Here is a 144,179-nt window from a genome sequence, read left to right as displayed (position 1 = left end):
GGAATAAACTGTATTGGTAAAGAAACACATTGCGGCGCCTGTGGCAAAGGAGCAAGAGGTGTACGTAAAGGATAATAGCGAGAAAGGTATCTATTACGAGCAGACCAAAATGGAGGGCAAGGTGGTAGACTAAGAGACAAAGAATGAGCCAAGGTCTCCACCCAAAAACAGACCCTGCGCCACTCCTTACAAAATCGACGAATCATTTTCTGCAAACGAGATACATGAGCCTAGGCTTCAGCACAATCCTCTGTAGCTTGCGCCCAATCAGCAACATCAAAACCCTCAGGAACAACACTCTTACCTCTGTCAGTGTTGGATGACTCAGGTTGCTGCACCACAACCTGCTGAGTGGGTGGCTATGCTCTCACCTCAGCAGATAAGCGTGTGCTCTAGCTTTGTAGTTGATTGTCCAAAAAAACATGGAGATCCTCTTGCATCTCCACTGCCAACGCATCCAAGTCATTCATATTGATCATTACATCACCAGGGTGCGAGGCTAATTATAGGCTCTGTTGTGTTCTCAACTGAAGTAGTTCCTATTGAATAGAAGCCACAAACGCGGCATTAGCCCCTCGTAGCATTTGAATTTCAACATCCTGCTGGCGGGTTGTTGCAGTCATCTCTTCATTCTGATTGGACAACTCGGCAATGCGAGTCTGCGAGGCTGCTACCTGCGCTTCCAGCTCCTTTACTCTTCCCTCTGTGGCGGGGGCTAGCCAGGCCGCACGAATAGACTCTGCAAGTTTGCTCAAAAAAGTGCCGCACGCCTATATTTGGCCAGCCGGGGTTGCTGCAGTAGCCTCCCAGGGTAGCGTTGCAGGAAGAGTACCTCCCGTCGAGGCAGCCGCATTGGTAGTTCCAGAAGTTTCCAGTTGCGAAGGAACATCCGCAGCCGGAGAGCCCGTCCTCAGCGGAGTAGCACTTGCCACTCTCTCCTGCATTCGGCGGCGCCAGCGTGCCACCACAGAATCCTCCGATAGAAGAGATGCATTCGTTGGAGGTTGTGTAGAAAATTATTGTTCCTCCCTGCCGCGCTTGCGGTTTGCTGATCCTACATCTGCATGGCCATCTCTGGGACTCCAGAGGATACCACTGTCGTCGAAGGACCCGGCAAATCCCCAGTGCCAACATTCTGCTGCTGTGTTTCCCCCCCAGCAGGAACTGCCAAAATTTTTGTTTGTGACAGAGGAGCAATGGTCCCTTGGACCACCAATCTATCATCTTCAAAGTGGCATAGAGGACACAGGGCGAGAGGAAAAACTTCCCTTAAGGGAAAAATCAGTGTGAGCAGTTGGCCAACTTTTGTATTGGTTGGGGTATTTCACCCCAACTGTGCCATCACTCTTTGGCATTCTGCCAGAAGTCTTTCTCTGGCAGCCATAGCCAAAAGTTTTCCACCACTCTCTTCCTCTCTCTCCATAGCTCCCCCTTCTCTCACACCTCCATCAACCCTCTACAGTCCCACACTCCATAGCCCACAGCTCCACTATCCTCTCTACCTCTCACTCCTCTCTTTCTCTATCTCCACTGTCAAAGCCACCATAGCCACCATAGGCAGCTCACCTCACCCTCCCCTCAGCTCCTCATTCTCTCTCCACAGTACTCAACTCTTTCAAATCCCTTCCTAAGCCCAACTTCCCAAGCATGTCCACGCATAAACGGCCCAAACCAGAGATAGAGGAGATTGTGTTGCACAACACAAAAGACTCAGAGGGGGTATGGATCCCACAAGTGTTCAAGAAGGGTGCATGGATCTACATGCAACCGTCACGTGCTGGACCTCATCGCGTACGGTGTCGAGGCGTATTGGAACGTCATTGGAAGGGCCGACTATTGACATTCAAAGAAACAAAGTCCGGAATGGTGGCCATCGTGCAGCACGTCTACAGTGCAGCTGAGCTCCACCTCAATAGAGCTTCTACTCAATTTGCACCTCATTGTAAGTTTTCATGGTTTAGCTATCCCATGCATATGTCATGTTTACGTTTATGTGATCATTATGTTTAACTAAGGACATTTGTAAAGATGTTTTTCCATCCAGCTTAGTTGAGGAGCAGCCGCTTGAGTGCCTCTCAGGCACGTTAATGGTTGTGCATGCTCACATTGGGGAGCTTATGTTTCCTAATGTTTCATCGAAAAAACTTACCGAGCAGCAAATATTCATGTACTCCCACAAGTACGTGGTGCCGAAGTCAAGCCAAAGCTATGGTAGGTTAGAAGCCGTGGAGACACCCTCATTGCAGAGTGCAGAATGGCCAACTCCAGACCATTGGGCTTTGCTTTCTTTCAAGCGCAAGGTGCTGCAAGATTTCCAAGGGTCCCTAAAGTTTGGTAAGGCAACCAGATCGGTGGGTCTCAATTGGCATTGTCCCATTCATTTGTTTGTGCATGCATTCCGCTCTCTACCGATTGTAGAAACACCAACAATGTTTGTTTGCAAAGAAGTTGACATAGATGCAATGGACACCATTCTAGGTGTCAATTGGGGCTATGTTGACGGTTTGCATGATGGTGACCGTTATCAGTGCAATGTGTCCCCCACACAGCTTTGCCTTCGGTATTTGAAAGCAAGGTGCACCTTGTATGCACGGTTTAGCTATGAGAGGTGGATGCACAAACGTGGCAAATGGATACCCTTGCAGCTGACAGCCGAAGAGATTCAATCCTTTGAAATTCGTGTCCGCATGTCCAATAACGAGGTGGAGGTGGTTGCAGTGAATCCACATTGGACTCTTGCCAATCTTCGGGAACACTTTGTCATAATGGGATTCGAGGATGTCAGTAATGCAAGTTTCAAACTAGAACAACGCAAGGTCTGCTTTGTGCTTCCTTAGCTACCTTTTCTTATTTTCTGTGGGTTTTTGTATTTTGATTGCCCATTTTTGGTTGTATAGATTGGAAGGTGGATGGAGGCCACTATGCTTGTTTACAAAGATTGGGCTACAGACGAAATCATCTTGTCTAAGTGAATTGGCTTGTAACTTTAATCGTTTATATATTGGATATTTTATTAAAGATTTTGAAAAGTTTTAAGGTGTTGTACTTGATTTTGTACTTGAGTTTTAAGGTGGTGTAAATTTATTTTTTAAATCCATATTTTTTATTTTTTTCGAGATAGAATATGTCTATATAAGGAGGACCACCTCCTCATTTCACCATTTTCATCCCAACATTGCAGAGAGACCTAGCATACCCAATCACGCAAAGAGAAGACATGGCTGCTACTAGTGCTTTAGATGCATTCCTTACTGAGGTTGGGCATGCAAATCGCCCTAAGCTTCAAGCATTTTTCACAACCCAACCCGGTTTGGAAACCACCTTGACCCTCCACTCTCAATCTCTTGAGCACATTACTTCATACATTTCCACGTGCATGGGGATATTCATTGTTGAGTTACCAAACCGACCAGGGCAATGGGTCCCTGAAAGCCTTCTCCACCACATCTACCAAGGGGACAGGCCATTTCATCAGCGGCTTGCACGCTTTGCCACCATAGCACAACCCACCGGACAATATGTGCGGCTTGAAGCTGATGATGTGCGAGCAATGCGTAAGGGAAGGATCGGAAACACTTTTTTCTCTGTTCAGGCCATAATGATCTTCCTCCTTCACGAGTGCCCATCAGGCCCTGACCTAGTGCTACCTCACTTGCAGATCGGCGGGGTATTGGCTGATGTGAAGGACCCCAAGCCCGCGGCCATTGACTCATCCGCAGAGGAGAGGACGCTTGCCTTGACCTACCCTGTAGGGATTCAAGGCCTCTTGGAGGCCTCTCCATCAGTCGGTTCATCCTCGGGACAGCCAAAAGGAACCACCACTCGGGATGCAATCCCTGAGGTAGAGATTACCCGCTTCTCCTCCATTGTGGTGGGTGGGGAGGAGTTTGTGTTTATGCACGATCTGGAGAAATCCTTTGAGCTTCGCATGGATGAGTGTTTCGCCATCCTCGATGCCCATGCAAAGTTTGAGCTTGATACCACCACCTCCCATGACGATGATCTCCTACTGCCCATGGGGAATACTTTGGCGGACATAGTGGCGATCGCACAAGCTGAGCTGGCAGTGGCCGAGCAGGCCAAGGTCTCTGAGGAGGAGTTTGTGGCCGTGCAAGCCATGTGTTTGGCTAAACGTGCAAGAGTGGATTCACCACCACCTGCTGCAACACCTGTTTCTCTTTATCCAAAGGGGAAGTGAAGCGTGGATCTTTAATTGCACCCGGATGCCGATGAGGAGGATCGTAGACAAGAGGTATAGATGCTCACTTACATTTGATTGTTACAAATGATTTTGTTAATGTTATATCATAATTATGTGCCATATCTCAGAAAACCTATGTTCTGCAGGATGTTCTGGAGGTTGATGCCTGGGCGCAACGGTCAGGGGGGAGGAGGACGCCGTTCGGACCTCAAGCAGCACTTGCTCACTACCTCGGCACACTTCCCACTGGTGTCGTGGTGTTTGTCCATGCCGACTACTCTCCCAATGGTCGCTACAACATTTTTTCTCTCCGTTCACTCTCCAAGGCGTTGTGTTTAACAACACTTGCCCAAACGGCCAACCTTGTAGTGCTTGTAAAGAAAGATTTTGCAATATCCACTTTCGGTGTAAACTTTCGCGGGCGCCTTATTGCCCATGTCGGCATGAACCAAGCTGTAGGGGTTAATGACACCCAAGAAATCACAACCACTTTACTTAACAGGGAGCCACCCCAAAAGGCCAAGCGCCAGAAAATTGTAATTAGAAAGATCCTAAAGCAAAAGCCGGATATCATGTAAAGCATTGATTTCTTTAATGAAACTACTTTTTGCTGTCTATGACTCTCTTTCTTGCAAGGTTTTGAATTTCTTATATGTTGGGCTTCCATTGTGTATGAGAAGCACCATAATTTTTGCTATGACTACTAAAGGGTTTGGCAGGCATTAAAATTTTTAAAATGTATACTTTGTTATATCTAGGCTTCCAAAGTTATGTATGTACCTAGTAAAGGGCTTGGAAGTCCCTAAACAATGCTGCCACAAGGGCTCGCATTAGGGCTTTCCATCAGCAGATGAAGTGTGCAAATGCGTGCCCTTGTGGCAGATGTAATTGGACACATCTAAGAGCATACCCAAGTACAAAACAGAGTGACAAGGCATTAATACCCAGTTGCAAAAGAGAAACACATGGATACCCAGGTAACCTTAAGCCTATCTTGCCCCAGATACCTAAGGATGTATTAACAAACCACAAAACTGTGGCAATATCTAAACCCTTCTTGGAGAATAGGAGCATATCCAGTTACAAAACAGAGTGACAAGACAATAATACCCAGCTGCAAAACATGAAGACATGGATACCCAGGTAACCTTAAGCCCATCTTGCCCCAGATACCTAAAGTTGTATTAATAAACCACAAGAGTAAACTTTGTGGCAATATCTAAGCCCTTTCTGGAGTTTAGGACTGACATGGACTAAGGGGGGATGAATTCCAGCAGCATCTATGCTAATTGAAGCATTGAAGCAAACAAAACATACTTATTGCTTGTCAAAATTGTCTGGAAACCACTGGAGAGTGTCAGCAAAGCACTAGGAGAGGCTTCCACAAGGGCTCGCATTATGTCCATCCATAGGCCTCTGGAAGCCCCAAATGCGCGCCCTTGTGGCAACCAACTTGGGGGCATTCCAAGCCATTTTGAACACTTTGTAGATGTTTTTGCCATGCAATAGTGAGTCACATAGCATGGATACATCAGGAAGTGCATGCCCCACTTAGCCAAGGTGCTAAACGTAGGCAATTTTTCACAATAACAAGCTAATGGCTACATACATACAGTAGAAGGTAGACAAAACTTGAACCAGTGCTACATTGCATGGTACAGAATTAAAACAATACAATGCGCAGTGGGGTATACAATAAAAGACGCTTATATTCAAATTCTTCCCAATACAATGCACAGAGTGGGATATAGAATCAAAAGATGCTTGTATTCAAATTCTTCCCAATCTTGGAGTTCCGTAAATACAAAACGGTTGATGCCTAATTACAAGCTACTCCTCATGGCGCAAACGGCGAGCAAGCTGCATATCCTTGGGCATAATGGTTACACACTTTGCATGGATGGCACAGAGGTTAGAATCCTCGAATATGCCAGTTAAATATTGCTCTGTTGCCTCTTGGACTGCCTCTATGGCCACGACGCCCATCCGAAACTGAGTGTTGTACAATTGCAAAACCTCCCTGCATAGCCTTGCAAAAGAGGCCCTCCGAATCAAGAGCTCGGTGCTCTTTTGATAGTGTCGAATCTCCGCAAAAGCACGGCTGCACTTTCGTACCTTCTGAGGTCGACGTGGAGGTGCATTTTTGGCACGAGTCGGGGCAAATTGCTTCCTCTTCTTGTAGACAATGCTCTTTCTCTTTTTTTTCTGCACAGGCACTTCCAACACCTCATAATCGGATTCCACCCACTCTCCATCTGATTCGTGCTCTTCACTATCGACCGGATGTGATGGTGTAGGTCCACTCCCTTTAGGAAGTGTCTTACCCCCAATAGACATGTGAGCCTGATAAGTTTGTATTTGGACGCCAACCCATGGGGCATCTTCATCCGTTTGTGTCTCTTCGGAGCCTTCTGACGGCTGCTTTTGGCTGTTTGTTTCTTTGCCCTGGTCGCTCTCATCCTCCCTGTTGCCATCAGAATCGTTGGAGTCCGATGAATAGACAACAAGACGATGCTTCCGTCTCTCTTTTGCTACTGTAGAGGACTGGCCATGCTGACTTGAAGCTCCAGCTTCTTCTGTGTGGACTTCACCTTGAGCTTGTGAAGTTCCAGCTTTTGTTGTTGTACCTTTGAGTCGTTGGCCATCCGGCCCCTCTGGATATGCAATCCTAGCCGTTTGTTTTGTTCTCGCCATGGTTGCACCTAGTCGGGAAAATGACAAAATGAGCCCCTTCAACCTTTAAATAGGTTTTTTTGAGATTTGGGCCATTTCACACTATGCGGCCAATTGAGTGAAACTCAAATAAAGCAATTGAATTGAACAACTAAACCTAGATCATGCGGACGGCTGACGCGACGCCCAAACGCTGCCTTTTCGATATTTAGTTGCACGCCAAGCTTCGTGGCCGAGGGACGCTCACGAGCGTTTCCACTTCTCGGATGCTGCAGTACGGGAAGCGTTGCGCAACTGCTTTGCTAACATCGATTCTCTTGCTTTCTCAATAGTACAAGTTCTCCCAAAGGTGTGCCTAAAAAACCAATTAAACATCTCTTGGAGGTAGTTGGAGTGTGAACTACCACCACCATGCCGAGTATTCTTGAAGTAGACTCCTTTTGCTCGATAGTGGGACTTCTCCATGCCTTGTGTACTCCATATATCAAGCGAACCATAGCGGTCCATGAAGTATGCACCATGTGCATAGAGAATGTGCTAAAACAACCAAAAAGGAGATAAGCGAATAGAAAAGTTACATTTTCAAACATTGCATATGTATTAAGTCCGTTAAAACAAACCATGTAGTGTGTAATCTTGCTTTCAGACCATCCGTCCTTAGCGGCCTTTGTGAATTCATAAAGCACCTTCTTGAACTCCTCTCACTGCTCAACGGTGGTGCTTGAAAGATTCATCAATTGCACAACCTTTTGAAAGGATGACCATACTAGCTTGCGCTGGTTAGCAACCTCCACATTGGGATCTTTGTCCGTCGTGCCTAAACACAAATCTTTCCACAACTCCCACCGCTTCTCACTTGCTAGATCGACACTTGCCTTGGATACCTGCATTGGAGACTTTGACATCTTCTTGAAAAATCGACATGCTTTGGCTCCATTCATGGAAACCTTCTGTGCCACCTCATATGTCTTCTCCCTACAAGTCTCTGCTACAATGTTTACCCTTGATCAGCGACATCCAATCTCATTAAGGAGCGTCTCCACCCCCTACAAGGAGTCTTTTTACCGTTGAAGGGGCTTCATTGTGAAAGCATAATCAATGTGATGCTTTAAGATCCTATCAAATATTCGCATAAACGCATGCAATGTGCAAAAGTGAACATTGTTGAGGGAGAAGGGAATTATGGGGTTCCACCCAGGATCTTTGCTATCCCTATTGGGCACCTGCAGCATATCACATGAAAGAACCGAACTTTGCCACTCCCTATTTATATGGTCATCATTATCATCGTCCTGACCTTCCACTTGAGTTGCTCGACTTGTCTTGTGCCCTTTCGTACAGAATGGACAGGGAAGTAAAGAATTTGCACCTTGTTTGCATCCAAGCATGCACTTTATGGTCTTTAGATCACCACCTAAATGCCATTCAACATCAAACTCCCCACGTCCTAGAACCATGAGCTTCTCACCATTTATTTGAGCTTTAATGACCTCTGTGACCCATGGGATTCTACTGAAAATCCATGCAAGGACTTCATGTGTCTCTTTCGGAACTTCAATTGCACCAAGCCACCATATATCCTTCTCTGATTGCACACTAAAAGAGGGCTTTGTCGCTTCACTCGAACTGCAAGATTGCTTGGCATAAGCTAGGGCTTCATTCATAAGCGTGATGCTCATTCTCTCCAACTTTCTCCCTTTAACAATTACACACTCATCCAACTTCAGCACGAACACAAGCTTGCCTTCAAGAACTGCCAACAACATAAAGCCTCAGAATGCATGTTATGACACATCATAGAGCATGTAGGCAACTCTAAACTAACCTGCATCACTCAAATTGTAGAAAACAGCCATGGACTGCTGCAATCGTATCAAGTCCACAAAGATATTGTTGAATTTGGTGTAAACAAACCCTTCAGTCCGCAACAAACTGTTAGAAACAGCACCGCTTCCCTTCCCGCGGCCCTTCCTTCCTTGTGATTTGCTACGGAGCGGCTGAAGAGGCATCGTGTCTTCAATATACAAGTAGTCCCCTAATCGGTGAACAACATCTTCATTTGACACCTTCTTGGCAATCTGCACTCTGTGAGGAAGCGGGAATAGGTTTTTCGTGACTCCTCGACTTCTTAATGCATCTTTTAACACTTGATGTATTGCTTGATAGCCCTTGGTACTAATCCCAACAACATCACAAATATCTTGAACATCTAGATCAGTGACAATATTAGAAAAATTTCTAAGAACTCTCTTAGTGATTGCGTCTTTCAAGTGTTTTGCCTCTGGAGCATCAAGCATCCCAATAAAATCCTCTTTGTTGAAACAAGAACGAAGTAAAGTAGCCCTAGCTGACGCATTCTCGCCGTCGCACGTTTCTTGGACGAAGTTCCTATTGCCCAAAACAACAATGATGAGCCGTATTAAACTTAAACAACATGAGGGATAGAACATGTTACCTCATAGCTATCACCCTTCGTTTTCTTGCACCTCCACGTGGTGCAAGATTCTGAATTTCGGACAACTCTCGTTTCCTCACCCTACCTCCCATGGTAGTACTCTTCATGTGTGAAAGAGTATCCTCAAGCTTTTTAATTACATTTTCCTTGGTTGTGATGGTGCTCTTTGCCTCCTCAAGCGCACTAGTAGCTGTTTACATCTGAGCTTGAAGATTGTGGAAACTCCCATTGAGCAACTGCCAATGACGCAAGTAGATCTCGGACCGCGCAATCTCGTGTTTGTTGAGTCTCTTGCAGTAGCCCAACAAACCTTGCTCTCCATTTCCAACGTATTGCAACAGTGATGGAATGTTTGTAAAAGACGGATGAACATTGAGAGAAGGATCCTTTGGATACAAGCATCCGTCTGTCCAAAGATCCACATTCTTCTCCCCTTGAGCGCGGCGTTCGTTGGCTGAAGGTAATGTACCCAAGCATGTTTTCTTTGTCGGAACATACTCTTGAGGTAGGCGTAGGAAAAGCCCTGGAGACCTACCGCGTGAAGAGCTTGCTAAGACATTGGTCACGTCGTCAAGAGGCATTGTAGGATGGAGAGATGGAGCTTGAAGGATGGAGAGATGGGTGCGTAGGTGCAGCAGTAGGTGCAGGTGCAAGGGGGATGGGTGTAGGAGAGAAGCTTAGATTAGGAGAGAGAGTTTTCAATTTTGGGGGGAATTTTCTAAAAGTTTGGAGGGAGTCAAAAAATGTTGAATTTTGAGTAATTTAACTTAAAAATCGTTTTTTTATTATGTGTATATGTTGGGGGTACTTTTTAGGGGGGAATAGAGTTTTTTTGAAAGTTTTTGAAAAAAGTCATTTTTTTTACCTCTTTGACCCACGGATTTTCTTAGGTGGCATGGGAGAGTTAAGAGGCCACTTACAAGTTGGCCAAAAAGGTAGAGAGAGAAGACCCCCTACCCCCCTACTTTTCAAATGGTTTACCCCCCCTTCCCTACTTTTTAAATGGTTACCCCCCCCCCCCCCCCCCCCCCCCCCCCCCCTTCCCCCTACCTTTTTAGGGGTCAAAGGTGGAGGAGACCCTACCAAAATAGCCCCATTCAAAACCTTTGTCCCCCTTAATCTTGGCAAGCTTCCTTTAAATTAGGGATTCTTACAAGGCCCATGGAGAGTCCATTTTTTTCCTAATGGCTGAATCATCCTCCTCGCTTTCAACTTTCCCGATGGCGACTTCCCTCAGCTCTGTGGACGCTTATCGCAGCAATGCATTATGAAAATTCGGGACCAATTTCAGCAATGAGCACAGAGGTACTTGTATTGGTGACGTGAGGACCTCTTTCCAAATTGAATTCCAATCCTCGTCTTCTTTAATATCATCCTTATCCTTATTTCCAGCTTTTCCTTCCTTTATTTCCAGGCCCACAGTCGATGGTCCTGATAACTTCACTGGTGGTGCAGATTGTGGCAACTAGGACACAGTCTTTTTCCGCACTTCTTTCTGAGCCGTCCACTCCGAAATCTTTACATCGGACATTGGAACCACATTTTTACCCGATCCCGTGATTAATGAAACCACTGGATCAGACGCCTCCAATCCTTCAATTTGAACCATAGCCACACTAGGCTGTTTCCCTGCAGCGTGCTCCTGCTTCTTCCGATCATATTCCATAGCTTCAGTACACTCGGATCGCCAGTGTCCATCCCCCAAACAGAAAAGGCATGTCTTGGGGCGATTAGGATCTCGGCCACCTCTTCCGCGACCTCGTCCTCCCCCTTGACCCCGTCCTCCTGCTTGACCTTGCAAAGGCGTCTCTGATGTATGAGCATGAGCCATCGCCACAGTAGGCTCTTGTCCCTGTCCTATCTATGGTTGTTGCCAGGTAGAAGAGTCTCCTCGACTCCGACGACCCCGGCCATTGAAATAACATTCCACTGTGTTATGGGTATTGGTCGTGCAAATCGCACACCACTTCTGATTCATTGTGCACTCCTAAGAAGCATGGCCCGGATTCTGACACTGGGTACACCATAGCTCCTTCAGACTCTTAGCCAGCACAGCCGATTCCGACGACCCGGATGAAACACTTTTCCCGTGACGGTGGGATTTTTTCCGAGGTGTCTCTTCCAATTCTTTCCCCGAATCGCTGTTGTCTGAGTCTAAGGAATCTGATACTGCGGATTCCGACTCCGAACTATCACTGCCACTGTCTTGCAACTTCCGATGAGATTTCTTTCTGTCTTTTTTCTTTGATTTCTTTGGAGATTCCGTATCCTCTAAAGCTTCTCCTACTACTATAGGCCTAGCAATTACATTATCCAATGGAGTAGTTACCTTATCCACTATTGCCAGAGCCGTTTTGAGATCCTTGTTGAGCCCCCGCAAAGAATAATCATTCAGTACTTCGGCTGCCGGCCTTTGTGCCTGAGGTACCCTCTGCAAAAGCATCCGAAATTTTGCAGCGTAATCCTCCACTAGCAATGACTTCTGCCGCAGTGTTCGAAGCTTTTTCAAATATTGAGGGACTGTTTTTTTCGTTCGAAACCTTCGTAGAAACGCTGTGGATCCATCAACAGTCTGAAAATGATCATCAGGGTATTCGGACAACCATTTCGTAGCTTTCCCCGAAAGTGTAGATTCAAATACTGACTGTTGATGGAGAGGAATCACCACCCCAGGATGATTCAATCCATAAGCTTTATTGAATTGGCACAAATGTGCATCAGGATCTTCGCTTGAAAGACCTTGAAATCGACTATACTTAATGTGAGGATGAGCCATCACCCCTTGCCCAACTGTACCTCCTCCCGAAAAAAGCTGACGAGCACTAGGAGGTGGAGACAGTGGCGGAGCAACCTGTGTGGGTGAGGGTGAACGTACGACAGGAGGACATGACTGACTGTGTGGAGTACGCCTCGCTCGCCACAACCGCCTACCATGCACCGGGCTTGGTGATGGAGATACAGATTCCTCAATCGGCGGTGAAGAAAAAACAAATTCATCCGAACCTCCCCTCCTCCGACGTCTTTCTACAATTGGAACCACAGGGTCAGGTGGACCCTGCGACCTAGTGCGCATGCATATTCATCGCAGGTTTTCCATTACGCATCGTGGTCGCCCGATGTAATGGCTATTGCTTGCACATGAGCAATAGGCATTACGGGAATGATTACCCGCAACTACATTATATGAACATCAACACATAGAATGACAATAGAAGACAGTACACAGTACACAAGCATAGAACACCGCTTGCTTCATTCATGTGTGATCCAAACACAAAGTTACAACAGTAGATGCCATGAATATCATAGAGATTGGTTGAGTTTCATCAAAAGATAGGTATGCCCCTCCATATACAATCGTTGCTCCAGTGCAGATCGGGAACGGTGCACACACTCCTGTCCCATGATATCCTGTGAAGAACTGTTGCCACGGCCACCGCATGACTCCTGATTCGTAGTGTCCAGACCTCCGCAGGACCGCAGGACCGCAGGACCGCAGGACCGCATGTGCGGCTAATGCCGTAACACCTACATAGCAATGTCTCTATGTAACTTTTCTGACACAAGGCAATACCACCATCACACTGCTTAAACTGTATACCCAAGTAATGATGCAATAGCCCCAAATCTTTCATCTTGAAAGTAGCATTCAAATCAACCTTAAATTCAGCAATATGTCTCTCATTTGGTCCAGTGATCAACAAATCATCAACATAAAGAACCACAATGAGAAGTACATCACCCTCACGCTTTACATACAATGTGTTTTCTATTGGACTGTTACGAAAGCCTTGTTTGACCAAATGAGTGTCAGCTTTCTCATACCAAGCACGAGGAGATTGCTTCAACCCATACAAAGCCTTGTTACATTTGCACACTTTGTCCTCTTGTCCTTTTATGACAAAACCGCGAGGCTGCGTTACATAAACTTCCTCAAATATGTCACCATTCAAGAAAGCAGTAACAATGTTTGATTGATGTACATCCCAACCAAAATGAGCTGCCAATGCACATAGAAAACGCACAGTAGTCATACGACAAGTGGGAGCAAAAGTCTCTTCATAATCTATGCCTTTTTGCTGTGCATAACCCTGCAACAAGTCGAGCCTTATGGCGATCAATCTCACCATCCGGCTCGCGTTTCAACTTGTAAACCCACTTCATACCAATGGCCTTTTTGCCAGGAGGCAAATCACATAAAGTCCATGTGTCATTTTCTATAAGTGCATCATATTCTGATTGCATGGCAGCCATCCAATTTTCTGAATTTTTGTGCTTCATCAAAAGACAGAGGCTCCTCAACATCATGTAAACTAGACCCAGCCAAAGCATAACAATCTGATGCATAAGATGCATGGCGAGAGCCTGAACGAGTACGACTAGATAAAGGTGCATCCAATTTACTATCACGCAAAGTGTGCACCAGCCATTTTGGCATACCTCTAGCCTACTCATTTTCAGTCCTTTCCTCATCAAGTACATCATGTACATTTGCATCAGTAATATGCTGATCTAAAACATTTTCAGAAACCCCCATAGGCTGTACATTTGCCTCATTGGAACTTACATTCGTATTTCCACCACTGAAAAGAGGCAACAAAGTGTCATAAATGTCCTGTGAGCTTACATTACTGTCTCTAGTACATGACAGCAAGGGCTCAACAAAATCTTCCACAAACACTACATCCTGTGCAACCAGAATACGTTTTGTTTGCAAATGTTACAACCTGTAACCTTTGCTTTCAGCACTATAACCAACAAAAATACATTTGACAGCCTTATCATCCAATTTTCTGCGCTGCACTTGTGGCACCAAAGCATATGCCAAACATCCAAAAACACGCATGTGCTCAATAGAAGGCTTTCTATCATGCCATGCTTCATATGGAGTAATAGACTCCAAAGCTTTTGTAGGACACCTGTTAAGTACGTAAGTGGCACACATGATGGCCTCAAGCCAAAAAGAATGCGGCAAAGCTTGACTTTTGACCATACATCGTGCCATTTCCGTAAGTGACCTGTTTTTCCTCTCAGCAACACCATTTTGCAGAGGTGTATAAGGCACTATACATTGGTTTTTTATCCCACGACTAGCCAGAAATGCATTAAATTCATGAGACATATACTCCCCCCCTCGATCGGAACGGAGGGTGCCCATAGTACATTTCGAGACATTTTCAGCCATAGCCAGAAATTGTTTGAAGCACATAAAAACTTCGGACTTCGCTTTAAGCGGAAATACCCATGCATGCCTGGAGTAATCATCAATGAAAGTCAGGAAGTACAGGTAATTGCCCAAGGACGGAGTTTGCATGGGCCCACAAACATCACTATGCACAAGCTGCAACCTGCATGTGGCCCCGAACTGAATCATCCTTTGGAAATTTAGAACGCTGCATCTTACCCAAAATACAGCCTTCACAAACATGTTTGACAGGTGCTTCAAGAGGCGGCAAAGAAGAAACCATATCAGATTTCTGCAAACGCAGCCAACTGGCAAAATTCAGATGACCAAAACGTGCATGCCAAAGTTTTGCATCTGAAATAGCCGTTGAATCTGCAACAGCATTTGCAAAATTTTTTCCACACTTGTCATACAAAGTGAGCTTATACAACCCACGGCACAAAAGGCCAGATGCAACAATTTCATCACCAAAACTAAGATCATGAACTATACATCTGTCATCCACAAATTTGACTACAAGTCCAAGTCTAGCAAGTGCGGATACAGATAAGAGATTCTTCTTGATCCCAGGTACATAAAGTGCATCAACAAGTGTGAAGGAACTGCTATTAGCAGCACTGAGCACAATCTTTCCAACTCCCTAAACCGGATAAGAAGTGTTGTTGGCACAAGTGACTGAATTCCCATGAGGGACAGACTTGAGAGAGGTAAACAATTCATGATGTGAGGTAATGTGCTTTGTATCACCACTATCGAAATACCACACATGTGAATCTGCAGCCACTGCCAAGCATGCATCATGGACAGCAGGATTGTAAGTGCACTCTGTGCTAAAAGCCCATTGTGCATCAACATCAGCAACACAGTCTCCTTTCACAGAAGACTCAACAATGGCTGCATTTGTAGTGGAACCAGCATTTGCAGTGGAACCACCCTCTTTCTTCTTAGCCTCTTCGGCCTTCAACTTAGGACACGACTTTGATCAAGTAATCATTGGCTTTATAATAATGGCAACGCATCTTCTTTTTGCCCTTATCACCAGAATTTGCAGACGAATTGTTGTTAGCAGAAGCATTAGGAACATAATTTTTGCCACTCGCAGCAGAACCATAAGAAGTGGCTGCATTGTTGTTACCACCCTTTCTTTGAGAAGCAATAAAAGACTGTTCAATTGCACGCTGTCTAGTCCTTTTTTTTTTGAAAAGTGACTCTTGCAACAGCAATGTGCATAATTCATCAAACTTAACAACTTATGGATTTCCTTGGGTCATAAGTCTCCGAGTACTAGCAAAAGTCTGGTAAGAATCTGGTAAGGCATCAGGAATAGTCTGCACAAGGGAACTGTCTGAAATAACTTCGCCTGCAGAAATAAGTTGCTCATTGATATCCTTGACACTAGCAAGGAAAGTGTCCATATCATCTTCCTCATGCATAATCTTCGACTCTAGCTCTTTACGCAGCAAAGCAATTTTAGCCTCATTGCGGCTTGCATAAAGGCCTGCTAGAATATCCCAAGCCTGTTTTGCAGATTTTGCTGAACTGATGTGAGGAACAATGGTGCGCTTCACAGACAACACAATCAATGCATGAGCCTGCGCATCCTTAGCATCCCAACGAGCTTGTTCTGCCGTATGCAAAACAACTCTAACAGCTACAATCCTTGCAGCAAGACCTGCAACATCCTCAACATCGCCTACATCCTCAGAACCAGGACGTACACCAATGCCCTGCACAATGTTCTAGACACCCTTTGACACAAGCACATGTTGCATCATATAAGCCCACATAGGGTAGTTGTCCCCATCCAACCTGTCCTCAGCAGCAAACATCTTGAACACATCTGTGTTGTTGTTGTCAGCCATGGTAAATGTTGCACCTGGTGTGAAAACTGCCCGAAAATAGGAGAAACGAAGCGGGAACAACCTGTGCTATATAGCACAAACCGTAGAAGACTATAAGGCACCTGTTATGCAGAAAACAGCACTAACAAAAATTCTGCACAAAATGACAAAATAGCTTGTGCAGTACTGCCTATAGTGGAAACGGAGGCCGAAATGAGCCCAAATCAAAAATCTGAGCAGACCAAGCTCTTCAAACTTACCCCAAGTATTTGTCGACCTGCGAACGCTCACCAAACCTCACTGAAATAGGAGAAAGTGAGCAAGCGTGTGCTGGAGCAGCTAGCGACTAAGCTCGGGAGGACGTGACCTGCTCTGATACCAATTGTTGGAATTAGGGTTGCAGAGAAACACACACAGCTTGGAGAAGATGAAGGAAGCTCAAGGCAGACAATAGAGAGTGTGTTACTTAGTGTGCAATGGAAAGATCGATAGCCCTAGAGTGATGGGCGTATATACAATGCACGGGGGAAAAAACCTCCTAAAGAGGGAAAAAATGCCCCGGCGGTCCTAGTGTGTTCACACACATCACTACCACATGCATATGGTAACATGTGAAATCTATCTCTCTCCATTAAGTAATCTACTCAAATATCTATTTAGCTACGTCATATTTCCTAACATAATGTCCATTCTTGTGACCTTGAGAATAAGGTAGTTGTGCAACAAGGGAGATGCTTGAGAAAATTCATGGGGGGGAATCCAAGGTGAGGAAATACATAAGGAGAGGATCAAAAGCCACAAAAGGATTATTATGACAAGAAAAGGAGACCACTCCAGAAAAAATTGGAGAGATGCTTGAAGCTTGGAGGCTGTAGAGGGGAGCTTGCATGAAAGTGCAACAAAGTGGCTTCTACCATGGAGTGGGGGGAGAACTTTAGATACTTCAAGGATTCCTCTCTCAATTGGTCCCCCTTGCTCCCTAAACTTGGAAAGGGTTCCTCATACCCCTTTTGGAGGGAAGTTGTACACATGGTGAACAACAAAGATATCTCTAAACTATCTCATCTTTGGGATGACAAAAGCTTGGGCTGGAAGGATGTGGAGCTCATAGCAATGCAGAATAACTTGGGTATGTATGAAAGGCTTCTGATCGGTAGACTCTTGGAAGTGCTTACAGCCTCACCTCCACCTGTCAGTGGATCAAAAATCGATGGGAGAGCCTGGAATTGTCCAAAAGACAGAGCGTTCTCACAGCCCAAGACCCAGAGTATCTAAAACATGCAGATTGGTTCAACCCACTCACCAGAATTTGGAACAAAAACTGGTCAAAAGAGCACTAGAAACAGAGTATTAATGCCATTTGAGAGACTAAATGTCCGCCATACATGAAGGTATTCATGTGGAAGGTGCTCTAGGGAGCCTTACCTACTGGGATCAAGGTGCATGTTAGAGGGCTCAATTCTGACACCTGCTCTGGTTGTAGGTCAGCCTCTTAATACCCCCTTCATCTATTCTTCCAGTGTCCTATTTCACGAGGGCTGGCCACCAAGGTTTGCAAATGGGTACGAAGGACTTAGAAGATCATCTTTTTTAGTGCACCCAAATTGCTAGGTTTTGCTACCTGAACTAGGTGTGGAAGTCTAGAAATCTTTGAGTTTTTGAGGCAAAATTGGTTGTGGCCCGTTTTGATGATATCGTGCGCATGAGCACTGAGCTCATCCAGGGTGTTGGAGCACAAAGAGGGTCAGTGGACAAGGATGAACAATGGACTCATGCATTGAGTTGCATAAAACACTTGAGAAGGTAGGTTCTTCATCGTTGATTTTGTTTCCTCTGTGTTTGTGTACAAGCCTCTATTGAAACCCTAGCCCGCCCCCCCCCCCCCCAAGGCACATGTAGTGCTTGAGAGCAACTGTATTTTTTTGAGTTAATATAATATCTCTCAACCTAAATTGTGAGTATGGCATTAAAAAATTTTGAAGTCATGCTTTTCTTGAAATATTTCCAAAACAATCATAATTAATCCTTGGGAAGCAGATTTTGTTTTTGCAAGGTGGCTCTCTACTTTCTATGGATGGTCTAGCCTTGAACCTGCCTTCTTCACAAAGGGCAATTTCAAAAAAATTCCCTTCAAATGATATATACATTTTTTCGTGCCCTTCAAAATACAAAATCACCAAATCAACACTTAATTTTTAAAGCCAAGTTCAACACAAAAATGTATCGTCACATAGATAGACATGCAACCTTGGGAATTTGGTCTCCAACCTGCAACTATGAGAAGAAAATCAGCATATTATACTTAACATGTATATCTAGAGATACTTCTTCTTTTCAAAGTACCCTTCAAAGGCAGCATTGTCTTTGGTTCACCCTTCCACAAGAAGTGCAAATTTTGCAAATAGCCTTTCATAGGTAAATCTCGGAACTCTTTCCACTTCTCTTGAAGGTCAATAGTGGCCTTGAAGGGCTTTGTAACCTTCAAAAATGAACCCGGTTGGGAAGCATAAGGTAGAACCGTTTAAAATTTTGAAACAGATTAGATGATTTTGCATATTGACTTGAATTGCCTTCAGGTGTTAAAGATCAACATTTTTTCCATGTTTCTAATGTTGATCATGGTACAACTCTAAACTTAAGATGATGTATCATCAAACGTGGAACTTGATGTCATGGGGTGGATAAGAAAGCTAAAAATCTTTAGGGCTAGAGAAATTACAAGTGTTGGTTAAATCGAACTATTGCCATGTAGAGAATTATTCCATTGGGTGGGATTTAAATGTTTATTAGTCCAATCCCATTTTCCAACTTTGAGAGAAAAGTTATTAAAACTTGGCAAGAATGTAATAAGAAGGTCTCATAATAAAAAAATTGAATCATGTATGTCTTGGTGCAATCATCTTCTGGATGCTGTCTATACACTAGGGTGATCCTCCCACACGAGAATAAGTTTTGTCTTATGCATTTGTTTACCTTCTTGCAATTGCTTCTAGCTAGTCCATATATATTGAAGGCAATTCTCTCTTGTTTAACCTTAAGCAAAGTCAGCCATTTTGCATTGTTTGGTATCTAGATCATTGATATAGTTGATGCAAAAGCATCATGAACCACTAGATGTGTACACATTGGGTGACTTTATGAAGTGATATAATCGTCTATGGTTGGAGATTGAGAAGAGGAAGTGGGGAAGTGCCAGGGGAGAAAAAGCTAGAATATTGGTTAAGCTAGCAGACCGGCCACATTAGGGATCCAAAGGAGGGAAAATAGGGATCCAAAGGGGGGGCCATCTGCAAAAGAGCAATGTGCAACAATGGGCTTAAAAGACCCTAAGGTTCAGCCCATTAAGACTTCCAAAATGCTACGGTTCGAAAATTAAAAGGTTGTGTCCAAAGGTCAAACTTTAGGGAAATTGGATGCTTTGTGTGTGTCCCAAAAGTCTTCATGCATCCCTACATAGGAGGGGGCGAGCCCTAGCTGTAGGAGATGAGAGAGAAACTCACACACACAAGCTCCCTTTACACAAAGGGAATGAGGGACACATGTCAGCTCCCTAGCCCAGATGCCCACAAGGTGTACTCAAATCCTATTGGATGGCCTTGGAGGTGGAACAATGAGAATTAGGCTAGAGTAAATCTAGTTAAATTAATATAAAAACACTTAATAAAAGAACCAATAAGACATAAGCTCTCTAGAAGACTATTGGACAGTCTCCCAAGGGGTGCAATGAGCATTCAACAGCCCAATGGCTTGCCTGATTCCTATTGCCCAGGAGACAAAGGGATCCATTGAGAGTTTAGTTGCATTAACTAATTAGCAAAAGCTCTCACAAAATGGGAAAGGGGGACACATGTCAGAAGGCTATCACTTATGCTCCTGAAATCCTATTGGCTAAGCCTGGGGAGGTCCAATGGGGTGACTGCATGAGCAAATAGCAAGAGGGGTCGACCAAGAGAGAGAGGGGGCTGATTTTTCAAAGGAATTATTCACTTACACACTCACACAATCTATGTGTGAAGCAAGAAGACTCTCTCTCTCTCTCTCTCTCTCTCTCTCTCTCTCTCTCTCTCTCTCTCTCTCTCTCTCTCTCTCTCTCTCTCTCTCTCTCCTTCTCAAGCTTTAATGACAAACTTACCACCTACTCCAAGCTTGTGAGAAGGGAGGCCTACACCAACAACTTTTGGCTTTGTGATGCAAATCCAACCAAGAGACAAGCTTCAATGCATGCTTATCTCCTCTACCATGCTACTTACTAAGCTAAGCTATGCTAATATGAGTGATTATGTGAGGAGATGTACATCTTTCTCGTAAGAATACTCCTTCTTCCTCTCAATCTACTCTCATACCCCGCTAGCTCTCACCATCTTCGAAGGTGTGTGAGGTCTTGGGTCTGAGACCGTGAGGGAATTGATGTTGTGCTTGATAAGTGTTTTGCTTAGTGCATGAAGTCTCCATCTTCATTGCACTAGCTAGTATTGAAGGAACACAAAGAATTGTATTGTAAAAATGCTTCTCTTGATGGGAGAAATCATAATACAAATCCTTTTGCAGGGGGACCGGCTCCATGCAAATTCGGCCCTCAACTGTTTTCAATTGCTTAATTTCTCTCTCTTTTGAATTATTGTTCATGCTATCTAGCTAGGTGTTATAATTCTTGTTGCTCTCTCCACCCAAGCACTCTTGCTATTCTCATTAGAAATCTATTTGAATGAAATGCTCACTATGTTCATTCTACTTTCCGCTACACACAAGTTACTAGAGCATTAAATGTATCAGAGCACAAGGTTTCTCTTTTCTTGCTCAAGAAGGGAGGTCCTCAAGCTAGCTATAAATGGTTGGTATTATTAAGTGCATGTGAGTAAGTAGAATAGGGATTTTTCAGCCTTGCAGTGTGCCTGCCTTCGTGCAAATAACGGGGCATCACCGTTGAGAGCTATGGTCTTAATAGTGGAGTCCTACGGGACTTGTCTACATCTTAACCACTATTGAGCTATTGGAAGCTGATAGGAGCCGGTATTGTTTTGGTGTTGAACGACCCTCTCTTCTATTTCTTGCAATTAATGGTATTCGAGCCACGGGTACAATAGCTTGAGTGCTTTTTCTAAAGGGGTAAAGAGGAGTAGCAACTAGGGCTTGAAGTGCCAAAGTACACCTAAAAAGTTTACACCCAAAAGTTGTTAGAATGGTTGACAATAGTAAAGAGAGTGAAATTAATGTTGATAACTTTGATTTTGCTAATGAGCAGGCTACTAATGATGCCCCTATGCTTGTTAACTACCTTGTTTCTAGGCTTCAACAAGCTATGGGTAATCCATCCCTCCAAAGTGAAGTGCAATGGCAGTTTCGTGCTCATAGGATTCTGCAAGATCCCCACCATGACAAGAGAGCACCTAGGAAGCCTCTTCCAAAAGAGGACTCTCTCCGATTCGGGAAGAAGAAGAGGATCCATACTAGGGGCTCAAAGATTTGCTCCTTGATGACGCATCTCCTTCTCAAAGAAGAAATCAAGAGCCTCCATCGAAGGAACGAGAAAGAAGTGAGTCTCCCATCACCTCGGTGGAGATGGCTCCTCGAAGACGCCGGGCTAAACACTCTCCATCACCTCCAAAGCGGAGAAGACCATCACACACTTATCCACACCATAATTCAAAGAGGGATGATAAAAAGCAGGAGAAGAAAAGGGCGAGAAAGAGGACACCCTCTTCTCCATCTTCTTCACCCTCTTCCTCTTATGAAAGTGATGTTGAAGATAAAGAAGATCAAGGCAAGAAAAAGGTGAGAAAGAGGTCACCCTCTTCTCCATCTTCCTCAAATTCTTCATCTTCTAAAGAAAGTGATGGTGCAACCTTTGAACCATCAAAAAGAAGAGACCATAGGAAATCCTACGCCGCGTGGAAGAGGTCGTCCAAGCTCAAGAAATTCAAAGAGGGAGGGAAGAGCATCTCTTTACTTATCTATGATGGCACCTTTGGTGCTACAGACAAAGTCTTGGCCTTTATCCAACAATTCAATGCGGCATTTAGAGATGAGTGCTTCATGGAGTCCTCTAAGCTACGCCATGTAGCTATGCACTTTCAAAAGTCCACCAGGTAATGGTGGTCTAGCCTACAGGCCAACGGTGAAGCTCCACAAACATGGAAAGCTTTAAGAGCTTCCATTATGAAGTAGTTTTTGGCCACCGATGCCAAAGACAAAGTACTCACCGACTGGCGAAGCTTGAAGCTCTCTCCCTACGAATCCATTCACAAATATGTAGACAAGTTTTGGGACTTACAACTCAAAGCCACTGTCTTCAACAAGTTGGATTTTGGAGAGCAAAAGCAACAATTTTGTGCGGGCTTAACTGAAGAAATGGCGGAGTATGTCAACTCCCAAAGGCCACACACCATATCGACGGTTATACACCATACTATGGTGGCTTCTCGAATCAATTTTCAAACAGGGGCTAAGCCCACGGAAAACAAGGGTTCAAATGAGCCTAAGGGGAAGGACAATGTCCAAAAGTCTCCTAAGGGCAATTACAACAAAGCTAAAGAGAAGGGAGTTTACAAAGGCAAAAATAAACTCTCTCCTGGAGAGCTTAAGCGTTATCGCAAGGATAACCGTTGTTTCAAGTGCGGCGAGCAAGGGCAAGCGTACCGCGCTTGTCCCCAAATGAACACCTGCCATGAACCTCCTAGAGCTACCTTGCTCGAAATCCAAGAGGAGGAAATTCACCACAAAGGATCTTCTCTATACCATGCTTGGGGAAAGGTAAGAGAACATGATGCTTTTATTCTCTTTGACCTTGGTTCTACTCACAATTTCATATCCACAGAGTTGGCCACCAAGCTAGGCATACAAACCTACGAGATGGGAGATGTCCTACCTGCAGATGGTGCTTTCAAGGACCAAGAAGCTTCTATCACTCCCTTAATTGGAAAATTGAGGCTCCATGTCCAAAGCTATGTGGACAAAGAGGACTTGTTTATCTCTCCTCTCAAGCATGAGGATGTAATCCTAGGGGCACCATGGTTTGATCGCATGGCTGCTAATGTTAAATTCCCTAAAAGGAGAATCTCCTTTAAGTTCAGGGAAAAAGATCTGTACACAGATGCTACTGGAATGGGTAACACCATACCCATTGTACATACGCAAGATTTCAACAAGTCAATAAAGAGCTCTATTTCCGTGTACATGATTTTTGTTAAAGATTCTCAAAATGAACTTAATGTTTAGCAAAAGAAAATATACACAATAAAAAGGAATTAGAGTTATCCAATTTTCTCAAGGGGTTTCAAGATGTCTTTATTGACGACATCCCTTGTGAGCTACCTCCTAAACAAGGTAATGATGACCATGCAGTTGAACTTCTTCCAGGAAGTTCACCGCCTAACAAACCTCCTTATAGAGTTTCTCAAGCTCAACAAGAGGAAATTATGCGGCAAGTGCATGAGTTAGTTTAGAAGGGCATGGTTAGGCCTAGCTCATCTCCATTTTGCTCACCTGTGCTATTAGTGCAAAAGAAAAACAGCACATATCGTATGTGTGTCGACTATAGAGCACTTATCAAGAACACGTTTCCCATTCCACGGGTAGAAGACCTATTCGATAAGCTACAAGGGTACACCTACTTTAGTAGGATTGACCTAAAAAGTGGCTATCATCAAATAAGGATAGTTGATCAAGACATTGTACAGACCGCATTTCGCACTACATTTGGTCTTTACTAATATATTGTCATGCCTTTTGGCTTGACCAATGCACCAGCCACATTCAACCGCTTGATGGAGAAGCTATTCAATCCTCACCAAACCTTTACTGGAGTGTTCTCTGATGATATCATCATCTACTCTAATTCATTAGACGAACACAAGCAACACCTCCAGGTAATATTTCAAGTTTTAAGAGAGAATAAACTTTATATTAATCGAAAGAGAAGTGAATTTTTCTTGCAAGAGATTCATTATTTAGGTCACATTATCTTTCAAGATGGCATCCAAATGGATCCATCAAAGTTAGAGGTAATAAAAGGATGGCCTAAACCAAGGAATCTTCATGAACTAAGAAGCTTTATAGGTATGTGTGCATAGTATAGACGCGTCATAGAAAAGTTCTCACTAATAGCAGGACCATTACATGACCTAACAAAGAAAAACGTTAGGTATACATGGTCTGACAAGGAGAACAATTCTTTCGAAAAGCTTAAAGAAAAGCTTATCTCTCAACCTGTGCTTACACTACCGGATCTCTCAAAGCCATTTGAGGGCCAATGTGACGCTTGTGGTGATTGCCTTGGAGCTGTTTTTGCTTCAAGAAGGGCACGCCATAGGCTATGAAAGTCGAAGGCTCGACCTTGTTGAGCAAGCTCTAGGCATATATGAAAAGGAACGCCTCGTAGTTCTACATGCCTTATACTCATGGAAGCATTATTTATTGGGGACTCCTTTCATTCTGCGAATGGATCACCAAAGTCTTAAGTACTTCATGACGCAGACCAAGCTCTCCGACAAACAAATGAGGTGGGCAAATTTTCTTTCGCAATTTCATTTTCATATTGGTCACATTGCTGGCAAGCATAATCAAGTAGCCGATGCATTCTCAAGACGGCCGAGAGTGAATGCGGTTTCCATAGCAACTCACAATATTGATCTATCTTCTATGATAGATGAGTATGCTATTGATCCCAATTTTAGAGATGTGATTTCAGCCATTGCATTAGGGAAGAAAGAGGAACCATTTACTCTACAAGATGGTTATCTTCTCTATGGCAATAGACTATGCATTACTAACTCACTAAGTGAGAAAGTAATGTATGAATCTCATGCTCCTCCTTATGCGGGGCATAGAGGGATTCAATCTACCCTAAAAGGGATTGAAACATATTTCTATTGGCCTACCATGAAAGCAAACATACAAGAGTATGTTTCTAAATGTGTGATATGCCAAAAGACAAAGTTTCATAGAGGGAAGCAACCTGGATTGCTTCAACCTTTGCCAATCCCTGATTCACAATGGGAGAGCATATCCATGGATTTTATGTTTGGATTGCCTAAGTCTATCTATGGGAATACAGGAATATGGACGATAGTAGACAGGTTCAGTAAACAAGCTCATTTTATACCTGTCAAAAAGACTATCAAAGCCCATCAAATGGCAACCCTCTTCATTTCACAAATCTTCAAGTACCATGGCTTGCCAATGTCCATAGTGTCAGATAGAGATCCTAGAATGACTAGTAACTTCTGGAAGGGTCTCTTTGAGAATTTAGGGACAAGGCTAAATTTCTCTTCAACCTATCACCCGCAAATGGATGGCCAAAGTGAAATAGCTAACCTAACAATTCTTGATCTACTAAAAGCCTATGTAACGGAAGTAGATCAAAGGTCCCAATGGGAGAAGTACTTACCCTTAGTGGAGTATGCTTACAATAACACTGTACATACTTCCACGGAAAAAGCACCTTTTGAGGTAATTGAGGGAAGATCAAAAAGTCCCCTGCTACTTAAGGTACATGGGAAGATCTTCATTGCAGATGACTATAGCCGAGACCTACAAGAATCTTTCCAAAAGATTAAGGATGCTATCTCTATCTCACAACGAAGGCAAAAGGCTGTTGTTGACAAGCACAGAAGAGCCCAAGCCTTTAAAGAAAATGATTGGGTCTTATTAAAATTTCCCAAGGATCGATTAAGGCACACGACGGGCAAGAATCCTACGGGACACCAAAAGTACTATGCTAAGTTAGCAAAAAGGTACTATGGTCCCTTCCGGATTCTTAGGCCAATCAATGAGATGGCCTATCAACTCAAGTTGCCCAACCATTGGCTCATACACAATGCTTTCCATGTGAGCCTATTAAAGCCTTACAAAGGAGAGCCACCTCAAGAAACAACTATTGAAGACCCACAGGAGATCGAGGACCAAGAAGAGGTGCGGCAACCCAAGTCCATTCTCCGACATGAAGACAAGGTACTAAGAGGTGGTAAGACTATCCGACGATATTTTATTAAGTTTAAGAATTATCCTTTTGAAGATGCTAGATGGATGCAAGGCATACAATTAAAGGATAACCTAAACCTTGTCAATGCTTACAATGCTTCCCTAGAGTAACCAAATGTAAAAATGTTAAAAATGAACAAAGTTTTTGTCTTATAAGACTCTCTTTTTCTTTATTGTGCACAAAAATGAAGTAATATGCATGATTAGATCAAGTTTGCGGAGACGACGTTTCCCAAACATCAAGTAGAGCTTGTCACTCTACTATGGAAGATTGACAGGACTAATGTGCAGACATGCTTGCGGCAGCTTAGGCTCTCAAGCGCCAAATGGATTAGTCATCCATTTTGGAACGATGTCATAGGGTAACATTAGGGATCCTCTACCCGCTAGGAAAAGGACTAATGAATATGCTTTATCTTCTCTACCCCATAGTCGAGGACAACTATGATTTCAAGAGAGAGGTAATGTCATAATAATCAATATCTAATTCTCCTAAACGATTTTCTCATGTTAAACTGATCATTTAATATGGGGAAGTGCCAGGGGAGAAAAAGCTAGAATATTGGTTAAGCTAGCAGACCGGCCATAGTAGGGATCCAAAGGAGGGAAAATAGGGATCCAAAGGGGGGGCCATCTGCAAAAGAGCAATGTGCAACAATGGGCTTAAAAGACCCTAAGGTTCAGCCCATTAAGACTTCCAAAATGCTACAGTTCCAAAATTCAAAGGTTGTGTCCAAAGGTCAAACTTTAGGGAAATTGGATGCTTTGTGTGTGTCCCAAAAGTCTTCATGCATCCTTACATAGGAGGGGGCAAGCCCTAGTTGTAGGAGATGAGAGAGAAACTCTCTCTCTCTCTCTCTCTCACACACACACATACACACACACACACACACACACACAAGCTCCCTTTACACAAAGGGAATGAGGGACACATGTCAGCTGCCTAGCCCAGATGCCCACAAGGTTTACTCAAATCCTATTGGATGGCCTTGGAGGTGGACCAATGGGAATTAGGCTAGAGTAAATCTAGTTTAATTAATTTGAAAACACTTAATAAAAGAACCAATAAGACATAAGCTCTCTAGAAGACTATTGGACAGTCTCCCAAGGTGTCCAATTAGCATTCAACAGCCCAATGGCTTGCCTGATTCCTATTGGCCAGGAGACAAAGGGGTCCAATGAGAGTTTAGTTTCATTAATTAATTAGAAAAATCTCTCACAAAAGGGGAAAGGGGGACACATGTCAGAAGGCTATCACTTACGCTCCTGAAATCCTATTGGCTAAGCCTGGGGAGGTCCAATGGGGTGTCTGCATGAGCAAATAGCAAGAGGGGTCGACCAAGAGAGAGAGGGGGCTGATTTTTCAAAGGCATTATTCACTTACACACTCACACAATCTATGTGTGAAGCAAGAAGACTCTCTCTCTCTCTCCTTCTCAAGCTTTAATTAAAAGCTTACCACCTACTCTAAGCTTGTGAGAAGGAAGGCCTACACCAATAACTCTTGGCTTTGTGATGCAAATCCAACCAAGAGCTAAGCTTCAATGCATGCTCATCTCCTCTACCATGCTAATTACTAAGCTAAGCTATGCTAATATGAGTGATTATGTGAGGAGATGTACATCTTTCTCGTAAGAATACTCCTTCTTCCTCTCAATCTACTCTCATACCCCGCTAGCTCTCACCATCTTCGAAGGTGTGTGAGGTCTTGGGTCTAAGACCATGAGGGAATTGATGTTGTGCTTGATAAGTGTTTTGCTTAGTGCATGAAGTCTCCATCTTCATTGCACTAGCTAGTATTGAAGGAACACAAAGAATTGTATTGTAAAAATGTCTCTCTTGATGGGAGAAACCATAATACAAAGCGTTTTGGAGGGGGGACCGGCTCCATGCAAATCTGGTCCTTGACTGTTGTCAATTGCTTAATTTCTCTCTCTTTTGAAGTATTGTTCATGCTATCTAACTAGGTGTTATACTTTTTGTTGCTCTCTCGACCCAAGCACTCTTGTTATCTCATTAGGAATCTATCCTAATGAAATGCTCACTATGTTCATGCTATTTTCCGCTACACACAAGTTACTAGACCATTAAATGTTACAACAACAATCAAAATAAAGAATATAGAAACAATGAAGTCAAGTTGGCAACATGTACTTCAACTTGTATGCTTTCTTGCAACAATTATCTACATCATTCTCGACCAATATTCAATCTGATAACTCTTTCTTGTTTTGCATGATTGCAAAAAAAAAAAACTATTGCATTTGGGCATTGACTTTAACGAGTCAACTAACATACTACTGGACACAGAAGCCACAAACTATTGAAACCATACTACTGGACACAAAAGCCCATACTACTGGACACAGAAGCCCACAAACTGTTGAACACTAAGAATGCTGGAATCTCCATGTACACAATCGAGATGCTTCACTATGGTTAGAAGATTATGCTTGATAAGTTGGCCCTCCTCGACAAGAATATTGCAAGTTAGGTGCTATCAAACATGGTAAAAGAGTGTGGCAATGAATTTCGAGGGAACAACCGAGCCATCTCGAATAATGAGAAGTTTGCATGGCATTTCAATAGAGAATTTTCAATACTCGATTCAGAAAATCCACTGACCCTTTTAGAAAACTTGAACTACCAAGTGGTGAGCATTTAATTGACTTTACGAGAATAACAAAAAATACTAAAAATTAACCAAGCACACTCCACTACAGTGCAAGACAATGAATTAGATGCCAATAAGGAGTAAATCAATCAAACAAGAAGTTTGCAAGACGAAATCACCCGTTTCGACATTGTTCTTCCTCCCAAGCAACAAAGACAGACAAAGAGAGCCACATAGTCAACTCCATCACATGCAAAATCAGCACCCATATTTACATGGGCATGACAACGGATTTTGAAGCCAGGAAAAGAGCACACATCACCGATCCTCCAAAATGGATGAGAGATGATGTGCCATTCTTTCTTCTGTTCTCAGAAAACTTTGAGTTCAAGATTTTGCACAAAACTAATAATAGGACTAACATGTGAAATTCTTTCTCATGATGCAACCCCTAGTAATTTCTCCCACTTCTGATTCTACTCTTTTTCAAATTGTTCTCCAGCTATCGTGTATTTAATTTTTGAGAGAGTCCTTTTATTTTGTTACGTAGTTGGCATTAACAACATCATCGTACATTTACACTTAATGATTGAAGAATTGCATTCACTGTCACACAAAGAATATTGATTGTGCATGTGCTTCTACAACATTTGGGAGATTAACATCAACACCCATGGAACTGGATGATCCATTCCACCAAGCAATTCACGTGTTGCAGTACCATTTGCCAACACAACTCCAAATTCTCATACTCAAGAAATACATGTACTTATGGGTGGAAGTACAAGCCTCACGACTTGACGATAGCGATTGGCTCACAAGATACTAGCATTACAATTTTTGGATCCCTTACTATGCTACATGGAATGAAGCTAGTGCAAAGATATTTATAAAGGTCAATTGTTTGCGCCAATGCCCCTCTAAAGAACACCTTTTATTATTCATATACATATATGGCAACGGTGCATATCCTTAGGCAGATTGACTTCCACTTCCACAAACTAGCTCCGCAAGAAATCATCGATTTAACGACATTTATAAAAAGGCTTTGTTAAGATGAAGAGCTCAAATTAGCAACAACCGTGAACTTCGTTGACGAGTGACATAAACTTTCATTCTTTACACTACTCTTCTGCTCTAGTCAGTTACATATTGCAGGCATTTACTCCATCACAATTACTCGTTCCTTGCTGTTACATGTCCATAAGGCTCTTTCCTTGCCTTTCGTTACCTTGATTGTCAAATATTGATTTTGACAATGAGCAAAGGAGATATATACCATGTAGCAACAAATGATTGGTTTTTAACAAAAGGCTTGAAATAACGCAGCTCGCCTTCGATAAACGTTGCTTGTCTTCCTTACTATTGCATTTCACTTCCTTCTCTACCATACACATCCCCGTTCATTTATGTACTGCATCAATAATTTTTTTGACTTCCTTCCACCTTCTCCTTCATTCTGCCATTCATTACCTTCGCTAAAATCCATTACCCTCCTTCAATCCTAACCAATCAAGGCATACTAGTTTGCTAGACAACTCTAAGCTTAAGATGATGGATCAAAGAAAGTGCAACTTGTTGTTGTGGTGGATAAAAAAGCTAAAACTCTTTAGGACTAGTGACATTAGAAGTGTTGGTTAAAATGGCAAGTTACTGCAATATTATGTTTGTGATGAAGGCTACTCGCCCAATTTTAATAAAAATTCAATACATAGGAATATACCCTTCCCTCAAAACCTTGCACGAGCATGGTCACCTCCCCCTTCGTTGGGCAAGTTGGCTCACCTCTTCGACTTTCCCTCTCCTCAGCCTACCTACCTCTCCCTCCTCTAACTCTCCCCCTCCCCCCTTCTCTTACTGCTGCCACTTTCGAGCTTCTGCAACTCTTTGCCAGACAAGCTTACCATTCCTATGAGGAGAGAATGCCCGCTTTAGGTGCTTGGTCTGACACACGTGCGTGCGCGTGCGCACACGCACACACACAGATAGATAGATAGATAGAGAGAGAGAGAGAGAGAGAGAGAGAGAGAGAGAGAGAGAGAGAGAGAGAGAGAGAGAGAGAGAGAGAGAGAGCCTCCATTCTTGCCTCATGCAAACTGTAGTTCAGCAAACCTTACTTCTTACAATGAATTTCCCTTTTGCATCTTCTGAAGATTCTTCTTATATGGAATTTACAAAATGGGTCACCCCTACTTACCACCTCAATTTTCTTTTCTATAGATAATAAAATCCATCACATAAGTAAATCCCAAAAAAGAACCCATTTTGCCCGCGCGTTTTCTTGTGGCTTGTGATAACAACGCCGATAGTCTGTCCGCTTTTGAGAAATATGGCATTTGATTGATAGTTTTCAATGAAATTGATACGAAAAGATAGATCATATCAAGCTCTTGCCATTCCCAATGCCATCCCAATCATCATTCCCATACATTTTTAATAATTTCACTTTTAAGGTGGCCTTGTTTTGGTCCGTCGGTGCTCCTGTCGGTATGAACACGTGCGTACAAAGAGAGAGAGAGAGAGAGAGAGAGAGAGAGAGAATCTGCATGCATATTCATACTGCACAACACGCAAGTCGGAAAAACATTTGCTTACACACTTAATTGACAGGAAGCTTTTGGTGATGAGTTTGAATTGGTATCGATTGCTGTAGACCAAGAGTGTCGCTGCGGGTTTGCGAAAGGTTAGTCCTTTTTGGGACATTTACCTTCCGCACCCGCGAACGTTTGGCTGATTGGATACAGCTCTCACCCGTTCGATCGAACCCTCACTTAATTGACAGGAAGCTTTTGTTAAGCAGCCAACAGGCAAGAAAGGAGAGACCTGTGTTGGAGAGGCAGCACCCACAAGGTGTGTACAATCCTCTATGGCGAAGCTGAATGCAGGATACGTTATACTTTTGGGTCCTAGCCAGTATACTGGGTCTCATTTTGGGTGTAGCTTCTTGTACTGATTGCTGTTGATTGTTGAATTTCCAGGCCTTAATCTCTACATCTTGCAGAGAAAATTGCACAAGTGCCATGGTAATGTCACAGATTATTTTTCTCTGTTTTCTCAAAAAAAATATTGCTGCAAATGAAAATGGAAATACAGAGTTGGGATTCGCTTACCATTCCTTGGTTTTTGCGATCTCATGGGGTTTGGCTCAATGACGAGCTAGTAGTCTCCATAGCTTTTCATTGTTTGTTTTGGGTCTAAGCTGGTAAATATGTACACATTGAACATTTTAACTGATTGCATGCTATTGTCATTTCTCTCTGTGATGTTGGGCTTTCATCTCTGTCATCTCTCCAGTCCGTTCCATTTTGTGTTTTATCGGACCTTTGGTGGTCCCAAAGCTGATGTAGGTATGGCTTAGGGCTGGTGGAACCCAGTGGAGAGGCTGATTTGGAACTGCCTAGGCGAAGGGAGGATAGCCACCAAGGGTGGAAAGCCTCTCATGTGTGTTGTAGGGTCTCCAAGGTGTCCATTGCCTTGTTGCTTGATACCATGGAGAGATGAGAGGAGTATAAGAATACAAAAGGTGGAATGCTTGCACAACGAGGCTATGGGATCACATATGTATGGTCCTAGGCATGAATATCAATGCCAGACTTAAAAGAGGACACAAGTGGAAAGATTAAGCAATATGTCCTAATAACAGGGCATCCAACTAGTAAATGTGCTAAATTGGCTAAATGACCTCATAAAGGGGAAAGTGCATATGTAAAGCTTAAATGGCTGAAACAAGTATGCAATGCAATTACCATATATTGATTATGACACAATCTCCAACATGATGTCTTCCCGTACTTTTGGCTAGACAAAGCATTTTGCAAGCTTTGCGCTTACACCCATTCCAAAAAGAGATCATAGTGCCAAGGCTGCTCCTTACAACATTGGAAAAAGGACTTTTTGTCACAAATTGAATGACGCGGCATGACCTTATGGATCGGAGGAGGAAGAACATGAGCCAAGTCTGATCCTTGACCAAAGGAACATACCAAAATTTGACGAGGCAAGCCCGGAATTCGCAATGAATTTCACACTGGTTTAGGGTTGCAAAAATTATGGAGCGCTGTACGGCTTGTTGACATGCCACTTTTACGTGTGGAGCTTTGGACGACTGTTTTCAGGAATGTTGACTTCATAGAGCTTTTTGGAGTGTAACAAACTTGGGCACCTGGCACCCCAAGTCTAAATTCTGTCACGACACGAGAGAGATTCATTGAAAATACTTCACAACTTAAATCACAGTTCAATTCGAGACGACATGGGCCGGCGTAGTTCCGTGCCTAGAGGTATTGGCCCCAAAACCTGGCGCCCCTTTCGGTATTTTTTTATTATATTAGATCTTGAGCAAAGTACAATTCTGCTAGGGGACCTCCACTCTCAGACTACTCTGCGTCTAGATGCTCTGAGAATTGAGGCCCCTAAGGGTCCTTTTATTCTTACAAGGGATGCCAAAAGCGGAGCCCCAAAAGCAGTAAACTCAAAAGCAATAAACTCAAAAGCAATGAGTCCCAAAAGCAACTGGTCCTCAAAATCTGCCAAAAAGCATTAGCGTAAATTGCAAAAATCGTATAGGTTGCCACGTCATCAGCAAACGCAAAAAGCGGAATTCCGTACAGTTGCCAACGCAATTTTTGGGACTGTACGTATAGCATGCCAACGCAAAATCCGGGGTTTTCGTACTACTGCCATGTCAGCATCCGTACTGTCCGCCATGTCAGCATTTTTACCCGAGTGGTCATGCCACGTCATCACTTTGTGACATACCCCCCTCTTGAAAGAAATGTAATCGAGGAAATTGTAATCGTCCTCGATTACGCGTGTAAAACGGATGGAGGCCATAAACTAGTTTAATAGACACTGACTCTAAGTACCGACGCACTAGACAACACCAATCCAACACTTGTACAAAGATGACAATCACATCACATTCAGATCACATTCTCATCACATAGAATCTAGGATCGTGATTTCTGGCGACGTATTTAGCAATCGCATCTAGATCCGCACCGGACCTCACGGATGTTGATTTGACTAATCCCATTACGCGGTCATCCATAGATTTTGAGACCGAAATGCTGCAATCATTTGGTCAATTCCACTCAAGCACTGTCATGTGTGAGTAATCATTTTAGGGGATCCCAAGTCGAAGTACTTCTCTCATAAAGTCATTCAATAGAATACTGACTGTCACAAGGCGGGCACCACGTGCCAATAGAAAAGAACAGACTGAACAAACTTTTAGCACTTCAATAACAACTGAACTGAGAGAGAGAGACGCGACACGGAGTGGCGGAATTCCACCCCAGAGAGTATTGGCCCCAAACCTTGGCGCCCCTTTCGGTATTTTTTTATATTGCATCATCAAAGTACAAGCCGGTACTCCAGACTGTGCACCTTCTCCAGGAAGCATGCCAGAGAATGAGCCCTAGCCTCATATTTAAAGGCCCTTGGCCTAAAAAGCAGTTTACATGAAAAGCTTTCAAACTCAAAAGCTTCTGGTCCAAAAAGCAGTTTACATGAAAAACTTTCAAACTCAAAAGCTTTTGGTGCAAAAAGCAGTTTACATGAAAAGCTTTCAAACTCAAAAGCTTCTGGTCCAAAAAGCAATGCCAAAAGCTGCCAGCGTAAATCACGGAAATCCGTATAGCGTGCCACGTCATCATGCCAACGCAATTTTCAGAAATCAGCCACGTTGTTGCAGTTTTAGGGTTAGGGTTTCTAGAATTAGGGTTTGCAGGTTTTAGGGTTAGGGTTTTTAGAATTAGGGTCTGCAGGTTTTAGGGTTAGGGTTTTCAGAATTAGGGTTTCAGCAGTTAGGGTTTCTGGCAGAAATTAGGGTTAGGGTTTTCTGCTCTCAGACAACGACGTCATCACTTCGTGACACTTCTTCTGTTACTTGTTCTTCTTAGGGTTTAGGCTCCTCGGCCACATCTGAAGTTGGCTCCATTCTTTAGGCTTTGACACGTCGGCAGTTTGTTACATCTCCCCTTCTTGAAAGAGAGTAATCGTCCTCGATTACAGCACATCTGCAAAACAACTCAAGTTAGCTCAAAAATTTCCGAGGGTCATTCCGAGGGACAATCAATTTGCTTTTCTTATTAAGGAGTTAGCTTCTCCTTTATGCTGTTTTGATCAAGGAGTTAGCTTCTCCTTTCGGCTGTTTTGATCAAGGAGTTAGCTTCTCCTTTCTGCTCTTTTGATCAAGAGGAGTTAGATTCTCCTTTCGGTTGTTTTGATCAAGGAGTTAGCTTCTCCTTTCGTCCAGAACTCAAACTTAAAAAGCAATCTCGACATCAACCGAGCTCGAAAAGTCGACCGACTTTTTATCTTGAAACGTGCACAAAAAATTAGGGTTAGGTTCCTTCCATGAGGTCGTAGCCGAGCACAGCATGGTCCATCAGCTCTTGGACAAACAGTGTTTCTTTAGCGGCGATGGTAGTCCCAAGAGATAGCAATCACACCGAACCTCCAAGGTCATCTGATCGTGAAGAGACATCTACTGGGAGATGTCTAGAAACTTCAAGTTATAGTCTGCTAGGATTTCCATGGCAAGCATTTCAGGATACCCCACTCGGCCAAAAGTTGCACTCCGAAGGAAGATGTCAGAAACCATATAACTTCGAGCAAAAATTTTCTTGAAAGCTTGCCAAGTACTTGGAGTATGCTGCTTGTTAGCTGCAGACATCAACATCTGCATGGCACTGCTTCTGAAAAAAAAACAGTTTCTTGAAACAAATTTGGATCCTTCCCTTGCAAGTGATCTTAATTGGCTTATGCCCTGTAAGACATGAGCGGTGAAGACGGGAGCGCGCCCGATGCGCGATGAAGTAAAAGGGTGGGAGTGGCTTATAAGCCTCAAATAAAATTCCAAACGCTCTGTCTGCTCTTTTGTAGGACCGGTATGCTTTCAAAAAAGCACACGCCTGATGCTCTGATACCACTGTCACAAGGCGGGCATCACGTGCCAATAGAAAAGAACAGACTGAACAAACTTTTAGCACTTCAATAACAACTGAACTGAGAGAGAGAGACGACACGCGACACAGAGTGGCGGAATTCCACCCCAGAGAGTATTGGCCCCAAATCTTGGCGCCCCTTTCGGTGTTTTTTTATATTGCATCATTAAAGTACAAGCCGGTACTCCAGACTCTGCACCTTCTCCAGGAAGCATGCCAGAGAATGAGCCCTAGCCTCATATTTAAAGGCCCTTGGCCTAAAAAAGCAGTTTACATGAAAAGCTTTCAAACTCAAAAGCTTCTGGTCCAAAAAGCAGTTTACATGAAAAACTTTCAAACTCAAAAGCTTTTGGTGCAAAAAGCAGTGTACATGAAAAGCTTTCAAACTCAAAAGCTTTTGGTCCAAAAAGCAATGCCAAAAGCTGCCAGCGTAAATCACGGAAATCCGTACAACCAGCCACGCCATCATGCCAACGCAATTTTCAGAAACCAGCCACGTTGTTGCAGTTTTAGGGTTAGGGTTTCCAGAATTAGGGTTTGCAGGTTTTAGGGTTAGGGTTTTCAGAATTAGGGTTTGCAGGTTTTAGGGTTAGGGTTTTTAGAATTAGGGTTTGCAGGTTTTAGGGTTAGGGTTTTCAAAATTAGGGTTTCAGCAATTAGGGTTTTTGGAATTTAGGGTTTCAGTAGTTAGGGTTTTTGGCAGAAATTAGGGTTAGGGTTTTTTGCTCTCGGGCAACCACGTCATCACTTCGTGACACTTCTTCTGTTACTTGTTCTTCTTAGGGTTTAGGCTCCTCGGCCACATCTGTAAGTTGGCTCCATTCTTTAGGCTTTGACACGTCAGCAGTTTGTTACACTGTCAGCCCATCAGTATCCCTGAAACCCAAAGGAAAATCAGTGACTTTTATTCCATTGAGGTAATTTGTGACAAAGGAGTGGAGTAACTCCCCTCTTGTGCAGTCCCACGTGCACTAGATTCAACCTGTTGATTTGTGGGGACTCTTGGAATAGCCACAACTAGACCAAAAGCATCGAGGTAAAGTTCCAAATTTGAGGAGTATGTCACAAACTTGGTCACTCCAAGTCAAGATTCTACCGCGACACAGCAGAGATTCACTTCAAAACAATTCATAGTTCACAATTGATTCAACACGGCCCGGCGGAGTTCCGTGCCTAAAGATATTGGCCCCAAAGACTGGCGCCCTTTCGGTATTTCTTTTTGTATTAATTTGTGCTCAAAATACAAGGGAGTGGGAGGGGTCTCACTCTCAGACTCTGCGTCCAGATGCTCTGTAGAGTGTGCGTCCAGATGCTCTGTAGAGTGGGAGTCCAACCATCTATTTATTGGTTTACAGGGGATGCCAAAAGCAGAGCCCGAGAAGGTGCCATATTTCAAAAGCATAAAAAATAAAGCAATTTGACTCAAAAGCTGCTGAAAATCAGCTACGCAATTTCAGCCTGTTTTTTTCTGTAAATCTGCCGTACAGTCCAACGCAAAAAGCGTCGTAAATCACGGAAGTCCATATAGTGTGCCACGTCAGTAGCTCAGCGTGAAATCTGGAAATCTGCCGTATTGCCACGTCAGCATTATTGTCGTACTGCCACGTGTCACTGTTTGCTTGTTTTTTCGGGACTGTCTGGTGCATTTGGACATGCCACGTCACTGATTCGTGACATACCCCCCTCTTGAAAGCACTGTAATCGCCCTTGATTATGCCTGCAAAACAGAGGCCATAAACTGTCTTAGTAGACATTGACTGTTCAGTGTTAGTACCGACGCACTAGGAAAACACATATAGCACATGTACCAGTCGACAGTCACATCACAGGACATCACTTGACATCATAGGACATCACATGACAAATCACATTCAAAATTCATTCAGATCCCTGACCATGATTAATCGGCAAGGTATTTAGCAATCGCATCTAGATCCACTCGGAACCTCATAGATGCCCGATTAACTAATCCTTATTGCAACCATGTCTATCGAGACCTTTTAGACTGAAATGCTGCAGTCATTTTGTCTATCAGTTCCTGCACTTAGACAAGTCAAGAACAAATCAGTATCATATTATTGGGAATTCCAGTTCATAATGTCATATAGTAGAATACTGTCAGCCCACAATATCCCTGAAACTCAATAGAGACATCAATGAGTGGAGTGACTCCCCTCTTGTGCATACTTGCTGTACCAAATTTCGCCCAAGCTGAGATCGGGGTTCTATCGGAATAGACTAATTCAAACCGAATGCTTCAAGGTAAAGATTCATAATCTGAGGAGTATCTTCCAGGTCCTCCATCCACTTCGCATCCAATGCGGGATAGTTCTTGAATTTAACCAAGAACCGTCTTATCTCTTTACGTTTTATCTTTCTATCTTTGTGTGCCAGTAGCAGTTCCGGAATGATTATCTCCTCGTTTTCCTCCACTTCGGATTGCTTATCAGGCTCCCCATCATCGGGCACATTACCTTCAAAAGATTTCAAGAGACTCACATGAAAAACATTGTGAATTCTCCAAGTATCGGGGAGCTTCAGTCTATAGGAGACATCATTTATCTTTTCAAAAATCTGGAAAGGTCCATAGTATCTCATGCTAAACTTTGGAAAAAGCCGCTCCTTTCCTTTTTTCTTTATTAGGCGTGCCTTCTCAAAACGTAAGAGCACCCAATGGTTCTTCTTTAATTTCAAATCGCGACGATGTCGATCTGCTGCCTTCTTATGTCTTTCTTGAGATTTGTCTAAAGCCTCCTGGACCAAGTCCAAGTCCCTCATGAAGTGTCACGTGACACATCCCAACCCTATGTGTCCGTGGACAAGCTACACCATAGCAGGGTTTCCCATCAGTCAAGTCAAGTTAGATTAGCAGTGATCTGGCACTTTTGTGAGTCTATTCGTAGACCGTGCATGCTCAGTCACTTAGCATAGATCCATATCCTCCGGTTCACATAGCATGATCATCGGAATTCCCATCAGAATCCATTAGCATCAGTCAGGGGAATGTTCCAGTGCATTTAGCCTATTTTCCTATTTATTGGGATTTTCACTTATTATTTTTAAGTGACTTTCCTACAAAAGTAGGTAGGGCAATTTTGCTAAGTTAATATATAAGCAAACCAAAGTTACCACTCGCGCCGACGAGAGTGGGGCCTTCGGAGGAGGGTTTTACAACCTCTCGGGTTGTCGTATCTCTTCTCTCTTCTTCTCTCAGTCTCATTCACTTGCACGCACAATCCATTCACTTTGTTCGTGATCATAGCACTCTCCATAAGACGGAAAGCTCTCTCTTTCCCTAAGAACTAAAAGGAACCTTGAGCAATAAGGATCACTAATCTTGAGAAAACACAACATTCATTCCGTTGCAGCTAACATTGGTATCAGAGCTTTGGAAGTGTTCTGCATTACTCAAGGAAAGAACCACAAGAATTTTTTTTGCTTGTTGCGATTACACGAACCCAAGTTTACTTGGGTGTGGCGATTCCTAATCGTGTTTTGTTGAAGAGTGACAGGAATCCCAAGAAAGAAGGGCTTGTCCAGCCTCCCCTTGTGTCTCTTTTCACTCATTGAGAGCGGACCGTGCACTTAGCGGCCGGCCAATCGACGTGAGGTGGGAAAAAGCAACCTTGGTCTGAGCGCAAGGCCGCCAAGGGGTGCGCCCGCAGAAAGGAGTAGAACTCGGGTGAAGAGAAGATCCTTCTCCAACGTGATTTGCAAGCGAAAGAACACCTCAAGAACCTCAAGAACCCAAGACCCCCACGAATCCAAGTTCCTCGTGAACTTAAGAACCCAAGACCGCCAAGAACCCAAGTTCCTCGTGAACTCAAGAACCCCCAAGAACCCACAAGAACCACGATTGCAGAATGATCATCACTCGAAGTGGAATGGATACTTCGCTTGGAGGTGATGAGCATGAGAGAGACGAAGAAGAATTTTCCCCACCAGGAAGTTTTTCCGACCCTTCCCCATCTACAACACCGATTGCATTAACTCCAAAGGAGGAGTTGAAGCTGTTGTTTATGGAACAGGATTTACAACGCAAAGCAAGGTATGCAGTAAGGATGGTAGCCATAGCGCGTGAGCACGAGCAAGCACGCTTGGAAGCCAAAGAAAGACAAGCCAAATGAGATCGTGAATTCAAAGAAATGGAACGCAGACACGCAGAAGCCGAAGCAGAAAGACAAGCAGCGAACAAAGCAAGAGAAGCAGAATTTTATCGCGAGAACAAAGCACGAATGCAAGAGATGTTGCGACTCTTTTCTCAAGTGTCGACATCGATGCAAGAGATTCGGAAAAAGGAGACTCTCTCAGTCTCTTCTTCTCCTAAGCATGATACACATGATTTGCATGATTGTGTGAAGCATGATGATGATTTGATTGACAATGACAAGCATGATGATTTGCATGATCAAGATGTGATTTCTCACAACCATGATGAGTTGCATGAAGATGATGTGATTGTTCATAAGGATGATGTGTTAGTGGATGCTTTTTCTAGCGAAGCTAACCTCGTTGTAGATTCGATCAATCACGAAGAACCGATCTTGGCTTTCAAGTCGAGGTCCAAAGAACCCTCACAAGCCGTTTCGATCATTCAAGAAGAAGCGATCTTGGCTCTCGAGCCTTGGTCCAAAGAACCCTCACAGGAAGTATTATGTGTTCGCATGATTGATACGCACGCATTGTTCGAGTGTTTCATTCGTGACGGTTTCCTGTATTTTAGTCAGCATCGTTATGTGATCCCTTTTACTAGGCATGACATATTTTTTGTTGAGCACGTTTCTCTCATGGATGAGCACGAATGTATGTGGATTGTTCATGAAAAGTTGAAAAGTTTGTATGTAAGGAAGTCGCATTCCATGTCTCTTCCTTGGCATGACACAGTTTTCGAAAGATCACATGATAGTATGAGCACCAAGCATGGGCATTTCCATTGTGATTTGCCACAGTTGATTGATTTCGATCAAACAGAAAAGATTCGAGCGCATTGTTTGCATGTGTTTGATGAATGGGTTGCCACTCCGTCTCTATGTTCATCGACATTGCATACACAGTCTTTAGAGAAGACAAGATTTTTTTCCTTCACTTTACATGGAATGGGTATGTTCATGGTTTTGTGTTGGAGATTGTTTCAGGAATTTTCAGCCATGGAGATTCTTGAAGACGAAAGAAGCAGGACTCTAGATGAAGTTGAAGCAAGGACGGAGATTCAGAAGACTTTGTGTCGCTTTCGGCGCGGCCCAAAGAAGCAAGCGTTGCAGACCTTTATGAAGTTCAAGTACCGCTCGACCCAGACAGCAGAGTGGGCCGGCGAAGAGTCCCTTCTAGGATTCCGGATGTTGTTGGTGATCTCCCTCGACGCCATACAGTTCGGTACTAGTACCTCACTTTGAAAAGGAGGGGATGTCACGTGACACATCTCAACCCTATGTGTCCGTGGACAAGCTACACCATAGCAGGGTTTCCCGTCAGTCAAGTCAAGTTAGATCAGCAGTGATCTGGCACTTTTGTGAGTTTATTCGTAGACCGTGCATGCCCAGTCACTTAGCATAGATGCATATCCTCCGGTTGCACACAGCATGATCATCGGAATCCCCATCAGAATCCATTAGCATCAGTTAGGGGAATTTTCCAGTGCATTTAGCCTATTTTCCTATTTATTGAGATTTTCACTTATTATTTTTAAGTGACTTTCCTACAAAAGTAGGTAGGGCAATTTTGCTAAGTTAATATATAAGCAAACCAAAGTTAGCACTTTCTGGCAGAAGAGGCAGTAGGAGCTTCCCGCTCAACAGGCAACTTCTCAACAGTACCCCCCCTCAGCACCCCAAGCGTTTTTGGACCTCCATCATTGCGGGCAAGTTCCCATCCCTGGTGTTTTCCACAACAGGCCATCGCCATCATCTGCAGCATCATAGCGATAGCAGATGCTCATGATCGCCATCAGAATTCCCAGATTTGCTGGCGTTTTTTCCTAGATCAGCATGGGCGTTTTTGCAAGCATCATAGCGTTTTTGATTTGCGGTCCCAGATCAGCACCAGCGTTTTGCTAAGCAACAGGAACCATTAGCGTTTTTGTTTTCAGCCTTAAGCCGCAGCAGATACACGCAGTTTTCAGCCTATGCACAGTAGCAGATCAGCCCCCAAGTTGGTTGCAGATGTTCCCCCATTTTCAGCCATAAAAACGCAGCCAAAACAGTCATTTTCAGCCACCGAAACAGTCCCGAAATTCAGCGATTAGAAGATCTCAGATTTCAGCCATGAAGTCGTCGTCGTCATCGGCCCATTGCATTAGTCCATTGCATACGCATTGTACACCTTTGTGCAATCAAAGTAGACCACTCTCGCCGACGAGAGTGGGGCCTTCGGAGGAGGGTTTTACAACCTCTCGGGTTGTCGTATCTCTTCTCTCTCCTTCTCTCAGTCTCATTCACTTGCACGCACAATCCATTCACTTTGTTCGTGATCATAGCACTCTTTATAAGACGGAAAGCTCTCTCTTTCCCTAAGAACTAAAAGGAACCTTGAGCAATAAGGATCACTAATCTTGAGAAAATACAACATTTATTCCGCTGCAGCTAACATGAAGTGGTCGACTTCAAAAATTGTATCTTTTGTGCTAAGAAAGGGTGGAACTTTCGTAGCAAATTCAATAATCTCAAATGCCGCCTTCCTTATCAAAGAGTGAATTGTGTTATTGTAGGAAAATTCCACCAAGGGCAAAATACTTTTCGCATGTAGTCTTCTGGTCCAAAGAAGAAGACTTCAACAAATCCAGTACAACTGAATTTGCAATCTCAGATTGCCTATTTGTCTATGGGTGGAAAGATGACGAGAACTGCAACCGTGTGCCAATGTTCTCCCAAATAGCCTTCCAAAACAAACTCGTGAATCTGGGGTCTCTGTCGGAGACAATTGTCTTAGGCATGCCATGTAATCTGAATTCATCGATCTTAGGAATTGGAAATCTGTTCGTGATGGTGATTTTATTGAGAGCTCTATAATCGATGCACATTCTCCAAGATCCGTCTTTCTTCAAAACCAACAACACTGGAGAGCTGTAAGGTGAAGTACTCGGCTGGATAAGACCCTTTTCCAAGAGGTCTTTCACTTGGTTCATAATCTCTTCATTCTGGGCTTGGCTCACACGGTAAGGTGGCAGGTTCGGTGGTGTGCTTCCAGGTATCAGATCAATGGTATGATCCTCAGGACGAGTTGATGGCAACTCGCTTGGCAGGCCCTTTGAAAAGCAATCGGCATGAGTTTGGAGAAAATCCTGGCGTTGTTTATCGAGGTCAAAACATATTCGACCTTCAGTTCTCTCCAGAAAATCAAGGAAAGAAGCTGAATTTCTTCAAGTATAATCTTTGTGTCCTTCATTTGTCAAAGTCGCTTTCTCAGCCCGATAGTCAACCACGGTATTGTTCTTTTGGTACCAAGGGATTTTGAGGAGGACGTCACAACCTCCCAAGGGCATTACGTAGAAGTCCTCGTGCCCTAAACACCCCTAACATTGCAAACGAAGTTTGCCAATGATCGGTGTAATGGCATCATCCTGTCTGGTTGCCGCTAGAACTACCTCCGCTTGTGGCCTCAGCCTGTCAGGCATAATTCCAAATCAAGCCGCCAATTCAAGTGAAAAGAAGTTGGCCTTCTCTCCTGCATCAAAGAAAATGAGGGCTTCTTGTTCTTTCACTTTGCCCTAGGTGCGGCAAAGTTTGTACTTTTGTCCATCTGATTTTGGTTCGGGCCCCACACAATGTGGTACCAGTTCTGTTTTTTCATTTGCCTTTTTTGCCACATTCCTTTGCCGCCCTAGAACTCTTCAGTCTGTTCTTGCTGTGCCTTTTTGGGGTACTTTGCGGAGATGTGCCCATGTTCCCCACATCCAAAACACTTCCCGTCTTTGAGATAGATAAACCGTTCTCTAAGAGTCTATTGGGGACGTGTCTTTCCTTTCTTTGTTCTGGTAACTCTTTCTCTTTCTATGTTCATTATTAGAAGTTTGTTGAGTTCTCTGAGTCAAGATCTCATCAATGGGGTAAGTTAGATTGCCCGAGTGTATGGCAAAACTCTGTTTCTCATGACCCATCAATTCTTGAATAGAATTCGACTTTTGTTCCCAGCAGTAATCTTGGATCTCTGTAGGAAGCCGCAACAAAACCGCTCAATCAAGACCTTCGTAAATGAAGAAGTTGGTAGAAAAGAGCTCCAAAATCTCTCGCAATCAGCATCCAAAGAATCTCCCTTGGTCATCCGCAGATGATCCAAGCGGTTCGTATATCTCGTTCGTACTCTCGAGTCAGCCAAGAAGGAATAAGAAGCCGTTTGAATTTCAACCATTTAACTGGAGCTTCCTTTCTTAGTAGAAGAGTGGACCACCATGTTCGAGCATCACGGAACCCAGAAAAAGGATTCAAATCGATTGTCACCTTCGTTAAATCCTTTGACTTTCTTGCTTTTTGAGGAAGTCATATTGGTTGGCTTTATAAAAATGTTTCTTCTTTGCATAAAACATGTGATCGTCGGAGTCCGAAGTATCTGAGGATGAGTCCTCGTAGAACTGTGAGAAACTGCGAAATCTAGGCTTCTTTGCCTTTTTCTTGCCCTTTTTGAAGCTTTGCTTTTTGCTTCTCTTGCTCATGTCTTTCTGCAAGTACAGGTTCTACTTTTCTGCACTCGTCCGTCTTTTCGGCTTTACTCCCTACTTGATAGGAGAAGCAATGGCCACACGCCATCTCGAGTAAATCTTATCAATCGGGTAATTCTTCATGTGTATCACGAATCTTTTTTTTTTTCCGAGAAAAGGATCCTTCTATTAGTTAATGAACCACCTCTGCCCCATAGGGCTACAACCACCTCTGCAAGAGAGGGCTACAACAATCATGATGGGGAGACTCTCCCAATGAAAAAACAACATATGTACAATGAGGCTAAATCAAGAGATGGGAGGAGGGAAGAGCCACACAGGTGGACGGTAGTGCCATCTGAGCACACCCTGGACCATGGTGAAGAAAGGCCCAGGATGCCAGAGTCGAAGGAAAGCCTCTCTGCGCTCCCGCATGCGGTCAGAGCTGCCCTGGAGTCTCTCAAATTGTCCTCTGAGAATATGGATCAGCTCTAGCCAAAGATCTCGAACAATCTCTGCTGGTGGTACATGGCGAGCCTCGAAGATGCGGAAGCAGCGGGCTCGCCATATGAACCAGAGTGTCAGGCCACTAATAAGCTCCCAACACTCCTCTCTCTCACTGCACCACTCTTGTGGAGTAAGCTCTGTGGTAGGCTGGAGTGTAGGTCGACCCCCTTGCATCACTATCATCCTGCTGGTGGAGGATAGCTCAAATTGAAGTGCCGGGCCCGTGAGAGTAGACCAAGCAGCTACTCCCCATGTGTACTGCCGAGCTGTGGAAAGTGCTGGCATTAGTCAAAGAACACAAAGCCACTCTTGCTGTGCCAAAGGACAGTCCCAAAGACAGTGATGTTGACTCTCCACAAGATGGTCACAAGCTGCACATGCGGCCGAGAGACCACTATGTACAATCCAGCTCCCAATTGCTATAGCTTGGTGTGCAACCAGCCACTGGGACAATGTGACTCGCCTCGGCTGTCTAAAGTCCCACAACCTCTCCCAAAAAGCTGCTAGGAACTCAACGGTGAGACCCTCCTCCTGCTAATGAGGTGCTGTAACAGGACGAGCCTCTCTCCTGAGGAAGGAAAGATGAGGTGCTGCAACAGGACGAGCCTTTCTCCTGAGGAAGGAAAGATGAAGAAATTCAATGAAGAACTTTTGCCCGAATTTTGTAGACACATCTGCAAGATACTTTGCAGCAGATGATGGAGTCAACAATACAAGTTGAAAGTGTACACCTCAGTGTCCATAGAATCTAATCCCCGCAAGGGGCGGGAACCATTGAACACAGAAACATCAAATTTTTGTTATCCCTAAGGGAATTCAATCCAACTCCTGAGTTTTCGAAACGAAGACCCTCGAACTTTAAGTAAGAGGGCAGGTCTTTGATCAAAATTACATCTTTGGGAAATCATGAAGTGCATTGTGCTTGTTTGCTCTTTTGCACGAGGTATGGTTATGTCTAACCGGGACTACTCACTCTCGAGTGTTTATGAGATCAGGATCAAATTGAAACATTGTTTTTTGAGATGAATTGGTTTGCTCAACTAGCTGGAAGGTCAACTATTGATCTGGTATCCGGTAGTTCTCAAACAGATTACCTGCTACTGCGGGTAGGAAATTATGAAGGAACCATTCTGAGCTTTCAAGCAAAGAAAAACTTCAATTAAGCTTGGGTACTCTTTAAACCCACACCCCCTACCCGGTAAGGAAAGATATGGTAGTGCGCTTTTCGCACAAGTGAAAGAATACTCTCTTTATGAGGGAAGAAGCAAGAGACGGCCTTGGCCTATGCTCGTAGAATTCCACATTTGAAATCCAAGTTATTTGATAAGCGGGTTTTGCTCTAAGATCGAGCCAAGGGATCGTCAGGTTGAGCATCTTGCTCTAAGGATCTTATGAAGGGAAGGTAATTTCCCAGGTTCACCGAAACTCTAACACAACTTAAGAATTATGTACACCTTTGGGTACATGGATAACACACGAAGATGCAGACCTATGCCAAGGAACTGCACGTGAGTTTGTTATACTCTCTTGAGCGCCTTTTTGCGCGCAAGGATATTCCGACACAAGAATCTCTAATGGAGATGTCTTCGGTAGAAGAAATTTGAGTTTCTCTACGGAGAAGAGGTTTTCTGATGGTCTTTGATCATCGAGTACGTTATGTGCTTTTACCATTATAGTAGCAATTTTTGGTTGCGGTATATGTTTCTCCATGAGCAGGTCAAGTAGCATTTACACGCTGCTTTCGAATAAATTCGAACAATTATGTTCGTAAGAGTATAATTTGCCAACCGTTTTAAAATGGTAAGAATTACCTTAACCGTGTATGGGAGATCAGCATTGAGATCTAAAGCGGGTTCGCCCTTAAGTGGGCTGAGTTTGAACTTATGTTCACAGAATGGTATGGCTAGAATTTTAAGACGTCCGGCAATGCATAAGGGATCTTCGGATTAGAACTATTGGCCTACCCAAAGCAAAGGCCCGAAATAAGAACTTACTTTGGTAAGATGGCACACTTTGTCTGCCACAGAAAGATTCACGTGAGCTTAATGCTCTCGACATGCCCTATGCGGGAGGACATGTAACAGACTTGGATACTCCAAGTCAAGAATCAAGCGCGACAGCACCAAATAACCACTTCAAAACAAGTCACAGATCACAATAGATGTACATTGGCCCGGCGGAGTTCCGTGCCTAGAGATATTGGCCCCAAAGACTGGCGCCCCTTTCGGTATTTTCTTTTATATTAATCAAATCAAAGTACAAGAGAGTGGCTAGGGTTTCACTCTCAGACTCTGCGTCCAGATGCTCTGAGAAGTGAGGCCGTCACCACTAATTTAAAGGTTACAAGGGATGCCCAAAAGCAGAGCCCCAAAAGCTTCAAATCAAAAGCAATTGCTCTCTCTCTCTCTCTCTCACAGAGAGTCAAAACTTGAAAGCAAAAGCATTCTCTCTCTTTCTCATATTGTAGAGAAAAAGCAAAATTTGTGTTGCTCATCATTTTCATTTTTTTTAATATTTATTTATTTATTTATTTTTATAATAGCCTCCGCGATTTCCAGAAATTAGGGTTTTTGGCAAAAATTAGGGTTTGTAAGAATTTTAGGGTTTCTGGCAGAAATTAGGGTTTTTGCTGTCCGTAGCCACGTCACCACTTTGTGACAGGACACAAGAGGTTTAATATCCTCGGGACTAATAACGCAGGATTACGTGCAAGGACAAATACCTAGATTGATTTCTAGGAGGATTATTCTTCTCGGGATTGAGAAGGTGGAATCGAGTAAACAGATTCTCGGAAACGTAAATGACGAATTCTTACGTGGCTCGTGAGTTTAATGAATGGTGAAGGATATTCTCGAGGTACTAGAGGAAGGACATGAACCGGTAAGGTAAGTATTGAATTCTTGAATTTTTGTTTAATATAATTTTTAAGTTCTCGTCTGAGAAAGGACCAGCTCAACTCACCATTGAGCAAGATTTTGAATTTTTCCGGTTTCTCTCTGGGCAATTCAGTTAGACCTCTACAATTGAGGACACCTGTTTATAAGTGAGAGGGATGTTGCTAAATTGGCTTTATCTGACAGAAAAATAATTCTAAATGAATTATTGGATTTATAAGTGAGAGGGTTTTCTCGCTTGGAACACCAAGGAAAAATAATTCTAAATGAATTATTCACTGGAGACATCCGAGTACAGAGTATTCCTAGTGCGTCATTCAGAGTAATGACGAGAGCACTGTGAAAGGGAATATCTATAAGGCCACCAAGAACGGGTACTTCTGATGCGTCACATCGGATGGGTGACAGGGAGCATCGGGAAGAAGTATCCGACCATCCAGGAACGGAGATCTTTGATGGGTCATAGGATGGGTGGCATAGAGCATCGTGAAGGAGATTGTACCGTAAGTTCGGTAGGAAAGGACTAGGTGATGGGTATTCCTGATGCGTTACAAGGTGGGTGACGGGTGCATCGGAAAGGGAATATCCATAGTCGAGAGGAAATTCCGAACTGTGTTAGAATTGTGCACAAGGAAAAGCAAGCACTTGAATGAAGATGGGTTCAGAGGAAACTTTGAGGAAAAACAGATGCTTTCTAAGGAAGTGGGATTGCTTTTTGGGAAAGCATCTTCTTTCCCGCGTGGAAGTCTATGTTTGCATTGCAACTGTGCATGTGATTGCATCCAGGGATGCCTTGGAAGTGTTGTGAAAGCATTGTTTTTAACTTATAAGGTTTTATTGAGTTTTTGGATAGATTCAGACTATTTTAAAAATATGCCGGCCGCCCACTTAATAAGTGGGCAGCCATCTGATAAATAAGGCAACAAATCAGCCAATGTTTACTCTCTCTCTTTTTCTGGCCGAACAGTGCAAAAAAAAAAAGGAGAAATAAAAAAAAAACCCGGCCGCGATCTCTAAGCGGGCAGCTATTCCTGGTGTGGCCAGGAGCTATAAAAGCATCACATGCCCTCACTCAAAAGAAGAGGATCAGTTTTTGCAAGAAGGAGATGATGTTGCAGAGTTCACCTGCAAAGAAGACGTTTGCCGGTGATGCCCACGACTGTCCCAAGTGTACCCGATGTCACCAAGACCCAGTGCACGAATTCCCTCGCGAAGAAGTGCCTACGGAGTGTGTTTTCATCGCGACAAGTTGCTGTTTTTCTCTGTTTTCAGCCCATAAACGTCGTAGATGGGGCTGATTTACGAGAAGGAACCCGAGAACACACCTCTTTTGTGTGTAGGATTGGAAGAGAGGATTTTCTCTGTAGAGATCTCTTCCAGGGAATTTCTTTTTGAGAACTGATTTGCGTTTCGAGCGTCGACACTTTGAAGGTAACGATTTTCATGTTATGATCTCTAAGTATTTGTTTGCAGGTATACTTCCTCTTAGTGAGGGAGTAGGAGCAGAGGAAGGCATGAGCCTCTGCGGGAGAAAGCGCTCTGAGGAACTAGAGCCAGATCAGCCCAAGGGTTTCGTACCCGAGTTTGGAAAGTAGATCCACGGATCGGAGAGAGGTAGTCTCTCAAGTTATGATCCGGAAGTTAAGATTTCCAAGTAAGGAGTTCGCGTCCGAGAAAGCAGAGTTGTTCTACGGGAAAAAGGACTCTGGACAGAGTCGGAAAAGAGTTGCAGGGATGTCATGCCCGGAGTCTGGAAGGTAAGATCCAGAGGTGAGAACCTTGGTTCTCAAGGATTTGGAATAAGGAACGAAAGTTCCTTGAAATAGGGTTTTGCCCTATTTCAAGGATTTGAAATAGGGAGCCGAGGCTTCCGGGAACCATCAAGTCTTATTCTAGAACGAACGTGATAATACGTTCGGTTCAAGGGCTTGTATAGACTTCTCCTCAGTAATAAGGAAACTATTATGGGGGGGGAACCAGCCCATCTTTTGGTCCCCAGTATTGTGTCGATCTTCTCACTCTCTCTCTCTCTCTCTCTCTCTCTCTCTCTATATATATATATATATATATATATATATATATATATATATATATATATATCTATTTCTCTCTATATCCTCTGGCTTCAATAATAAGTGATAAATCTTATTTATCCGAATGTATTGTATATTGTACATTTGTGACCCTGACACCCCTCTGATCCAAGCATCTGAGAAGCCCATCCTGCGTAGAGTGCCCTCCAAAAAGTTCCAGTCAACTTTGTCGTAGGCCTTCTCAAGATCGAGAAGAAGAATCACCAGATCTTTACCACGGAGCTGTGCGAGGGCAGAAGCCTCCCAAAAAGTAAAGATGCTGTCAAGGATACTACGCTTCTGGACAAAACCTGTCTGTGTCCCATGCATTATGCTCTCTAGAAGTGGTTGAATACTAACTCAGAGCCTTGGCAAGAATTTTGTAGGCTGAGTTGAGGATGGGGATGGGGTGCCACTGTCGAATCTCATCCAAGGAGCCACCCTCCTTGGGAATGAGGTAGATCAGGCTCTCACTCATGCTGTCAGGCATCTCTCCTGTGTGCATGATGTATTGAAAAGCACTGCAGAGATCTGAGCCAAGCAAGTCCCAGACTCCGGTACTTTAAGAAAAAGTTGGGAGTCAAGCCATCCTCACCTGGACAGCTACCACGGGGGAGTGCTCCAAGAGCCGTGTGTAGCTCCTCAAGCTGAAGAGGCAACTCAAGCCTCTGGCGCATCTCCTCAGTCACAAGACAAGGCATCTGTGCCCACACCTGCTCTCTGCATACATCCTGATGCTCTGACTGAGGCTCTGTAGAGAGTAAATTACGGTAGAAGTTAGTAGCAACTGTACGCATGTCCTCTGGCTCCGAAGCAACTGACCCGTCAGGCCTCCTCAACTGACTGATCTTGGCATGCGTATGCCGAGGTCCCAATGTCTCAAAGAAAGCGCCTCACTCTGTCACCCACTTGGGTCCACTAAGATACCTGTCGATGAAAAGTAAACTCATGGCGCCTCTCCTCCGTGCTGACGAGCTCCTGGCGAGCCTGCTGTAACTGCTCCTCCAACCAAGGACTGTCTCGATGCTGCTCTTGCATCCTCTGCAAGGAAGCAACGCCCCGTCGGAGACGGTGCTTCTCCTCTCTCGCTATAGCCAGGCGAGCCGAAGACTCCTGCAGAAAGTGTCGACTAAGCGGAGCAAGTCCTGAGGCCACTCTATTAGCAGGAGAATCCTGCATGTGCCTCCACTCGCTCTCGAAGCGCCGAGTCCAGCAAGACCCTCTCTAGGATGCGAAGCATCGTGTTCCCCCTCCTCTACCTATCAATCACTGTAAGGATCACTGGAGCATGGTCCGAAAAGGAAGTCTCTGCCAGAATGCCAATAGTCCCACCCAAGTCACAGAAGTGGTCACTAGTGTAGAAGCGATTTATCCGAGATAGATTCACGCCTCCCACTCTGCGGTCCGAACGAGGGAAGGCCAAGCTGTTTGGGGGCCTCACGAAGCTTGAATGCTGCCACACATCTGAAACCCGCAAAGTCATACATAACCTCTCCCAAGCTGCCAGCTCAACTCCATGCACAAGAGTATGGCTACCACCAATCCTGTCAGAGGGTTCCTCCAACATGTTGAAGTCACCCCCTATGCACCATTGCTTTGCCTACGGCAGAGACTCAACAATCTGAGACCAAAATTCTGCACGTGCACTCGCCACATTGGGCGCATAGATGTTCAGGAAGCCCACGAGACAACCGTGAACGTGCATAGTGATCCACTGGAGCTTTGCCTGGCACAATAATCCCTCTGCCCACAATGGCTTGCTGCATAGAATCCGCAATAGTCATACATACACCGCCCTGGATGCCTCCAGGTCCAAATGCTACTAACCAAAAAGTCTCATATCGTCTACGCAAAAGCTAACCACAACGTCTAATACGGCTCTCACACAGATGATGCTCTTGTAGCATAAGAAGGTCAATCTCTTCTCCCACAAGGCATCGTTGAAGCTCTTGACGTAGTTGGCTCCTCTGACGCTAAAACTGGGCCCACCTAATCCCTATACGTTCCATGAGACGATCCTCATGAGGAGCGAGAGAGAACTGATGCTGCCGCAGCAACTAACCGTGCTATCTTCGAGGCTGGCTTGGATGGGGAGTAATCCGCATCCGAACGTCCTCGAGATAGGCGTGACTGCAAAGAGTGTCTAGCCCAAGCCCAAGTAAACCGAGCCGTGCGTAAAGCAACCTCCTCTATCTAGGAGTCCTCATGTATGTGTACATAGCATGGCGGGCTCTGCGTATCAGCAAAGAAGTGATCCACAATGTGTCTACATCCTGCTGTGTCTGGAGGTGTCACAACAAACTTGCCCACTGGCCAAAGAGTCTGAAGCAAGCATGTAACCCCTAGGTCTCCCATGTGATGAGAGAACTCTAGGGCCTGTGTTTGCAGCCACTCCAACACTGAGTCTATAGTCCACTCAGCCTGGTCTCTGCCGCATAGGGGAAAAGAGAAGCTAACAGCTGAGTCCAAGGCCTCTATCCCCCTAGCTGCAAGGAACAAAATGTGAACTCTGAAGCAGGCTGCCTCAAGGTCTGGTGAGGGTTCGACGAGAAACTGTGTAAAGTCGTAGGCAAAGAAATCCCAACAGCGACAAATGTCGAAGCTCATCAGACCACGAGGAACTGTTGCAAAGGGAGACATCTGCATGAGAAGAGGGGGTTGCAAGAAAGGCTGTCCCTCTCTCGCTAAGCGACTCGTGGCAAAGGCGCTGCCAAGAGATCTCCTAGCAGCCGAGGAAGGCCCTGCTCACTAGGACGGCTGCGGGACTGGAGCAGGAGGGGGTGAAAGAGCAAGGAGAGAAGGGGGAGAGGGGAGGCGAGGGGGATCGACAAAGGTAGGAGGGCGAGATGGAGAGGGAGGGGGGGGGGGGGGGGGGGGGGGGGGTAGAAGAGGGGGGGAACTCGGGGGGAGAAGGGGTTGTCGAGGGTGAGGCTGAGGTGGAGGTTGGAGTAGGGATCTCGTTCTGCTGAAGAGGGTCGAATCGGTTCTCCGTGGGAACCCACTGCTGCTAGGCAGGAGCCTGAGGTCAGAGGACCACTCTGAGTGCCAGGCTGGCGCGGTGGCCCCTGTCGACGTCGACCACGAACCTACTGCCAGCCCTCCTCCGCTTGAGCCCCAGGCTCGGAGGGTGGCTCTGCCTACGTACTCTGTGAATCTGCCTGCCTTCTGCTGACCAGCCCTTGATGGCTGGGGTTGGGCCTGTGGTGTGGGTCGGGGTCTCCTCCGTGGACAGGCCTTCGCAAGATGGCTCATCTGTCGACAAATGAAACAGTGATTCGGGAGGCCCGAATACTCCACGCTCTGTCTGAACCAATCCCCACTCACCCGAGGAAGTAGGATGAGCTTGGGGAGAGTGTGGGTGTCCCTAACCAGAACACGTATTGAGGGAATGCCGGCCGCCTTGGTAGCTACTGAGGCTGCCATGCGAGGTGTTTCCAGGACAGTCCCAATCTCGGAGCCTATCCTGGACAAAGGTGGTAAGTACTCCCTCCTCAAACCAGGAAAGCAGACGGAGATGGGAAGGTCTGCCTCCTCTACCAGAAAATTTGAAGCTGGGTCAAAACCATGTCTTCACTAGCGCACTCGAACTGCTCGGATGGTCAAGGGGCTCATCGCGATGACCTTGGACGCCATCTCGGAGGTCTCAAACTCTATCTGATAGTAGCCACGTCCGAGGAACTGAACGCCCAAGATCTTGCCCACCTCTGCGAGAAGGCGGGCCTGGAGAAGATCATGCTGCTCTCCTTTGCTGGGTCTGGTGCCGAGAATCTTGCAGATGACGGAGGTCGCCTGCCTACAGGCGTTCCACCTCTACGGCTAGGCTCGCTTGCTCCGTCGGTGAAAGAGCAAGTCGAATGGTGGGCTTAGCGGGGTCGGGCGAGGGGACTTTATTGTAGTACCTCTGTGGTGGAGCTTGAGCCTCCATTCGTGTCTGCTGCTGTGGAGAAGAGGCAGAGAAACGTCGACGAGGAGGGAAGCTCTCGCTGGACCAAGCACGCCGAGGATGCTCGCGAGGCCTGACAAGCATAAGAGAGGCTAGTGGTAAAGTGCAGGCGGGCGGGGCAGTGGGCTGGCAGGCAGACAGGGCACCGGCGGGGGCTGGCAACGGACAGCAGACAGGAAACGGGTGGGGCAGGCGACGGGCAACGGGCAGGGTAGAGCGCGCAAGGGGCGGGCAGGTGGGCTGCGCGCAGAAGGAAGAGCTACGCGAGGGCCGGGGGGGGGGTGCGGACAGCAGCAGCGGCCCAAGGTAACTCTGTGTATCATCAATCTTGGGTCCTTGGAGTACTTAATCAATCTGTTCACACATATGCCAACCTGTAGTTGACGTTTGTACTCCTTTTCTCGCAAACTTGTCCGAAATTTTTTTTGCCCAAATCTTCATTCTTTTCTTCAGTTCCCGTGTTGGATCTTGAACTTTTCTTTGCCTTCCCACTAAGAGGTGTCATCTTTGTCGGATTCTTCACCAAAATCCATGTGTAATCTAGGATTTTTAATGGCTTTATGCCCTGTAAGATAGAGCGATGAAGACGGGAGCGCGCCCGATGCGCGATGTATGAAGGGTGGGAGTGGCTAATAACTCTGGGTTCGAGACACGAAGATTCTTTCCCAAAAGCTGTGTGCGCCGTGAAAAAGATCGGATCCTTCGTAGAAGAAGAATCTTTCTGCACTCTGATACCACTGTAACAAACTTGGTCACTCCAAGTCAAGATTCTAGCGCAAGACAACAGAGATTCACTTCAAAACAATTCACAGTTCATAATTGATTTGACAAGGCCCGACGGAGTTCCGTGCCTAGAGATATTGGCCCCAAAGACTGGCGCCCCTTTCGGTATTTCTTTTTGTATTAATCTGTGCTCAAAGTACAAGGGAGTGGGAGGGGTCTCACTCTCAGACTCTACGTCCAGATGCTCTTCAAAGTGGGAGCCCAACCATATATTAACTGGTTTACAAGGGATGCCAAAAGCAGAGCCCCAAAAGCTGCCATATTTTAAAAGCATTAAAAATAAAGCAATTTGACTCAAAAGCTGCCAAAGAGCAGCCACGCAATTTCAGCATGCTTTTTTTTGTAAATTTGCCATACAGTCCAGCGCAAAAAGCGCCGTAAATCGCAGAAGTCCGTACAGTGTGCCACATCAGCAGCTTAGCGTGAAATCCGAAAATCTGCCGTACTGCCACGTGTCACTGTTTGCTTTTTTTTTTTCCTGGGACTGTCTGGTGCATGTGGGCATGCCACGTCATTGATTTGTGACAGTATTTGCTAGGTCCTCCTCCTCCATTCATTCCCGCATTCAATGCTGGATGGTTCTTATCTAAGATCCACTGTTCACTTTACCTATCTCTTTCTCGTCTTAGAAAGTCAGTATCTCTTGTTCATGAGCGAGTATCTTCTTGCTCTTTTTCAATTCAAGTTCATCCGGGAGCTATCACCGCTCCAAAATCATCTCATTCATAATCGTGTTATATGCTCACAAATAACAGGTTCTTCCATACAACATTGGTTTCATCCAAAAATTCAAGATCTTCTTCCAAAAAGTCTTCTTCCATAAATTCATACAACAAAATAATGCTAATTCATCCATAAGGTTCTATCTAAAATTTGTTCTGGAACGAGTATCTCCTTGTCCCGTTGTATTTCCATTCTGTCAGTCATTCTCATTGTTGTGCCTTGTTGGGGCACCGTGCAGCAGTATGTCCTTGTTCTCCACATTCAAAACACTTTCCTGCTTTTAAATATTCATCTTTTTGGTCTTTCGTCAGTCAGTCGTGTATCTTTCTTTTCTTCTGTCAGTCGAGTTCGTGTATCTGTTTGTTGTCTACTTCTGTTCTGATTGGTCGAAGATTCATTTGGTGGGTAAGTCAAGGTACCCAAATGCATAGCGAATCCCCACTTAGCATGTCCCATCAATTGTTGAATGGAGTCTGACTTCTTCTCAAGACAGTAGTTTCGAATTTCTTTGGGGAGTCCATAACAAAACCTCTCAATCTGTTCCTTAAAACTTCTTCTTGAAAGAAGAGGTCGGAAGGAAAGTATCCCAAAATCTTTCACAGTAATCATCCAAAGTGTCACCCCTGACCATCCGAAGATGGTTCCAATCGGTTTTCACATCTCATTGAGTGAGCCATGAAGAAATAAAAAGTTTCTTGAATTTCAGCCACTTTGTCGGCGCTTGTTTCCTTAACAAAAGAGTGGACCACCATGTCCGTCCATTGCCGTTCAAAAAGGATGCTACCTGTCTGATCTTGGAGTGCTCAGTATAGCGGCCTCCAGAAAATGCGATATCAAACAGTTGGATAAAGGCTAAAGCCTTGAGAGCATCTCAAAAACCTGAAAAGTACTCAAACTTTACTGCCTGTCCTCCCTCTTTGAATTCTTTGGCCTTTTTGCCCTTGTTGTTGAGAAAATCATACTGATTGACTATGTAAAAATGCTTCCGCTTTGCATAAGACATATGATCTTTCTGTTGTTTCTTGCCCTTTTGGTCCTCATTACTCGAGTCAGAAGAAGATGAGCTGTCCGAGCTATCAGAAGAAGATGAGGACGAACTGGGCAATCCTTAGAAGCATACACGCTTCTTCTGTTTCCTGGCGTTTTCAAAAGAGGATTATTGGCCCAAGTAACCAGGGAAGTCAATTCTCTTGTTACGTTTCTTCAATTGCTTCTCCTTTGAACCAAATAGTTGGTTGACTCGTTTTTCGACAATGTCCTCAAGTTCATCTTCAGTAAACATCCTTGGAGTAGGAGGTTTCTTGATTGCCGGTTTGATTTGTGTCTCAATGGCTTTTTGCCAATGAGTATGCACTTCATCCATCAAGTGCCGGGTCAAAATTTTTTGCATACTGGGGATCCTTGGCAAACTGAAGTATCTGCTTTGTGCACTCGTCAACCTGCTGTTGGCGTTGCATCTCCATGAGCTCATAGTGCGAGGGCCGAGGTGGCCCGTACTCATTCTCCGCTGATCCGCTTGAATTTCCTGTAATGCCTCCCGCTTTAGGGGTGGTAGATGGAGCCGTCTGATTCTTTTCAGAATCCATAGGTGCCGCGATAGGAAGGATCGGATTGCCCTGTAGAAGAGAAATCAGCCTTTCTATGATACCACTATAACAAACTTGGGCACCCCAAGTCTAAATTCTGTCGCGACACGAGAGAGATTCATTGAAAATACTCCACAACTTAAATCACAGTTCAATTCGAGACGACACGGCCCGGCGTAATTCCGTGCCCAGAGGTATTGGCCCCAAAACCTGGCACCCCTTTCGGTATTTCTTTATTATATCAAATCTTGCGCAAAGTACAATTCCTGTAGGGGACCTCCGCTCTCGGACTCTGCATCCAGATGCTTTAAGTGTGGTCCCTAAGGGTCCTTTTATTCTTACAAGGGATGCCGAAAGTAGAGCCCCGACAGCAGTAAACTCAAAAGCAGTAACTCAAAAGCAATGAGTCCCAAAAGCAATTGGTCCTCAAAATCTGCCAAAAAGCATCAGCGTGAATTGCGAAAATCCGTACAGGCTGCCACGTCATCAGTCAGCGCAAAAAGCGGAATTCCGTACAGCTGTCAATGCAATTTTCGGGACTGTCCGTACAGCCTTCCACGTTAGCATGCCAACACAAAATACAAGGGTTCCGTATTGCTGCCACGCAAGCATCTGTACTTCCCGTCACGCCAACATTTTTGTCCGGGTGGTCATGCCACATCATCACTTTGTGACATGTAGTGCCATATTTCAAAGAGCTGACTTTTGGAGATTTGAAGCCTCTGTGTAAAACTTAAATATGTGCCTTAGGATAGCCAATAGCACTTCGTGATTTGCAAAGTGGGCTCTCCTTGCAGTTGTACACCAAAGTTCAAGTAATGAAACGAAGCACCGCAATGGGCGCCTACCAATGCAGATGGAGAGCTCTGCCTAACTGTGCCTAGTCTCAAGCGCTAAGATCTCTTTCAGTTCATGCAAGCTTTTAAGGACATATTGCTTGCAGTTACCTCACACCTGCAATTGGGAGGGCACTACATGCCAACGAAAGAACAATTGGAAGATAACTTTAGCACTTAAAAGTTAAAACACTTCCAATGAGAGAGAGATTTCACACTCGAGACGAGTTGCAGAGTGGCAGAGTTTCACTCCCACCTGCACTGGCCCTTAACTAGGTGCCCCTTTTGTATTTCTTTATCATTAATTTTCACAAAATGCAACCATTGAGGAGAGCCACACCTCGTAAACTGATCGTGTTATAAGACTCCCCAAGCTTTCTTTTATTGGCCCTTGGCCTTAGCGCTCTCACAAACAAAAGCTCACAGGTTTTAAGCCCCAAAAAGTCATTTGCTTTTCTGTGTAGAAACTGCCCACGTCAGCAACCCGTGACTTATGATGCAAAAGCTGCCGCAAATCACTACGGGTTTGCTGAGCTTTTTGGGTGGTAAATTCATTCTACTCTATCCCCTCTCTATCCGGATCCACTCCTCATCATCAAAGTTGTCACAACCATGATGACGTGGCATTAAAATTTGGATCCCCTCTCTATCCGGATTTATGCCACATCATCCAAGTTGTCACAATTGTGATCACGTGGCATTAAAATTCGGCCCAAATTTTAGTAAAAACGAGAGATTGCAATGGATGTCATGGCCACCATGAGTGTTTTGGTTGGTTCAGAGTCCGGATAAGTGAAAAGTTTCAAATCTTGAAACGTTTCGCTGAACTAGTGAAACACATGGCGTTTCACCAAAAACAAGCTACCACAGTTTGAGGTTTTAGGACCCGACACTCCAGCCTGCTACAAAGCTTATCCCACAGGAGTGGTGCAGTGAGAAAGGTGTGTTGAGAGCTCGTCTGTGGCCTGACACTCTGGTTCATCTGGCGGGCTCGCTACTTCCGCATCTTCGAGGCTCGCCTTGTGCCATCAGCGGAGACTGTTCGAGTTTTTTGGTTGGAGCTGATCCATACTCTCAGGGGACAGTTCGAGAGACTTCAGGGCAGCTCTGACCGCAAGCGGGAGCGCAGAGAGGACTTCCTTCGACTCTGGCGCCCTGGGCCTTTCTTCACCATGGTCCGGAGTGAGCTCAACTGGCACTACCGTCCACCTATGTGGCTTTTTCCTCCTCCCATCTCCTGATTTAGCCTCATTGTACATATGCTGTTTTTTTATTGGGAGAGTCTCCCCTTATGAGTGTTGTAGCCCTCTCTCGTAGAGGTGGTTGTAGCCCTATGGATGGAATCATACCAAACTTTGTGTACGTGTAGTGTAGGTAGGGAAGAATGAGATTCTATGAGTACTTTGCTGAAATTCACCCTAGTAGAGGTGATTAGGGGCTAAAAACAAAGAATTTGCAGCAGCTAGGCGTGAGAGAAAGAGTGTTTTCTTCTACTTTTCGCGATGAATCTTCCCCCACAAGTGAAACCTTGTTCTAGGTGATGGGAGCTCTAGGACTCCACATACACCACAAGGGCTGATTCTCAAGCTTCAATGAAGAGCTCTGGTGCGTAGAGCACGCTCACTTTAGGGGGGGTAGATGCACTGCCAACCGTAGAAGAGGGGGAGCAGGTGCTCTTAAAGCTAGTAAGAAGAGGGGGTGGATGAGGATGAGGAGGGTGAGAGTGAGTGAGAGAGTCACTTTGCATTGGTAAGTGTGCCAAGTGGCACACTTACTTAATAACTTAAAAACCATTCAACTTTTTACTTTAAAAGTTCCTAGGCTATTAATGAAATATGCAATTTAACTCACAACTACACACATGAATGCTATTTATGCAAACGTTAGTTGCTCCCCAGCACAATGCCGTACCGGCATTGCTCTGGCATTACCTGTTCGCACTTGTTTGGCCGTTTGGTCCGGCACAAACAATTAAATTTAGTTTAACTAACTTATCCTAAGGCCTTAAAAATAATCCACGCCTTAATATTACTGTTTTAAGGGCCCCATCTCATTCATGTGCTCGCACTGACGCGCGTAATTTTCTGAGCTTGAAATCTGAGGCTACTATCTACCCCTTATTGAAGGCCCGATTTCCCAATCACTAGGGTTGCTAGGGTCTCCCTGAGGTGCTCTGGCCCAAGTTTGGGCGCACTTGAGGCCCTAGAACCATAGTTCCAAGGAATGGCAATTTTTAGCTCCGTTCTTTGTTTACATTCCAATTTCCCGTTCCAAATCTCCTTTCCATGTTTCAGATATGAGTGTCCGTAACAGGGAATGGCATTTCACGCCGGGTTAATTTTGTTCTTATGGAAGGTAGAGCCTTCCGTTCTTAATGAGAGAATGCTATGATCACAAACAAAGTGAATGGACACTGTGCGTGCAAGTGTATGAGATTGAGAGATAGAGAGAGAAGAGAGATACGACACCAGAGATGTTGTAAAACCCTCCTCCGAAGGTCCCACTCTTGTCGGCGAGAGTGGTCTACTTATGATTGCACAATTTAGTACAAATGGAATGCATGAGTCTGATGCAAGTCTAGGCTATGTCGGCGATGACGACGATGATGATGAGGCCGACCTAAGGGCTGAAATCTGCAATCTTTCTACTGCTGTCCAAAAACGCCATGGGCTGAAATCTGCTGCGGGTCCAAAAACGCTGATTTGGGGGCTGTTTTCTGTGGGTCTTTCGCTGAAAATCTGCAGGTTTAGGGCTGAAAACTGAGGTTCTTACCGGGCTGAATGTGCTACTCTTCTATTGTTGAAAATGGCGATGTCTGCAACCACAGGGACCTTCAAAAAACGCTAGGCTACTGGTCTTCAAAAACGCTAGCTTGTCTGCTTCTTCCGGCGATGGATGATGCTGCAAAACGCTAGGATGGGGTTGGATTCTGGCGATGAAAGTTGCTGATGCAAAAATGCCAGGCTGGTGTAGTTTTCCAAAAACGCTAGTGGAAGGGGTCTGATGGCGATGGTCTTCTTGCTTGGAGGAAATTCACCAAGGGTCTTGTTGAGAAGTTGCCTGCTGAGCTTGGCTCCTGTTGCCTCTTCTGCCAAATAGTGCTAGCTCTAGTTTGCTTATATACAAACTTAGCAAAATTGCCCTACCTACTTTCCAACAAAAGTCACTTAAAAATAATAAGTGAAAAATGTCAAAAATAGGGAAAATAGGCTAAATGCACTGGAAAATTCCCCTGACTGATTTTGATGGATTCTGATGAGAATGCTTATGATCATGCTGTGTGCAACCAGAGGATATGCATCTACACTAAGTGACTGGGCATGCACGGTCTACCATAGACTCACAAAAGTGCCAGATCACTTCTAAATCTAGACTGGCTGGACTGACTGAACCCTGATCATGTTGTAGCTTTGTCCACGGACACATAGGGTTGGATGTGTCACGTGACACATAGTTACAGGGAATGACAATTTTCAGCTCCGTTCCCTGTTTGCATTCCAATTTCCCGTTCCGAATCCCCTTTCCATGTTTCAGATATGAGTGTCCGTAACAGGGAATGGCATTTCGTGTCCGTTGCCGTTCCCCATTCCGCATTCCGATTTCCCGTTCCGGGTAACTATACCTAGAACTGCTAGATCTATTCTGACATGCACACAACTAATTAGATAACTATTTTCTCGTATATAAATTAAATATTTACGAAGTGTAACATTGTTACAACATGTGTTGTAAAAACCAGATCCGAATCCTCATGAGAAGACAAATCGATTGAAGCTCCGATACTATTGTACCTAGCTTGGCACTGATAAGACAATAAATCCTCAGCAACACACAAAAAGGGCAAAAACTTTAAACAAGTGTACTACAAAACTCAAATTTGTCAAGACACAAAGTGGCAGAGTTCCGCTTCCAAATGCACTGGCCCCAAAGTCTAGCGCCCTCCTTTTGTAAGGATAAGCATATAATTATAATTGCCGAGAAGAGTGCTCTACTCAGTGTGCCCACACACTGATCTACCAAAGCCTCTCTCAAGGTACATATTTAAAGGCCTGTGGCCAAAAGCAAACTGTTACAAAAGGTTGGGGCTACCCCAAAAGTAGGTGCTTAAAATGGGCACCTAGATGAGGTGTCCACACTGTCAACCTGCCCGGCCAAAAACTATGTCATCTACCATAAATCTCGCCGCAAATTCCGTTGTGCTTTACTTGATTGCCACATCGTTAGTGTACATATTGCCACATCAACAACAATTTGAAGTTGAAGATTGAGCGAGTATCATTGCAAAATGTCAGACGGCCGAAACGTTTCACCCTTGAAATGTGGTGTTTCACCACAAAACATTTGAGCCTAATGATAGAGCACAATGAAACGTAGAACCGCAACGTGCATATACCCCCTGTATCACTATCATCTTGCTGGTGGAGGATAGCTCAAACTATAATGCAGGGCGCGTGAGAGTGGACCAAGCAGCTGCCCCCGAAGTGTACTGCAATGCAGTGGAAAGAACTTGCATCAGCTGAAGGACCCGAAGCCAAACCTGTTGTGCCATAGGGCAATCCCAAAGACAGTGACGCCCACTCTCCAAAGGATGGTCACAGGCTGCACATGCTGCCAAGAGACCACTGTGTACAAGCCAACTCCCCACTGTTGTAGCTCTATGTGCAACCAGCCATTGGAACAATGTGACTCGTCGCGGCTGTCTGGCGTCTACAACCTCGCTCAAAAAGCTGACAAGAGCTCAGCTGTGAGACCCTTCTCCTGCCAATGAGGTGCTGCAGTAGGACGAGTCTCTCTCCGTGTTGCTAGTAAGTGACGTCCTTGCCGAACAGTATACTGAAAGAAAGGGACATTGGATGGTCGGCTGAGGAGAAAGGGTCCCTCCAAAACCACTCTCCAGGATCCCACTGCACTCGTGCTAGTGGACAGCTCTCCCACGCCCACAGCCTCCAGTGGCCTGTCTCAAGAGCTGCTGGGTTAGCATCTATGACACAAGTCCTCCCACAGATGCCCACAACTCGGGTCCTCTGAAAACAACACTCTGCAACCTGTGGGGCCTCTACTGCGACTCGGAGTAAACGACCCTCGCAATGTAGCTCGAAAAACACGGAGGGTACAATCTCTGAGCAAGCTCTAACGATTAGGACCTACAGTCGCGTGAAGGCCCCCATCCATCTGGGCGCTGCTGACTCGAGAGGTGTAAGCCACTCAGCTGGTACTGCCTCTGTGTTGTCCTGACACATGCTCTGCACCCCTGTCATGCCCTGTAGCTGCATGCTCTGAAGCTCCTCTGACAAACCTGAGAACCGTAGCCAGTCACCTAAAGTGTGTGCTGGACCCTCTTCCTTGGGACCCCAAGAAACATGAGGCCTACTACAAACCAAGTGGCCTCTCTGAGTGCTGACCATGGGGTTCCAAACAAGGGGCTATCTCAGGCGCTCCTCCGTGCAAGTAGGTTGGTGTTGCTCCAGGCCTCTCCGCAGCTGCTCCAAGGAGCGAAGCAAACTCACAGCAAAACGGTCCTCCAGTCTCCTGCTCGGGCCAACTCTGCGCATCTCTGTGAAAATCCATCTAATCGAAGGTCTCCAAGGGCCTCCAGCGTGAGGCACTCTAGCTCTAAGCCGGTGAAGCAAAAACCATTTCCAAGGCTGCTCTCCTGGAAGTAGTCCTCCGACAACTAACTTCCCTAGAAGGGCTCTGCTCTGCTGTGCTGGGTCAATGATCCCCAACCCCCCCTGAGAACAAGGTAGAGTGATGACCTGCCAAGCCACTTTGGCCCAGGCTATCTGAGTGTTGTGCCTTGACCAAAGGAAATTCTTGATCAGCCTCTCTACCTGGCTGATGTAGGAACTCGAAAAGATCCAACAAGATGTAATGTACCACATAGTAGCCAACAACACCTGGTTGGTCACTACAACTCTGCCTGCCAAATATTTAATAAAGTCGTGCTAAGCTCCAATGTAACAGCTTCCTCCTGATGGACAGGAGAAGGGGAGCAATCTGTGTCTCAGGATACAAGTTCAAGCCAACCTGACAGCCTAAGTATCGAAGTGCAGTCCTTGGGGGGATCCATCTGAAACCCTCACCTGGCAGCCAATCAGGCGTAGGAGCACTGCCAATCGAGGAAGCCATTGTCTTCCTCTAGTTGATTAGTGCGCCTGATGCACAACAAAAAGTCTCAAGAGCCTGCTCACACGTGTGTAGGTTGGCCTCCTGGCCCTACAAGTACAAAGCTGAGTGGCCTGCAAACTTAGCATCCCGATAGCTCATCGCCCCGAGTAGGGAGCACTAAGCCAAGTAAACCAACCTGCTGTGAAACCAAAAATCTGCTCATCTCCTCAGCATAGAACAGAAAGAGGAAGGGGGCAAGAGGGCAGCACTGTTTGACAGAACGTGTGAGCATAAAAAACGATCTCCTCTACTCCTGCCAAAAGCTCCCGACTGTGTGCACGTTTGTAAAGAATTGACACACCTTTGATCCAGGCATTTGAGAAGCCCATCCTACGTAGAGTGCCCTCCAGAAAGTCCCAGTCAACTCTATCATAGGTCTTCTCAAAATCGAGAAGTATCACCAGATCCTCATCACGGAGGCGCGCGAGGGCAGATGCCTCTCGAAAAGTAAAGATGTTGTCAAGGATACTGCGCTCCTTGACAAAACCTGTCTGGGTTCCATGTATAGTGCTCTCTAGAAGTGGCTCAATCCTCAAACTCAGAGCCTTGGCAAGAATTTTGTAGGTTGAGTTGAGGATGGTGATGGGCCGTCACTGCCGAATCTCATCCAAGGAGCCACCCTCCTTGGGACTGAGGTAGATCAAGCCCTCACTCATGCTGTTAGGCATCTCTCCTGTGTGTAGAATGTACTGAAAAGCGTTGGAGAGTTCTGAACCAAGCAAGTCCCAGTACTCTAAGAAAAAACTGGGAGTCAAACCATCCTCACCTAGACAGCTACCACAGGGAAGTGCTCTGAGGGCCGTGTGGAGCCCCTCTAGGTGAAGAAGCAGCTCAAGCCTCTGGCGCATCTCCTCAGTCACAAGACAAGGCATCTGTGGCCAAACCTGCTCTTTGCATACATCTTGACGCTCTGACCGAGGCTCTCCTGACAACAAGTCACGGTAAAAGTCAGTAGCAACTGTACGCATGTCCTCTGGCTCTGAAGCAACTGACCCGTCAAGCTTCCTCAACTGACTGACACTGGCGTGCGCATGTCGGGGTCCCACTGTCTCAAAGAAAGCCCCTGTCACTTTGTCACCCACCTGGGTCCACTGAGATGCCTGTTGATGGAAAGAAAACTCATGGCGCCTCTCCTCTGTGCTGGCAAGCTCTTGGCGAGCCTGCTGCAACTGCTCCTCCAACCAGGGACTGTCTGGGTGCTGCTCTTGCATCCTCTGCAAGGAAGCAACGCCCTGTCGGGGACGCTGCTCCTCTCGCTGCATCGAGGCGAGCCGTAGACTCCTGAAGAAAGAGCCGACTAAGCTGAGCAAAATCAGAGGCCACTCTGTCAGCAAGAGAGTCCTGTGTGTCCCTCTGTCCAAAGAGCCACCACTCGCTCTCTGAGCTCAGAGTCCAACAAGACTCTCTTAGGGATGCGTAGCATCGTGCTCCCCCTCCTCTGTCTATCTGTCATTGTGAGGATCATTGGTGCATGGTCCGAAAAAGATGTCCCAGCCAGAATGCAAACTGTCCCACCCAAGTCATAGACGTGATCACTAGTGTAGAAGCGATCTATGCGAGATAGATTCACTCCTCCCACTCTGGGGTCCGAACGAGAGAAGGCCAGGCTGTCTAGGGGCCTCACAAAGCTAGAGTGTTGCCACACATCTGAAACCCGCAAAGTCATACCTCTCCCAAGCTGCCAACTCCATGCACAATAGTATGGCTACCTCCAATCCCGTCAGAGAGGTCCTCCAACATGTTGAAGTCAACCTAAAGGCACCATTGCTTTGCCTGCAGCAGAGACTCTACAATGTGAGACCAAAACTCTACACGTGCACTCGCCACATTGGGCGCATAGATGTTCAGGCTCAGCCGCGTCTCTTTCCAAGTATTTGAAGTATTTACAGATATGTTCTGGTTGTGTTAAAGTGTGTTCTAGTTGGTCTTTCTTGGCAGCTCATGGTGCTCTCCAGTTACAATTATGGCTTGTGCTCTCCTTTCATTTCACGTCTTGTTTCTTACCGTGTTGGTAATAGCTCCTACATCAGGACTAAAGGAATCAATTAGCTAATGAAAGATGAAGGAAACCAATTGTGTTGTTTTCTGTTGTTACTACATGTTTCTGAGAATTCTAGATGCTATGTTAAAGTGTGTTAAAGTGTGTTCTAGTTGGTCTTTCTTGGCAGCTCATGGTGCTCTCCAGTTACAATTATGGCTTGTGCTCTCCTTTCATTTCAAGTCTTGTTTCTTACTATGTTGGTAATAGCTCCTACATCAGGACTAAAGGAATCGATTAGCTAATGAAAGATGAAGGAAACCAATTGTGTTGTTTTCTGTTGTTACTACTTGTTTCTGAGAATTCTAGATGCTATGTAGCAATGCATTGGCAAGGTGTAAGAGAACAGGGATCGAATGGGTATTGTCTTTTAGATCTAAGGGCTTTTAAACAGTGAGTGGCAAGGGTGGCGCTCTAGTGCGTACGCTTGTGAAAAACGGGGGCTGCCAAAAGCTGGCAACCTTGCATTCCCATCCAAAAAGTATAGCATCCAATGGGCTGTACGTTTTGCATGTTATGTATGGCCTGGCTTTGTTTGGTCAATATGTAAACCAATCCCTCCCACCCCCAAAAAAGAAACAAAAATAAAAATCTCCCACCCCAAACAAATAGCTTGGTTCTGTCGACCGGCAGATGGTTTGTAAACACCGTGAGATTCTCATGATTCTTATATTAGGTAGACCAATGAAGGTTGGAAGTCCTTAATTTGCAACTACCTTAATTTTGTTTTCCTGTCTGATTGATTATTGTTGATTGTTTGTATATTCATAGCTTTAGGGCTTTAGACATATATTAATGATTGGTTTATGGTTACTAGTTTTGTGCAATTTTTACTGAATTATGGTGTTGAACTCTCTATAACTGCATAATTTTTTTGTGAGTTACAGGTTCGGCTAGACCCAGATCCTTTCTTGAACGAGCTTACAAAACTTTATGAGCAGCACCGAGACAAGGGAACTGTGTGGGTCACTCTTAAACGTGGTATGCCCTCCTTACTTGATTGATGAATATTCCAGGATTCATTAAAGTGTTTGTTAGCTCACTGAATAGGTGAAAAAAGAAGACACTTATGAAAAGAAAGAGCATGCACATTGGAGAATGCAAGGATGAATCAGTTGTTTAAGGAGGTCCTGAACCTTCCTTTGTCTGCTAGCATAAAATAAATAAGGAGCCTGTTGAAATGGGAGTTCAAGGGAAAGTGCGACTTTAATAATAAGCTATTGGATGCGTATTTTACATGTAATACTTGGTTCACCTACATGAGCCCTAGCGTTATATGTAGGTAGGTATTCTTCATTCTACTGTGTGAGAAAGCTCACAACTTTAACTAGTAGGATCTGGTGCCACTGTTTGCGTCTTTTTCTCCCTTCTCTCTTCAACAACATATAGTGAGTTTGTCCGCGCACATTCATGATTGAGGGTGCAGCGCATGCATGTGCCATGTGTGCGTATTTATTTGAGATTTCTGTGTGCTGGCCTCTGGGAGTGGCATTTTGAACAGAGGAGATTGTTATGTAGTATGTCTAGTGTTTCTTAGAATTACTTAGGCCACTAATTGGAGTCTGTATTGCATCAGCCATCAGTTCTTTTAGAAGCAAGGCTCTCAAGCATCGACCTGCAACAAATCTGTTGAGACTACTCCACCTATTTCGGCCACTGGTGACTGAGGGAATCAACATCGCAGTTCTATCAGGGAAAGAGGCAACACAAAATAGTTAATGCATGCCATGTGACTTTGTGTATGAGAAGCCACTGGCAAGGCGGTGAATCAGCAGGAGACACACATTGGAACCTGAAAATGGTTAGTTGTTTTTAGCAGTGTTTGCCTTTGGCCGCCAGATTCTGTAGCTTTTTCTTTTGGCTGTCGTACCCATATTAGTGTGCATGGGGTTCCTGTTTAGCAGATCAAAGCACGGTTGCACAGTTGCAAAGTGGATTTACGGCAGTTGTACTCTGTGACATATCAATATAAAAGAAGTACCGACAGGGTGCCTGCCCTAGGAGCCAATGCATCTGCGTAGAGAACTTTGCCATACGGTGTCTCGACTAGATTTGTTTCGAAGTCAAGTATCAACAATTTTCAACTTTCTGTTGTCGATTCACCGCCTCGCCATTGGCTTGCTGGTGACTATGGCTTGCTGGTTACATAGTCACATGGCTAGCATTCATTATGCTGTGTTGCCTCTTTTCCTAGTAACACCACCACAAAGTTCTATGGTGTAGATTCCCTCAATTCACCAGCAGCTGATGTCACAAGGACGTGGCAACTGCTAACCTTAGTTGTTAGTTTCTTTCCAATGATTTTTGTTTAATTTTTGAGACCCTCTTTTTGAAGTTGCAAATGGCCGGACATTGTATGGCCAATGTGAACGGTAGTTTCACCCGCAGATGGGAAGCTGGTCAGCATTGGAACTCGTAAAGTAAAAGGATGTCTAGGCTCAGTTCAAGATCATGTAGTTCCCCCCGTCGCACTTAGCAAGTTGGTGGATACTAGGAAGTGAACTCAATAAAGGTACAATGTCAAGGTGGGGTCACCAAAGGAAAGTACTCAGGAGCTAGGCTACATTGCATTTTTGGATGCGGTCCCAGTGGGGATTGATGGTCAGATGACCAATGGGAGTCCAACGGAAGCATTTCCTAAAAATTAGGGAACTACTATTTTGGGCCACGAAATCTATTCGCGTCATTAGCTTCAGAATGACAATGGGAACATTTTATTACTGTGCTGCAAAGTCAACCGATACACTAGTTAAGAGATTTTTAAGCGGGAAGCCCAATGTGGGGAAATTGCATGTATAAGTGCCAAGTGGCACTTATTTTTTGGCCAATTTATCAAGTATGGGAGAACAGAACTCATAACCGACTTTTTGGAGCAGTTTTGGAGGCTGATAACTCTGATTTTCAGCCATTTCTCTCCATTTTTGAGCTTCTTATGGCTTTACCTAGGACCAAGGAGCTCATTTTCAGCATTGGAAGGCATCAGATGCGTGTTTACAGGGCTGTTTTGCTGCGTTTTCAGCAATAGGCAGGTTTTGACAGCCATGGAAATCTTCCCCTTATGTATCTATTTGTTCACGGATGCATTACAGGTCAAAGGTAGAAGAGGGGGCGCTCGATTTATGCTTGGGGGATGCTTCATTGAGAGTCTGTCTCACAGGTTAAAAGCTATGGAGTGCTTTCCTTCCCTCTCATGTACAGTGTGGTGCTAGGAGTGATGCCTTGCACACTACGCTACACACTGCTCTCTCTCTCTCTCCCTCGTACGTGCAGTTATGTGATGCCCCACAAGAGGGTTGTTCATTTGACTGATGTACAATTGTGTGGTTTCATGCTTTTGTGCTGAGGCAAGAGTCTCCTTGAGCAGGAACATGGGTAGATAGTTGCTACTCCAAAGCAGGCACCGGTGAGGGTCATAACCTCACCGTACAGGTGCAAATTCAGCGCTGTGTATGCGCAGAAACTTGACTGTTTTTCAGCGATACGGACGCCAGAACCCTTGGGAAATCATGCCCCACTGGCAGAGGACAGCTAGGGGACTGTTTGGGGCTGAAAATAGAGCAAAAACCAGTAAATACAGCGTGCTGAATTTATTGTTTTTGGGCAGGAATCAGAGGGTATACGCCTGTGGAAGTGAGTTCAAGCAGGGGAATTGATTTCGCGCAAGTTTTGGGGTTGTTATGTTGCCGAAATTTGGCCAAATCAGGTAGTATCTAGCGGGATACATGTAAAGGATTCCTAGGACTCTACTTTGTAATTTACCCTCTCAAAGAATAAAGAAATACCGAAAGGGGCGACAATTTTGGGGCCTACAGGTTTTCGGCGTCTGCTCACGGCATTCTAGCTTCCGAGCCGTATGTGTATTCAAGTGTTAATTTCCGTCGCAGGTTTCCTTTGCATGTTCTCTGTGTGTGTGTCTAAATTAGAGAATTTCGGGTGAAAGCCAACACCTACCGCCCCACGGGCCAGTTTCAAGGTTCCATTGCCGGGATCTCAATCACTTTTTCCTCAAAGAGTGAGCCTCGGTTGTTTTGGGTAAAGACACAGAGTACAAGAACACGGGATTATACTATGGCCGACAAAGGGAAGGGCATTATGGAAGAGGGTTCCTCTTCACAGGACAGAGAGGAAATTCCGCATGTTTGCCCTGCCAAAAAGTGATCAAATTAGGGCTGATTTTTTGCTGCGTTCTAAGGGTTTGCAAGTATGAACCAAGATGAGATAGGGAGAGGTCTCTCGTTGATAGATTGGCCACTAGATCGCTTGCGGGAATGATGTGAGTCTGCCAAGTGGCACGTTGCTCTCCTATTCTCTGAGGCGATTACTTGGATTCTTTGACACATTGGTAAATCATCTTGAAATTTGAGCTGACTTGGTCCTGGGTAGTACACTACAGTGTTGTGGAATTATGCTCGTTTGCAGAGGCAAGAGCCTCTTGCACAGGTGAAAAGTTAAGGGACAGGTTGCAAGATGCTATGTGGTGAAGTTCAAGAACTATCCACCTATGGATGGAAAGTGGATGGAAGAGCATAAACTGTCAGAGTCACCAAATGCATTGCAGTTTTACCTTGAAGTCTTTGGGTTACAGCCTACGTACGTCCCAACCCAACGTCTGAAAAGGAGGGATAGTGATAGAACTAGCACATCAAATGTACTCATGGATTCAGTGCAATAGCAGTGTACAGTTTGACAAAAGTATGAAGGTCTCATTAAGTCATTTGTACACATGTTTTGACAGTCTTTCTTGCGTATACATGCGATGATAAAAGAGTGCTAACAACACAAGATCATCAGTGGCATGTATTTATGGTATGCAATCGAGGACGCTTGCGATTTCAAGAAGGGGGTATGTCACGAGGACGTGGCAATGGCTAACCTTAGTTGTTGGTTTCTTTCCAATGATTTCTGTTTAATTTTTGAGACTCTCTTTTTGAAGTTGCAAATGGGCGGACATTGTATGGCCAATGTGAACGGTAGTTTCACTTGCAGACGGGAAGCTGGTTAGCACCAGAACTCGTAAAGTAAAAGGATGTCTAGGCTCAGTTCAAGATCATGTAGTTCCCCTCGTTGCACTTAGCAAGTTGGTGGATACTAGGAAGTGAACTCAATAAAGGTACAATGTCAAGGTGGGGTCACCAAAGGAAAGTACCCGAGAGTTGGGCTACATTGCATTTTTGGATGCGGTCCCAGTGGGGATTGATCGTCAGATGACCAATGGGAGTCCAACGGAAGCATTTCCTAAAATTTAGGAAACTACTATTTTGGGCCACGGAATCTATTCGCGTCATTAGCTTCAGAATAACAATGGGAACATTTTATTACCGTGCTGCAAAGTCAACCGATACACAAGTTGAGAGATTTTTAAGCGGGAAGCCCATTGCGGGGAAATTGCATGTATAAGTGCCAAGTGGCACTTATTTTTGGGCCAATTTACCAAGTTTGGGAGAACAGAACTCATAACCGACTTTTTGGAGCAGTTTTGGAGGCTGATAAGTCTATTTTTCAGCCATTTCTCTCCATTTTTGAGCTTCCCATGGCTTTACCTAAGACGAAGGAGCTCATTTTCAGCATTGGAAGGCATCAGATGCGTGTTTACAGGGTTGTTTTGCTGCGTTTTCAGCGATAGGCAGGTTTTGACAGCCATGGAAATCTTCCCCTTATGCATCTAGTTGTTCACGAATGCATTACAGGTCAAGGGAAGAAGAGGGCGCGCTCGATTTATGCTGGGGGGATGCTTTATTGAGAGTCTGTCACAGGTTAAGAGCTATGGAGTTCTTTCCTTCCCTCTCATGTACAGTGTGGTGCTAGGAGTGATGCCCTGCACACTACACTACACACTGCTCTCTCGCTCTCTCCGCTACGTGCAGTTATGTGATGCCCCACAAGAGGGCTCTTCATTTGACTGATGTACATCTGTGTGGTTTCATGATTTTGTGCTGACGCAAGAGCCTCCTTGAGCAGGAACATGGGTAGCTAGCTGCTACTCCAAAGCAGGCATCGGTGAGGGTCATAACCTCACAGTACAGGTGCAAATTCAGCGCTGTGTATGCGCAGAAAATTGACTGTTTTTCAGCCATACGGACGCTAGAACCCTTGGGAATCGTGCCCCACTGGCAGAGGACAGCTAGGGGACTATTTGGGGCTGAAAACAAAGCAACAACTAGTAAATACAGTGTGCTGAATTTACTGTTTTTGGGTAGGAATCAGAGAGTAACGGCAGTGGAAGTGAGTGCATTGATTTCGTGCAAGTTTTGGGGCTATTATGTTGCCAAAATTTGGCCAAATCAGGTAGTATCTAGCGGGATACAGGTAAAGGATTCCCAGGACTTTGTAATTTACCCTCTCAAAGAATAAAGAAATACCGAAAGGGGCGCGAATTTTGGGGCCTGCAGGTTTTCGGCGTCTGCTCGGGCATTCTAGCTTCCGAGCCGTGTGTATTCAAGTGTTAATTCCCGTGGCAGGTTTCCTTTGCACGTTCTGCCTATGTGTGTCTAAATTAAAGAATTTTGGGTGAAAGCCAATGCCTATCGCCCCAAGGGCCTCGGTTGTTTTGGGTAAAGACACAAAGTACAGGAACGTGGGATTACACTATGGCTGACAAAGGGAAGGGCATTATGGAAGAGGGTTCCTCTTCATAGGACAGACAGGAAATTCCGCATGTTTGCCCTGCCAAAAAGTGATCAAATTAGGGCTGATTTTTTGCTGCGTTTTAAGGATTTGCAAGTATGAACCAAGATGAGATAGGGAGAGGTCTCACGGTGGTAGATTGGCCACTAGATCTTGTGCGCGAGTGATGTGGGTCTGCCAAGTGGCACGCTGCTCGCCGATTCTCTGAGGCGATTGCTTGGATTCTTTGACGCAGTGGTAAATCATCTTGAAATTTGAGCTGACTTGGTCGTGGGTAGTACGCTACAGTGTTGTGAATTATGCTCGCTTGCAGAGGCAAGAGCCTCTTGCACAGGTAAAGTTAGGGGACAGGTTGCAAGATGCTATGTGGCGAAGTTCAAGAACTATCCACCTATGGATGGAAAGTGGATGGAAGAGCATGAATTGTCAGAGTCACCAAATGTATTGCAGCTTTACCTTGAGGTCTTTGGGTTACAGCCTACGTACGTCCCAACCCAACGTCTGAAAAGGAGGGATAATGATAGAACTAGCACATCAAATGTACTCATGGATTCAGTGCAATAGTAGTGTACAGTTTGACAAAAGTATGAAGGTCTCATTAAGTCATTTGTACACATGTTTTGACAGTCTTTCTTGCGTATACATGCGATGATAAAAGAGTGCTAACAACACAAGATCATCAGTGGCATGTTCTATAGTATGCAATCGAGGACGATTGCGATTTCAAGAGGGAGATATGTCACGAGGATGTGGCAACCGCTAACCTTAGTTGTTGGTTTCTTTCCAATGATTTTTGTTTAATTTTTGAGACTCTCTTTTTGAAGTTGCAAATGGTCGGACATTGTATGGCCAATGTGAACGGTAGTTTCACTTGCAGACGGGAAGCTGGTTAGCACCAGAACTCGTAAAGTAAAAGGATGTCTAGGCTCAGTTCAAGATCATGTAGTTCCCCCCGTTGCACTTAGCAAGTTGGTGGATACTAGGAAGTGAACTCAATAAAGGTACAATGTCAAGGTGGGGTCACCAAAGGAAAGTACCCGAGAGTTGGGCTACATTGCATTTTTGGATGCGGTCCCAGTGGGGATTGATGGTCAGATGACCAATGGGAATCCAACGGAAGCATTTCCTAAAAATTAGGGAACTGCTATTTTGGGCCACGAAATCTATTCGCGTCATTAGCTTCAGAATGACAATGGGAACATTTTATTACTCTGCTGCAAAGTCAACCGATACACCAGTTAAGAGATTTTTAAGCGGGAAGCCCAATGCGGGGAAATTGCATGTATAAGTGCCAAGTGGCACTTATTTTGTAGATTTTAGTCGCTAATCCTTAATTAAGTACTTAAACTCATGATTAAGACTTAAGAAACTGAAACTGAACTTAGAACAAGACTTAGAAGACTTTGTGTTTGATTGATTGAAAGTGTGATAGTATGCGAACTTTACAAGTGGCAGATACTCTTCCCATGATCCCAATCGAATTTGTATGTAATGTCGACGCATTTCTTCCAAAATTTGATTCACTCTTTCTGTTTGCCCATCAGTTTGAGGATGGTATGCTGAGCTGAATAACAAATTTGTACCAAGGGATTTGAAAAGGGATATCCAAAAATGCCTTGTGAATTTTGGATCTCTGTTTGAAACAATAGACTTTGGTAATCCATGTAATCTGAAAATGTGTTGCACAAACAATTGCGCAACGACTGGTGCCGAGGCAGCTTTCTTGCAAGGAATAAAGTGTGCCATCTTTGAAAACCGATCCACCACTACGAGAATCTGTGCATTGCCTTTTTGAGAACGAGGCAATGTAGTGATAAAATCCATGGTGACACTTTCCCATCTTTCTTGAGGTACGGGCAAAGGATGAAGTAACCCTTGAGGAAGTTGTTGAGAAGCCTTCATTGTTTGACAGGAATGACAAGCTTTGACAAACTTGATAACATCTTGCTGCATTTGTGGCCAAAAATATGTTGCAGATAACAATCTGTATGTCTTGTTGATGCCTGGATGAGCAGCAAAAGGGACTTCATGATGTTCTTGGATCAAAATTTTCCGCAATGGTGTATTGTGTGGAACACAAATGCGATCAATGTAATACAACAAGTGATTGACAATGGTGTAAGCTGCAAACATATTCATCTTTGCAGGAGTCGGAGTAGAGGATTTAAGAGCTTGAAATGCATCCCCAAAATCTCGATCTGTCAAATACTCATGTTTGAAACAAGCAGGTATTTCCATCTGCACACCGGAAATGGCAAAGTTGATGGCTCGAGGAATGCGGCTTAAGGCATCTGCAACTGCATTTGCAAGGCCTGGCACGTATTGAATAATCATATGAAAATTTGCCAAGAACTCAACCCATCATCCTTGACGAGGATTCATCACAGGTTGAGTAAATATGTATGTCAATGACTGATGATCTGTCTGCACCACGGAATCTGCGCGAAGAAGATAGTGTTTCCAAGTGCGGTAAGCATGAACAATGGCTAAAAATTCCTTGTCATAAACTGGGTATCTCATTTGTATGGCTGAAAATTTGCGGCTGTCAAAAGCAATGACACGCTCATTCTGCATAAGAACACCTCCAGAAGCACGATCTGACGCATCGGTCATGACCTGAAAAGGTTGAGTAGGATCTGTAATAGCCAAAACTGGAGTTGTCGTCAAGGCATGTTTAAGGGCTTTGAAAGACCGTTCTGCTTCTTCAGTCCATTGAAGTTTATCCTGCTTGGTAAGCTCAGTCAAAGGAGCTGCAATGTCGGAGAATTTGTGGACCTTGGTATGATAGAAGTTTGCAAGTCCCAAAAAGGAGCGCACATCTGAGATGGTGAGCGGTAAAGGCCAATCCACTATGACCTGTATTTTCTTGGGATCGACTGCAACGCCACTGACAGAAATAATGTGACCAAGGTATTCCACCTGATTCTTGAAGAAATCACTTTTCCTCTTATTGATGTATAGCACATTGGTTCGCAAAACTTGCAAGACAAGCTTCAAATGTTCCTTGTGATCAGCCATCGTTCGACTGAAAACTAAAATGTCATCCAAATACACGATCACGAACTTGTCCAAGTATGGTCCGAATATTTCGTTCATCAGCGTCATAAAAGAGGCCGAGGCATTGATTAACCCGAATGGTAATACCAGAAATTCATAGTGACCATACTTTGTGCGAAAAGCTGTCTTGTACTCATCACCAATGCGAATGCGAATTTGGTGATACCCTGATTTTAGATCAATTTTGGAGTAGATCTTTGCTTCCAGTAACTGATCAAATAACTCGTCAATGCGAGGTAGGGGAAACTTGTTTTTGATCGTCAACTTATTCAAAGCACGATAGTCGATGCAAAGACGCATAGAGCCATCTTTCTTTTTGACCAATAGAACAGGAGCTCCAAAGGGACTTTTGCTTGGGCAAATATGACCTTTATCCAACAAATCTTCTAGCTGTCGCTGTATCTCTTGAGACTCGGAGTATGAAACTCGATAAGGGGCTCGAATTGGTGGAGGTTGGCCGGGGATCAAATCAATGGGATGATCCACGGGACGCCGAGGAGGCAAAGTTGTTGGTAGCTCGTCGGGAAATAAGTGCAAATCTGGTTGAAAGAAGGGTTGCTGCAAATAGGCAATATTTGGGGAGGATTTATCTTCTGCTTCTTCTGCACCGGGTTTAACATTTCTTAACATGATTAATGCAGTAGCACAATCACGTTTTCGAACCAGCCGTTTGACTTGTAAAGCAGAAACCAATATAATGGGTTTGGCACTGAAAAGACCACGAAGCTCTATTTCTTGTTGCTTGTGAAAGAGCCGAATTGAGTGATCTTTGAAACTGATTATTGGATCATACTGAAATAACCAAGATTGGCCAAGGATCAAGTCGTAATGTGACAAGGACATAACTGAAAAACCAAGTTGATCTTGGTAATCCTGAATCTAAAAATCCAGCTTTTCAATCCTTTGGTTGCACTCGAGGAAGGAACCATCAGCAAGTTCTACTTGGTAAACTGCCTCACTAGGTTGAGTTTGAAGGCGCAGTTTAGTAATGAAAGATGTGCTGACGAAATTAGTACAACACCCACTATCCACAAGAACATTGATTGGCTGCTTGCCAACAAAGCCAAGGAGGTTGAGAATCTGATTCGAAAGATCCACTGGAGCAGTGACGTGATTCCGAGCATTCATCATTAAGGCACTTACAACCTTGGAAACTCGAACACAACGTGCTGCTTGTTTGCCTTTGTCTGGGAAAGGAGGTTGGCTGTGGATAGGTTCTGAAATTGTGCTCTCCATGTGAGAATTCTGGCGAGGATTTGAAGGATTTGGCTTCTTGGGGCATTCATACCACCTGTGATCTCCATGACAAATTGTACATAATCCTGTACGGTTGGAGTTGGACGTTGAAGGAGCTGATGAAGAGGATTGCTGTCCAGAGGACGTATTCGGCCGAAAATCACGACGACCATTCCTTCTATGATTGGGACGATTGTTTCGTCGATTCTGATTATTTGCCGAAGAGGAGGCTCTGGAAGTGGCTGCTTGTCCAGAAGATTGGGGTCGAAAAGAAGTTTGTCTAGCAGAGTATTGTCTCGAAGAGTGAGCTCCTGAGAAAGAACGCTAATTTTGACCACCTTGTCCTTGGTAATTACGTTGTGAAGAGCTTGCAGAATTGGAAACTCGATCACTAGAAAGGAAACTTCTGAGTGGGCGCCGATTGTCACTAAGACGCTCAACATAAGCGATTGCAGCATCCAGTGTGGCAGGGTTAAATTTATGGACATCATCTCGCAGGGAAGGCTCAAGTTCGTCAACAAAACTATGGAGTTTGTCGGAAGGACTGAGAGTCTCTATCTCTAGAGTTAATTTCTGAAACTCTGAGATGTACGCGGCCAAGGAACCAGTTTGGCTCAAGCGGCGGAGAGAAGACCGGGCGTGGAAATCGGCATTTGCAGGCTCAAAAGCCTTGCAAAGAACGCGCCGGAATTTGTCCCAAGTAGCGGTGATTTTTCCATCTTTGATGCGGCGACGCCACCAAAGGAATGCAGTATCCTTTAGTAGAGAGCTAGCCAAAGCAACTTTCTTGCTTTCAATGAGATCAGTATTTGAAAAGTAAACCTCCATTTTGAAAAGCCAATGGTCCAGCACGCGCTTATCGCGGCGACTGTTGTATGGCTCGGGCAACTTTGCATCTATCTTCTTTTTTTGTGCTGTGTTTATTATCTTAAAAAGATATTTCAATTCAGGATTGTCTACCTCTGGTTCCGGAGCGTCGACTTGCTCCGGAACTGACTCTGCTACCGAAGAAACTGAATTGGTAGCTGGTTGCGTCCTCGAAGAAGAAAAGGTTTGCAGGACATCCAAACGTGCTGTCATCGATGCAAGACCGGTGGAGAGGGCCTCCTGGAGGACGGACATCTGTTCTCTGAGGATGGCTATCGGATCGTCTGGTGCAGCACTGCCTGTCTCTGACATTCTGACGGCTCAGAGGGAATATCTCAGAGAAGCTGGAGAGGTGTGGTTGCCGTAAAAGGGTGAAGCTGCTGCTGATGCTGTGTCCCACTCCTCTAAGAAATCTGGTCCAAGATCCGAATCCTCGATATCTTCCACCTCGTCGATAGGAGGTGTGTCGTCTGGCGTCAAAGGCGTGTAGTCCGAAAGCTGTAACTCGTTGTGAACCTGAACTAAAGGCTGCTGGGAAATGATGTCGTTTACTGAATCCACGCGACACTCCGTCAGAGAATAGGCCAAGTGGGTGTACCTGCTCAGTATGTGCTCGTAGTGCGGCAAATGAAGAGGCTCGCACGTAACTATGATATGCCACACCACCCAGCCCTGTGAGCGCGAGGCATGCCGATGAGTGACATAAACCAGGTAATTTTGTGGCAACACTGCTGGCTGTAATGCAGGTACAGGAGCAGACTCGGGTGCCGGAATGAAGTCGGGAACCTGTCTTTCCTCTGGAACTGGAACTGGAGATGGGGAATCCGAAATGAGAATTACTTTCGGTTCAAATGCGGGTTCCGGTTCGGGTACGGGTTCTGCTTCGGGGGTATCTGGTATAATTATCACTTCGGGAGCCGGAGGAGGATTTTTTGGCAATATTTCTTCGGGCACCTCGTCTATGTGCGAGAGAAAATTGACGGGAACGTCGAGGGCATCGTCTGCCATGACTGTAAACAAGCCCGTGTGCGCGTCTGGCGATGGCAAGAATTGGTGGCGCTGGGAATTAGCAGAAGAGAGAGCGAGAGATTTCCTTCACGTTGGCGCTGGTTATGCATTTCGCTGGCTGCCGTTGGCCTTTTTTTTTGTTTAATTATTCCCCAAAGGGGTGCCCACTTAAGAGTTAGGTTGGGCGGCCGGCCAAAATCCCTTTAAATTAAAAGGGGCCTTGTATTTTTAAAGCCAGCGCTGGTAAAAAATTGAAACGCTCCGTTGCTTCAATAAAACCCAACGCTGCTGCTGAAATCGACTACGGCCTGCGCTGCCAGCGTTTTGTTGCCTGCTGTGAGGTGCTTGGTGAAGAGATGGCCACGCAGCACTGCTTGGTGAAGGGATGGCCTGGAAGCACCGGTGTGCATCACTTGTGTCACAAAACGGGAGCGTACACGAGCACTTAGAAATCTGAAAAATAAAATACTTTGCAAAAGGGAGAGAAGGGAGAAGATCGACACAGTATTGGGGACCAGAAGATGGGCTGGTCCCCCCCCATTAAGAGTATTCTTTTATTCAGGGAGAATTCTTATACAAGCACGAGAACCCGAGAAAACCCCTCCGTTCTGTAATCTTAGACCCGAAGGTCGTGCTTTCCCGTAAAGGGCTTGGGCAGAAGGCTGTTCCGTCCCGTAAGGGACTTAGGTGCGAGGCCGTACTTTCCCGTAAGGGACTTAGGCGTAAAGCCGTACTTTCCCGTAAGACGGGAGGTTCATGCAAAACAAACCACACAAAGCAACAATTCTCAATGTGTATCAACACTGTATACCTGTCGCTCCTTACTCGGAAAAGCGACCTCCGTACTTAGTCGTCACACGAACACTTGCAGTTTCCGTCGCTAGTCTCTGCTCCAGAATCCCAGCGCTAGTGCTTTCTGCTTTCTGCTGCTTCCGGCATGCTGAAAACTGGAACGCTGGCTTACCCTTTTATAGGGTCTGGCACCCGACGGGAATAGAGGCCCAAAAAGCAGAGCCTTGCGCTCTTAGAGAGAGGAGAGAGAGAGCTCGCAATTTCAGTCCCCTGCGTTAGCTTTTAGCGCTGGCTTTTTTTTTAAGAGCCTTGCTTACTTTATTTTATTAATAAAAGGGTTGGTCACTTAAAAGTGATCGGCCACTTTATAAAATAAAGTGTGAACCTGTTCAAACTTTAAAAACTCACTCAGTTAGTGAAAACAATGCTACACGAACACATTCCAGGCGTCCCCGGGTGCAGGACACGACACAGATGCAATGCAGACACAGACTCCTCGCGGGAAAACATTTGTCCTCCCGCGACTGTTCCTGCTTTTCGTAAAAAGCTTCATTGAACCCATCTTTATTCTTGTGCTTGCGTTCTTACGCGTATTTTCTTACTCAGTTCGGATTTCCTCCTTAGCCTACGGGATGCCCCTTACTGATGCACCCGTCACCCATTATGTGACGCATCAGGGGCACTCGTAACCTGGCCCTTTTCACCGAACTTACGGAAACTCCTTTGCGATGTTTACCGTCACCCATCAAATGACACATCAGAGTTGTCCGTTCTTGATGGCAGTTCCTGTAGCTACAATCTTTTAACAGTTCTTAGTGCACACAATAAAATATCCTGAAAAAGAGATTAATCATTAAAAATAAGAAAATAGTCCAATTAGCAACATCTCTCTGGCTTCTAAACAGTTGACCTCAACTGTAGTGTTTGGACATATACCTCAAGTACCTCGAGATAAGCTGCTAATTCCTCCTGCGTTATCCACTGAGCATCTAGATTCGAATAGTTCTTAAACTTAACCAAATACTTCCGTGTTATCTTTCCGGATTTGAGAGACCGCTCCGGATGACTTACTATCTGCTCCGGTTGGAGTATTTCTTCTGTTTCCTCAACCTCAGGAGGTTCCTCAGCACTAGGTTGGCTTGGAGGCGGTCCCACATACGGCCGGAGTAAAGTGACATGGAAAGCATTATGGATCTTCTAATTAGGCGGTAGCTCTAATCGAAAGGTGACATCATTCACTCGCTCAGTGATCTTAAACGGCCCATAATAACGGGTAGAAAGTTTTACCACCTTCCCCTTATGAGACGCTTGTTTCTTAAGTCTTGCCTTCTCAAACTTGAGAAACTGTCCGACTGTTAAGTCGAGATTCCTCCTATGCTTGTCTGCAGCTTTCTTATGCTTTTCTTGAGAGTGTAGAATAGCTCTCCTAACTTGCCCGTAGGCTGTGTCCAAATCCCGGACAAATTCATCTGCTGCAAAGATCTTATCCTTATTTAAAAGGATGGGTGGAAGCAAAGGCCTACCATAGAGAATCTCAAAAGGTGCTTTCCCCGTCGATGAGTGTATGGTATTGTTATATGCATACTCGACAAGAGGCAAATATTTCTCCCAGTCAGATTGCCGGTCTGACACATAAGCTTTTAACATATCCAATACTGTGGAATTGGCTATCTCACTTTGCCCGTTCGTTTGAGGATGGTAGGCAGATGAAAAATTCAGCTTTGTACCAAGATTATCCATCAAGGCACGCCAAAAATTTCCTGTCATGTGAGGATCTCGATCACTCACAATAGACTTAGGCATTCCATGATGCTTAAAGATCTGTGCTAGAAAGACCCTAGCTATATGATCTGCTTTGATCGTTTTCTTGACTGGTATAAAGTGTGCTTGCTTGCTAAACCTGTCCACAATGGTCCAGATTGCGTCATTTCCAGTCTGAGCTCTAGGGAGGTCCATGATAAAGTCCATGGCAATACTTTCCCAAGGTTCATTAGGCACAAGAAAAGGTTGTAGCAACCCAGGCGTCTTATGCCGATCATACTTCACTTTTTGGCAAACCAAGCATTCCCTGACATACTTATCAATGTTTGCTTTAAGGCTAGGCCAAAAGAAATATCTTTCCATTGCTAAGGTCGTAGGGAGAATACCCCGATGACCCGCATAAGGCGAAGCGTGTGCTTCATCCATGATCTTCTTTCTTAATGGTTCGGCCACACATATGGCCTGATGGTGGTAGAGATAACCGTCCCGAATTGAATAGGGAAACTCATTCTCTCCACGATGTAGCTTTCCCCAAATGGTGGAGAAGTCTGGATTATTCGGATATAAATCCGGTAGTGCTTCTAATTCTTGGTGATACACCGAAGTGATAGCGTTCACCCTTGGCCGCCTAGACAATGTGTCTGCGACTACATTCTTACTCCGAGCCGTGTGAAGGATTTGGAAGTGGAACATAGACAAAAAGTTTGCCCATCTCATATGCTTCTCAGATAGTTTCCTTTGCGTAAGGAAATACCGCAAACTCTGGTGATCAGTCTTGATCACAATATCCGCTCCTAGAAGATAGTGCTTCCAGTTGGATAAGGCGTGAATCACAGTTGTGAGTTCCTTTTCGTAGATTGATGCATGCAACTCTGCATCTTTAAGCCGTCTGCTTTCGTAGGCCACTGCATGGCCTTCTTGGTTTAACACTTCTCCAATGCAATCGCCTGAAGCATCGCAGTGAACCTCAAATGGTTTCCTTAAGTCAGGCACTATCAAAATAGGTCCATGGCTTAGCAAATACTTGAGCCGATCAAAAGCTCCTTGTTGTCTCGATCCCCATCTGAAAGGAATCTTCTTCTTTGTCAAATCATGAAGTGGTCCTGCTACATGAGCAAATCCTTGGACAAACCTTCGATAATATGAACATAATCCCAGAAAGCTACGTACATCATGTACCGTAGTGGGAATAGGCCAATCTTCTACCACTTGGATCTTGGCAGGATCCATACTCACTTGATTGTGAGAGACTATATGGCCGAGATAGTGTATCTCAGAGAGAAAGAACTCGCTCTTCTTTGCATTCACATGCAACTCATGCTTTCGCAATTCTTGAAACACTAAGTCCAAGTGCTTCCGATGTTCCTCTTCTGACTTAGAGAAGATGAGTATGTCGTCAAAGAATACTCTCGTAAAAGCTCGATAGGGGCTGAAAATGCGGTCCATCATGCGTTTGAACGTCGCAGGAGCATTGGTCAAGCCGGATGGCATTACCAAAAATTCATATAGTCCAAAGGTTGTGTGGAAAGCAGTCTTATGGACATCCTCAGGGGCAATCCGTATCTGATGATACCCACTCTTCAAGTCTATGCGACTAAAGACACTTGCACCCTGCAACTTATCAAGTATATCATCAATCCGAGGGATCGGAAAGCGATTCTTGATTGTGATCTTGTTTAAAGACCTATAGTCTATGCACATTCGAAACGTGCCGTCTTTCTTCTGCATCAGTAGAACTGGAGAGCAGTAGGGTGAAGCACTTGGCCGTACTAACCCTTTCTCTAGAAGCTCGTTGACTTACTTCAAAATTTCCTCTTGCTGAGCAAGACTCACCCGATAAGGGGGTTGATTGGGAGGCGAGCTACCCGGTATGAGATCTATGCGGTGATCTTCCGGGCGTACCGGAGGGAGTTCATCAGGGAGTGTTTCCGTGAAACAATCTTTGTACAATTGGGAACTGCCAATCTCCTGCATCAGCTTGAATCTTTATTTTCTTACCCCCATGATCAAAAGTGAGGGTCTTTTCCACATAATCGGGAATAGGTGTCATGTGGAAGTGCCATGGCATACCCAAGATGATATCACATCCCTCGATGGGTGCCATCAAAAATGATTCGCGGTCCTTGTACTCGCCAATCCGAAGATTGAGCTGTCCTTGCACGGGAGTTGCATTGGTTGTCAACCCCTCGAATGCCGATCCGGATGTAACCGGTGTGCCAAGCTGAGCCGGTGTGAGACACAAACGTTCCGCAGTATCCAGGGAGATGAAGTTATCCGTGGATCTTGGATCATAAAGAATCAATTGTCGCTGGTTGTTCAAAGACCCCCAGCCCTTCAGAAGTTGACGCTTTCCTTTCTCCGTTTCTGTGTTTCCTTGAACATCTGCAATTGAGTTCGAGCTTGGTGGTGCGGGTTCCTTCCTTGCTTTCTCTTGCCTCGTAGAGGCTTGCTCTTGCCGTTGCTGCTTTAGCGGGCAGTCCGGTTTCATATGTCCTTTCTCGCCACAGTAGAAGCATCTTCCTTCCTCTCTGAAAGAGAAAGATACTTAGTTCGCTTGCCAATGCCCTCTGGCTTCTTAGAATGATCATCGTCCCTAGATGGAGGACGTTTTCTTCCTTGGCTCCCTTGGTCATCGTAGACCCCTCTTTGTCTTGCACGGTAAGTGCTATGCTCCATTTTTTTGGGTGTCCCAGTTGAGTGCAAATCCTCAACAATGATTGCTGACTCCATCATCCTTTGAAGAGTGTCATGCGGATACACTTTCATACTCTTTCGAAGCTGCGGTTGGAGACCCGCTTCGAACTTTCGTTTCTTTTCCTCATCGGCAATCTTCATGAAGGGAGTGACCATCAGAAGAACCGACCAATACTTGTCCACATAAGTCGTTACTCTTTCATGTTCCTTCTGGGCAAGCCAGTCCCATTCCTTCCGTATGTCCTGCTCGAAGTCAGGTTGAAGAAATTGTTCATAAAATTCAGATTTGAAGCTTTCCCAAGTTCTGGCCTGTGAACCTTCCAGAATCTTGGCTAACCACCATTAACTTGCTGTTTCCTTGAGGTGCATCCCCACATGGCGTAATTTGGATCTTTCTGTGAAGTGCCCATTGGTAAAGGCGACTTCAAACTGTCTGATGAAGGACAGTGCTTTGGAGATGTCTCTCCGTCCGTTGTAGGTTTCAAACTTGATGTCCTTGTCGCCCGATTTGAAGACTCTCATGCGATGTTGAGACTTGTGACCATGCTTCTTGAATCGAGGCTTATCTTTAGGTTGATGTAGGGTAGTGGCAGTAGTAGCGGCTTCCTTCTTCTGACGAGATGATCGAGAAGTAGAAGTATAATCAGGAGAGTAAGATGGAGATGAGATAGAGATGTCCTTGCTCTCGTATAGCAGAGAGAGCGCTTTTTCCTGGCCTTTCCTTGAAGTAGGCCGCTCATTCCGATCCGAAGATCCTTTGTGCACCTCGGCACGTTCTTCTTCTCTTGCCTCCTATGGTCTCACGCCAACAGTGTTGTCTGGATGCTTGGTTGCACCAGTTCCATTCGTTTTCTTCATTCCGCCCAAAAGCTTTTGGACGTCTGGCAACAGTAAGATTTGTTGCAACTCCGCAAGCTGAGCTTGCACTTGTTGAAGCTCCTCTTCAACGCTTCTCCCTTGGCTCGACATGGTTCTTCCCGTTCTTCCCGGAACCGTCCTTCTTTGCAGAGAAAGAGAGGAGTCCGAGCTCTGATACCACTGTCACAAAACGGGAGCGTACACGAGCACTTAGAAATCTGAAAAATAAAATACTTTGCAAAAGGGAGAGAAGGGAGAAGATCGACACAGTATTGGGGACCAGAAGATGGGCTGGTCCCCCCCCCCCCCCGTTAAGAGTATTCTTTTATTCAGGGAGAATTCTTATACAAGCACGAGAACCCGAGGAAACCCCTCCGTTCTGTAATCTTAGACCCGAAGGTCGTGCTTTCCCGTAAAGGGCTTGGGCAGAAGGCTGTTCCTTCCCGTAAGGGACTTAGGCACGAGGCCGTACTTTCCCGTAAGGGACTTAGGCGTAAAGCCGTACTTTCCCGTAAGACGGGAGGTTCATGCAAAACAAACCACACAAAGCAACAATTCTCAATGTGTATCAACACTGTATACCTGTCGCTCCTTACTCGGAAAAGCGACCTCCGTACTTAGTCGTCACACGAACACTTGCAGTTTCCGTCGCTAGTCTCTGCTCCAGAATCCCAGCGCTAGTGCTTTCTGCTTTCTGCTGCTTCCGGCATGCTGAAAACTGGAACGTTGGCTTACCCTTTTATAGGGTCTGGCACCCGGCGGGAATAGAGGCCCAAAAAGCAGAGCCTTGCGCTCCTAGAGAGAGGAGAGAGAGAGATCGCAATTTCAGCCCCTTGCGTTAGATTTTAGCGCTGGCTTTTTTTTAAATAGCCTTGCTTGCTTTATTTTATTAATAAAAGGGTTGGTCACTTAAAAGTGATCGGCCACTTTATAAAATAAAGTGTGAACCTGTTCAAACTTTAAAAACTCACTCAGTTAGTGAAAACAATGCTACATGAACACATTCCAGGCGTCCCCGGGTGCAGGACACGACACAGATGCAATGCAGACACAGACTCCTCGCGGGAAAACATCTGTCCTCCCGCGACTGTTCCTGCTTTTCGTAAAAAGCTTCATTGAACCCATCTTTATTCTTGTGCTTGCGTTCTTACACGTATTTTCTTACTCAGTTCGGATTTCCTCCTTAGCCTACGGGATACCCCTTACTGATGCACCCGTCACCCATCATGTGACGCATCAGGGGCACTCATAACCTGGCCCTTTCCACCGAACTTACGGAAACTCCTTCGCGATGTTTACCGTCACCCATCAAATGACACATCAGAGTTGTATGTTCTTGATGGCAGTTCTTGTAGCTACAATCTTTTAAGAGTTCTTAGTGCACACAATAAAATATCCTGAAAAAGAGATTAATCATTAAAAATAAGAAAATAGTCCAATTAGCAACAACTTGCGCAAGAAGTAAAGGGTGCAACTTGTCCTGTCCTTGCGAAGAGTCTCGAAGTGCAACCGGTACGCCGCAACACCTACTCTGTCTGCCATCTTCTGCTTATCTTTATGTATGTGTTTGAGAAAAGATTACCTCATGCTAACATGGGTCCTGGCCATCTTTCTTCTGCTTCCATACAATTCCGGGAAGGGGGAGAGTAGCGGCGAGGGTGAGAGGCTCACAACCTTCGGGTCCCGGGAAAAATTTGCTCTGATACCACTGTAAGGATTCTAGTTGCTAATCCTTAATTAAGTACTTAAACTCATGATTAAGACTTAAGAAACTGAAACTGAACTTAGAACAAGACTTAGAAGAATCTGTGTTTGATTGATTGAAAGTGTGATAGAAGGGTTCCTTTTATAGGAATTGAATAGTCATCAGTGAAGAGGCATGTCTCTTTGTGAAGAGACATGACTTTAGGCGAAGAGCTGCAACCATTGGGTGAAGAGTCGCATCCGTACGGTGAAGGGGTGTGACTAGTCGTCGAAGGAGTGTGGCTTTTGGCGAAGAGGTTTGTCTTTTGGGCGAAGGGGTGTGACCATTCGAGAACAGGAGTCCTCCTGGGTTAGTCACACTTCGCATCTGTATTTGTAATGAATCAAGAAGAGTGTAACAAGTCACAATCGTGACATATTTTTTGGCCAATTTACCAAGTGTGGGAGAACAGAACTCATAACCGACTTTTTGAGCAATTTTGGAGGCTGATAACTCTGATTTTCAGCCATTTCTCTCCATTTTTGAGCTTCTTATGGCTTTACCTAGGACCAAGGAGCTCATTTTCAGCATTGGAAGGCATCAGATGCGTGTTTACAGGGCTGTTTTGCTGCGTTTTCAGCAATAGGCAGGTTTTGACAGCCATGGAAATCTTCCCCTTATGTATCTATTTGTTCACGGATGCATTACAGGTCAAAGGTAGAAGAGGGGGCGCTCGATTTATGCTGGGGGGATGCTTCATTGAGAGTCTGTCTCACAGGTTAAAAGCTATGGAGTGCTTTCCTTCCCTCTCATGTACAGTGTGGTGCTAGGAGTGATGCCTTGCACACTACGCTACACACTGCTCTCTCTCTCTCTCTCCCTCGTACGTGCAGTTATGTGATGCCCCACAAGAGGGTTGTTCATTTGACTGATGTACAATTGTGTGGTTTCATGCTTTTGTGCTGAGGCAAGAGTCTCCTTGAGCAGGAACATGGGTAGATAGTTGCTACTCCAAAGCAGGCACCGGTGAGGGTCATAACCTCACCGTACATGTGCAAATTCAGCGCTGTGTATGCGCAGAAACTTGACTGTTTTTCAGCGATACGGACGCCAGAACCCTTGGGAAATCATGCCCCACTGGCAGAGGACAGCTAGGGGACTGTTTGGGGCTGAAAACAGAGCGAAAACCAGGAAATACAGCGTGCTGAATTTACTGATATTGGGCAAGAATTAGAGAATATACCCTGCAATTGTACTTCGTGACATATAAGAAGTACCGAAAGGGGCTTCTGACTAAGGGACCGGTACATAAATGTAGAGAACTCTGCTCTACCATGTCTTGTCTCGACTCTTTTTAAAGTTAACGCTTTCAAAAAATGCCACCCAAAAGCCTTGCTTTTTGCCACAAGAAATGCCCGTGCAGATTGTGTCGTCTTTCTGTTGCCTTGTACGATCAGCCACATCATCAATTTGGTAGACATCTGCGTGTGTGTGCGCAAAAGAAGTGGGGCGTGGTACCTTTGTATTACGTAATGAAAATCATAGGCCCGAAGACATTCATCAGCCTGTAGGCATACAAGGATAACGGATTTGATATTGAAAACCCCCTGGGGATATTCAATGATTACAAACCATAGGGGAAAGATGCTACTGATGCAAAGGTACAAAAAATGGGTGATACAACAAAAGCTAGGAGCAGGGGAGTGTGGAAGGAAGTAGCGGAGAGTTGAAGCAGAAACAAGCCACCTTGATGTTGAGAGGAGGTTGAAAACTTCACCAAAGAATCTCAGATAGCCAACTCTAGATCTCCAAGGCCGTATACAACGGTGCATCCTGGCAGAAGAGACATCACCATTACAAGAAGACCTTGCGCCAAAAATCTAGGAGAAAGATAGCCTCTAGCTATCCTTGGCAATGATCAACAAGGCTAATGACATTCTTCAATTTGTAAGTAGAAGCAATATATGGTGCAAATTTGAAGGCGAGGCAAAAAGCGCCCAACACACCTACCAAACCAATTCCAAACTTACATCATGTGAGTGCGCGCGCGGGCGGGGGCGGGGGGGGGGTGGGGGGGGTGGGTGAGAGAGAGAGAGAGAGAGAGAGAGAGAGAGAGAGAGAGAGAGAGAGAGAATGTATGGTGGAAGAGGGGGCGATCAGCCCCCCATGACTACCATGAGCAAAAGACCCAATACAACAACCAGATAGACATGGAAGTGGGTACCCCCTGGCCCCATAAATGGGTACCCAAGGGTAGGTAGGGCAAAGCCTGGAAAAAGCCCCCACGACCCAACATGAAAATGAAGGCGCCCGGCATAGATTTGGTTCATTTCCTCTTGGCAAGAGAAAAGAGCTGGAGGGAGAGACATGACTCAAGGCCGACAAAGAAGGCTGCGCGCTAGATGTCAGTGGATCTCTCCGCTGCATAGCCTATATCTCGGATGAGAAACTCGGCCTTACATTTGAGAATTTGTGGCCTTAAAGATAAAGTTAATCTGGTGGAGGAAGGAAAAGAACTTACGAGTATGATGGGGTTTAATGAGCCGACGCATACAAGAGCTTGGAGAGTGGGCAATAAGAAAAATGGCAGCAATGGGGAAACCTCGAAAGAAAGGGTACTTATCCTTTGTTGCCCCTCAATGGAAGCGAAGGACTTTTTGAAGAAGAGACCGACTCTTAAGAAGACGGGCATCTTCCTCGGAGATGACCTCACCCCCTCGTAGATTGCCCATATGCAAGAGGTAATGCCGGATATTAGAGTGGCAAGGGAAAAGGAAAATTTTGCTTTTTACCGGACGGAAGAGTGGTGATATTGGAGCGACGTTCTGCATGATGGTGCAAGACTTATGGGACCACACTCAAAGTTGCTACTTGGAACTATAATGGATCCCTATGCCTTGATGTGGGTGCCTTCGAGGATAGTTTCACTGAGAGGGACATCATCTTCTACTCTGAGACACATCAGGCCCCTTGGCAATATATGCCACATGTTAGCGGATACAGATGGGAGTCAGCTTGCAGACAGGAGACTCGATCAGAGCACAGAGGACAGGGCTTGGGGGAGGGTGGAAGTTCTATTAAGGGAGGAGTTGTAGCCATTGGTACATATAGCCCGCAGAGATGAGCAACGAGGTACATGTGGGTGAGACCGAGGGCAGAGACATGCAGATATCTCGCGGGATGGATCCTTGGGGACTTCAATGCTAAGACTACCCAGCACCATACAATAATTTATGATACTTCAGAGGAGATACTGAGAGAACTGGATACTATGGAGATGGGCCTATCTAGATTATCACAGGTGGAGCATATTGAGTATGGACGGTACTTGATAGACATGGTGATTGCACATGGTTTGGCCATCTTGAATGGCCTATAGAGATTTCCCGTTGCGGGAGGTTTTACATGCTTTCCACAAAGACATGGAGCACTCATGGCACAACCGAGCTTTTTGTCCAATATCCAAGACCTCACATTTGGACCTAGACGTGTTGGGGTGGCAGTAGATCATGCCCTTGTATCGATGACCATCTCTTTCCAGTTTAGTATAGCACACATGCGACGCGCAGCAGCCCCTACTCGCTACACCTTTACACGTGAGACGGGCTCAGACGGGATCTACAAACGCCTATGCACTGAGGAGCCAAGAGGAGCTTACTATTGTATTGACACGGACTTTGCATGATGCAGCAGCAGGGGCATACCCACACACCCAGCCTGAGCGGAGACGACTTTTTGCCCCAGAACAACTAGTATGATGAGGAGTGCCGTGAGATGAGAGACAAACTTCAGAGGGAGGTGCTTTTGGGGGACATCACTCACAGACAGTCTCAGATTGCCTTCCGACACCTAGTGCGGCGGAAGAAGAGGGCTTTTTTGGCTCGGCTAGAGCAGGATCTATATCAGCTATTCTTGAGTCAAGACTCAGGTGAGGCATGCATGGCGACTCGTTCATGAGCACTCCCCCCCTCGTGCCATTACCTCTATAGAGGCATGGGGCTAGTATGCATCATCTCTGTTGTCAGGTGCAGCGGAAGTGTTTTGCTCATACAATGAGTGAATGTTGAGATGCTGATGCTAATGGGTACTGATGCTGTGGGACTTGACGACGATGACGAGGACAATGACGATGACGATGTCGACGACGACGACGATGTCAAGGCTGAAATCTGAAAACGCTAGGTGTTCTTTGTGGATCTTCATCGTCGACGTCAAGGCTGAATATGAAAATGCTAGGTGTTCTGTTGTGGATCTGCTACTGTGGCGATTCTACGGGGCTGATCTGCAACCGCTGATGCATGCGAGGCTGAGAATGCAAAACGCTAGCTAGCTGAATCCGAATTTGCAAAAACGCTGGCTGGTTTGTGCCGAAACTGAAAATGCTAGGCTGATCTGGGTATTGATGGTCGATGCGGCGAGGATCTGCAACCGGTAAGGGTGCGGTACGGCAAGGTACAGGGCTGATCTGAAAACACTTGTTTTATGGGCTGAAAACGCTTGGTTGAATCTGAGAAAACGCTAGAGATCCTGAGGTGCTGTCGGTCGGGTGCTTGCCTCCTTGTGTCCCTGCTTCTTCTAAGCGCCCAATGGGTTTCTTTTATAGTTCCTTTAGCCATTTGCCCTACCTACATTCCAACAAGGGTAAATGAAAAGTCAGTTAGTAATAAATGACCTATAAGAGGTGGTTCATGCGGTAAAAATGCCTGCATGATGAAATGCGACATCCTGTGCAAGAGAGGGTTTGCAACTATAGAATGCACGTCCTGCTAGAGGCTCACAAAAGTGTGAGGTTTAGTCCTAAGCCACTAGATCATGCTAGACTGTGGTAGAACATGTCTATGTAGCGCAGGTGAAGTGCGCATGTGACATCTGTACATAGTTCTTGGACAGTCGTCTCTTCTTGACCCCCCCGAGCCATGCCAACACGTGTGCTTTTTTCACCGCGGAGATGGTGAAGAAGGCCATTGATAGGATGAGAACTGGGAGAGCATATGATCATGATGGCTTAGTGGCTGAGCATTTTATACATGCCAGGGACCTGCTCGTAGAGCTTCTAGCAGTAATGTTTAACCGTGCCATGTATGAGGGCTTGCCTGATACTTGGAGTCTATCTACTATTGTACCCATCTGCAAGTTAGGAGACCCTATGGAGCTTGGGAATTATCGCACTATCATGATTGGACACACATTGGCACGGTCGTACGCATCCATTCTTGAGCAACAACTGAGTAGATGGGCAGAGAGGGAGGGCATACGCGCAGCCGAGCAAGCAGAGTCCAGGAGAGGCTTCTCTACTCTTGACCACATTTTGATACTTAGAGCCATTATTGAGGAGGGCAGATCACATGGGAGACGGATCTAGTGTATCTTTGTGGATTTTCGCATAGCATTTGACAGAGTGCCCAGAGCTAGATTGATGCGTAGACTATAGGAGATGGGAGTTACCCACAAAGCTCATTATACAGGTCAGTAATGGGGCATGTACGCACTCCAGAGGGGCTAACCACACCATCGTGGTGAAGCAGGGCTGCCCGTTCTCTCCTACTCTATTTGGTATGTTTGTAGATGAGGTTTCTGACTATATTGAGAGAGATGGTGATAGAGGGGCAGAACTGGCAGGGGACTTGTATTCCACTATTGTTATACGTTGATGATATTGTGTTGATCTCCGACTCTCCAGAGGGGATGCAACGTCACCTGGACTCACTGCATAGGTTTGCCAACGACAGTGGTTTGTCTGTCAACCTTGGTAAAAACAAGGTCATGGTGTTTAACAACATCCCATAGTGGATCAGAGAGCAGCACCCACATTCACATATGGCCATGAGATAGTGGAGTATATAGATGCTTACACCTACCTTTAGTGGACCAACATTTTTATTTGAGGAGAGGAGTAAAGACCAGACTGACCAGAGCCTATGGGCTATGAAGCATTGGGGGGACTGGAGAGGATGTGTTCACAGATCCAGTTTTAGTAGCCTCGGACGAAGCTCTAGCTGTTTGACACCCTGGTGGTTTTCGCATTGCTCTATGGAGTTCAGATATGTGGGCCCTCTTTGGACCAGCATGGGAGATCGGGTTGCATTCATGGATAGAGAGGCATGGAGAAGCCTCTGGTCTCTATAATCTCGCGGCTTATTAGAGCCAAGGCTTCAGTACTGCATGACATTATTTGAGCAGATCTAGCTGCCTTCCCACTAGTGATTGAGGCGCTCACCAAATCAGTCTCCACTATAGACCGCCTATGGAATCTCCTTAGAGATCGATATGCCCACCTAGCACTTGAGTTCTCTCGACAGTTAGCTATGCAGGGGGATACAACATGCTGGTATGGGGAGATGACATCATGGTTTCAGGGGCATGGGTTGAGCATGGACAGATTGCCCCCTTTCCAGTACTCATTGGATGCACCCTTTTTGTCTCTTACACAGTCCGTGATCACCAGGCTCATGCGCTAGGACCTGACTCAGCTTGATACCAGGAGGACTTGGATACAGCCGGCGTAGGAACTGGGCATGAAGATGGCTTTCTATAGTGAGTATCTTTTCCAGCTTATTGAGGATGGTTTTGTGACGAGGCCCAGATACATACACCTACTTATCTCATGGGATACGATGTGCTATTGGCCAGATACGCACATCTTCACACCAGCTTCGGATCGAGAGTGGTAGATATAACAAAGTACCAGCAGAGGCCAAGAAATGTCCCCTATGTCACATGGAGCCGGAGGCACAATTGCATTACACATGCCACTGCCCAATTTACTATGAGATACGAGACCGCTTTCACTGCCTGTTCAGGGAGGGTTTTGGACCACTTTCTAGAGTCATGGGGTGTGAGGATTAGAGATGTGTGGGACTGCTGTTGCTCGAGCTGCGTAGACACAGAGAGAGCCTGATGAGAGGAGAGGCCAGCCAGTCTCAAAGACGGATCACAGGCTTCTTTAGATCGAACACTGGGCGGCAGGAGGAGCAACTACCACAGTAGAGCTCACATTCTCCTTATACCATAGGCACGCTGATCAATTGAGCGACCGAGCGTGGGAGATCCAGACGCCCACGACTGCGAAGGACTACACAACACTGTCGGAGACTGCAGCAAAGGATTCGGGTCACTTTGGTCTGACATGCACGCCGCCCTGTCAAACTACTGACCATGGAGGAGATTGATGAGATCTGCCAACGATCGATGATGCCTATGATTTAGCTCTTTTGAAGATTTTACCCCCTGCTCATCTTGTACCACACACATACCCACATTGTGTCACATTAGCCGCCCCCCCCCCCCCCCCCCCCCCCCCCCCCCCCCCGCTCGTATGCTACGCAGTTCCATTTTAATACCTTTTCTTTTTATTTTCGGTATGTAGACATTGTATCAGATTCACCGCGCTGTAAATTTTTGGTCTCATAGGTCATTTTGGCCTTTTGAAGACGTTAATATTTCATTTCATTTCATTTCTCCCTTGCTCTAGCGTTCTGTTTCCCCTCCATGCAGACACCCTACTTGCAGGTACTACACTTTACAAATTTGTTCCCGTGCCCGTTCAGTGGGCGGTATGCGGTAGGAGGTTGATTTCAAGGAGATCTGTCGTGATAGATCCGAGATTTATTGGCTGGCCGGTCTCGAGAGGAGGGTTGCTTGCGGTTGTAGAAGAGATCACCACCCGATTCACCCTTTTCTAGTTGCACCTTTGATAAGAACTGCAAGAGTTGGATCATCTTTTGGGGGTTCATCAGGACTGAGCCTTCAACTCATCTTCCTTGACCTGCCTTTCGTCATTTACTTCTTCATTAACCAGTTGCTGTATCAGATTCTTTGTTAGAATCTCTCTGCATCGTTTCTGAATCGCTCTGGTGTTCCCCATCCAATTCTCTGTTTCAGAATCCATGATGTGTGTGGATGCAAAAATTTGGATCAGATTGTTCGTAGAAGAAGAATTTTCTGAATCTATGGTAAATTTGTAACCGGCAAGCCACTGGCAAGGCGGTGAATCAACAACAGACACACCGAACTTGAAGACTATTAATACCTTAACTTTTAAACAAGGTGAGGCGAGCCACGGTAGAGCGGATTTCTCTACCAAAATGCATTGGCCAGGGTACAACTGCGGGAGAGTCCACTCTGGAACTTGCACTGATCTGCCAGAGCACCCCCGAGGCACACTATTATAGGCAGTACGGCCAAAAGAAAAAGCTACAGAATCTGGTGCCCAAAAGCAAGCGGTGCTCAAAAAGCCCTGCTTTTTGCAACATCAGCTGCCTGCAATTCACATTGCACATTGTGGCAGATTTTCTGCTGCCACATCAACATCCGTACAATCAGCTGTGTCATCAGTTCGGAAGCTGATTGGTTGCCACGCCATCACTTTCTGACACTTCGAAGAGAGGCTTGTTTGATTATTGGGTCTCCACATTCTTCCATGTTATTTTTAGCCCCAATTTTCATTTTCGTGGCAAGTTTCTCAATTGAGACCCCAAGCAGGAAGAGTCTCAGTTGGAAAGGGAAGTGTGTGAACTCTATGTTTCTTGAGCCTGCCGTTTGAACCTCAGATAGGACTCCAAGCAATCAATTTGTTTGTGTACCAATCGTGATAATTGGCATCAAGGCTCACAAAACCCCTCAATAGAATCTCATTTGTTCTGCTATGACGGTATTATCGTTTATTGTTGGTACATACTGGATCCTCAAGTTCCAATGCTAGGACTGATCTGTATCATCTCTAGTAAAAGGTGGATGAGGGATTTGAACTCACAACATCCGCATGAACGCCTCAAGTGCAACTCACCTAGCCAACCCGACATCCAGTCGTTCTTGCTGTCTCAAGCGATCCACAAACCAAAAAAAACGGCTTTACTTGCTCTGCGCTCATAGCCCCCATCGGCCGCCCTCGCATCCCCCCCCCCCCCCCCCCCCCCCCCCCCCCCCCCTCTCTCTCTCTCTCTGATACTTTGGTTGCTTCAGCTATGCTTTATGGGGTCCAAGTGTGGGGACCATCTGTGAATCATGACAGTTGGAGGAACATGGAGAGACCCTTGGTATTTATGATATCCCGGATGATTAGAGCCAAGGCCTCCATACCACATGCGATTATTCGAGCGGAGGTAGCCGCCCCTCCTATAGAGATTGAGACTCTTACCAGATCAGTGTCCTTTATGCACAGTCTATGGGATACACATAGAGGCAGATATACCAGATTGGCTCTTGAGTCCTCTAGACAGTTAGCGATGCAGGGAGATGTATCATGTTGGTATGCGTAGATGACCTCACGGTTTCAGAGGCATGGTCTCAGCATGGATAGATTGCCTCCCTTTCAGTATTCCCTGGATGCACCCTCCCTACCAGTCACACGGACGGAGATCACTAGACACATTCGGCAGGATCTTATACAGTTGGACACCAGAAGGACATGGGTAGAGCCGATGCAAGAGTTGGGCACCAAGATGGCTTTCTACAAAGAGCACCTTCTCCAACTTTCGGGAGATGGGTTTGTGACTCGTCCAAGCTATGGACACTCATTTGTCTCATGGTCAGCGATGTGCTATTGGTCAGATTCGCACATCCTCACACCAGCTGAAGATTGAGACGGGTAGATTCAGAGGGATACCGCCGGAGTCTAGGATATGTCAACTATGCGGTAGAGAGCCAGAGACAGAGCTACACTACATATGCCACTGCACTGTGTATTATGAGATACGAGGGCGCTTCCATTGCTTATTCAGGGAGGGTTTTGGACCCCTAGATAGAGTCATGAGGTATCAGGATCAGAGATGCCTTGGCCTATATCTACTTGAGCTACACCGACATAGAGATAGTCTGTTGAGGAGACATGGAGTACGACAGTCGCATAGACAGATCACAGACTTCTTTGGATCGAGGGAGCCAAGAGACCAACCACCAGCACAGGGTTGTACCCACATTCATACGAGAGACACCCTCATTGACAAGGCGACTGAGCTCGGGAGATCGAGACGACCACGACCGAGACACAGGAGCACACTACATCGATGGAGACTCCAGCAGAGGATCAGAGGCATTCTAGCACGACACCCAGATTGTCATTGAGGGCCTATTCTACATTTTCAGATTTCACATTTCACACTTCATTTTCAGTTTTCATTTTTACTTTAAGTACTTTTTGTACTTGTACTTCAGACATTGTATTAGATTCACCACTTTGTATCTGATGGTCTCATAGGTCATTTTGGCCTTTTGAAGACGCTAATATATCATTTCATTTCATTTCTCTCTCTCTCTCTCTCTCTCTCTCTCTCTCTCTCTCTCTCTCTCTCTCTCTCTCTCTCTCTCTCTCTCTCTCTCTCTCTCTCTATACATGGTTTGTGGGATACAAATAATTGCCGATATACTAGACTGGCCCTCGAATCCTCTCGACAATTAGCAATGAAAGGGGATACATCATGCTGGTATGCGCAACTGTCCTCGTGGTTTCAGAGACACGGGTTCAGTATGGAAAGATTACCCCCCTTCCAATACTCTCTTGAGGCTCCATCACTGGCAATTACACGAACGGACATTAATAAAATCATCCGTCAGGATCTTATACAGTTGGATACTAAGAGGACATGGGTAGATCCTACACAAGAATTGGGCACGAAGATGGCCAACTACAAAGAAAACTTCCTACAGCTATCTGAAGATGGATTTGTGATTCGCCCGAGCTACATGGATACCCACCTGTCTCATGGTTTGTGATGTGCTATTGGTCAGATTCGTACATCCTCACACCAACTGGACATTGAATTTGGCAGATTTAGGGGAATCCCACCCGAGAGCAAAATTTGCAAGTTATGCGGAATGGAGCCGAAGACAGAATTACACTACATATGCCATTTCACCGTATACTATGAGATACGTGGGCGTTTCCATTGCCTATTTAAAGAAGGCTTTGGACCTCTAGATAGAGTCATCCAATACCAAGATCAAAGATGCTTAGGCTTGTACCTACTGGAACTACATCGGCACAGGGATAATCTAATGAGAAGACAAAGAGCACTACAGCCTCAGAGGCAGATCACAGATTTCTTCGGATCGAGAGAAGCAGGAGTGGAAGGAGAAGCAAGAGGCCAGCAGCCAGCACAAAGGAGTACCCACATTCATACCAAAGGCATCCTCATTGACAGGGCAATTGAGCTTAGGAAATCGAGACGACCACGACCGAGATGCAGAAGCACACTTCACCGGAGGAGACTACAACAAAGGATTAGAAGCATTCTAGCCAGACACCCAAAATGCTCCTAAGAAGTTTATTTAATACTTTGTATTTAGTTTTTCACATTTATTTTCACACTTTCACACCTTTCACACTTAGTACTTTAGTACTAAGGTACCCAGACATTGTAACAGATTCACCACTTTTGTATCAGTTTGGTCTCATAGGTCATTCTGGCCTTTTGAAGACGTTTAATATAACATTTCATTTCATTTCATCTCTCTCTCTCTCTCTCTCTCTCTCTCTCTCTCTCTCTCTCTCTCTCTCTCTCTCTCTCTCTCTCTCTCTCTCTCCAAGGCGACTGATCTCGGGAGATTGAGACGACCACGACCGAGACATAGGAGCACACTCCATCGACGGAGACTCCAGCAGAGGATCAGAGGCATTCTAGCACGACACCCAGAGTGTCATTGAGGGCCTATTCTACATTCTCACATTTCACACTTCATTTTTCATTTTTCACATTTTACATTCAGTACTTTTTGTACTTGTACTTCAGACATTGTATTAGATTCACCACTTTGTATCTGATGGTCTCATAGGTCATTTTGGCCTTTTGAAGACGTTAATATATCATTTCATTTCATTTCTCTCTCCTAAGAAGTTTATTTAATACTTTGTATTTAGTGTTTCACATTCACATTTATTTTCACACTTTCACACTTTTCACACTTTTCACACTCAGTACTTTAGTACTAAGGTACCCAGACATTGTAACAGATTCACCACTTTTTATCAGTTTGGTCTCATAGGTCATTCTGGCCTTTTGAAGACGTTAATATAATATTTCATTTCATTTCATCTCTCTCTCTCTCTCTCTCTCTCTCTCTCTCTCTCTCTCTCTCTCTCTCTCTCTCTCTCTCTCTCTCTCTCCGCCGCGCGCTGCAGTTGGGACCTCTAGTCTGGCTTTTTTCCGTCCGCATCTGCCAAGATTTGCCATGACTTTCTTTTTCCTGAATTGTGGGCACATACTCACAAGATTCACTCATTTTTTTTTTCGTTCAGAAAAAGGTCTCGTTTTATTTCGCCAAAAAACATGCAAAGAAAAGATTTATAGATCCCAACAATGTAGAAATTTTCTTTATAGATAAGGGTTAAGCTGACAAGGCAATGAAGTCGGTTTTGCTAAAATTTTGGAAATCGTCCGATTTTAAGCTTTTTAACTTGTTTTCAACTGCTACTGCTCATATTACTGGTTGAGAAAAATGGTATGTTGTAGTATTTGTGGCTTGAATAAAGAGCAGAAAAACTTTTTTGATTTTCTTGCTGTTGATCAAAGATGAAATTTTTAAAAAGTAGTTAACTTCTATTGTCTCGGTTGTAGTGCATTTGGACTGGAAAAGGAAAAGGAAGGCTACTGTTGAATCTGAAGATGAGACTGTGGACTACCGTTGCCTTGTTCGGGCAACAGATGGCAAGAAGAACATAAGTGCAATGGTATTCTGATTGCAACCTTATGTGCTGATTTTAGTAGGTCAGATTTTCTAGGTTGTCCCAAAACTTGAATGGGGAAAGCGCTTTTCTCTCTGATGAGGTGAGTCCAATGTGCTTCACTGTAGAATCACAAGATGCTATGATGTAAAGGTTTTACACAGTGAGGCCACTGTCAAGTTTAGCCACCGCTTGTTTGTCCCAATATGGTGTTTTGCTCAATGTTTAGGAGCCGGAAGCTTATTGCGTGTGCAAAAGTCACATGGTCTGTGTTTTCTATTTAAGTTTGATGACATTGATTCAACTCTGCAACTTTGGAGTTTGGCTGGGCTTGTAATGTGAAAAGAGTATGATTCTGGCTTCTTTTGGAATGAAAATGTCTACTTATATGAGGTTTTTTTTGGGCAGCTATCGGCCAAGGACCATCAGCGATTTCAAATGGCATATGCAACGGTTTTGAAAGCTCACATGGATGCCCTGAAGAAGAGGGAAAAGAAGGATAAGAAGGAGAAGAAAGCAGCAGCAGCCATTGCAGCAACAGCTACCGTGGTGAAACAATAAACATGATCCTGGTGAATATTTGTGTTACAATTGAAGCGTTACTTATGGCAGTTGCAGAACACTTTTTTGGCTGTACAAGGTTGAACTACTAATGGGCTTTGAAAGGTGTTATGCCTTTATGTAATCTCTAATTGCTTATTAGTGCCTTGTTTGCTAAAGACTCTTTTGAATTTGGCATAGGTTACCATTTATATTGTCATAGAACATGGCACATGATACCGGTAGAGTGTGCGGCTGCGGTCTGGGCCTGTTACATGCTCTTTCGATCACACTATTATTTGAGTCCCTTCACAATGTTGCAGGTTATGTTTTTTGCGAGTTATGTTAAGAGCTATAAGTGGAGTCAGTCAGTTGATGGTGAGGTGTGATGGCAGCCATGTATATATGCTTTTATCGCAATCCCGCAAAGCCGTATGCCCTTTACAATTAGACATGCGTGTATCCCTTCCCACAGATAATTAGGTCGGGTTTGGGAAACACAGCTTGGCTTTGAGGAAGGCGGCTCTCTCCGTTGTCTTGGAAGAGGATACTATTCCTCATGCCCCAAAACAAAAGAAACAAGGTGAATCTACACATTGGCATTCTAAAAGAGTAAAATGCAAGGAAAGTCCTTTCATCTAAAGGTGTGAAATGAAAAGACCCATTAATTGCCAAACTAAACATAAGATTTCCGCTATTCACATGAAAAGGTAGGTTCAATCAGCATGGGAAATAATAAACTTTCAAATGTTCCTCCAAGCCTCTTTTCCTCTTAATGCTTCTTTTGGAAAGCCAAGAACACCCCTCCAAAACTCAAAGTAACATCAAAGAGTCTAGTGTACTTCTTTTCAACAGTAGAGGGGCACAACCAAACTCTGCACAATTTGAATTGTAAGATTCGGCCTTGTAAATTTGACAAATATCATGTATAAGACATTTTAATCTTGCTATTTTGACAACATCGAACAATAGAAATCTTTGATGAGGTTTACAGTCTGATTGGCTTTGGTTTCTTGAATTGTAGACGGAGCAAGAATAAGAACAGAAGCAACCATCATACTAAGTTTGTAAAATGTTGGCATTTGGACCGAGATTTTTGAAATAATTTGGGCACTTGGGTATTTCATCAAAGTTTTTGTCCGAATTTGAACATTTCACCTAAAAACTATGAGATGTAGGATGATTACAGGGAATAATAAGGGGATTTGACATGCAAACTCATATTTTGTAAATCGTGGACTCGAGAGACCAGTGTTGCTATATGGGCTTGGAGAACTATGGAAGTTGTTTCTTGTGTGTGTGTGTGTGTGTGTGTGTGTGTTTATATATATATATATATATATATATATATAGAGAGAGAGAGAGAGAGAGAGAGAGAGAGAGAGAGAGAGAGAGAGAGAGAGATGTGGGGTAAGAACTTCATTCTGAAATAGTGTTGACATTCCAAAACATGAAAAAGAGCAAGGAAGTCACAGAAGTTAAATGAAGGGACCCATGTACATGCAAAGGCAGATGCAATAAGTTCAAAAAATAACAAATATTTCAAATGCATGCCTATCTCCCTTCTTCAGTAAGGCTTGTTTTAGAAAGCAAAAAGGACCTTACAACACAAAGAGCAACATGAGATCAACCACAAGCAAAGATCTAGATTTGACTAAACTGTTGTCTTGTTTTTTATTGTTAGCTGTTTTGGAGAAATTTTCTATTGTTATGCTCCTTCAATAGGTATAATTTTATTAGTAAAGATGGATAATTTTTTTTTTTGAGGTACAAAGGGGAAGACTTTTCATTTTCATTTGCCTTTAAGCTTTTGCGGACATAGACATGATTTATAAAACAAAGAGGACATCTTTCATACAACTTGATGCAAAGGACGAGGAAAATTCTTGCTTTGATACATGATGAATACATCCTTCTTCACAAATAAACATCTTCTTGGAGAGATTTTAGGTAGAAGAAAACTTATTAAATTTTTATATTATAGAGGGGTGTCATTTTAGAAATTCAAAAAAGAATCCAACAAATCGTTATAATCACAAGGGATTTTAATGGTACCCCTTGAATGCAAAATATATAGTCGTTTTATATAGGGTGAACTCCTCAAGGTAAGATCACAACCAAGAAACAATGTCGTTCTCTAGTGACTTTTTTTTTTTTTTTGGGGGGCAAAACTCACAGCTGTGAGTGATTGTATTAAAATGTTATAGAGAAAATAACAGAACACCCTCAAGCTCGGCATATAGAGAAAATAACAGAACACCCTCAAGCTCATGCCGAGCCTTGAGGTATTGAAATTATATCAGATTCAAGCTAACAAAATATTATCAAGAGCACTGTCAAGGGCTCATCCGAATGGCACGGGTCGCCCTGAGCCAGTCATCCGAGTTGTGCCTTTTACCTATCACATATATAAGCTCCTCACTTTCTTGTACAATCACAAAGAAGGTAGCCACAGAAAGGTCGTTATCAAAGATGTGACAGTTCCTGACCTTCTAGATATTATAGAGGAAGCAAAATCTAACAATTTGGGTACAAACAAGAAGGGCAAGACTTTGAAACTGTTTCCCCCCTAGACATAGATCTTTCTTGAAGAACACTATCTTCTACGTTCTTTGTATCCACTTGCATACCTTCCCGGCCATTCCTCTAAGAGTCGGACAATACATGAAAAGGTGTATGAGGTCCTTGCTAGCCGCTTGACACCATGAGCATCTATCGGATCCTATGTCCCGTGCCTGAATCTTGACGCCCATTAGCAAGGCCCCACATAGAACCTTCCACAGAAACACCTTCATATACTGGGGTCACTGTGGCCCCCAAATATTCATCGTGATCATAGCCTGTGACGGGCCTCTGACCATTGTTTTTTCCAATGTTTGTTCAAGGAGACGAACCAATCATCCTTGTGCACGAGCTCTTGATAAATGGGTATCAAAATTATTTTTATTCATGTTTTTGTCATTTTTCTCTTAGAGTGAACATGTACATTCTAGCGCAAACTCTGCACTAATATGGGATTTGGAAAACTACATTGAAGCTCCACCAACCAACTCTTTATATAGGCTAGTCATGCCCCTAAATATAGGACTCATTGCCATGTGTGCACCTCCTAGAACAAAAATGCCACGAAAGAGAAAAGTGCAATTAGGTGATGGCAAAGATGCTGTAGGTGTGTAGAGAAAAGGGCTCATGTGTGCATGAGGGGAAGAAACCTTTTCTTAACTCAAGTTTTGAGAGAGAATCATTCAAAAAAGTTTTACTTATTTTTGAGGGACAAAACACACGGGTAAACTCAACTAGTATTTTGTTTACTTCCCTCATGAAGAATTCAATCCTCCTCTACCAAAAGTGGTCGCTTTTATCCCTCTTGCATTGCCATGGTTTTGAATATGTGAATTGATCAACATTTCTCTATTTTTGCTCGTTGAGTTTTACCTAGCTTTTATGAGGAATCTACCAAGATCCCAAAGGAAAAATTGAAAGTCAACTACAAGCAAGAAGTTTGTGTTGCGGTGACTATTGCATGCTTGTCTCCCCACCTTTCATGAAAAGGAGAGTTTCAATAAAATCCATTAAGATTTTGTTTCCCACTTTTTCTACCCCCCCCCCCCCCCCCCCCCCCCCCCCCCCCCCCCTCCTCTCTCTCTGAATGTGCAACACATCTTTAATGAATCTATGGAAATTCATGTGATGTAGCTTGCACACAAAAAGACCCTGCTTCTTCTCAGCAAGACTGTCTGCCACCAAATCCATATCCAATCGTTCCATCACCATCCTCAAGTGCAAAGATTGTTGGAGGCGAGGGCTATAACAATTTTTTCTTTTGAGAAGAAACTCTCTCTCTCTCTCTCTCTCTCTAAGTTTGGTTCTAGAAAATCTGTGATGAGTAGGTGGCAGGAAGTGTTTCCACCCAACTCTTAACAGTGTGCGGCCTTACTGGAAAGGTAGGGCAAGATTGTTGCCATGCGCCGTGTTCACCAAAAACATTTTTAGCAACCAATGGAAAAAAGGAGAGCATTGGAAATCTACCAATTTTTAGTAATTTTGTCTTTCAACTCTTTGGTTATGACTCATGTTATTCCACTATATTGGCTCTATTCTAGTTCTATTGAATGTAATCTACAAAGATTCATCCCACTCTTAGCTTCACCTCAATTCTCTCTAAGCATCACCAAGCCCCATCCCCGGCCTGCACTCCGCGTTCCTTTCTTCCCCTCCCTACAACCCTCATCGTCAATTGCTCTCAGCTTCCTCTCGCACCTACCACATTGACCACGCATAGCTTGTTGCTAGCAGTTGACTGATGTAGAGGGTTTGCTCTCATGGTGCAGGATAGGAGCTATAAATTGCACAAGTCATGAGTGCCCAAGCGATGCAAATCGCGTAAGTCAGGATGAAGGAAGAGAGAGAGAGAGAGAGAGAGAGAGAGAGAGAGAGAGAGAGAGAGAGAGAGAGAGAGAGAGAGAGAAAGGGAGAGTGCGTTTCTTTTGCAAATATCACCAGGGTAGGAGCGAGGGCAATCATTACAGGCACGCAAAGATTGCCACTCTGTCAGAAGCCGGACAAAATTCTAAAGCTTGAGCAAGAAAAAATGTTGGCCATTGACCCTTGCAATACTACCGTGCCTTGCTTCTGCCCTGGATGCCAGCACCTGGCATCTGCCTTCAAAATTTACAGCCGTCTCCTTTCTTGCATTCCACACGTGCCCTCAGGGCTACCTCAACCTACCCCTTCCCTTTTTATTTCACCTTTCAATCTTACAACTGGATCTTGCTAGATACCACCCAAATAAATTGAGCCAAAATTGTTAAGCATACTCTCTTTGTGAATAGTAAATCTTTGCAATGTGGAGATGGGTACGGAGAGAGATTTTAAAGGAAGCTTTTTGAGGGAGCTTTTTTCTATTCCTCTACTTGGGCAATCTTTTCTAGCCAAAAGCTCTACACGCTGTGGCTGGAGAGAGCTTGTTGAAGGAAGTATTTTTCACTTTTTATCAATCCCTTATTCAAAATTCCATTGTCTTTGATAAAAATTATGCTTGAAACATATTTGAAGGACAATAAGATACAATCCACACTTTTAGGACATGTGAGCTACGACTCAAACCACAATTTTAACTCAACACATAGCTTATTGAAGGAAGCTTTTTTCTCTATTTATCAATCCCTTAGAATATTCAAAATATCAATCCCTTAGAATATTCAAAATAGCATTTTCTTTGATTAAAATTATGCTTGAAACATATTTGAAAGACAATAAGACCAATCCACACTTTTAAGACATATGAGCCCCGACACAAACCACAATTTTAACTCAGCACATAGCATCCATTAACAAAGAAATATGTTACAAATAAAGTAGACAAACTATAAAACAACTTCAAACCCAATACAAAAAAGCTACAAACAAAGATATATGATATGCTCAATGTAGACAAACTGCAAACAATTTTTACTTAGACGTCTTTCAAAACAAAAGACATTACATCTTCCCAAAGCAGATTTTCTCATTAAAAGAGTTTTAATACCAAATTAGCCACAAATACATACAAAGTCGCAAGCACTCAAAGAAAATTTTGTTGCACGTCAACAATTGAATACACGTAGCATATCTTCATTTGTCAGCTTGCTCTGATGGACGAAAATATTGTGGTTCAAATCCAAGCCAAAATAGCGAAGGAATATGTAGTATATATGCTTGCAGGCTATATATGGTCTACTTTGCTTCACTTGTTCTGCAAAGTCTCCACATGTACACATAGGACTATTGGCAACATGAACCTCATACCTCTCTCCTCAAACTTGAGAAGAAGATGTCTCCACCATGGATTTTTAATGCATGCCTGACTTCACAACAATGTGTTGAAAAACATGTGCCTCCATGGTTATGATTGATTCAATTCTCTTAGAGACTTGAATCGATACTCTTGGTTGATAACACACATTGTTGGTTTCCCTTGCTGCAATCTTATTTACGGTGAAGCCATTTATGTTTGTTCCCTTCTCTGGATACCCTTGCAAGACATTGAGTGATTGTGTTACAGATTTTCCATGTGTGATTCACACTATTATTGCAGAACCACATGAATTGTGCCTTCAAAGTGCTACCTTGACCAGTGTTATCCCCTCTTTCTCATGTACGAATTCCCAGAAGGATGGCACAGCCGCATCTGCACCTGTGTTCCTTATGTTTTTCTTGCATTTACCAAATCTAGATTCAAACCACCCTTGACATTGAACCCTACTACCCTTTGATATAACATATTGGCCACATTGTCTTATGAATATTCGTCTCTTCTACCATCAGACCACACGGTGTTCTTCGACCTCATGACCTGCCCTAGTAAATGTTGTTTGTGTTCCTCGATGATTGTGAGGAATGTTCTGTGTAGTGTATTCAGGTCGGTGCGACGCATTCTCTTTTGCACAATCTAGTGTCTCAACATTTTTGCACCTTTTGGCTACTGTAATATTATCTCCCTCCATTGCCGATCTTTGATAGAGGGGTGTATCTCTAGACCATCTTCAATCTCTTTAGAAACAACTGTTGGACCCGGTGCTCTTCCTTGTTTTGCATGATGACCAAGTTTTTCAGCCGAGGGCTTACTCCATAATATCTACCTTCATCAAAGTAAGCATCTTCACAATTTGAAAAAATGCGTTTGATAGATCAAAAACGCATGCATCGTGCAAGCTTAACATTTCTTTGTTTCCCTTGCTAGCAAGCCAAATTGCCTGCTTGTTTTTGCAAGGTTTGTAGTTGGAATATATGACAAATCATCTACTTACTGCAACATAAAGAGTATTTGTAAATGCATTGAAGAAAAAAAGTGTACATGCTACTAAGATAGCATCCCACATAGTTTTACCCCAAGAAAGTGCTTTCGCCAGCAAGGGTAACGCACGTGCCAGCAACCGAGCCAACACTCCATCTGCGACAAGTTACTGTCAAAGAACTTTTCAGTTTCCCACCAAGCTTGTACAGTCCTGTACAAGCTTGTTGCCTCCTCCTTACTCCTTGCACATTGCCAAAGTTCACATACACGCTTGTGTTTATCCTGGAAATTTTTATGCACGTATTGCATCGTGTGAATGTTCAAACTTTTCTCCCAATGAAACATGCAAGAACTTTCTCTTCCCTCCATAATATTGTTAGGCCCTCCATTGAATACATTTCTAATAGCTCTCCAATTTGCCTTGGCCTCATCTGCCATGAAACCTTGAAAATTTGCTGGAAGGTGTGCATTTTCCAAAAGCACAGAATTCATCATTTCCAAAAACATGGTTTGTGCATGTGTGTCTTCTTCTTTCATGTCGCAGATCGCTATTGTCTGCATTTCTTGGATCTTGCAAAGTGCATTGATTAACCATTGTCATGAACAAAAGAAAAATAAGACGTTATCGGGTCTTACATAGGGTCACTAGACATGGGCTGCCATTGTTGTCCACCCTGTCTACGTATGTGATCAAAGCAAACCCAGCTTTTTGGAGGTCTCCACTATCGTCTTGTTGCATTCTACAAGCTCGACACCAAAACCTGGGACATTGACTGACATTTGAACACATGAAATCTTTTGCTATGATATGTAGATTTTCTTAGAAAAAGAAAACCGTGAAAATACTTGTAGCCACAACTGTTTTTTAGCCGAATCAATTGGGACTCTACACCAACACCAATCCGTGCAGTTGTAGCTTCTCGCATCCAATGTTTAAATCTCAGTTACAAACAACAAAGATGCAGGTAAGAACTTGTAGAGGGAGCAAAACTATTACATATATTAGACATCAATTCAATACCTTTGTGTATGAATCAATGGCTGCATCTCCTCTAGTACAGAGAGGAGCTCATTGCTATTCAATTGCTCCCAATTTTTACGCACCACCATCAACACACATGACACAAGCTCTCTAGACTGTCTCATCTCTGATCGCAAAACTCCCTTCACCATGGGATGATTATGCCTTCCAAGGTGGATAAACAATCAGGTCCAGTTGTAATCAGCTAGCAAGTAATAGACAGTGCATGGACACTCTCAAAGAAGAATTCGACAATTAACATAATGAAAGCAACGTAGTCTTTTATTTTTTGAGCTAAACATACCTACATAAGCAATTGATGTTAGCAATTTTCCCGTCCAAGAAGTATTGTTGGGCAACCCGTTCATTGCATTTTTTGAGCACGAGCTATTCTTACAAATGAGGTGCCCACCACATTTACTTCCCTTGATCAAAGCTGGATACCTCATTCTAAAATGGACATGCTTAACCCAACAATGGCCATCATACTTTTGATCCATCCCCAAAATTTTGGGAACCCCATCCGGCATATCGTCAAGCTCATAAATGCAGTCTCCATTGTATATTTGAGGAACTTCATCAACAGACTTCTTAATTGAACATCTAGAGATCATTCTGCTCAACTTGGGGTACTTGTGACTATTTAATGCAATATACTCTAATGTACTCTGTGTTTTTTCCACATGCTCAAAATCTTCCCTTTTTAATTTGTTTTCGGTATCTTCCTCTCTTAATTTGCCTACCATTCCTTCATTACAGGCATAACAGGAATCTTTAGTCTTACCAAATGAAATTTCGACAAACCTTTCTCCTTGTCCTTCAAAGTACAACATGTAGATGAGAACTAGCGCTCACCTTTCATGTTAGTCTTGAGGGATATAGAGAGAAATTGAGAGAGAGAAAGAGAGAGTAGGAAGAGAGAGAGAGTTAAACACTGGTTTGGAAATATAGAATACGAGAGAGAGAGATCTAGACACTAGTGTAGCAACAGAGAATAAGAGAGCTTAGGTATGGAGAGATATGCAAGATATGATTGAGATAGATATGATTTAGAGAGAGGGTGAATTCGTAAAATCTTGAAAGAGAGAGAGAAGCTAGATGCTAGTTTGACAAAAAAGAATAAGAGAGCTTAGATAGGGAGAGATATGCAAGAGATGAATGAGATAGAGTGAGGAAAAATGCCTATAAAAAGGCATTGATGTAGCATGAAAGTTTATTAAGTTACGACAATAGATTACAAATGATGCTTTGTAAGGTAATAATCACCTTGTTTGCTAGAGCATATGTTTATATTCAAAGACTCTCTACCTCCCTCTATCACACTCTTCTCTGGATGTCTTCTCTCTCTCTCTCTCTCTCTCTCTCTCTCTCTCTCTCTCTATTTCTCGCTCTCCCACTCTCTTCCTTTGTCAAGCTCTACATTAAGGCTGATCTTGAGGAAGGAAGAGAGTGGGAGAGCGAGAGATAGATAGATAGAGAGAGAGATAATTATTGGCTTTTCTTCTGGTTGATTTTGCAGAGTTTTTAGTCTTTGCATTAACGTCTAAAGAGGAAGATGGCCAAGAAAAGTGATGCTGGTGCATACATCGAATTTATTTACAATGGAGAAGCTATTGGTGTTGGAAAATAGACAAGGCTTCAAATTTGGCCAATCTTCATGGAAGCAGATTTCCGATTGGATGCTTTTCTGTTGCTATGCTAGAGGTATATGAAGGGAAGGATGCTCCGCTGCCTCATGCCCCTTTTGGGAATGAGGAGATGACTAATTTGAAGAAGGTGGAGAACAACTTTGTTTCATGGCCTAGAAGCAAATTGGTAATTTCTAGTTTCATTTCACTAATGGCTTGTCATTGATATCCTCTGAGTGGAAAGTATTGTGTGTACATCTGCAATGGGTTAACTTGTTGAGTGATCTTTGCTTCACATTTTGTTAAATAGCGGGTCACCAAGATTGCAAGGACAAAACCAACACAAATGTCATAATCCGTTGCTGACTGTCGGCCACTACAATAGTAGCCAACGAGTTAGTGCTATCCCATCTCAACCTTTTTCGTCGGTGGAAAAATCTAAAAAGGTTGCAAAGGGTAAGACAAAAGTGCAAGAAGGGACATCTTCTGGGTTTGTGAGAGACGCTGTCATCTCGGATTGAGGTGATCGATGACAGAGAGATGGTGGCTTACATGACTGCAGGGGAAATTGCCGAGGGGGGGGGGAGTTTCCCATTAACAAGGATGTCACTATACGACATGATATGTTGTCCAAGCATCTTGGGAATTTAAAGGTGATTGTAATCCTTTGTATTGAAATTATGCAGTGACTTATGTGGATTGAGGTTTTGGACATAATTTGGTTGTTGCAGATAGAGCATGAAACTCCGTTTCCATGGGTCCCTCTATGCCGGTTTGCTGAAACTTGAAAAAGAAAGACAAGTAAGCTAGGATTCCAAGCGTCTCCAACCACTAGCAGATACCTTTTTATTGGAGGGCTATTATGAGCCCAAGGGATGCCTCATATGCTCTATTGATGCACCGGGCTATCCTAGCGTGGATGTTGACGATGCTATCATTCAAACATGGGATCCATTGTGGCGAATGGTCAATGAAGTGTTTGAGGTCAAAATCAAAGATACATGTTGGGGTTACCTTTGCGGAAAAATGTTATATACGTGGGATGGGAACCATAGGTTAGCCGCTTGGATGAAATTTCTTAAACAAAGTGAGTTTGGTTCTCTATGTAGTTAACTTGAATGTGCATTTTGGGGTGAAATAGGGAGTAATATTTCCTATAATTGCAGGTATAGCCTATGAGAAAGATATTGATTTGCATCCAAGGATTCGTGTCGAGCTTGTGGCGGTAGAATCTTCAAATGAGGTTGACATGTTGAGCATAGTGATGCGTAGAAATAAGTAAGTACCTTTAGGCATGTTCGAATCAACTATTGTCTTTATAATTAAATAATACTATCATTCTATAATTATCAATCCAATGTAGATTGAATGACAGGGATACGTTGCAACATCCTACATTGATATGTTATGGATGGTGCGGGCCATGGGGCTTGCTTCCAAGGAGGCAATCATGGAGAAATTTCCATGTGTGGTCTATAGTTGGATGCAGGCAGACATTGACAAGAGGATAGGGAGAAAAGCATGGTATAATGTATCTGTGTCTCTAATGTCTTACTACTACATCCTGTGAGTGCCACTATAGTTTTTTTTACAGAAGCTTGCATAAGATATTTCATCTTGCAACATGTATTTTATAAATAATAGCATACATGTAGGAAAAGTACATTCTTGCATTTAAAAAGATAATCTCCGAGAAGGATAGAATGCTTCCTTTAGAGTTTCAAAGCAATTATAAAAAGGAATTCTTTGAAACAAATGCATCGTTTAAAAAAAATGACAAAACATGTATTGGCCATTGTTGATCCAGCTTTAGGAGATGATTGGTGGAGGTATATTGTGTTGACCTCTCATGTGCTAGAAAATATGGAATCGATCCTTGTTGGCCTCAATGTAGGACATAGCAAACAATCGAGTGGACCAACCGATCAAAGTGGCTAACAAAAGAAAGATTATATGGGTTGGCATGTGCAGATCTTCTGCCTATGAAGAAAAAATTCATTCTCCATGCAATGGATTCTAATGACCAGGTAGACGTTAATGTTGGGTGCAATGACTATGGAGGATGTACGTGGTGGGGAGCCATGTCGTGTAGTAGAGCTCGGCTTGCAGAGAACGAGAGAGAGAGAGAGAGAGAGAGAGAGAGAGAGAGAGAGAGAGAGAGAGAGAGAGAGAGAGAGAGAGAGAGAGAGAGAGAGAGAGAGAGAGAGACTCGATACTCAAGCCAAAAGAAAAATACGTTTTTTTAATTGATTAAAGCATTTAAATATATAACTTTCCATGCTTGGCATGCAATTGCCATTCAGACTGAAACTGCCTGCTATAGGCTGTGCCCACGGGCTTGACATATTGAACAATTAAGAGTTTAGACATACCACAGAAAGGTGAGCACATTTGGCCATTGCCTTAACAATATACCTCTCTAGCTTGGCATGGAATCCAATTGTCATGAAAAATATTTTCACAACCCAGGAGAGTCATTTGTGTTTAGGGAGTGGCTACGGGTTGAGGTTTTTTGGGCATCAATTGCAAGAGAAGAAGGGAACATACATAGCAACATCCGGAGTATAAATTTGACATCCATGCCTGGTCTAGACCTTGATTCGTTCATCGATGATGCCAAGATTACTCATAGAGGAAAGGGCTTCGCTTATGAGATGGCACTAATGAAATGGGAACTCAATCAGAGGTGGCGGACGTAGAAAAAAGATGCCTTTTGTAGGTTAGATCACTTTATATTATTGCTAGAAAAAAACAAAACATACTTTTGAGTGCTTGTGATTTTGTAGAATGTATTAGATGGTTGCGAAAGCGTAAGTTCAACATCAGAGGTGTTGCAAGCTTGAAAAAGTTGCTTGAGATTAGTAAACCAGAGCAAGTGTTCAATCCTTTGCAAGTGGCCCGCAGCTTCAAGGGAAGACTATACCAAGACATACCTTGGTTCTTACAGTATGATGAGGGATGTTTCCCTATAAGCGAGGAAAAAGCACACAACAACGTAGAGAGGGAAAGAGAAGAAAGAGCACGTGTAGGTACAAAAATGTCCACAGCAGTAGAGTCTAGTGTGCAATTGTCTCGTGGAGAAGGATTTGATACAACTTCATAGGTACCCTCATTTCGTGAATTAAAAACTCTTCACTTATGAGCATCACCACCATGGTGGCATTTCATTTTCACTAAGCAATTTAGTTTTGTTATGCAAATCAAACAATCCGATCGCTCTTTCGGCTCACAACGAGAGGCTAGAATGAAAGAAAAATGTGAGTTCTATTGATGTTCGTAAGAATCATAGTCTTGATTGTATAGCTTGTTAATATGGTCTTGTTCTTTAGGAAAAAGAAGTGAGATGTCTACAGAGAAGGTGGTAGACTTTGCCACAAGTCTGGAAATAGAAATATTGCATGCCTTAGACTTTCCACTAGCTACAGTACCATCTATTGGTAATTTCTAATCTCGGGTGAATGGTTGTTTAAGTATGATTCAAGAGCTTGCTTGCTTAGTATATGTTTTGGTTTTGCAGCTGGCGGTGGTGAGCGTGTCCAGATTCTGCATCTTGGCTGGGACAAGACAGAGGATGACTTGAAAAATGCATTGTTGAGCAATGCCAGGCCTTTGTGGTGGAGAAGTGTCTGATGCCAATGCAAGATGGGATGGCTACTGGTTCATTGATGAACGCATCTATTCTTTTCCTACCATCAAACGTGTCTATGTATGGGCTGTGTGGAACATAAGTCACTAATTGGAACAAGATGGAAGCATGCCATTTTGGACAACTCGCACGACTTGCATTGGCAACAGCCAATAACAGAGGTGTATTCATGGTTGTTTATCCATCAATAATTATGGAATGGTGCGTGATATGGCATCAACTATTGGTCGGTGAGAAGATCACTTGAATGTGGTTGTGTGTAAGACACATGTGTGCAAAACAAAAAGTAGAACCGTGCGCACGTTGTTGGTGTCAGCTGTGAGAAAAGAGCAGAATCGGACTTCAGAGGCCATTGACATTCCATCAAATGATGCTTGGTATGATTCGCTACAAGAGGTTGATTGGACACGAGAGGAGGATGGGACACCGATGCGAGTTATAGTCCGTCTTTCATTGGCTCTTTCCCTTTGTCCTGTTACTAAATCCTTTGACAAATATATGTTGGGGGTATGGAACGTGGGCATTGGTTCCTTTGGCAGTTTCTTGCACAATACACTAATAGAACGACGTTGTCGTTCAATACGGGGGTGATTGTGGTGCATTGGCCTTAATGGGTAGCCAGATGGCCGTATGAGGATAGTGTTTGAGAGCAATGAGGATGTCTCTAGCAGAACAAACAATGTTTTAGAGATGCAAGCCCATCGATTGCGAGAGATTCAGGAGCGAGACAAGAGACTAGCAAATGAAGTCGAGCATTCCTTGAAGGCATCGTCTCTTGTGGAGCCACATCCAAACATTGTGGAACTAGATCCACCAATCCATCTCATAGAGTAGACTAACAACAAGATACCTCACATTTTGTAGATGATGCTATTTGTGGTCTTCCACTGTGTATGCATGCTTTAAACATTTTGTGAATAAATAGATGTGTTTTGTTTGCTCGCAAATACTTGTAAAGATGGATTTTGCTTGTTGTCGTAAACCAGATCATTTATAGTGAAAGAGGATGTACAAACTTGTCTATTCATTGTTTCTTGAGTAATGCGTGTATTTTTGGCTATTTTGTAAGCTCGATTAAACACTATGGTTGTCCTAAGTAGGTGCTACGTAAAGCAGAGAGAGCTTTTTGTTTTTTTGACTCAATCTACTAAAACGAGCATAGAGACTGCTTTTCTAAAGAAATAATCAATTGTTCTATTTTTTAAGAAAAGCTTTCTCAAAAGCTCCCTCAAAAAGCTTCCTCCAATCCCCTACTCTTTCAATGTGTTTAAAAAAGAATGTTCCTCAAAGGGTAAACGTTGTTGTACACCCTTTGAGGATTAAAAAAAAAAAAAATTACAAAGAGAGAGAGAGAGAGCACAGAATAGAAAAATACATTTTTTCTGATCGGTCAAAATAAGGGCAAACTTGGATCACTCCTAGATTTTAGGTCAAAATTTGAATCTTTTGTCAGTAATGACACTCTTCAATGCGTGTTTTTTTAAAAATTTCCCACAAAGGATAAACGTTGGTGCACACCGATCTAGTTTATCCTCAACATCAGACATCTTGAACACATATGTGTTGTTGTTGTCCATGGTGATTGACTGCACCTAATGTGAAAATTTCCTGGAAAGAGGTAAAAAAAAACCAGGACAGAAAAGGAAAAAATTGCCTACACAATACTTCTTGAAGTGGAAATGGAGACGAAAATGAGGTCGAATGGTAATTTTGAGCAGACTGAACTTCATGAGCATGCCCAAATTATTTTTTAACCTAGTGATGCTCACCAAAGTTCACACAAATTGGAGAAAATGAGCAGGCATGTGCTGGTGATGCTAGCGACTATGCGCAAGAGGATGCAACCTACTTTGATACCAATTGTTGAAGCAAATAGGGTTTGCAGGGAAACACATATAGCTTGGACAAGATGAAGAATCTCAAGGCACACATCAAAGAGTATATTGCTTAGTGCATAAATGGAAGATAAGTTAGACCTACAAGGATGGGTGTATATACAATGCACGGGGGAAAATATCTCCTAGTGAGTGACAAAATTCCCTTAATAGTCTTAAGTGTGTTCACACACATCACTACCACATATGTATGATAAAAAGATTATTTAAATTTTTCTTGAATGCACATTATATAGAGGGTTTTGTAACAGTGGAGGACTCAAGATTCATAGGTCTACAAAGGTTGGGGTCATTGACCATCAAGTAGCAACAATTGTTGGTTCAAAAGGATCTCCAACCTTGTGATCATAATTGATAGTCAATATCACACCATCAGAGTAGAAGCATTGAAAGATCATATTGATTGGAATGCAAACTTCACATTGCACTCACTTACATTGCTTGATGACCAAGTGAAATTTGAGCCTCCATGCAATTAAGCAAATGAGTTGTTTTACCTACTAGATCATGTATATTCATAGCTCTAGGGGGTCCACCTTAAATCATGTAACTATAGCATGTGAGTTCACCAAGATTTTTTTTTAAAAATTTCAAGGAAGTTACAAGTTTACATTGACATGAGGAGTTTTAAAAATCACTTATAGAAAAAAACTATAGGTTTTGAAGAAAGAGGGGTCACTTAGTTTCAAGTACACTTTTGATACATGTATAGAAATTTAGTACAAGTGGTGTTGCTAGAGAGTGGTGTTGATCTCTTCCATGACATGCCCTTGGGAGAAAAATTCTAGGATATTTGGTGGATTCCCTTTCATCAAGTGCATCGTGTGGAGGGTGGCTTACTATGTTCGTACATGTTTACCACCAATATATAAGGGAATCTTTCATTAAAACCTACTCTCACACTTACCTTCTACCTCCAATAGCCTTGCTACCTCCAATAACTTTGGTGAAGGTAGGACTAAGATGTAGTAAGAGTAGTGCACAAGGGCCCCAAGGATTTAATATTCACATTATCATATGGATTTTTGTGTGATTACAATGTGTTATTATCATATTCACATAATTAAAATTTACGTGATCACATTTAAGCCAATGAATGGTGACTTAATAACCCACAAAAAGCCCATCGGGTAATTATTTTTTTGTGGAAGGCCCACTTGGATATGGAAAAATGTGCCAATGGGCCTGCTAGGATATCAAAAAGCCTGGAAGAACTACCAATTTGGGTGATTTCTATAGGCTAAGAGGAAGTTAACATGAACATTTAACATGATCACATGTTTTAGAAAGTGGCCACTCAACGTTATTAACAAATTTGCATGTTTGTGATCACATTAATGAAATCTCTGTGGGCCAAGGCTAGCCGAGGTAGGGTAAGATGTAGGAAGAGTGGTTCCATGTGGGCATATCAAACAACATTTGTACATTGAAAGGCACATAGAACAACACCAAAACAAAAATGAAAGCTGCATAGAGACTTGAAAAATAAAAAACAACAAATTTCTTTACACATCTCTCTATTGCTCCAATAGCCACAACTTGAAAAAGTACCATGTTGGCATGGGACTGCTTCAAGTAGGTTGTGGGGTCATCCAAGGTGGGAGGGAGTTGTCAAAAGATGGATCCTCTAAGTGCCTACTGAGTTGGTGGGTGTCGCTTTGGGAGCAATGATAACATCGAACGAGGATGACAATCAACAATAGCACTGGCAAGAGAGTGAGGCATGTAGAGGAAAGGGAAGGGGTGTGTACATGAGGGGGAAGAAAACCTTTCTTATCTCAACTTGTGAGAGGTAGTCATTCAAAGCTTTTCTGCTAAGTTTTGAGGAGTGTGTTCGTTTAGCGAGCTTCTAATTTCAAGCTTTTGCAATTAAAACAACTTTTGCTAGCTTTTGAAATTTCATCTAGAGCCCTTTTTAATGGCAAAAAAGACTAAACCAAAAAGCATAGATTTTACATGCAATAGACACCAAAATCCATACATAAGTTTCATAGACTCTCAACTTCAAGCTTGAACATCTGGCAATGTATGAACCTTAAAGCTTACATATAACAAGAGGGGAATTCAAAGTTCAATGTCAATGAAATATTCTCTAAAACTAAGTGCCATATGTGCATGGAAAGTGTCCACAAGCAATGGTGGAGTTATGAGGGCCAAGAGGACTGTATGAAAAGAAGCTCTAGCTCAATCTTATTCATGTGTGTATGGTCAAAGCTGCTAGCTATGACATTTGGGAGTTTGGCATGAAGTTTGTATGTTTTTGTGGTTTATTGAAAGATGAAAGTCATGAACAATATGTTTTCGAGATGGCCATATGGTATGGCAAGGGGTCATTACAAATGGAGGGAAAAGTGGTTGTTGCCTACATAGATTTTTGGTCTTATATGCCCTAGCAGTCAAGGGAGAGCAAAGGCAAAACAATATTCAGCTCTCTAGAAGAAGCACATCCACAACTATGTACAAATTATGGAGGAGGCCATGTGGTGTAATTTTTCACTTTTATATTCTTATATGGTGTCTGCCATAAAAAAATCATACACCAATCATGTTGAGTTTTCTCAGAGGCATAAGTAGCTATACAAAAGGGCTACTTTTAAGGGATGTAGTGTTGGGGACTTTTGTCAGTTGATATGTACGCCAATTGACATGCCCTTGGCAAAGAACCTAAAGCTTTTGGTGAAAAAATGTAATATTTTTTGGAATGCAATTCTAGCGCACAAAGTGGCTAGGATCAATGATTTGATGTGTTTAGAGGGCTTCTCCTTTAACAGAGTGACTTTTTTCAGCTAATTAAAATCATATGGCAATGTAGAAGCCATTGTCTTGGGGGAATAAGTTCATGAATAGATTTCTAGACAATAATTGCTAGGAGAAAATCACTACACTTGGTAACATATCAGTTGATATGCATACCAAATGTGGTGTTCTAATAAAAGCTCAACAATTGTTCAAGGACCTGCCCAATTGTGATGTGGTCCCTTGGTCTTCATCGATTTTGGGGTATGCCCAATATGGCAAAGATCAAGATGCTTTGAAATTGCTTTGTGCAGATGCATCATAATGGGATCGCTTAATGTAGTTTTCTTTGTATTTCTTTTAGAAGGTTGTTTTTTGAATATATAATAAGATAAGGAGTGAAGATCAAACTTTAGAGGGGCTTGCCATAATGAGAGATATTTTAGGGGGGAGAGAGAGAGAGAGAGAGAGAGAGAGAGAGAGAGAGAGAGAGAGAGAGAGAGAGAGAGAGAGAGAGAGAGAGAGAGAGAGAGAGAGAGAGAGAGAGAGAGAGAGAGAGAGAGAGAGAGAGGGAGATCTACCTCCAAACTAGGAGGGAAAGTGTGACATTACAATGATTGTTCCACTCTTTCTAAAATGGATCATGCCATGTCAATTGCAAGAACCAGAAGGACTTCACAAAGGCCTCCCAATGGCATGCCAAAAACGGAGGATGCTATCTTTCAATTTTGAAATCAAAATGAAATCAAACATATTATTCTTTTTTAAATAGTATCTTTGACTCTCTCTCTCTCTCTCTCTTTCTCTCTCTCTCTCTCTCTCTCTCTCTCTCTCTCTCTCTCTCTCTCTCTCTCTCTCTCTCTCTTTGTGAACCATCCCTATCTCTCGCATAGACAAAGATCATTAGATTCATACTTTAAGGTTTGATTTGGATTATTACCAGGAGCGCATGGATATAACCGACACATGAGGAGTTGGGCACAAAGATGACTTTCTATAGAGAACATCTCCTCCAACTAACAGAGGATGGATATGTGATTAAACTAGCCTATATGCATAACATATCTATCCTACGGATACAATGTGCTATTGATCATATGTGCACATCATTGCATCAGCTAGAGATTGAGACTATAACATTATGAGAGTACCAATAGAGGCTAGGATATTCCAGTGCATGGTTCTCAAAGCATCGTAACTTGGGTGGCCATGGCTTTCTCTTATCCGGAATTTCACGGAAGAAGTGATGAAGATGTGGAAGACATTTTGGAAAAGATGGAGGTTGCCTGCATTAGCAACCAGATTCATGACCCGGTGTAGATGTTACGTCTTCTCCAGATTTGTTTGAAGAGTGATGCACAAGTTTGGTCCAAAGCATTTGAAGAGGAGTAGCATGTGGCTGATCCACCTGTGAGATTAAGTTGGGACAATCTAAGGCATGGATTGGAAGTGGAGTTTGTGAAGACAGAAGATCCTGACAAAGTGTGGCAAGAAGTACAAGGTTTGGTGCAAAAGGAAGGTGAGTCAGTAGATGCGTACATACGTAAGTTTCCATTAGCATGGGAGCGGATGTGCAAGGCCTTAGCACCACAAGTACCCCCACCTGACATGATGAAGAAGGACAGGTTCTTGGATGGTCTTTGGGAGAATATACGTTGGAGAGTGGAGCTAAAGAAGGGTAGAACATATGAAGATGCATTGGAGGTGGCAAGGAAAAAAGAGTGGAAGCTGAGGAAAATGAGCCAGCTAGGGGTGGAGTCTTCTCCCAAGAGGCCTGAGTTCCAGCCTATGGACTCTTTACAAGGTCGCATGCCAGGGGTTTATCATGAACCAGTTCTTGTTACTCCTCAGATTATGCCAGCAGTGGTCACTACCACAGTCCAAGATGATGGGCTAAGGAAAGACATGAGGCAAGTGGTAGATTTAATGAAGAATCTCAGCCTAAACATGTTAGGTAATGTGGGAAATAATCGAGGTCGAGGGAGGTTTGCAAATCATCCAGGAGGTGAAGAAAGACCTAGGAATGGTGTTGGACAAAGCAATGGTAGGTTCTTGAGGCAGACGCCCACATATTATAATTGCGAAGAGTTGGGCCACATCAGCCCGCAATGTGATAAGCCACCAAGGTTGTGGGGAGACATGTATCCATTGCCAAGACAGGTGCTAACTCGGTCTAATGATTATGGCATTGAAATTAAGGGAGAAGAAGGAACCAATGGATTAACCCAGCAGGAAAAGGGAAAGACAAAAGTGATAATTGTGGTTACCTTGGAGAAGGCATCAAAGCTAGAGGATACATTAGTGATGCCTATTGGGAAGAGGACCACAGAGGACAAGGAAGGAAGAAGTGGCCCAGGTCTTAGTAAGAAGAAGGGAAAGAGCCATGAAGGCGAGGATGTCAAGGCCAAGAGGAAAAGAAGGGCTCGTTGCAAGTTTCATGTTTTAGATTTTCCACTAGGCAATGGGCAATTAAGCTATGATTTGAAGGAGGATCTGACAAGTAGGAAGGCAGATGTTACTTTTGGGCAGCTCATAGAGATGGTGCCTAAGCTAAAGTGACAGTGGAAGAGGATGGTTAACCCAATGGAGAAAGAGCCAGAGAGAGGTTCAGTAAAGGTGTTGGCAATGAACAATCTACCAAAAATTTCCCCAATAGTAGACGTGTGGCACAAAAGAAAAAATTTAGGACAAGGTTATGTGGATGGTGGAGCCCAAATATGTGTCATAACACACTCATGCTTTGAGAAGATGGGTCTTACAATGACTGGGGTGTCAGGCTTTTGGATTAGATTGGAAAACCATCAGAAAGTAAAATGTTTGGGTGTTTTAAAGAGTTTAGAAGTGGAGGAGTATGATGCAAAGGTGGTGGTTGATTTTCATGTGATGCCAGCGGGGTTGGGAGCATATCCTATTATACTGGGCAGACCATGGTTACGTGCAGTGGGAGTTGTTCAAGATTGGAGACGTGGTATGATTAGCCTTTATGGAAAGACAGGTGCCAAGAAGCTATATAATATGGACACAAGGAAATGATTGGAGGAGCTTGATGAAGATGAGAATGATTCTAGTGATGAAGACTATTCCATAGTGTCTGACGAGGACAGTGAAAGTACTACCAGCAGTAATGAGGATATTGACGTTGCATTTCTTTTGATGGACAAAGAAATCCAGGAGTCTGGTTTAGTTGCATTTGCAAATGAGGTTGAAGATGAAAGTGAAGGGCCTTATGAAGTGATTGAAAGGCTGATGCAAACCAAGGTTGAATTGTCAAAGAAGCAGGAATTGATGACACAAATGATCAGTGGAGACCTCTCAACTATGGAGAAGGAGATATATTTGCACATGCTGGCTAGTTTTCCTGATTTGTTCATTACTTCATATGAAGAGATTAGAAGGTTCAAAGGAGAAGAAATGCATATAGAACTGAAAGAAGGTGCTAAGCCAGTGTGGCAAAGGCTAAGAAGGATGAGTCAAGAGCAAATGGAATCCTTGCGGGAAGAGGTGGACAAGTTATTGAAGGCATGGTTCATAGTCCCAGTTGAGTCCAATAGTAGTCAGTCCAAAGAAGGATGGGAAGTGGAGGATTTGTGTAGATTTTAAACCCTTAAATGCAGCCACTAAGAGAACCCATATCGTCTTCCATTCATCGATCAGATCTTGGATTGAGTGGCAGGTTATGAGAGGTACAATGTGTGTGATGGTTTTTTTCAGGCTATTTTCAATTGCAGATTGCTCTTAAAGACCAAACAAAGACACTTTCATTACACCATGGGGATGCTATTGCTACATGGTATTTCCATTTGGGTTGTCAAATGGACCATCTTTCTATCAAGAGAGAGAAAATTGGGTATTGGAACCATTCATTGGTAGTTGTGCTAAAGCTTTTATGGAGGACTTTTGTGTCTACAGCAGTAGGGATGAACACAATGAGAAGCTGCACATGTTATTGGCTCAATATGATGAATGTGGAGGAAAACTGAATCCAAAGAAATGTCATTTAGCATAACCAAGGGTGAAGTTATTGGGCCATATGGTGTCAGAAAATGGCATTGAGGCTGATCCAGACTTAGTCTATTATTCTTCTTCCATCACCTACGAGTACAAAGCAATTGGAAACCTTTATACACAAAGTGAAGTACATGGCGCGGTTTATTCCATTGTCTTCACAGCTCCTTTATCCATTAAAACAAGTGGCAAATCATGATACATTGCAATGGGATGACAAGTGTGAAGAAGTGTTTCAAGAGGTTAAAGAGGTGTTAGGGGGGTTGTGAGCCATGCAGACTCCTGATTGGGAGCAAGCTTTTTATGTAAATCCATCAGTAGGGGATGATGCCATTGGAGCCATGTTATTGCAAAAGGGAAAGGGGATCCATTATATGAGGCCAGTGTATTGTGCAAGCTGAGTGAAGCTGGTATAGCAGAGAGAAAATTCTCGGAAGTAGAGCTAGTGATGACCAGTGTAAAATTTGCTTATCGACGATTTCATCACTACTTGCTACCACGACCTTTTATTTTCTTGACGAGTTATTCCTTTTTGCCACATTTAATTAATGGCACTAACATGTCAAATGTGGTGAAGAAATGGGTAATTGAGATACAAGAGTTTGAGTTCTCTTTTTTAATGGAAGACAATACAAGAGCTACCCTAGCTGATTTGTTGACTTACAAGGAGAATCCCCTCCTTGTTAAGGAAGAGGTGGTGAGAAGGGTAGTTGAAGAAATGCCACATATCAGCAATGCACATGTGTTGTTCTTTGATGGCTCATACAGAAAGAGCCATGATGCAACTTCAGAGGGTATAGCACTTTATGATCCAGAGGGGAAGCTAGTATGCAAGAGAGGGTTCAAATTGGATGCTCACAGTAGCAATGAGGCTGAATATGCTACACTGGAAGCCGGATTACACATTTGTTTGAAGCATGGGACTAGAAGGTTGGGAATAAAGGGTGATGCCTTGTCAGTTGTGAAGCAAGTGCTGGGTGTGTGGAAGAGCAAGAACACCTCATTGAAGGAAATGTGTTTTAGAATTAAAGGCTTGTTAAAAGATTCAAAGCATGGAGCATCAGACACATTGAACATTATCTAAATGGAGAGGCACATGAAGCATCTCAAAGCATGATTGGGGAGCTATTTGTGTTGAGGACCAACTTACCTCTTTATCATGGCCGGGAAAGTTTGGCTCAAGAAGAGGAGTTTTTGCTAACAGGAATCATTCTGAAGGACATTCATAAGTCTAAGAAGTATGGTTTCGTGCGTAGAGCATCCAGGTACAAATTGATTGGTGATGTATTATACATGAAAGGGTCTGATCTTGTGTTGAGACGTGTACCTTGGCAGGAGGAGCTTTATAGAGTGCTGGAAGAGAATCATGAAGGCACATGTGGCGGCCCATTTTCTCTAAAGATAACCTTGCATAAGATCTTGCAAGAGGGGTATGTATGGCCTAGTTTGCACAAGTATGTTCACCATTGGTGTAGGTCTTGCAATAAGTGTCAAGCATTTGGGAAGAGAGTGTTGAAGCCAGAGCTACGAAAAACCATTATGGCATTTGATGTGTTTGAAAAGTGGGGGATTGATGCAATAGGCCCGTTACCTATCACAAGCACGGGCAAAAGCTATATTTTGACTGCAGTGGACTATCTCTCTAGATGGGCAGAGGCTATAGCAGTAAAACAAATCACTCCAAAGGATATGGCAAAATTTGTGTATGATAAAATAAGTTGCAAGTTTGGGGTGCCACTAGAGCTACTTTTGGATAAGGGGCCAGGATTTAGAGCTAAACTACTAGACTTCATATGCACAAAGATGAAGATTAGGCACCAGCATACCATTCCTTATTACCCACAATGTAATGGTTTAAATGAAAGATTCAACGATGAGTTGGTACAAATTATTTCAAAAGTGACAGAGCACCAAGGAAAGAATTGGGATTTGGAATTGCCTAGTGCATTATGGGCTTAACATACTTTGGTGAAGACAGGTACATGGTTTACTCCATTTCATTTGGTATATGGAAAGGAAGCACTATTGCCTGTGGAAGTAGAGTTGCTTGCGGTCAAGATGTTAGAGAAGTTTCTTGGGCCACCTAGTGATGCATCGAAGAGAGGCTCTTATAGTTACAAGAGGTTTAGCTGGATAGGATGAGTGCATTGGAACATTACGGGAAGATGCAAGATAAGGCTTTGGCAAAGATAAATGAAAAGGTCAAAAGTAAGGGTATCAAGAAGCATGACTTGGTTTTGTGCTACAATAGTAAGTTGGACAACACATTCCAAAAGAAGTTTCAAATTAAGTGGGAAGGCCCTTTCAAGGTAGTGTAGTGTTTTCCGAATGGTACATATCAGCTGGCTAACCTGGATGGGATTTTACATAAGTCAAGGGTAAATGGATTGCATCTTAAATTATATCATGCCAGGTTGATGGTGGAGCAAGATGAGCTGTCTATGGAGCAAGTAATGTTGGTGAGGGATGAGGAGACTTGTGACGCGGTGAGTCTCATGTCTCTTTTTGCTGCTGCTGATCATGAATGATCTAGCAGGCTAGGGGATGGGAAAATTATGTTAGGAATTTTTTGGAGCAAGGGATTTTGCATATGTATATACACATGCATGGTGCATCAAATAAAGAGTTGTCCATTTTCGAGAGCCAGGCGGTTACGTGGGATCCACATGTGTACAGGTAGGATAGCATATACATAGTGCATCGATTTTCACTATCACTAGTACCAGTGTTTTTTTTCTATAATAATGAGGAGTTGAGAGTGTGTAAAAATTCTCGAGAAAGCTATCCGCGGGCCGACGACATGAGGTAAGTAGGCGCATCAGATGGCATCTAGTGGCGTTAGGAGGTCGAATGGGGTCAATATTTGCACGTGGATAAGTACGGACACAACGTTGGTGTTTTCTTGTGATGATTATGCAGAAAGGTCATCATGATGACTATATTTGGGGGCCACTTCATGTGGTTGCGGGATGCATTATTGGAAAAAGTTGAGTACCAGGTGTGCGGATGGATGCAGCAGGGTGACAACTATGCAGTGCGAGGCCACTTTTTGGCATGTTCGGGGTCCGTTTGAGATCAACTAAAAGGCCAAAGGTGCTCAACTAATAAAGCTAAGTGTGGGAACTGAAAAACCATAGAGAAGACTAGAAAAACGTGGAGAGAAGAGGAGAAACAACTGCAACTGAGTTTTTGCTGTGTTTGGAGCCTGTTTTGGCCATAAACTGCTCATCCGAGGTCGGATTTGAGCACTTTGACATTGTAGACTGAGGTTTTTGGCCATTCCAGGCGCAATGACACTGTCCATTTTGCCAAATTACTCACTATTTTTCTGTGTATTTGGTTGTGTAAGTTTCTCCTATGAGCGAAGCCTCTGCTCCAATTTGTGATTGTTTCTGGCATATTTTACCCATATTGTGTGAGCTATTTTCCCCATTGGTGTTGGCCTAAGCTCAATTGTATCTAAACATCAGAAATTATCCTCTTTTGAGCTGAGTTTTTGGGTGTGTGTGTGTGTCTGTCTGTGTGGAGTGGGAAAATGGATAGTCTCTCTCTCCTGTCACTCCATCGGTGTGTTCCCTGTCTCGGCCATGTGGGTTGTGTAAGCCGAGTGGTGCCCCATAGTGTGTGTGTGTATCATCTCAAGAGTGTGTGATCGGGTCATTACAGAGGTGTTGTGTGTGTTTCCATCCCACTCACAATGGCTACAAATTTTTCCTCTACTGATGAAAGTAGAGACCAAGTCTTGGTACAATGCTTTGCCCCAAGCTACCAAGAATGCATGAGATATACTACGTGTTGCCTTTGTGAAGAGGTTTGGTAGAGGAGCAACCTCACAAAAGTTATGGCAGCCGCTGACAGAATTAAAGCAGGGAGGTCTGTTAGAGTATGCCACTTACAAATCCAAGTTTGTGGACTTGTGGGAGCGCTGGGTTGTCTCACTGGAGGAAGGTGAAGGAGCGCCTAATTTCCTGAAGAAGGATCGTTTCATTGATGGCCTGTGGTGGTCGCCACTTAAAGAGAAGGTGAAGGGGAGGTTCCTTGCAATGTATGAGTTGGCAGTGGAAGTAGCCCGCCTTAAAATAAGAAGCTACACATGCAAGCAAGAGTCAACGAGTCAGAGGAATCAAGCTCAGTCCGACTAACCCCAATGATTGCAACAGCCGTTCATAGAGCCTAGCCATAGGAGGCATCCGAAGAGCAACAAGACTTGTTGAGTTGTATCACTACTCAGCTTGAAAGTTTATTGATGCATTTGGTGCAGCAAGGGCATGCACCTGTCAAAAATCCAGAGCAAGGGAGAGGACAGCGAAGGAAAAACTAAGAGTACCACTGCCACAATTGTGGGGAAGACGGCCATGGCATGTATTACTGCCCACATCCAAGAAGGCAGAACTTCAGTGGGAGGAAGGAAAAATCAGATTTCTCCACCCAAGGGCGAGACTACCGCCGCCCAAACAACCAATCCCACATGTTCAAATCCCACCACCAGCCGTGCAATCACAGCAAGTCCCACTAGTTCAAGTCCTACAGTCACTGATGCAACCACCACCACAATCACCACTTACACTCATCCTATGCCCACCACCAATTGGTACCCGCACACCAAGTGTCATTGGTCTTGCAAAAGAGGTCAAGATGAAGATAATAGAAGAAGGAGCAAGCAAGAAGTCAGTTCAAAGGACTGAAGCAGTGGAGCAAGAGATTAAAGAGTCAAAAGATGCTACCCTAGTGAAGGAGGTAAGTCAAGAAAGTTGTGTTACAAATGCTAGTACATCTCTAACCTTAGATGATGTAGACACCAAAGCGATCAATCGACAACATTGGGCAGTAAGGATAAGAAGGTGTAAAGTGTTGATCAACCCTCATTAGAGTAAGAGGAATGCAAAGAGCATGGAAGATACAAGAGAAGAGGAAGGCCAGCCTGCTAGCAAGGATTTGTAGAAGATGGACAATATATCAAGCAAAGGGGAGGGCTTTGAAAATAGAAGCATGTGCACCAGCATGGACCAAGAACATTGTAGCAAGCTGAAGGAATCAAGGAAGTTTGACCAGAGGACCATGACGAAGAGGTAAGTATGAATGAAGGTTTGGAGTTGGATATTTTCCAAATGCTTGGCAGCCGAGCAAGACTTTATTGTGTAGTGTCATAGACTTAGAGATGGGTAATGCCTCTAGTCTACTGAAAGGTGTTATAAACTTGGACATGGGTAATGCCTCCATTTTATGTAAGGATATTTAGAGTAAGTTTGATGATCAACATGTTGCCAACCTTTAAGGATGTTCCAGACTCCTCCACAAGGCAGCATTGTATTTGCATGGGATGCATCAGCCCACTAGAACATATAGAGGTAAGATCAGCATGGAGATAAAAGATAAGGATCCATGGATAGACAAATGGCTGATAGAATGCAAGAATGAAGGACTCATTCTCGATTTGGTGCAAATTTTTACAAATAGTGCATCCTCTCTATGGAGAGAGATAAGTGGGTTAAGCCGCAAGGCATGTGGCCTACCATCAACATTAGAAAAGACAGCTGACATGTTTAAGCACACCCAAGAGAAGAATGATATGATTGCTGGCTTTTCCAGTCGCGATAGTAAGAAGATTTTGAGCACAACTGGAGCTCACCACACCAACAAGGCAGCCATTGGATTCTTGACACACTCTTGGGAATCATAATTTTCAGTTCTGTCTTTGCAGGAGACAAGATGCTCACTTCTCCTCTCGCTGCTTATGATTACAAATTTGGTCCCATTTGGCATGCAAATTTTATTGTTCAAACACAGCAGATAATGATCCTATACTTCAATTGGGATTTAGGAGGACACTGGTAAAAAGTTCTAGAAGCCATGGGCTTCTCATTTTATCAACCCACACTATTCCAAGGAACAAGCTATCACCCGAACCTGTTGCAGATTCATCAATATCGTAGAAATCTCACCAATGGCCAAATGGAATGGCTAGTTCAGAAGGAAACTCGATATCGGATCCTACGAATCAACTAAAGAAGAATCAAAGTCAGGGCTAGAGACATGAATGCCTCTAGCCAAAAGCGGAAGGCTAATGATAGTCGATTTTTGAAAATCAAGAAAAAAAAGAAAAACGGTTTATCTTTCCTCTATCCGAAGCACGGCAACACCACCGGAGGGCTTGACAATTCCTCGGTCAATTTGTGAGCCACAAATTCTCTCTCTCTTCCCTGCCCCTGCCACCACGGCGCATGCGGCCTAGCTCTGGTGGCACCCCTAGCCATGGCCTGTCACTATCCATCATTAGCCCCCGGCTTTCGGAGCTGCACTTGCAAGAACCAACCTCAATTAGGGGAGAGCACATTACCAAGAAAAATGATAAAAAGTTGTTTTTTTAACATTCACCACCCCTCTATGCTTAAACACTGGTGGGCCGCCACCAATTTGGCCACACCTCTGTCCAGTATCACCAGAAGACAGATGTCTCTCTCTCTCTCTCTCTCTCCTGCTCGGCTCCGCCAATCCACCACCATCTCTCTTACCCCTGCTCTTGTGTCACCTAGCCCCGGGGCGCATAAACCAAGTTGTGGTTGTCTTTATTCCACTGGCGGGCCCTCATGCATGGACAGAGTTCTCTCTCTCTCTATCTCTCTCTCTCTCTCTCGCATTATTTATACACACACACACTTTCACATTTTTTTATTTCCTCTCTCTCTTACCTCTCGCTCGTCCATACTCCACCGGCAGGCTACCATAACTCACCCCTCCCTCTTCCCTCTCGTCCACACTCCCTCGACCTCATTCTCCCCTCCCTCTCTCTCCTCTTGTTTTCTTCCCACGGCAGGCTGCCACTCTCTTTCTCTCTCTCTCTCTCTCTCTCTCTCTCTCTCTCTCTCTCTCTCACTATCTCTCTCCCTCATTCTCTCGCTCTCTCTCTCTCTCTCTCTCTCTCTCTCTCTCTCTCTCCACACACACACAGCCGTTTTTTGACCTAGTAGACAGCAGTTCACTCTTTTGACCATAACTTGCTCATCCGAACTCCGATTTAGGTGATCTATAGCCTCAATCGAAGAGCACGAAGCCCTCTACGCATTGATGTAAAGATAGAATTTTTCTGTGTAATGGAAGGCTTTGCTGTAACAGCATCTCAGAACTGAAAAAACTGTCAAAACTTTGCGTTTTTGTTGCCGACTTGAAGGCAATGTCAGACAAAACTCGCAAGGGTGGAAAAGCCACACTCGCCATGGAGAATGATGCAAAATCTCCAAGGAATTTGGATGCTAATCCAACCACATCGTCTACAACAACGGAAGCAATGATCATGGCTTACTTGATCTCGTTACAAGAAACCGTCAACAAGCAAGGTGAAGAGTTGCGCGCACTTGCAATGGAGAATGGTACTTTAAGAGTTCTCGTTGTGGAGAATGAGCACCTCAAGAAGGTTCTTGAAATGCAAACAACGCGCTTGATGCATCTTGAGAATGAAGTTCAAGAATGTAAACGCTCTCTTGTGGACATGAATGTAGTGAAAGAGCGCTTGAGCAAAGTTGAGAGTGATCATGTATTGAAAGAGGAAACGATAGATACAATACGACATGATGTATGTGAGATGAGAAATGCATCCAAATCATGGGCTGATATATGTAAGGATAATGTGGTTTCTACATCTCCTATCACGCAAGCCGTTGTCCAAGCAAAGAATGTAGAGAATGTGGACACTCAAGAATTGCAAGAATGACAAAAACGCTCAAAGAACATCGTCATTCGTGGAATCAAGGAGGAAAGCATGGAAACACCCCAATCTCTTGCGGTTGCTATTGAAGAGTTTTTTGCTACACACTTTGGCATGTCAGGAATCATGGCTTATGGTGCACATCGAGTTGGAAAACAAGGAGTCCCTCGCTCGGGAGAAAGACCTATTGTATGTACCATGGCTGATGAGGTAAAGAGAAAGATCATCCTTGACAATGGTTGGATCTACCTCAAAGGAACGGGTTGTAATGTATATGAGGATCGCACTCTTATGCAACAAAATGTACGTCGCAAAGCATACGAGGAAAGAAGCAAGAAGGTTAAGGTATCATCTCAAGAAGAAAAGGCACTTGAGGAGGATGCAAGTCCACCCAACAAATAGGGACACATGATCTATGAGACCAACTCACGCTTGCGAATAAGCTTTTGGAATTGTAAGGGGTATCCATGGAATGCGGGAATTGGCATTGATGAGCTTACCAATGACTCCGATGTGATACTTCTTGTCGAAACATGGGATCATGATGCGCAACGAATTCTTGGATTTGACAAATACGATGTACATTCTTTGATGTGGGCCAAAAATGCAAAGCAACGAAGAGGCCAAGGAGGCATAGCATGTATGACCAAAAAGGGTTTGAAAGATGTTTCCATTGTCAAAGAAGATAAGTATAAACGCTACTTATGGCTGAAAATCAGCCCACCAAATGGTCAAGTCATGTTTGTGGCCGGCTGCTACATTCCTCACTATGACTCCAACTTTTATGCTCGCTTGAATATGGATAGAGATCAACCCTTTGTTGAACTAGAGGAAGACATTGCTTATTACAAGGATCAAGGTGAAGTCATTGTTTTTGGAGACATGAATGCTCGCACAAATATGTTACAACACGACACACAACAAGTCGACATGCCGCATGTATCAAGAAGAGTGGATGACTCATACATGTATAATCGAAGTTCTAATGATGCAAAAGAAGTGGATCACTATGGAAAGTCACTTCTACATATGTGCAATAGTACCGGAATGCTCATTGCAAATGGTGTATCTCTATGGCAAGGCACCAATGACTTTACATGTAGAAAGCACAATGGTGCTAGCGTGATTGACTATATGTTGTTCTCAGAAGCCACTCTAGAATGCATACAAAGCTTTACACTTGGTGAATGGAATCCGGAATCGGATCATAGGATGTTATGTATTGACCTCAAGTGTGGTAAACGGCCCGAGCATGTAGCCTCCAATCATGATGTGAATCATTTGTACCTACGTCTAGACTTCAAACGAGCACTTATATATGCTGATATGGTGGACCAAATATTAAGCATGATAGAGCATCAAGGGAGCCCAACATTAGAATGCAAGTGGAAAGTTTTCAAAGAAGTAATTTTCTCTTGTGCGAAGGAATGCTTTTCGGCGAAACACATGTCTTGCAAAAGGTCTAAGAAGGGTAGCACCAAGAAGAAATGGTTTGACATGGAATGTAGTCAAGCCCGAAAACACTTGCTAAGATTGGATGCAATCAAAGACAAGAAAGTTTACTTGGAATGTTCACACACATACAAAGCACTTGTTCAAAAGAAGAGGAGAAGGTGGGAAGTCGAAAAACAACTTCTTTTAGCACAAGAGAAAGCACATGCATGTGGCAAGTTTTGACAAAATCTAAAAGGCAAGCGCGTTGAGAGCTTTGGTGACTTGACTCTTGAGGATATGTATATGCATTGTAAGAACCTCTATGAGCAACCCAATGTTGATAAGATGGAGGGTTGTAGCTCCCTTCCATTTATGTCTCCCTTCTTTACCATTGAAGATGTATGCCGCGCGCTTGAGAAACTTGCTACTCGCAAGGCAGGTGACCTTCAAGGTGTCAAGGCTGAAATGATTAAATGGACAAGCAAGAAAACACGATATTGGATATGCGATATGTTTAACCTTGCACTTCAGTATGGCATGCTTCATGATTGGAGTGCAAATTGGATCAAACCTTTGCACAAAGGAGGAGATGTAAACAATGTGAACAACTATCGCACTATAATGGTTGGTTCTTTGATGGCAAAGTTATTTGGATGTATCATGGAGATGAAGATAAGTGAATGGGCTGAAAAGAATGGCAAACGTGCGCTTGGCCAAGCAGGTTTTCGAAAGCATCATAGCACTATTGATCACCTTGTCACTCTTCGAGTTCTTATGGAAGCGTCTCGATTGAAAGGAAAAAAGTTGTATTGTTGCTTTGTGGATTTCAAGAAAGCTTTTGACATGGTACCGCGAGGAAATCTTTGGAGACGTATGCAAAGCCTTCAAGTGCCGAGAGAATTTATGCATGCAGTCTTTCGCATCTACCAAAAAGTGATATGTCGATTACGTATGGGAGATGGAATTTCAGAATTTTTTGCAAGCACTATTGGTGTCAAACAAGGATGCCCACTTTCCCCAACCCTCTTTGGGCTACTCATTGATGAATTGGAATACATGGTTCTTGATTTTATGCAGCAAGAAGGCATAGAAGAGGTTAAGATTGGAAATGCGGTGATCATGCTTTTGCTTTATGCCGATGATGTAGTGCTCTTGGCACATACCTTAGAAGATGCACAAAAGCTTATGAGTGTCTTGGAACGCTTTTGCCTACATAGCGGGCTGATCGTGAATGGATCCAAAACCAAGGTTATGCTTGTAAAGACCCTCAATGACGAAAATCCATGCATTGTATACAACAATGAGAAACTTGAAGTGGTAGATCACTTCAAGTACCTTGGCCTTGAGGTTCCATCCAATCATAAATGGAAGGATTGTGCAATGCGTCGCTTGGAAGCTGGAAAGAGGGCTTATTATGCATTTGAGAACATGTGCAATGCAGGAGAGATCAAGTGTTGGGCTCTCAAAAAGTACCTCTTTGACACATTGGTGACACCGGTGCTTCTTTATGGAGTGGAGGTGTGGGGTGGAAGCATCGGGAAGTCTACTTGGAAAGAGTTTGAGAATGTCCAAAAGCGTTTTCTCACCAACTTTCTCCAAGTCAAGACACAAACACCCTACATGCTCTTACTTCTTGAGTCCGGATCGCTTCCCATTGAGGTCTTGGGCATGGAAAGGGTTGTGGAGTACATGCGTAAGACACAACGTAGCCCTTTGCATCGACTTCCTAGAATCGCATATGAAGCAAGTCAAAAGGTTCAAAAGACATGCAAGAGCAAAATACTAAGTTCGGGGTGGATGCTTGATATCAAGAAATGGTTTGGAAGATGGGATGCATGTCACTTGGTCAAGGATGCGTCGATCGACTCCCAAGTTAATGAGGCCTTCTTACAACGCCAATGTATCATGGCTTGGGAGAAATCTGGAGGTTCTCGCTTCAGCCATTACACCACACACGTTGCCCCAAACTACAAATCTCTCTTCTTCTCGGAACGAGGTAACCGAACCCATTCCTACATCCTTGAGCCCATCCCGTTGAGTGCGATCCGCACCATTGCCTCCATTCGTCTTAGCTCCCATTCTCTACGCTGCGAGACAGGACGTTGGGGCACTGGCGAGGAGTGTCATCGACTTTGCACCTTATGCCCTCGTCAAGTGCGAGAGAGTGAGTACCACACACTACTTGAGTGCTCAGCTTTTGACCACATTAGGTCCTCTTTTCCCCATATATTCAGCCATGAGCTCTCCCTACATACCTTCCTCTCCCAACCACGATGTGGACTCTCTATTGCGACGCTCATTTCAACCATTTTTGAGCATCGAGAGTCACTTATGAACTCCACTCACACCACGTGACATGTTCATTGGGTCCCATAGGTCATATTTGACCTCCCAGGACGATAATAGAACTATCTATCTATCTCTCTCTCTCTCTCTCTCTCTCTCTCTCTCTCCCTCCATTGATTTACTCTCTCTCTCTCTCTCTCTCTCTCTCTCTCTCTCTCTCTCTCTCTCTCTCTCTCTCCATTGATTTACTCTCTCTCTCGCTCTCTATGTCAACGAGTCCGAAGCCGCATAATAACACACACACTCTCTCTCTCTTCCCCTCAGTGTAGAGACCCACTATGCATGAAGCCTCTCTCTCTCTCTCATTGTTTATATCCACGTGCTGCTGACGCCATACCTCATCCCCTCCTCTGGCGGGCCGCCGCCCTAACCCCACCCATTGACCAAAAACCCCCCCTCTCGCTCTCTGTCGGCCATAAACTACCCAAGGCCGCTCTTTCTCTCTCTCTCTCTCTCTCTCTCTCTCTCTCTCTCACTCACACACACACACACACACACACACACACACACACACACACACACACACACACACACTTTCTCTCTCACACTCTCTCTGCGTTGAGCCCGCAGGCCGCGCAGCAGCAAGTTCTCTCTCTATCTTACCCACACACACACACCCTCACACACTTCCCTACCCTCGTGAGCCCATCTCACTCTCTCTGTCTCTCTCTCTCTCTCTCTCTCTGTCGCTCTTGGCCTATGCAGGCGCAGTATACAAGGACTCTCTCTCTCTCTCACTACACACACACACACATACACACACACCACTCTCCCCTCCCCTCGTCCAGCACCCGCTCCCTCCCTCTCTCTCATTCTCGTTCTCCCTCTCTCTGTTTCTATGCGCAACAGTCAAAAAATAATAGTAATTTTATATATATATATATATATATATATATATATATATATATAAATAACTATATACTCCCTCGTTCCCACCCACAGTCATTCACACTCACACACACCCGCTCGACACGACACACACAACCCAAGCCATACACACACACACACACACACATTCGGCACACATGTACGCACTGGAATACACACCCATACAAATATCCACATAGAGTACACGCACGCATATACGACACACCAGAAAATAAAAAAAACCAATGAATCGACGTCATCAACAAAAACAAGAAGAGGCCAAGTCGCACGTTGTCGTGCCATGGCACGTTCATAATGTGAAATTAAAGTATCTACCTCACTCTTAATGTTTATGATGTGTGGGACCAAATGATATAATGTACATACTGTGATTATGCGAAAATGAATGCCACGGTTGTAGCCGTGTACATACCTTGCCGGGCGAGCGAGGCCCTACACGTGGCACCATGGAATGCTTTTTCACATAAATATATTCCTAATTTGCTTTAGGAATGTACAAATCTCAAGTGTTTCGAAGTGGCCCGCTCGTTTTGCCTAGAAAGTTCAATGCGGGCAATCTCGGCCAAAAATAGCAGGTTTTGTGCCCTGGCGTGAAAGACGTGTCCAAAGTGCTTACCGAGTGAGAAAATGAGGTTCAACATGAAATTTGAGCCCAATGGGATTTTTCCACAATTTAAGGGATTTTTCCCAGCTCGTTTGGGCTTTTTACGGACAAAAAGTGACATTTTTGGGCTAAAAATGGCTAAAAATGGTCAAAAATAGCCTAAAAAATGCTCAGAATAGCTAAAAATGCCACATCAACGATGCTGGAATTATTGCTCAATCTGTGTGGGAACTTTTAGAGCCAAGAATAAGCTCATTTTGGCACATGATCAAGGAGATACAACCATTCCTTTACAGGGTGCTAGTGCAGTCCCGTGCTGCTTCCACTACATGGTTGAGGCTGTGAGGCCTCCAATTATGGTTTCCCCTCCTCAAATAACTACTTGGGCTTCTCCAATGAGGTACTGAAGCTTCCATGAAGTGGTCACAACAAAGAATCAAAGCATAAATTTAGGGTTTTTAACAGGTCGAATGAGCACTGCATCTGTGCAATTGGGAGCGAGGCTACACCTAATCTTCACACACACAAGAGTTTTGAGTTATTGTTGGTTCTTTTTCAAAGTGGAGCTTTCATGGCTGGAGTTTTGTTCTTTTTAAGTGTGTTTTTGGATTCAAATCGTCTACGCCTTGCTTGATTTTTCTACGAATCCTCACAGTCAGAGGCCCGACGCTTTCCTAGTCGCATTGCGCACTTCTTGACACGTTTTTTGGTGAACCCGACGTGAAGTAGGTTAGGGTGAGGGTTCAAAAGCTTCATTGAAGGTCTCAAAAGAAAGGTTTAAAGCTATGGAGTAGCAAGAGCAACAGGGGGTTCGGTTTGATCCAGTCACAATGCAAATGTTTCAAGATTTTGCAATGTTTATGCAGCAGCAGGGTGAAAGCATAGTTTGGTGGTACAAAAAAAGGACCTATTTTGCTTCTACGTGGTTGGTACTTCTACATATGTCCACACTTTGGAGGGAACCTTTTTTTTCATCTATGTTAAAGAATGGTAGGAGGGAAATTTGTATGATTTAAACTTTCCGTGAAAGAAAACGTGGGTGGGCCAATAAGTAATGCGAGTGGTGTTTTGAAACCGTGCCAAAAGTCCCATCACAGACTGCGTTTGTGAGTGGTGCAGTTGCTCAACACATTTTCCAGCTTTTGCCTTGATCTCTTACTACATCGCCTTCTGCAAACCACTACAGTTGCAGGTAACAAGCTCCCCAACTACTCACAATCAGGAAGATGAGGACGCCAGCGAGGAAATCAGCAGTCAAAGCGTCACCGGACAATGGGAAAAAGAAGAAGAGGACAATGGATGCAAAGTCCCCTCGGAACATCGACACCCCAAATACAAGGGCTAGCAAGGGGGCCTCCTTTGTGGAGAGGGAGAAACCTGCCTTATCGATGGAGACTTCATTTAAGCCTGGGCCTCTTTTTGCCGATGATGAGACTCCACAGTCATCTACAACATCTAAAGGTAGGTGCTATGAGAGCTGTGCGTTTTCTGGTGATTTACCATTTTCTTCTCCATGCATGCAAGCTTCTGCATGTCTTTTGTCTGATGAGGTCTGCATTTGCTTTTTTTTGCATGCAGCAAGTACATGTGCATGTTTGGGATCTTCTTAGGAATTTAGGGTTTAGGAAAGTTACAAAGTTACATGTATAAGCTGCTCTTTAGATTGCTAACTTGCATGCATGCAAGTGCAAAAATCAGTATATGTTGTGCATGAGCATAGCACAAAGTTGAAGCTCAGTAGGGATGTCAGCATAACCAAATTTGGTACTAACCAGTACCAAATTTGATACTAACCATTACCAAATTTGGCTTTGTACACAACTGAATTTTGCAATTGTCACCTGAATGAGATACATTCATTTCATTCCATGTGTTTTGTTTTGCACAACTGAAATGAGGCATATAATGAGGGCATGTCTTTACTTGCGTTTTGTTTCCACATCGCAGGAAAAAACAAGATGGAGGAGTACCCTATCTTGACAAAGTTATGCTATACAGCACAAGAGCTTCATGATGAGTATGGATTGAGCATGGAGGGGGTGCTGCCAAAGGATCTTACGGAAGATGACATCCCCGATGACCAGTGGCTCACTGTATTCAGGCATTCCAGCCAGAAGAAGACAAAGATTTACTTAAATCACCTGTAGCCATGGCTTCAATATGAATGCAGGTTCCTGTTCCATAAGGTGTACCAAGCCCCACCATCATGTGGGGAGATCACTACAAAATTTGCCCGCTGTTTTGCATATGAGAAGTGTCATGCAGCCACAAAGAACCCTGCGGGCCACAGGGTTGCATGGGCCAGGTTTGGTGAGAGTGTACTCAACATGTGTTCCTCCCGATCAGGAGGCTTGGAAAAGAAGGTTTATAATTGGCGAAAGGCAAACGGTGCGTCCCAAGGAGGCCACCTGTCAAATACCAAGAAGCCCTGACTTACGCCAGTCGGTAGCATGCCCCCTACACAGAAAGTCCCCCCACAGCTTCATGAGGAGAAGACACCTGATTATATTGCGGACCTTGAAGCTATGGTTGGGAGAGTCCCTCGGACATGTGTCGAGGTAGCCGATAGGCTGAAAGAGCTGACAATGTCTCTGAAGCAGAAGAAGGAAACACTCTTGAGGGCAGAGGGTTCCAATAAACTTGTCAAGAAGATTATGGACGACATCAAGGAATATGAGACCCAACTGGAAACACTGAGAGAGGCCAACACTGGCGATGACACAGAAATCAATGTGATAGAAGCTCATTTGGCTGCCAGTCGAAGGATGCTACGTCGATACGAAATCAGTGAAGATACGTCATTGCTCGACAAGGAGATTCTAGAGCAAAAGGTGCTGGTAGTTTTGGGAGTTTTTGGTGGAACTGTTTATGCTTGGTTTGGTTGGATTGGTAGTGTTAGGTACCTTTGGTAGAACTATTTATGCTTGGTTTGGTGGGATTGGTAGTGTTAGGTACCTTTGATAGAACTGTTTATGCTTGGTTTGGTGGGATTGGTAGTATTAGGTATTCATGGTAGAACTGTTTTTATTCTAGGTAGTTTATGGTTTCCTTCTGTCTTATGGTTTGGTATTTCTGGTACTATGAAGAAGTTTTGGTACTTTAAGGTACTTTCTGAAAGTGCTACAAAAGGTGTTATGGTAGTTTTATTCTAATAGCTTTGGTAGTTTTGCTAGTTTTGGTACTTTTAGGTACTATCTGAAAGTGCTGCAAAAGTGTAATTGGTAGTTTGATTTTGGTAATTTTGGTAGTTTTTGAAAGTGCTGCAAAAAGTGTTTCTTTGGTAGTCTTGGTAGTTTTGGTGCTATTTGAAAGTTTGATTTTGGGAGTTTTGGTACTTTTAGGTACTATTTGAAAGTGCTGCAAAAAGTGGCTTCTGTAGTTTGATTTGGTAGTTTTGGTACTATTTGAAAGTGCTGCAAAAAGTGGGTTTGGTAGTTTGATTTTGGTAGTTTTGGTACTTTTAGGTACTATTTGAAAGTGCTGCAAAAAGCTTGTTTGGTAGTTTGATTTTGGTAGTTTTGGGTACTTTTAGGTACTATTTGAAAGTGATGCAAAAAGCTTGTTTGCTAGTTTGATTTTGGTAGTTTTGGTACTTTTAGGTACTATTTGAAAGTGCTTCAAAAAGTGGCTTTTGGTAGTTTGATTTTGGTAGTTTTGGTACTTTTAGGTACTATTTGAAAATGCTGCAAAAAGTGGCTTTTGGTAGTTTTGATAAGGTTTGGGTAGTTTAGTTCTGCATTGAGGGTATTTATATGTTTTTGGTACTATATGATTCCCGAGTTTGGTAGTTTTTGGTAGTTTGGGTTCTGTTTTGTAGTACAATACTTAGAAGTACCAGTCTCGGTATGACTTCTTGGTAGTTTTTGTAACTAATTGGGACCGCTGGTTGTCAACAGGCTGAGTATGACACTCTAGAGAAAAAATGGAAGGAAGGTCAAGAGCATACCTATTTGTGAAGGAGATGTTGTCTGATATGAGGCTTGGGAAGAGGTTCCTACTATATCCTAGGCCCCAGGTTAATGATTCGGGAAATGTGATCCCGGTGTTTGGTATGTGTGTTGCATGCGGTGAGCCCTTGGAGTGCGCACATGTAGTCGGAACCTTCATGCTAGAGTGCCGACACCAGTATCATCCCTTGTGCTTCAGTGCTCTGTTACAAAGTAGGGATCAGTGTGTCAAGCCGGGTTGTAATATGGTAATCTCTGATTTTGGCAAAGTCCTGGGCCAGTGGGCTTCAAGTTTTCAAGAGTAAGTATGTGTGCATTTTTGAATATATATGTGCACTTGAAACTCAGTGAGGTTTTCATACAAGTTAGTATGTGCTGTCTTTCTTTGTGTTTGCAGAGGAGCAGGATGCTGCAGTTGCTGACCAACACTCCACAAAGTCGGCTGCAAGTCGAATATGGGACGTGGATGAGGTGACAAGGGAGATATCAGATGTTCTCCACGATCTAAAGCAAGGTAATTCTGTAGGGAAAGACAATGTGACGGGGCAAAGATGTGAGGCAACAAGTGACAACGAAAGTAAAAGTGAGGAGGAGGCCAGAGATGATAAAAAGACAGGTGACAACGAAAGTAAAATTGAGGAGGAGGCCAGAGATGGTAAAAAGACTAAGGACAAGGAGGAAGGTAAAGTCCCTGTTGTTGTGGAGCTGGATGCGGAGGAAAGCCAGGATGCTGCCAACACAAAGCTCGATGAAGCAACGGCCAAGAAGGGAGAGGAAGAACCCACAAAGGGGGGTGTTGGGGAGGGGGTGGAAACCACAAAGGGGAGTGAAGGGGAGGTCAAAGAGGGGTCGGAAGGCAGCAAAGATCGGAGGGAGGCCGAGGATGAGCAGGAAGAAGTACTTGCGAACGATACTGTTGTGGACAGCACCGACGGGGGAGTTGACTCTACTGCGTCGATGCTGTTTCGAAGCGGAGAGGTGATTCCCCTGATTCCGGGACCCTGCAGGAACTTTTTTGTTTGCAGAGAAAGAAGCGCAATCGCCCCCGTGATCAGTTATCCCGTGCATGCAACTGTAGCCAGTGAAAATCTAATGTATTCTGCACTTTGTGCGTTTTAGTGACTGAGTCAACTTGATTTTTTGGCCTTGAGCTTTATATGTTCTCTCTATCTAGTTCTGTGTTGGTATGTTACCTTTCGTTACATTACTATTTCAGTTGTCCTCACTATATGTGCATTACAGTACCAAATTTGGTACTTTTTGGTACTGTTGAGCTTGGGTGCACGTCTGTCCACTATTACAGTACCAATCTGGTACTTCTTGAACTTGAGATTTTGGATAGTCCTTATCACTTGTGCAATACAGTACCAAATTTGGTAGTTTTTGGACCAGTTTTCTATTTTAGATATGATGTTTGCACTGTGTATTTGTCCCCACTCATTATGTTTGTTAGTGTTGTAGTAAGTTGGTGGCTAGACGAGACACCGGCAAGCACATTGTTGCAGCCTGATGTGGCTGCTAGACGCGGGAAGATGATTGTGCTTGATCTTAATGGCGTGCTACTAACCAGCTGCAACAAAATCCCTGAGGATTGAGTGCCTGCCAAAGGAGCACACGCGACGGGTAGTCTATCTCGGAGGGAATGTAATTTGTCTTGTAAGACCGGATGTGGAGCAGTTCATCCTACGGCTTAAACAAAAAGCCAGCCTAGTGTTGTGGTCCTGCTGTAGAAGGGAAAAACTGTTACACATGGTGAACGTGTGCTTCCCCAACCATAGAAGGCAAAAATATTTTGCAGGCATGCCCGCTTTGAATGTTGCAAGACATAAGTTACGCATACCTCTAACCTCATTTTTTGGCATTAGTAGATATTCTCTCCCAAGAGGACTGTGAAATATGGCGGCCCCGTATGTCGAAGGTGCCGGTTGTGCCCAAACACATGGGCGATAAGCCCGTTTTCCTGAAGAAGCTACGGACGTTGTGGGCAAGGCACCCGAAGTACGATGCCAGCAAAACTATTCTTGTAGATGATTGTAGATACAAGTCTCTTAAAACTGACTATGAAAACTGTATGGCAATCCGATCATACGATCCCATGGTAGTAGGAACCGATTACCCATTTTACTTGCTGGATTTTGTTTTGCCTTGGTTTCTCGGGTGGATAAGGGATCGATACCCAAGAGCGTACACTCGCAAAAACCCAGTCTTTGACACTGAAGACGATATTTCTAGGTACATTACTGATTACTTCATACAGATGGAGGGTTACTCCTATAAATTTGATCCCCCGAGGTAGCAGATTGCCATAATCATGTAAATAGTGAAATTTTGTAACCCGATACTATACATAATGGAAAACCACTTCTCTTGTTCAGACTGTCTTGGTATCTTGATCTCTACTGTTGAAACCTCTGGCTAATTCTGTTGAAACCTCTTGGAGCTAACCAAGTTGCCCAACATTTTAATTTTTGAGGCAGATAGCATCTATGTTTGGCATACCTTTCATGTTATCAATGTAGTTCTAGACATTGCTCAAGGTGGTCGTATCAAATACGAACAAACAAACTGGAAAATACCAAGAAATAAAATAAACCATAAGTGATACAACAAGTTCAAGGAGTACCAAATTGTACCAAATTTGGTACTATAATAGTGGACAGGAGTGCACCCAAGTTCAACACAGTACCAAAAAGTACCAAATTTGGTACTGTAATAGTGGACCGACATGCACCCAAGTTCAACAGTACCAAAAAGTAGAGATATAGTGAGGACAACTGAAACAGTAATGTAATAAGGTAACATACCAACACAAAACCAGATAGAGCAATAAAGTAAACCATAAGTGGTACAACAAGTTCAAGCAGTTCCAATTTGGTACTGTAATAGTGGACAGACATGCACCCAAGTTCAACAGTACCAAACAATACCAAATTTGGTACTGTAATAGAGGACAGAGAAGCACCCAAGTTCAACAGTACCAAAATGTACCAAATGCACATATAGTGAGGACAACTGAAACAGTAATGTAATGAAAGGTAACATACCAACACAGAACTAGATAGAGAGAACAGATAAAGCTCAGGGCCAAAAAATCAAGTTGACTTAGTCACTAAAAAGCACATAGTGCGGAATACACTTGGTATTGTTGACTACCAGATTTGGTACTATTGACTACCGGATTCAGTTGTTCAATCAGGGCTTCTCATTGCCCTCAAGTAACATGGACGCACCTTCATCGCTCTCATCATCATGATATGGCATGCTATTGTATATCCTCTCATATACTTCAATAGACAACTTGTAATGTAAAATTTGACCTAGGGATCCTGCAATAGGCTCCATCGGGAAACGTATGGTCCTAACAAGATGTGAGTAGATCATTAGCGGAGATGTGTGATCCAATAGCCGGTATGTATCAGCTTTTCCTTCAACTTGGCCATAAAAAAAGCCTTCAACAACCTTCCCTCCTCTAACAATTTTGTTATGCCACTTATCCTTTTGCGCTTTCATCGTTTGGTACAACACTTCTGTGCATTTGATAATGTAGAAGTCTTCCTTTGCCTAAACTGCTTTTACTGCAAAATTATCCCCTATGGACAGCATGCCACTTAACATTTCAGGGCATCCTTCATATAGTGGCAGGTTGGACACTTGGCTCATCGGAATCGATGTTAAATCTCCACCCTCCTCGTCATCTGATTCGTCATCCCTAATTGTATCCCCGGACTCTGGCAAGGGTTTGATGCAAACATATTTCCATTCTTCAATGTGCATTCTGTTCCTGCATCTTCTCCACAATCCATGCATACACGGATCACAAAAGCATGAAAGTGATCGAAAGTGTATGGCGGTGCGGTTGTCCTCTGAATAGCCATCAACACAATGAAATGAGCGGGAGCCAACGATGCGCTCACAGTCCCATTGCAGATTGCGCTGCACTTCATTCGCGCCAATAAGCCAAAAGACTCTTTTTGTATTACACCTCTGAGATTGTTCTCTTGGCTGAAAAGTTGCTTTCAAAAAGTTGACAACATCCGCTGCACACTTCATACGCTAGCCATCTGGTTTCAATTCCTCATACGTCAAAGTTCTCTTGATGACTGCCCCTGCCCCATCATGTTCACCTTTTCCATGGCTGGATGCAGAGAAGTTATGCATCATGTGCAAGCCTGTCATTTGATAGTACCTGGCCACAAAATAGTAAGGTCTACGGGCCTTGAATTGTGAAGCAGCACCATCTGACCAAACCCAATGTTGTTGCAGAGAATGTCCTCATTCTTTCAGCCACTTGTCATGCAGCAAGAAACAATGTTTTACAAACAATGTGTCATGCTGCTTGTCATTCGATATGTAGAAGTGTAGTGTCTTCTGTGTACCACTTGCTGCATTTCTTAAATAAGTGATGTGCACAAGTATTGTGACTTGGGTAGACCACCAATGCATTGACTGAATTTCATTTTGAACTTTAAAGGAATAATTCTCCACAAAGTCAATAACAGATACTACAACGTTGCTAGGAAAATTCTTCAAACAGTCCTTGAATTGTTGGGCTTGCCAGCGGAAGACAAAGTTGTGCCTGATGAAGCCTATCAGATGGGCTGAAAATAGGCTAAGAAAATTCCCACTTTTAATCCGTTGCACAATCAAGTCCTTTCTCTTCTTCTCACTCCCACCTTCGTGAACCTGTCCTGTTCCAACCTCCATGAAAACCTTCACAGACACCTCCTTGCTATCCTCTGCTATCTCATCGGGGCAAAATGTCAACCTCCGTACTCCACATTGTGAGCAGTCCCCCATCAAGCATTTCTTTGCATGGTATTCACAATTTGGAGGCTTTGGGCACATGATGGATTCCCACATAACGGTGATGTGCTGACACACTGCTTGGTTTGCAAAACACGTTCCTCTCTCATCGCCTCTGCAACAAACGGAGCAAGTGCAAAGGTGACCTTTCCCGTGGTGCCCGAACTTGTTCTGCTGTATTTGATTAAGGGTCTCTTTGAAATAGAGCATCTGCACATGAGCCACATAGTAGCAAGTATTTCTGTCCTTCAACTTCCGTACAAAGTATGGCTTCAATGCCTCGAAGCATCTAAGAGACACTACCACTGTTGGGTGAGCCTTCTTGAATCTTTGGTACAACTCAACCTATGGCACAAAAACAAAACGATTTAGAAAAGAACCAACATCATGGTACTGGTAAAATTTCACTACTGCAGTAGTGCCAAAACTGGCTTTCGACAGTTCCAAATATGGTACTATAATAGTGGACAGACGTGCACCCAAGTTCAACAGTACCCAAAAGTACCAAATTTGGTACTGTAATAGTGGACAGACGTGCACCCAAGTTCAACAGTACCAAAAAGATCCAAATATGGTACCGTAGATTTGGTACTGTCGGTAGGCTTTGGTACTCTATAGATATTATTTGGTACTCTACATATAGGCTTTGGTACTATCAGAAGTGTGGGGTACCCTATAAATATACTTTGTTCCTATAGTGGTAGGCTTTGGTACTCTACAGATAGGATCTGGTACTCTTCAGAGAGGATTTGGTACTCTACAGATAGTCTTTGGTGGTATCCGATGAGTTTGGTACTCTACATATAGGCTTTGGTACTATCAGAAGTGTGGGGTACCCTGTAAATAGACTTTGGTCCTATAGTGGTGAGGCGGTCCGGGGCGGGCAACAAGAAG

General features: G+C 44.0%; 1 protein-coding gene across 1 annotated transcript; it reads left to right on the top strand.

Moving 5' to 3' along the window:
• The first annotated feature begins 31,552 nt into the window (after positions 1-31,552).
• On the top strand, positions 31,553-100,034 carry LOC147432794 (Signal recognition particle, SRP9/SRP14 subunit). Its single transcript, XM_086492613.1, has 6 exons — positions 31,553-31,630; positions 31,730-31,797; positions 31,926-31,970; positions 66,964-67,057; positions 99,209-99,321; positions 99,724-100,034. The coding sequence occupies exons 3-6, from the start codon at positions 31,968-31,970 to the stop codon at positions 99,874-99,876; spliced, it is 363 nt and encodes a 120-aa protein (XP_086348739.1). The 5' UTR covers positions 31,553-31,630; positions 31,730-31,797; positions 31,926-31,967; the 3' UTR covers positions 99,877-100,034.
• The last annotated feature ends 44,145 nt before the right edge of the window (positions 100,035-144,179 follow it).

The sequence above is a fragment of the Adiantum capillus-veneris genome, chromosome 20 (assembly GCF_014529385.1).
Source record: "Adiantum capillus-veneris isolate H3 chromosome 20, ASM1452938v2, whole genome shotgun sequence".
Lineage (NCBI taxonomy): Eukaryota > Viridiplantae > Streptophyta > Polypodiopsida > Polypodiales > Pteridaceae > Adiantum > Adiantum capillus-veneris.
This window is presented reverse-complemented; position numbering and strand designations above follow the sequence as displayed.

Bases quoted from the DNA above. Each gene is read 5' to 3' on its own strand.
- LOC147432794 (XM_086492613.1), top strand. The intron at 67,058-99,208 runs GTATGCCCTCCT...TCTCGGTTGTAG, and splicing joins GTGGGTCACTCTTAAACGTG to TGCATTTGGACTGGAAAAGG. The intron at 99,322-99,723 runs GTATTCTGATTG...TTTTTTGGGCAG, and splicing joins AGAAGAACATAAGTGCAATG to CTATCGGCCAAGGACCATCA.